The sequence below is a fragment of the Abramis brama genome (assembly GCF_963993115.1).
Source record: "Abramis brama genome assembly, chromosome: 18".
Lineage (NCBI taxonomy): Eukaryota > Metazoa > Chordata > Actinopteri > Cypriniformes > Leuciscidae > Abramis > Abramis brama.
In genome coordinates this window covers 24219340-24363518 of record NC_139980.1, presented here as the reverse complement: position 1 = coordinate 24363518, position 144179 = coordinate 24219340, and the positions used below count along the sequence as shown (strand labels likewise).

At 37.8% G+C, this 144179-nt stretch overlaps 8 protein-coding genes across 13 annotated transcripts in view; 2 read left to right on the top strand and 6 right to left on the bottom strand.

Moving 5' to 3' along the window:
• Positions 1-7326, bottom strand: part of prrx1b (paired related homeobox 1b) — a 7831-nt gene extending 505 nt beyond the window's left edge. Inside the window, exons 1-5 of one of the 2 annotated variants that reach the window (XM_084091975.1) lie at positions 6638-7326; positions 3856-4031; positions 2607-2788; positions 1798-1859; positions 1-1594 (exon numbers count right to left, since the gene is read on the bottom strand). The exon at positions 1-1594 is cut by the window's left edge and continues 505 nt beyond it. In XM_084091975.1, coding sequence (XP_083948101.1) covers positions 1539-1594; positions 1798-1859; positions 2607-2788; positions 3856-4031; positions 6638-6884 — 723 coding nt within the window. In that variant the 5' untranslated portion in view covers positions 6885-7326 and the 3' untranslated portion in view covers positions 1-1538. The remainder of the gene's footprint in view (positions 1595-1797; positions 1860-2606; positions 2789-3855; positions 4032-6637) is intronic. The other variant, XM_084091974.1, reaches the window with a different exon arrangement.
• Positions 7327-11126: 3800 nt separating this feature from the next.
• gorab (golgin, rab6-interacting) lies at positions 11127-14366 on the bottom strand. Its single transcript, XM_084090621.1, has 5 exons — positions 14166-14366; positions 13673-13988; positions 13130-13231; positions 12889-13029; positions 11127-12539 (listed from the first exon to the last, which is right to left on the bottom strand). Exons 1-5 carry the CDS (start codon positions 14227-14229, stop codon positions 12161-12163), a joined length of 1002 nt encoding a protein of 333 aa, XP_083946747.1. The 5' UTR covers positions 14230-14366; the 3' UTR covers positions 11127-12160.
• A 21925-nt stretch (positions 14367-36291) lies between these two features.
• ntmt2 (N-terminal Xaa-Pro-Lys N-methyltransferase) lies at positions 36292-43699 on the bottom strand. The gene is made up of 4 exons (XM_084090484.1): positions 43212-43699; positions 40483-40655; positions 39346-39598; positions 36292-37174 (listed from the first exon to the last, which is right to left on the bottom strand). The coding sequence occupies exons 1-4, from the start codon at positions 43384-43386 to the stop codon at positions 36918-36920; spliced, it is 858 nt and encodes a 285-aa protein (XP_083946610.1). The 5' UTR covers positions 43387-43699; the 3' UTR covers positions 36292-36917.
• Positions 43700-45410: 1711 nt separating this feature from the next.
• Positions 45411-66511, top strand: kifap3a (kinesin-associated protein 3a). 2 transcript variants are annotated; one of them, XM_084091007.1, is made up of 20 exons: positions 45411-45595; positions 46081-46212; positions 46329-46474; positions 46569-46624; positions 46736-46877; positions 48100-48199; positions 48565-48689; positions 48888-48986; positions 49800-49978; positions 50835-50997; positions 55916-56016; positions 58104-58212; positions 58298-58410; positions 58518-58683; positions 58790-58915; positions 59034-59132; positions 59237-59322; positions 60793-60979; positions 61629-61722; positions 65417-66511. In XM_084091007.1, the coding sequence occupies exons 1-20, from the start codon at positions 45564-45566 to the stop codon at positions 65433-65435; spliced, it is 2274 nt and encodes a 757-aa protein (XP_083947133.1). In that variant the 5' UTR covers positions 45411-45563; the 3' UTR covers positions 65436-66511. The 2 variants fall into 2 exon arrangements, with proteins under 2 accessions (XP_083947133.1, XP_083947132.1); XM_084091006.1 differs by having other exon boundaries at positions 45414-45595; positions 65463-66511.
• A 1077-nt stretch (positions 66512-67588) lies between these two features.
• Positions 67589-80090, bottom strand: niban1a (niban apoptosis regulator 1a; the record flags this gene model as incomplete). Its single annotated transcript, XM_084091287.1, has 14 exons — positions 67589-68550; positions 68946-69057; positions 69178-69285; positions 69363-69473; positions 69573-69716; positions 70493-70680; positions 71944-72106; positions 72410-72514; positions 73569-73684; positions 73785-73949; positions 76072-76186; positions 76270-76398; positions 76488-76618; positions 80039-80090. The coding sequence occupies 14 exons, from the start codon at positions 80088-80090 to the stop codon at positions 67643-67645; spliced, it is 2547 nt and encodes an 848-aa protein (XP_083947413.1). The 3' UTR covers positions 67589-67642.
• Positions 80091-83202: 3112 nt separating this feature from the next.
• trmt1l (tRNA methyltransferase 1-like) lies at positions 83203-89503 on the bottom strand. Its single transcript, XM_084090825.1, has 16 exons — positions 89435-89503; positions 87723-87854; positions 87560-87622; positions 87341-87454; positions 87147-87211; positions 86795-86951; positions 86047-86167; positions 85615-85694; positions 85298-85541; positions 84998-85210; positions 84717-84907; positions 84459-84537; positions 84173-84339; positions 83941-84006; positions 83655-83784; positions 83203-83557 (listed from the first exon to the last, which is right to left on the bottom strand). Exons 1-16 carry the CDS (start codon positions 89493-89495, stop codon positions 83365-83367), a joined length of 2076 nt encoding a protein of 691 aa, XP_083946951.1. The 5' UTR covers positions 89496-89503; the 3' UTR covers positions 83203-83364.
• Positions 89504-89563: 60 nt separating this feature from the next.
• On the top strand, positions 89564-121159 carry swt1 (SWT1 RNA endoribonuclease homolog). Of its 4 annotated transcripts, none has more exons than XM_084090823.1 (18): positions 89564-89718; positions 90639-90732; positions 90940-90995; positions 91726-92797; positions 93880-93924; positions 94007-94136; positions 94288-94383; positions 94470-94658; positions 100896-100989; positions 101262-101419; positions 101549-101694; positions 101879-102017; positions 104031-104173; positions 104248-104399; positions 105525-105668; positions 110808-110874; positions 111517-111584; positions 120102-121159. In XM_084090823.1, exons 2-18 carry the CDS (start codon positions 90649-90651, stop codon positions 120187-120189), a joined length of 2871 nt encoding a protein of 956 aa, XP_083946949.1. In that variant the 5' UTR covers positions 89564-89718; positions 90639-90648; the 3' UTR covers positions 120190-121159. The 4 variants fall into 4 exon arrangements, with proteins under 4 accessions (XP_083946949.1, XP_083946948.1, XP_083946947.1 ...); XM_084090822.1 differs by having other exon boundaries at positions 89592-89718; positions 101546-101694; XM_084090821.1 differs by having other exon boundaries at positions 89592-89718; positions 90940-91004.
• A 1269-nt stretch (positions 121160-122428) lies between these two features.
• On the bottom strand, positions 122429-135474 carry ivns1abpa (influenza virus NS1A binding protein a). Its single transcript, XM_084090824.1, has 15 exons — positions 135252-135474; positions 130201-130465; positions 129844-129969; positions 128894-129063; positions 128717-128792; positions 128457-128630; positions 128242-128367; positions 126110-126217; positions 125112-125238; positions 124801-125028; positions 124605-124726; positions 124402-124528; positions 124064-124195; positions 123731-123904; positions 122429-123645 (listed from the first exon to the last, which is right to left on the bottom strand). Exons 3-15 carry the CDS (start codon positions 129952-129954, stop codon positions 123389-123391), a joined length of 1932 nt encoding a protein of 643 aa, XP_083946950.1. The 5' UTR covers positions 129955-129969; positions 130201-130465; positions 135252-135474; the 3' UTR covers positions 122429-123388.
• Positions 135475-144179: the final 8705 nt, after the last annotated feature.

The window sequence follows — 144179 nt, the reverse complement described above, 5'->3', positions numbered from 1 at the left end:
TAACTTGAAATTAAATTGAAAATAATCAATTGAAACATTTGGGGGTGTTTATTGTGTCTAATCTTCACATGCTACTGCTGCAAAAAACAAAACAAAAAAACAGTATATAAATTCAATTTGATTTGAAATGCTCTAAAAAGTGGGACATTTTCTTTCTCTGTACATGAGAAATCAGCATTTGCTAAAACAAAAAGTCCTGAGATTTCAGGAGTTCAGGCAGGATTAGCACAAAAAGTAATACATAGCTCCAGCGGCATTGCATAGTATTGCACAATGCTCAAAAATTATATTGAACAGCACAAATTTGTTGCTTAGTGCATTCCACGGAAAGATTTTACCTGCCAAAAGTTCAAACAGGTAAAAATATTGTAGGATAAATCCAAAAACACATTATCCTCTCACATAGTACCAGACCCAATTTTAAAGAACATCGACAACCATCAAACTCTATAATATGAAACAAAATTCATTTCGGATTATTTATTTTGTAGGGTTGGTGTTTTGACTAACATAAAGCAAGAAGTATTACATGCAGATATATTTTTTTAAGGTCATGTAGTTACACTGTTGCCTGCAACAGTTTCTCAAATGTGAGCATTTAGCATAAACAGCAAAAAGGTAATGTCTCTTCAACCGCAGGATTCAACACAATAGTATAAGATTTATTGCTTGAAAATGTTTTATTACTATATGGTTTCCAAATATAAGAAGAAAAAATATGATTGATTCAAAAAAAAAACTGCAACATAATTTTGTTAGTGTACTGTGAGCAGATACATAGGTCACCATGGGGAACAGTATTTACCTTAAACAGTGGTGTAATATTCAAGACATTAAAAGATGTAATCCAGCCCCAGTGCTTCCGTTAGCACTGATGGTTTTAAACATCTCATGTCTACTGATTAAACTCCACAAATGTCTCTTTATTCTACTGGATGTAGACATGGAGACATTTTGGGTCACTATTTTGCCAAATCTCAGCATTAAACTTCTGGTGTAATTTAAACCATTCAGCGGTGAATAGTGAACAACAGTCCTCCATTGTTTGCCATGAAAGTGTCTTTACTTTCCATCCGATCGACCCAAAATACAGCCAAAAACAAACAAGCAAAGAACAGCTTACAGCATCCAGACGTTCCGTCTGCCACTTCTTACTGATTTAGCGGAGCCCTGCTCGTCGACTTGTTCTCCAAAGAGCAGGCCTTGCGTTGTCTTTACAATCTTCGGATCAGTACAAAATGAGATCGAGTTTCTCAGAAACGTACCTTCATCTGTGATGAAGAAAAAAGCCAAATGAGAGGGACTACAATGCAATTCCATTGGTTTAGGAGGGGGTGAAAAGTCATATCCATTCTGCTCTGACACTGCAGGAGGCCAAACTCATCCAGCTCTTCTGAATTCTTCTCTTCTCAACGTCTCTTGCTTCTCTTTGTCCCCCTCATCCCGTCCCTCTTTTCAGGCTTAGTTGACAGTGGGCACTTGGTTGAGGCTGTACTCTTTGGCCTTCAGTCTCAGGTTAGCAATGCTGTTGGCCATGTTCATTCCCTGTGTGGAAGTGGTGTTGGCACAAGTGGGTGGGTAGGTTGCCATGGTGCTGAAAATAAGATATGAGAACGATAGTCAATTTAAATTTTAAATTCACAATTTCAACTAGAAATTGATGAGAAATGTGCCTCAAATTTAAAATAAATAAATAAAAATGGAAAATTTGGACTGTCTTCATGTGAACCCAAAGATAATGCTTAAGATTTCAGTTGAAATGATAAACCATAAATAGAAATTTAAAAAAGTACTTGCATTCTGTGGGCAGCATTTTCTGTGGCACTCGCATTGGCCCTCCCTCCGGCCTTGGGTACCAGCTTAAGAATATATAAATAGTTAACAATTCTTCATAAATACTGTATTAATATGTATGCATTTTATGTGCACAGTAATGCGTCAGGTGTGCGTTGAAATTGTGCAAGCTCGTTTTACTGGCACGGTCGCTGGTCAAATGCGTATCCATGCCAGAAAGGGTTCCCGGTTGAATTGCATATTTCAGCTGCTGGGAAAAAGGTATTTGGCCGGAGTGGCAGGGTTAGTTACTCTATACGGCTTTTAAGAATGAAGATTACTGTAAATCAGAACCATAGTGTAACTAGAGTCACAAAAAATCCTGCCCAATGGACTTTACTTCCTCTGAAAGTCAATTTGTATCCTATGGCCCGAAGGTCATGAGGGTCGCAGGCGGATTTAATATGGTTTGTTTTCAGATTATCACTTCATCTTCAGGGGATCGGCCCACCATCACTTCCAAAAAGAGAGGCGGAAAACGACTCGCTAGCCAATCATTGTGCTACTTTGGACTATTTTACCTACGCACTACTGCTGGGAAAAGCAAGGAATTGCCATTTTTTCCTTGTTTGCCGACACGGCCCACCGATTCCGCCAAAATTTTGACGAGCTTAAGAATGACATTGTGCAAAAAAATCGAATTTAAACCGTTTGGATGAAGAAAACATGGGCAACTGGAGAAGATGAAGTCACGGCAGGAGAGCAGAAGACACATACAGAGAGGAAATGAAATGAAACCAAAGCGCTCAGATGAGAAGGATTCAGAGGGTTACCTGTACGGGGCTGCGCTCCCCCAGGACAGGTAGTCATTTGGACGGGGTGCGGGACGGGGGACGATAGGCTGCTCCACTGCCGTTACGTCTCCCGAGTAGGATTTAAGAAGTGAAGCGTTCTTACTGGCCAGCATCGCCCGCTCATTACGCCGAAACTTTGCCCGTCTGTTTTGGAACCACACCTATGAGAACACAAGCCGAAATGACACAGTACAGTGGTTACTCCGGATATTTAGCGCACGGTGATGAAAGGCAAATTGCAGAGCAAAGCAGATTCTTAGACTCGAGACATAACTGGTATAATATTTCCCACATCGAAAAAAAAAAAAGGTTAGAACAAAGCTATAAAGTTTCCGATTTTTTTCTATGTTCTCTGACATTAGATGATTCACTGTTCTGCTTGAGATTGTTACTGACATACAAATATGATTGGCTTAGCTATGATGGGATTCAGAAAATGGAGCGTGAAAATTTATATCAATTCAATCAAAAAGCTTTTGAAGTCGTTTTTTCTCAGTCTCAGCCTTGGCGTAACTAGCCTATATTTTGCCTTTGTAGGACTGGGCTTTTTAAAATTCAGCCTGATCTGCTGGTGCACACATGTACACCTTTTTTGCAGAGGACACATCAGAAGCTTGAAGAATGAGCAAACGCGCTTGCGAAACATGGTTGAAGGCAGAGCGGGGAGCCCAGATCTCGAAGCCTTGGCTGCAGCACCAGGCCTGGTGGAGGCACAGTGTCCGGTTACGCAGCGCCTGAGGAATGAGCTCAAAGTCTCTTTTATCAAAGCATTTCTGTATTGCTCCCTTTCTGGGACACATTAATTGCAGATGTGTTTGTTCTATTTCTTTCCTTTCGTTCTCTTGATCTATAAACGGGAATAATCCCCATCTTTCTACAAAAACAGTCTCATTACAGGAGAATGTGGAGACTGGCTGCGGCCTACAGCATGTGTGCTGAGAGGCAGAGTGATCGGCTGGGGCTTTTTAAATGCCGAACTCTGGCGATGGGGTCGATGACAGTGGAGAAACAACACAACGCTTCAGTGTTGCCATCACGTTTATCTGTAACTGCATCCTTGCTGTAACCTTGAATTAGCAACTGGTTAAGGCTTCATTTTTAAACATTTGTTACTTTTGAAGTAGCTTTATTTGCATAAAGCTTCAGTAGTTTTTTTTTATAAATTCATGTATTTTCTAATCAACCAGTTAATGGACTGCAGTCGATGATTGTGAGGTGTGAAGTTTACCTGAACTCTAGCTTCGGTGAGATTGACCCTGCGCGCCAGGTCCTCTCTAACAAAGGCATCTGGGTAGTGTGTCCGCTCAAACACTCGCTCCAGCGCCTGCAGCTGGCTGCTGTTGAACGTGGTTCTATTCCTCCTTTGTTTCCGCTTCTTCTTTTCTTCTGAGTTTAGCTGCTCATCTGGTAAAACATACACATATGATATAGTTATCGCAGGTGCTGCAGCTTTTAAACAAATGTCCCATCAGCAGGCGTTTAGTTCTCACTATGTAATATTTTATTATTGACATTTTTATGTTATCTCGTATGCTGTTGATTTCGATAACAGATGATAGCAAGATTATTATAAAATTAAAAACAAAATTTGATTTTTTCTGGGATTATTATTAAAGGGATATGAAAGAAAAAGTCAAAACTCTTTGATATTTTTGTGTGCAAACCAATTAAAAAAATTATATTTACTTTTATTTTTATTTACACGACTTTTATAGTGTTTTACAGTGGCTTGAAAAATAACATTTAATACTATAAAATGAATTACACTGCAACCAGTGAAGTCATCCGAGTTAATAAACCGATGGAAATCACTGTACAAAATACCCAATGAAAAATATTTTGCAATGAGCCTAGACATTTCTAATGAGACCATAAACCAGAGGCTAATTTAAATATAACTTTTTTTTTTTTTTTTGGACAAGTTTGAGTTTTTGTCCTTGCTCATGCTTTATCTTCAGTGTGCAGTTAAGGAGAGATTTAGAAAATGACAAATGCCCTTGCTTGCCGTACTTTTACAATTGAATTAAATAATAAAAGATGTAAAAAAAAAAAAAGAGCATGTTCAAATAGGCATATTTAGAAACAAGTTTTAAGAGTCTATTCCCATCCGTGTCCCCACTTTATAGCCAAAAGCACAGAAGTAACTTAGACTCTCATGAGACTTGATAATCATTCAGCTGACAGCACAGACAAACTGCAGTGTTTTGTTTTTTTTTGCACTTCATGACAACAGTAGTTCCCAGATCATAATTTTCCAAAAGGATCACAAGATGAAATTTGACATTTGACCTAGGCATAGCAGGGGGTATAGTCCCTTTAGGCCTGTTGGAAAGATTGTCAAATGCCAGCATTTTATTGGTTAGAATTTCAGATTCACTAGATTGTAAAGGTCAGTTTAATTACTATTTAAACTTCCTGTTTGTTACATTTAAATGAAAACTCAAGTTGTTGGCATGGGCTTGTTATGGGGATTCTAAAAAATGAATCCAAGGGTTTTAGGAAAAACACTAACAAATAATGAATGAGTGAATTAATTATAACAAAACATACTATACATTGTGTTCAAATACCTCGTGCATTTTATTCTGATTTCCCTGTCGCTATTTGTAATTTCTCAGTATCTTGGAACAGTGCTCATAAGATGACAACAATATGGCCATTTGTTTTAATATACATTTCAATAGGAGTTTGATCATATGGGAGCTGATTTCAGTAAAATGTTGTTTATAAAAACATAAATGTATGTGCTAACCTGTAAATGATAATAAACGTATATTCTCAGAGGTTGAAATTCTAGTTGTGTGAATGATGTGTGTGTAATGTTGATTTGTTAAAGAGAACTAACGGATTTATGCTTTTACAAGAGCCGGGTAATAAACGAAAAACTGATGTGTCGAACAATGCAATAATGACGACATTTCATTTTCACTAATTACATTTTTAATTTCGTGATAGAGAGATAAATACAACAGAAACAGTTGTGAAAAAAGTGTTAAGATTGTGCATTTTAAGAACGGCAATTTACAAGCCAACGCGATTATCTTATATTGTTGCAATAAAAATAAATAAAAAATGTAGGCTAATGTAAAAAAACAAGAAATAGGGCCTATCCGTAATAGCATATAGCCTACTAAATTTTTACATAAGTTTATATAATAATCCCCTTGTAACCTTATTAGCCTAAGTTTGAAAGATAGCAACAGGCCAAAATAAAAATATTTCCATTTCGGCCATGCAGCAAAACACTGAAAACACGATTTATATTAATAGACAGCCTAAGTAATGGAAGTTTGCTATTTGATACTATAATCGCATATGTATGTTCTCCGGATGCAGGATAATGATGACAAATTATAGTGTTTAAATGAACTGAAAAGGTCCAGAAAGTAGATTTAGGATTTTGTCTGGGTTTTTTCCAACGCCCTTTTTATCGTTCCTTGGACCAAGCAAACTAAATAATAACCGCGATCTACCAGTTATTCAGTTCCACTATTTTTTTTTAAAAAAACTGAAATTTGTTGCAGATATTCTAATTATTATATAAAGCAAATTATCTTATAAAAGTCAATGTCAATGTTTACTGGGCCATATTTTCATTAATGCATTACGGGCTGGAATGTCAACAATCATAAATTATGTACAAAATGCGTTTACGACCCATAAACTTTTCTCATGCGGAATCCTTTTTTTCTGCTAGTATTATTTCTGGACAGAAAATTCGCCTTACCTACACATTTGCTAATGAAAAACTGTGTAGTATAATAGAATTAAAAGTCAACATAAATTCAATTTAGTGATTAAAATAAGGAATCGTCTGACAAGGGCTGTGTGCGGGTCCTACTCCATATTTACAGAATCAAATAGTCAATAAATCTGACAGTATCTTTTACGCTATATGCAAGTATCCTGTAGTTTATTGTATATTGTGCTGTCTCTGTTCAGTGGTATTGATATAGGCCTATCTACAACAAAACTTGATTTTCTTATGGAACATGAGCAGACACACTTACTCTCCTGCTGTGTTGTATCACTGCCGCTGGTTAAACCCGGAGATTCCAGCATAGTTCTGCCCGTTTCTCCGACACTTTCATCTGCCTGAGAACCGACCATTTCTCTAGCCTCCTCTAGATCCAACAGGTGGCTCACCGAGAAGTTCTTTTTGGCTTGCAGGTTTTCCAGGTTGGCTGTAATGGGACTCTCCAGTCTGCTGGATATGGTTGCTTGTCTGTCCATTACATGTGCATAGCTAGAAGTCATGACGCAAATGCGATACAAGAGAGAAAAAAACTGGGCAAGTGTATTAGGTTAAGCAAGCAGGTCCTCCTCGCATATATTTGAAGACAAACTCATAAGTAACAGCGCCTCCAAACCGCCTTTGCTTACTATGATAGCTAGCTACCTATAGGAAAGTTGTTCCCACAGATCCAGGTAGAGCAAAATTACAACCTGGTCTAAAACTTTTTGGAACTTAATTGTAAAGATCACGATGTCATTTGAATCCGTTCACCCATGTAATCTCTTTCTGCAAAGTAGCCTACTGTTGGTTCAATAAGAAGAAGAAAAAAAAACTCCCCGAGCTCCACGGAGTTGTTGACTGAGCGCCGATCCAGAAATGCTGATGCCTTTCAGATGCATGTGCGTAAAGCGTCGAGAGGAGGCAGGACACTCCGGAGCTGTTGGCTCTCTCCTCTACTCCTCTAATCACTCACACCCACACGCTCTGGCACTTCAAACGCGCGCTCACTGGCATGCAGTGGACTGGATTGTAAATGAAAAATTGAGACCCCTGGGAGAGAAGATGGAGCTGAAAGGCTCTCGTAATTACGTGGCAAAAGACTTTGTGCTGTCTTTGACGTTTAGCAGTAGGCTACCCACCCCTCCCTCCTCCATCACAGCTTCCTTCTTCGAAGGTTAACCCTCCCCAATCTTTGAATTCCTGATATCTGTCACTTATTATCATTTTGCACAACAAAACTGACATAAACAATGTTTAAAGTGAAAGGTAAATCAATCGTCCAAATAATGGGATGGTTTAGTTGAATAGCCTATAGCCTTCTACACCTTTAGTCAGGGCAGGGGTGACACCATTTTTAATTTTGCAAACGAAAACTAGGTTGTCAGGTAAGCTTTTGTACATGGACCATTCACACAGGACGCTTTGAAAACGCAAGACACAGGGCAAAGGAATGGGGTAAAAAAACAATGCAGAGATGGGGTTATAAAAGTTAACTTCTTTTAACTTGAGCGCTGTGTTTTTAGAACGCAATGCAATGGCCAAAGACATCTGTCTAGCGCACATTTACATAAAAAACAACATCGACAAAAAGCGTTGGAACTTGGAATAAAAAAAATAAAAAACGCGTTCTGCTTTCTTTGTCAATAGTATTTTCCCCCTGGAAAGACATGTTTTAAAATTGCGCTTAGCGTTTTCGCTTCCATGCACAGCCTCTTTTTCATTTGCTAGAAATAGCCTAATGATGATGTTGATAACTTTCATTTATTATTTTTTTCAGTGTCCTCAAATAGGCTAAAGAATTGGTAATGGTAGTCGACATTTATAGGCTACTTTATTCAGCAGAAATAAAGTATTTAATTTCTCAGAAAACTTTTTTCAACGTTTTGTACAGTAGTCCCACTATAAGAATATGCACATTCATTTAAGGCTTTGGCTGCAGTGGCCTACACATGTCCAGCTGGGACGGGAGTCGTGTCAGGCCATTTGGTGCCTTTCACAAGGTAGATGTCCATGTGTTACAATGGCAAGATTCTATAGGCTCCTCACTGCCACAGACATCCCGTAGCTTCCAGCCCCAGATCTGGGAAAAGAACACTTGATGCCATCAAAGGAAAACGGATTGAAACCAGATGTGCTGCTTTCGTTCTTTCCATGTATTTAATTAAGCCGCTGTTGGGATGGAGTAGACCTTTTTCATCATTAGTTTTCCCTCTACATTCCCTCAGCTGCCAGCTCCTCTACAAGCGACTTCTCTCAAAAAAATCTTGCTATCGGGGTGATCGTGCAATATAGAAGACAGTTTGTAAAACCGGTCCTTTCAACCACAACCAAAACGTTTTTTTATTCAAATGTCAAATCCTTGTGCCACATGTCCATCGTCGTTTAAGCACAGACGTCTCAGATTAAAGGCATTGGGCTTCATTTGTTAAGGGCCTGTCAAAAGCCAAACTTTAAAAGTTTTTTTTTTTTTCTGTTTCGTGATGGTTTCGAAAAACAAAAAAGATAATTTGGACACCTTTGCGCTTGGATCAGATTTATTGCATCATTTCCTTTTTAATCAAATTCCATTGATTTAAAATATATTTTGACTAATCAAGTTCCATGATTTATCCGCTCATTTGAGATTGAAATAAAACAAACTAGAAAAAAGTGTATTCTCTATTTTCACCATTTACGTTTTAAGATTTTATTCATCTCCATGAGCTTTCCAGGCCTGTAAATCACAATCTCGCCGATATTCCTCTAGGTTTTCCATGACCGTGGGAACCCTGTAAATAGATGGACAGAATATGAAATGAAAGGCTATTATATTTCGCTCTGAGTGAACCTAAAACACACACACACCAACGGACAAATCATCACTAAAATGTATTTTGTTGGCTAAATGTAGGCCTATTTCTTTGCCTGTTAAGATATAAAAGATTTTATAATGTACATGTGTGTAATTGAAAACATAACTCATGACTCATAGCCTATACTGTGGATTGACATAATGGCATTCTGATAAACACAGACTCAACTATCCAGCTTAACGCATGAATTACAAAAGGAGTTAATTGTTTATCGAAATAAAACCCTGAACAAGAACAATGCACACAGTTCACGTCTCAGAAAATATAGGCTATATGTATCCACAGAATCGAAAACCCTTGAAAACTGTTCCGTTTGTTTAAAAGTGGCTAATTTACAACAATTAAAACAGACACAAGATCTTGTTGGACGAAAATAATAATAAAAAGGCAATTTGTTATGTTCATTGTAACCACACTAATTAAAGTAAGAAGTAATTTAAACACAGGGGATCCAGGGCAAATGTGGCTTTGTTTGGTTTATAGGCCTAAAATGCAGCACCATCGCATCAATATTGATAAATTATTATTCACACGCATGTTTTGATTTGGCCTGGTTTACGTCTGACCATATCATTACACCAGCACGGAGTAATTCTAATATATTTAAGTAAAATATGGTCTTAAAATGTGCTTTATCAATGAACCCACAACATAAGTCGGCCTGTTTGGATGGCAAGTTGAGCGACAGGCACTTTTGAATTCCCCTGGCACTATCAGAGCGCGCGCGTGTATGTCTGCGTGTGTTTCCCGCGCAGGATATGAAGCGCGAGCACAGAAGGAAGCACTTAAATTGTAATTAGCGAAATAAAAGCGGACTGAGCTCGCGGTCGTCTAATCAGCACCAGGGGTCAATGGACAGCACTACCGCGCGTGATCGGGTTTAACACGTCAGAATGCTCTCCTAACACGAGGAATTTAGTCGACTAGTTAAAGCACAGTTTTAGAAAGACTTGAAAGAGACCGTTTTGTAATAAATCAACCATTTACAAATACAGGCTGGCAAAAATATTTAGGCCTAAATAAACCATGTTCGGTGTTAAAATGTTCTGTTAAATATTTTTTTTCACGAAATTAACGTAGTAAGCACTTTAGTTTTGTTTTACGATTTCTGTTATGATTCTAACTAGCGTTCGTGCCTTATTTTAATCGTTGCTTACAATAATTTTTAAAAAACATTTTACACTTAATTTCCTTAACGATTTTCGGTCGGTTTTGTATGTTAAGGTTTTTATGATTACAATATAAGATGATTTTAATTAACATTAAAAAACGAAGATAACATTTAGGTAGCCTTTTGATTTTCATTATTCATTATGTTGCGCGAGGCTAATCGTCATTATCAAAACTGGATAACATTGACTTTCCAGTTTCAGTAAAAGTTGATCTTGTGTGCTTTTTTTTCTTTTTTCCCTCGAGTTTCTCGAGTTACTTAGTCTTTTCAACCTGTCCCGGCGGACAGAGGGCACATAAATCAGAAATGCGCTCACAAATGGGCTTCACGAAAATCTCTTTTCCTGTATTTACTTCCAGGATTTGTCAGTCCTTGTTTTATACAGTTAAACCAGAATAAAAAAACAACATAATATTATATTTCGTATTGTGGTGAATTGATCGAATGACCATATTTCATAAATTACTGTTAGACATATTAACAACAGTATTATTACTATTTTTAAGACCTTGGCGTAAAAGTGACAATGTTTTATCAAGATTTTAAATGTGTGGCGGAAGAAAAACAAATAAACGACATAAATTCGTTTATAAAATTCGCAAATAAATCAACAGTTTCAACGTTCTTTACAAATAACAAATGCATTACCACTAAACAATGTTCAAAAGACAAGCAAAAATGTAAACTGATTGCCAGTGGTTTATTTCAAATATGCAGCGATGTGAAATAAGACAAACAGGTTACCATTATTAAAATATTTTATTCACCAACGGATAATTAAAATATTGAATACATAGCATACTTCATACCTATTATAATGCACACAAATAGTTAAATGATTGACAAAAATATATTAAAAACATACATTTAAAATAAGTAAAAGCTATAGTCAAGATAAGTCAAAAGAATAGTTTTTTTTTTTTTTAAATAATAACAACATAGCCTGTTAAGGTCTTTAGAGTTGGTGAATAGGTCTGCATGGAGTATCTGAGGTTTATTAGAAAGAGAATAAAAATATACATACAACATATAAATTTAGAAAAACAGCTATGGTATTCCACTTCCCACTTCAATCGTTTTTTCCCCCCACTACAGTACAAAATTGTTCTCATCTCTGCCATAAAAAAAACTGCTGTTATTGATTTGTTAACATTCACATAAAGTAATTTTTACGAGACAACTGCCTTATACAGATAAAAGATCTTACCATTCACTTGTGCAACATCATGTGAAATAAATCACAACTAGAAACTACCACCAGACCATCTGCCATTATTCCATTTTGAATAATGTCAGTTATGGAACAATCAGTGAAGTTTTCAGTATTTAGTATTTTATATGGTTATAAATATGCACAATGTTTTCAAGAGATCAGTCTGTTTTCTTAATGTAAGAAAGATTAAAATGCACAATGACTGACTTTCAGACGAACCACAATAAAACCATTGAATGATGCAGCATTAAGATCAAGTAGCACCTTCAATGAAAACCAAAAACCACTCTCATTTCTTCTCCTATTATTGCATCTGAGCTTAATGGATCATAATCAATATCTGAGCGCCATTATAAAAAGGCATTTTAGTGTTAGTAGTGATGGAATGAGGTTGTCTTGGCATCTTAAAAAAAAAAAAAAAAAAAAATCAACATTTCACTAACAAATGCATGGTTAGTGGTTTGTTCAACAATCTCACAATGAAAAAAAAATGTATAAACCTGGTAGCAAATGTAATGTAAACTGTCATACAGTCACTATTAAATTGATGATGCTTGGAAGCTAGCTTAGACCATCTGCAGAAACATCTGTTGATTTGCTCTCCTGATTGTCTTGGCTGATCTTTGGTTCTGTAATGGAACAGTCTTTGCTCAGACTTGAGTCATTCACATCTATGTCTGCTGCGGGACTGTTTTCAGTAACATGTTGGGAGTTGCCCTCCCTCTCTTTGTCCTTTAGATTGGTTTCCTCTGGGCTGGGGACTTCATCGGCATTAAGCTCTAACTGAAGCATCAACTCCTCCAGTTTGCGGGCCTTGCGTAGCTCATTCTGTTGGATGATTGCACACAGGTGCTCCGTCAGCTGCTCTTTCACCTCAGTCTTCCTGTGCAAGTCCATCTTAGCGGAAACATACTCAGCCTCTGCTTTCTCAAAGCGCTTCCTGTCAATGATAGGAGATTGGCAATGACAAGATAGTTCATTTTAAATACGATAGTTGAAAACGTGTCCAGAAATAAACTGAATCACGAGGTTAAAAAAGGCATGCGAATGTTCTGCTTAATTTGGCTGAATTAATAAAGTAAGGCTACAGAGGGCAGTATTTTCAATCCTGAGCTAACAGACTTTTTTTAATCACTCTTATCATTGAAGTAGTTACTAGAGATTTCTTTTCTGTAATGTGGCAGATTTTGAGGAAGTGGCACACAAACAAACTGATGCTGCTTCAAACAAGAAGCTACTGTGAACTTGGTTTGAAGTACACTTGGAATGGACCAGAAATGAATAATTACCATGCCAGAGAATAATCCATGCTGGACTGCTCTATCAGTTTTCTGAGAACCCCAATGTCATTGGACACAGAATCGTCCAGTGCTTGAAGTTCTCTCTGGATCTTCTTCAATTTCACAGCTTCAGCCTGTGTCTGTTTGGACCTGGGAATTTTTTTTAAATATATATCATCTTTGAATTTTCATGTAAGGTTATCCAGACAGATTGATTTTGATAATGGTTTTAAACAAGATTTCCTCTTACTTTTCAGCAATGGTCTTTGTAAGAAGAGCTTTTCTTTGCTTATTCTTCTCTTCCATTATCCGTTGTTCCCACTGCAACTGCTGGAGACGGTTCTTCTCTCGGCTGTTATAAGAAAAGTTTGATGGAGTCTTACAATTGAAGTCATTACAACATAAAATAACACACATATGATCATCCACAATGATTCATACAGATTCAGTCTATGTTATATTAATATAACCAGTAAAAGATTTTTAAGTTATAAACGCATTGAAATATATATACAATATTAGGACAGGCTATTTTTATATTGGTTAATATAAAAGTTGACCAGTTCCACATATAAAATAAAAAAACATGGCAACGTAAATGCAAACATACATAAATACATATTATTGTTATACAGAATACATTTTTCTTCTAATTTTGGTGTGAAATAGGATCCAAACATGTTCTTGTATAGTAATAAAACAATATGTAATATTCCATATGAAATATAGTACAAAATATCTTTACATATTCATATCTGAGCTAGTGTTTTGCAAAGGAACTAGACTTACTAACAATTCCACTTCCTGTCTGTCCAGCTCCTTGAAGACTGCTGGTGGTACAGACTCCACAGGTGATTCTCGCTCAACAGGTTCTGCCTCATTCTGCGACTCCGGTTTGGACTCGTCCTGTGATTTTACAGGAGCAGGATGACTGGCGACAGGTGGGTCTGGGGGCTTGGTCAGCTGTTGGTCAGGTGGAAGAGAGTGGCTGCCCTCCTTCTGCTTGGCTGTCAGCTCCAGAGCCCTCTCCCGCTGAAGCTGCTGTCTGCTCCGGTTAGTCGGAGCGGGTCTCCGGCCACGACCCAATGTGACCGGCACAGCCTGTTTTGCTGGGTAAAGAAGATTAGAGCAGATTTATCAGGATTCACCAAACAATTAAAGTTAGGTACTAAGTTTCAAAAACTAGTGGACTGCCGATTGACATATATGTTTTGATACACAGCACATTTTGTATTTAATAAAATAAGTGAAGTGAATCGAGTGAAGTTTTCAACATTTTTACTCACTGAGATCGCCGCTGTGCTGCAATCTTTGTAGTTCTTCCTCTGAAAATCCAGCCCACGCAGCCATTTTTTAGTACCCTATAAATTTACTTGCTAACCGGTTTTATCAAAGACAAATATACGTGGGTTAAAATGTTATTTTTCAACATACACATGCAGAAGTTAACATTACGCTCTCATTTGGCCGCCATGTTTGTGTATACTGACTGACTGCCACGTTCAAGACCCTAGAAAGGCCCCCTTTGCGTGTGCCCTCTGAATTTGCCTGTTTGTTTTTGGAAACATATTTATTTTAGTATAATGTTGCGAATAAAAAAAAAACTTTTCATTTTATATTTGTAACTTTTGTATTATGTATTATTTTATAATTACAGGAAATAGTTTAAGGTGGCTTACATTCACAATTTCTTCAGGCACATATCAAAATAAACCTGTTCCTTCCGTGTGCTTAATTGTAATGTAAATAAGTCCTGCATTCGATTGTATTTAATTATTTAAAGAAAAAAGAAAAAAATGCGTAGGATGTATGCAGTATTCAGTATAAGCAAACAAAAAGAGTGTGGAGTGTGGAGCTAATGAATGCTTTTCTATTCCATGAGTTGGTGGAGAACTGTAAGCTAAGTGGCTCTACTGATTTCAAGAAAACTGTTACAAAAAGTTTACAGCAATTGAAAAAATAATTAGTCTTAACAAGTCAATGTCAGCACTGTAAAATATCAAGACCGCATAAAAGGTAATATAAAAGATAACATGGATAACATAAAAAGGGGCCAGTATTAATAATTATGACATTTACTTGACTACTTTAAATAGTTTGCCTGACTAGTAAAATAATGTGAATTAATGCTTGTATATTATTTCATGTTATAAGTTTTAAATAGAATAACAACATTAAAGTCACCATGAAACCAAAATTCTTGTTTTTAATGGAATATTGCAGTATTTAATGATTTATCTGTACACATTTTATTTTAATTCATGTGCCCTCATAATCTTTAATAAAAATAACTTCCCCTCCCTCTTGCAGTGACTTCTCTTCTCTGATGATGTGTTTACTGGCTTGAGGGCGGGGCAACCTGTCACTCACATGACATGACATCACAGCAATAGCAAACTACAACCATCCAATCTATATTCAATGGACAAAATCAAATCCCGCCCTACACTTTTTCTCTGATATACATCACAATAGGGAAGGAAAGACTATCACAATTTCTGTTTTATGACAACTTTAGAGGCTATATGCTTAGGCCAATGGATTAAACAAGTTAAACTGTATTGGTTTGTATAACTGTTTCATAAAAAGTGTTAAAATATTGTACGAAAAGTGTTTGGTTTTTAGTAGTCCTCCAGGAAAGCTATACATCAGACTATTGGAGTCAACGGCTAATTTTGTTTATCCTCCTCTTCTTGCTCCAATTACCCTCTTCACATTCACTGAGCCATCCTGCACTCCTAGTGGTAGAGAGGTCAGAGGTTAATGAAAGAGCATGCTTGGTGATAAAAAGCATGAAATCCACAGAGAAAAGGAAATGTCAAACAGTTGTATTGAGTTTCACTTTTGCTTTATTGCCAGAAGCACCCATGATTGTGGCAGGAGTATGCGCTCTGTGTGGGGCTATGGGAGGCCCTGTAATTTGTTTGGATCAACTGCTTATCTGTATGATCTGGCATGTGCTGCCAAATTAGTATGAGTTAACTCACATCTGATACGTTTGCTGCAACACTGATGTCTGATTTCCCATTATTACCATTAGCTACAGTGAGACATTCTGGGTATGACCTCCATTTGTGGTGGATGGTTTGGTTGCCTATTAGTGTGTGAGCTGCCAGTGTTGGCAAGTAGAAGCACTTGGTGGTCAAACACTATCACGTGTAATTAAAAAATATATATTATAGTCACTGAAAGATATACAGTAATTCATTTAGATTTAGAGGGTTTTCCAATTGGACAGGAAAAACAAGACGACTCTGGCCACAATGCATAAATGAATGAATGAATAAATAATCATTTTCATTATTCAGAAAATATCTCTTTTTTAAAATTATTTAAATATTATCATACACGGCATATGAAGTGTTATAATACAATATATACACATCGCGTTCTCCAGAACGATTTGAGAGCCTGATAAAGTCATATAGAAAATTATTACTTAATGACACGTTATTGCTGCTAAAGGTAGCTCTACAAGCAATTCAGTTATACTTAGTTTGTCACACATTTTTGCTTTATTTTTGTTACATAAATAATGACACAATATGTCACGTGTTGTTGTTCATCTGAAGTTGTATTTACCTAATTTTAAGATCCGCCAAGGACCAGATGATTTTTTGTATTATGTCTTGATGCATAAAACTATAGAATTCAAAAGGGTGTACTTACTTTTGCACTGGCATAATATAGGGAATTGTCTATATTAGTAGTAGGGTAGGATTTTTAGAGGGTTTCCAAACTGCAAAACAAGGCAACTCTGGTCACTGAATGAATTAATGAATATACTGTATTTATATTTAAAATAAATTTAAATGTAATCAGTTTTCACAGATGTACATCTGTGTCTGATTTAGTGTGGAACTGCTAAACTTTTGAAAATGCACTCTTTTGAGTCTTTTTTTCAATACAATATGTCAATATGTCAAACATGACACCATCTAAATGCTTCACATATATTTTTAAATGTCTCTTAGAGTGATTCTTCACAAATATCACCCATTAATTCATTTAAATTGGCAGCCATCTTTGACAGATTCAATGCGTTTGGCCCATTGCCATTACATAACACTTCATCCAGACAGAAAACCATAAATAAAGACTTGCAGCTAACGGTCACCTTTATTCTCTCTAGTCTCTCTTTTTCTCTTCTGCTCTCTCTGAGCTTTTTTTAAAATCTGGGTCTGTATGTCAACGCGCAGAGGACAAATATGCTTCTGGCCCCCCCAACCATTCCTCAACTGTATTTAGTTAAAATGTCAAGCACTGTTAATTGCCCTACACAGGGCAACCAAACAATCACTATCACTTTACAGCAGCTTTTTAAAGGCAGACTCACATCTTTGATCCATCTGGAATTATTTGTGCACTTTAAAGGAGAAACACCTCAGGAAAGGATAAATGTAGGCTCCATATGGCAGGGCGAGTGAACGTGAGCTTGTTTTAAATTAAGATGGAAGAGTCTTTAGCACAGACCTGACCATATTCCTAGTTACAAGAAAAGCCTGTGAGGAATGTCCACCGTGACCCAAAAAACAAGGAGCCTGAATTTGTAGTTCATATGTTCAAACTTCAGAGCGAGAATGGCAGTGTTGGATTGTGTGCCATTGGCAGAATAAACTTGCACTTTATTGTTCAGATGTGTTGAGTGAAACTGTAGAGTCAAAACACTCTGAATGAATGAATTCAGAATATGTTTTTATGAGATACAATCTAGTCCTCTCCATTAATAAAAGCACGTTTATTGCAGGATTGAAATAACATAAGAATCTTGGCATGAGTGATAATAACTATGAATGTCCTAAATGGAGTAATTTGTGCAAGTAACATCACCCAACACCTTGGTAACAAGTTCAGCTTGGCTATCTAAAATTAGAGATAAAGTTTCTTTTAGATATAATAGGTACATATGAATCATATGGAATGATTTGAAAGAGAGAGAGAAAAATATTGAAAGATTAATTTTGTGTTATAACATAAAATAGCTTTCTTTTGGCTGAGAAAGATAAAAAAAGGAGGATTTGGGTTTCCATTCTATTAGAAAACCAGATGAATCACATAAAATTTAATGTTTTAAACCCATGTGAATCAAACAAAAAAATTGCAATGAAAATGAATACAGCTTTATCTTATTAGAGTTACTTAAAGTTAATATTTTACAATGATGGTATGACAACATAACATTTTTAATTCAGTAAAGACATTTCCGGAAAATAATAAGTAAATTCGTTCATCTGAACAAAAAGTCATGTGAACAGCTGTCTTCATTTTTTATGCACTTGCAAACCTTTATTTTATTTTTTTTAATCGTAATCTTTTTCACGTTACCTTACATATTTACCCCTACCGGCATGATATATTTAACAAAACTATGGCTGTACAGTCCAATATGAAGATACAGTATATCTATTTTGTGAGCCAGATTAATTCACACATTAGATAAAGTTTGACATTTCAGACCATGTAAGGGAAACAGGAAGTTTTGCTCTATTGCTAGTGTGTCTTGGGAAGATCAGTATATACGTTTATAGGCAATTAAGTAGGAATCAGCGCAGGAGCAGCAAGTGCACACTGTGGCCTCGCTGTGACTTTTAGCCATCAATAAAAATGCACTTCCCTTAATCAGTCAGGGAACGGGTCAAAAAGACAAACAGCCAATTGATGGTTGACCTCAAGGAAGGTTGAGGTCAATATGGGGATGATTAGGGGTCAAAGCTGTCAAAGCAGGCAGATGTAATGGGCTCAAATCCCACGTTTTGACTCTCCCACATTTGTGTCCGTCACAGAGCGGTTCTTTCTGTTTACGCTGCGAGACAGAGATTCAGTTTCCAGTCGTGGCCATCTGTAAAGAGTTTAGGGGACCAGAGGCGGATCTGTGTGATGTCATGCGATGATTTAAAAGGACAGAAATTACCATGTGATCATTCCCTGAATATTTTGGTCCCAATTTATATTAGTTGTCTTTAACTACTATGTACTTGCATTTAAATAAATTATTTGATACAATGCACTTTTTGTATACATGATTTGACATTGAAAATACCTGCATATAATTACATATGTAATTAAAGCTGCAAGCAGCGATGAAAAGGGCCCTCGCACCCGTGCCACCGCCACCCGGTGCCTTTAGGAAAACAGAGCACGGTGGGCAGTAAATATAGGAGGACTATGTTACGGTAATTTGCATTTGCCACACTTCCTGCTACCAGCAGGTGGCGCTATTACTATAACGGAATATGAGCACGGTCATGTGTTCAGGACAGGACTCTTATCAAACAAGTGAAGTTATGGCAAATTGGACATTGTATGCCTGAGTTACTGCAGGCTGTTTGTGGTTGCTTAGCAACATCGGAACTGCAAGCAATATTGACAGAGAACTTATCTGATGATGCATATATCACCAAAAGGCTGAAATTGGGTGTACACATCTACATTTGTCAGGCTGCCGAGGACACGCCATTCGACGAAAACTCAAGATCTTCGCAATTTAACGTCGCAAAGGCATTAAGATTACACTCACCAAAACTGTAGGAGGAGTTTGTTAAAGTACAACGTCTGGAAATGGCAAAAACTGCACAAAATCTGAGAGGAAATTCAAAATAACTGACTTCCTGTTGTGTTTAGGGCTATGCTCCAAGAGACTTTTTTGTAGGTATTGTGTCATTACATGCATGTACCGAATGTCATACCTGTACGTGAAACGTAGAGCCGGGGCAATAATGTAGGGGGCGCTATTGAGCCATTTTGCCCCACACATTTGTCAGGCCGCCGAGAGCACACCCTTTGACGAAAACTCAAGATCTTCGCAATTTAACGTCGCAAAGGCCTTAAGATTACACTCACCAAATTTGAAGAGGATCAGATCAAAACTGTAGGAGGAGTTCGTTAAAGTACAACATCAGGAAATGGCGAAAACTGCCCAAAATCTGAGAGGAAGTTCAAAATAGCTGACTTCCTGTTGTGTAATCTATAATTACACTGTTGACCCGTCCCTTACACCTTAACACACCTTTAAACCTACCCATACCACCAAACCTGTCCCTAACCTTCCCTGTATCCCATCTCAATAGCAGCATAGCAAGAGTTTTGCAAGTATTGATGACACCTAATACAAAGTGTGACCATTTTTTTAGGTCAAGTAAATATTGATTAACTGGTCTTTTTTTCTTTCTTTTTTTTTTTTTGGAAAATGTTGAACCAATGAACAATGTGGGTTGGATTAAAGCTGGGTTTTTTCCCAAATAGTCTTTGAAGTTGTATTTTCATTCTCCTTAGCATGCACTGAATTAACGTGATTGCATTATTTGATTATTATTTTATTTTTTTGTCACGTTGAAGGTACACTATGTAACTTTTTCTTTTGAAACTCTTCTTTTTTCTTTTTCTTTTTTTTCTCCATTTTTTAAACAGTGCTCTCTTTTCACGTTCCCTATATTTAGCCTTACTGGCATGATGTGGCATTGATTGACATATTTAACTTATAACCTGTGAGTTAAGTTACTAGAGGTCACCAGAACAAGAACATTTTGGCACATTTCCTGAATAGTGTCACCTGAAGCTAACTCCACCTATATTTGTGCCAAAACCACTTGAATTAGCAGCTTTGCTCTGACCAGTCCAGGCTCTGATCCAGGACTTCTCTGCAAGTTTCCTGTTTAGCCACCCACAGCACATCTGGCAGAAACCTCAGACATACAGCAAAACAAATTTCAAGACGAAACAAGGGTATGTAAGACAATAAAGACGGTTCCACATAAATGCTCTCTACGCAGAAATCGGTGAATAGTTGAGAAAGGCATGATTTTTTTATTGAGAAAAGTATATATTAGTTTAACATAAACTAGTTCAAATGAAACCAGCCCCTCCATTGTATTTATGTTCAAATCTTTATATAGATTTGTTCACCCTATAATGAAAATTCTGTCATCATTTACTTACCTTCAACCCTGTATAATGTAATTGTATGGAATACAAAAGAGGATATGGATGATAACTGCAAGATGGAGAATTCACACACACACACATTCATTCACACACAAGAGTGACTGAATAACCTGAGAAAATAAACCATTTATGGTACATTATCAGTCTCAAGATTCTACACAACAGATGATTTGAATAGTTAATGAAAGACATTCTAATGTGATCATTTAAGTATTTTAGAGTGAAGTCTGATATTGTTTAACGTTAAACATAATATGCTGTATGACTCACGAGTCATTTACTGTTTGCTGAGATCTTGTTGGTAGGAATGAGAATTGCAAGGAATTTAATGATTCTGGTTCCTTAACTTTGAATGTAAAGATAGTTACTTATAGACAACGTTGTTAACAGTACAAACATAACACAGTATCAATTATTGGTTCATGGAGCCGGGTATGACATTATTGACTTGCAGACAGTTAAGTATGTGAGTTAGATTAACTGAGAAACTGCTTCAACTGATTTTTATTCATTAGTGATTCACAAAAAAAAAACACTTCAACACTTGACCCATTAACACTAACACTTAATATTTTATATATATAAAAAAGAAAAAAAGAAACTTGCTACGTGTACTGTGCTGGACTAACTGGACTAGTCAAAGCACTTGCATATTGTCGCCCTATTGTTGGTTTGAATGCTTCTAATGCTCTCCTCATTTGTAAGTCGCTTTGTATAAAAGCATCTGCTAAATGATTAAATGTAAACATACATGTAAAAAGAACTGGCTCAAAAGAGTCTTTGCTAGGGAATCAGACTTCACTGGTCGCACTGAATAGTTGTGTCCCAAAATGACATACCATGCACTTATACTGTACACTATGTACTCAGCCGACTAGTGTTTTGTCATCCAGCATCGGAGTCTGAAAGCTCTTCCCGCTCCAGTATGTAATTAAAGCTGCAACAGTTGAGTACTGAAATTGGGATGTACCTAAAGTTTTTGATACACTAAAAAGAACCAGTTCAAAAGAGTCATTAGCTCGGGAATCGGACTTCACTGGTCGTGCTGTATGTTTTGCTCTGCAGGAAACTCTTTCAGAGTATTTTGTTATACTGTGTTTCGAAAAATGCATGTGCGGAAACGAACCACATGAATTCGCTTGGTTTCTCACATTTCTCCAAAAAAAAAGAGATTTAGTTTTCAGCACTATTCGCTTTTTGAGAAAAATATTTGAAACACTTAAACAACAACTATTTCTTGCATTTGCTCTCTTTCTCTCCCAGTGCTTTTCTAAAAGCTCATTAATGAACATCTGGTCATAATTGTTTTGAAGTGTACCCATCAGCAAGATGGAATTGGCCCACCCTGAGCCCCCATCAGCAGCCACTCTGTGCCCGCAACCCACTCAGCCCACCTCAAGATGCACTCAACACCAGCCGCAAGGCCTAGAATAGTTTATATGGGATTTGTAATGTATTTACTACAGGAGAAACTGGCACAGTCGCAGCCACCTTCTTCAATACAAGCATGCCACTGTTGTGCGCACCCCACCCAGCAGCCCCCCTAATGTGAAGAACAGTTACTGTAATGCATTTGTTCTGTTGTTATATTAAACACAAATGCACACACACACACATGCGGCTGGGTGATTTACTGCCTCTATCTACTTTATGAATGTAATTAAACGTTTACAGTTATTTTGCGTTGGAGGAAAGTGCTGCCTGTGTGTTTTGTGGAAGGTTTACAGCAGCGTGAGATGTTGTTGAGTTTTAACAAGAGGCCACAGGCTTTCTTTGATGTGTCAGCTTGTCCATCGCAAGACAACAGTGTTGATTATGGGTTTGCTTTTCTTTTTTTCCTTTTTAAAAAAAAAAAATCATCTAAAATCATTTAATTATCCTCAGTCAAGTTGGCTTCATTTGGAAGCAAACAAAACCATAACAGCCGTAATAAAACACTTGTTTGGTTTAACCTTCAGCATGGCAAATGAGCGAAACAACAGCTGTGTATGCAGTTTCAAGGCTTACATGTGTGTACGTCAACAGGTTTTCCTCTGTCGATGATACTTAGATGTAGTTTATGTTAAAGACTAATATGTTTGACTTAGGACAGAACTGAAGACAGTCCAGACTAAATCGAAACAGGTTAGCAAATGTTAGCTGTGCTTTCTGGTTATTTTATTTCTAGTGGCATGGAATGTAATGCTGAATAATATGAGTAATGGCTAATATTTCCCAGAACGCATACAATGCACAACGTTTTTATTGTCAGACAGAGTGGGTTATATGTGGTCATTTTTATATGACATCTGATGTTTTCTTTTTTTTTATTAACTTCCAAAATGAGCATCCAACATAGTGTTATTTTCATATCATTATTACTGATAATATTTAGAATTAGAAATAAGAATTAGATTCCATTTTTATATTTTCAGTTTTTCTTTCATTTTAGTAATTTTAGTAATTTAGTACAGAAACGTTTTTCCTTCGTATTTTTGAAAAGTTTCGCATATACCAACCCGGTCACACTAAATGCGTCTCTATAGCACGCATAGTGTTTATCGTGCAATTTATACGCCAAAATGAGTTTTTACGTGCATATGATACGCATGGGTAGGTTTAGGGTAGGTTTAGTAGTGGTGTAGGGTACGTGTGTATTATACGTTTGGTTAGGATTAGTCGTGTGGTGTGCGTGTGTATTACACGCAATAAAGTGCGTATCAAATGCACGCGAAAAAATAGAGACCCATTTTCATGAGATCAGGCTGCGCATAGACAACAACGTTGTCAAAATTTCACCATTCACATGGATCTGCGAAAACAACTAAAAAACGCTGTATTATATGTGCCAGGCCAGTAGTTGGCAAAATAACTTTGTAAAGAAACACTATGTTTCCATAGACAGAAAATGTAATATGCTTGCGCATGACACCATTTTCACAAATTTGCATTTTTGTAGTTTACACAGAGATGATAACCATAGAAATATATACATAGAAGCCACATTCGACCGCTCCAGACACGCCGGTGCGCCCGCCATCTTGGAATGGTCAGCATGTTGACACTCAAGGTTTTTGCACTCTCATCCGAATTTTTTGCACGTTAAAAAATAAATACGACCTCACATTGTGTCAATCACATTTACACACTGTCTCCGAAACTTTCGTCCATCATAAAAAAATTCGGATCGGATTAAATTTTCTGCGTTTTCCGCATCTGTAGCAAGCATTTTGAGAGATGTTTCGACAATTCAGAGCCACCAAATGACGAAAGCGAAAACACGCATACGAAAATTTCGGACCTCAAGAATGAATGATGCCACAAAATTGCTGCGCAGCTTCTGGTTGTGAAACCGGCGAGATATAGATTTACTTTTACCATGGTAACTTTTTTAATGTCGTGTTAGTTGACGCATTCATCTTGTTGTATTATGTTAGTTTGGGAAATTCTATTGCAGATAGGTATTCATACATACGTCTAACTACGATTGCAGACACAGTCAACTTGCTCTCGAATGTTCACAGACTGGCTTTGACTGTTCCAGTATGGCGGACAGCTGAACAATTACCATATGAATGGTGAATTTAATCCAAACAATTTTGCAAAATTGCGTCCTCCTCAGCAGGACTAATGTTCATTCATACAGCAGTGTCCTTAAGTGGGTGGCAAGTCATCTAATTATCCAGTCCTGGCTGACATGTTTTCATCAGTGCATATACAGTGTGGAGAATACACGTCAATCTGCCTCCAACCTCTGGCACTTCTCATTACGTACAATAGCCTGACACTGTCAAGAGACTTTGTAAAGGTAAACTATTTTTTTTCCCCCACTTCTTATACTGAAGAGCTGAAACGACATGCAGCCAGTGAGGGACCCTGAAAATGTGGTTTTGCTTTAGCTCAGCTGAATTTGAAGAGAAGGGAAACGAAAGGCATCTGTCTTTATTTTAGTGTAAGTTATATGTATACAAAACATGCCTAACTTCACCAATTTTCCTGTGACATCCTTAACTGGTTTAATTTGCTACATATTTATGGTGCTGTGTTGTAGCTGTTTGTTTAGTGTATGATGTCTAGCAGGACTATAAAAGTACCAGAGTCTAGTAAAATCTCTCTGGTGATGACACTATTAATGCTGCTGTGGGAGTTTTATACAGTCTAGATAAAAAAAGGCAAAAAAGAAATATAGAAGAGGGAAGTTAGCTAGAGGAGAGATGTCCTAGACAACGACTAACGTTAAAATCGTATATTCTTGAGAATTTTGATATGGCCGACACACGACCAAAGAGACGGCGTTCCGAACAAATAACAAAGAATAGGGAAAAGGAGAAGGAACGCGGAGTCCTGAATTTACATCAGAAAAGCGTTCAAAAGGTGGCGAGAACTCCGCCGGCAGAAGGGCTTCCAATCCGACATTTAGGTGGTTCTGTTTTTACTGGACAGGTGTGTAAATCCAGTTTGGTTTTCTAAATGGTTCATGACTGTTTCAGGAAGCACGGAAGGGAGGGGGAGGGGACGGGTTGAGGAGGAGGGAGGGTCGAGCTAGCCTCCGTTTTGTTTGACAATACTTCGAACGTCAACAAAAAGTGACTTCACCCAACATCTCTTAGAGCACCTTTAATAAAGATATGATTCATTTAGTCAAATTTCTCACGCTATTTTCTATATAATTAATCACACTATTTTGACGTTTTTAACTGATGTATATAAATTCAAAAATGTATTACATGCTAGCACCATATTTTCAAACTTATGCTTTGAAATTGTGCTATAAGCCTAATATTGCGACATCTAAGCGAATTGCAACAGCACAAATATGTCAACACTGAAAATGGCAAATGAAGCACATTCAGAAACACACACATTCAGTAAACACATTTTGACACTAAATAGGTAAATCATTTCCCAACTGACAGTGTGCCCTGAGGGTCCCATCTTTGACGATTCCCTTGGAAAAACTTCATTTAGGCACTAATGGGAAACAAACCTCTTATGGAGTTAATGAGGTTAAGTCATTATTTTTCCTTGTTCATTCAGTCCAAATGAAAAATAACTGAGAGTGACAGAAACAGATGGAATCAGATCTCAATGGCCTGCAAATGAACTGTCACTCAGGGGGGAAAAACACTAAATTTTCACTTCCCGCACTTCATTTTTCTTCCCTGATGGAGATCTGTCTGTTTGCAGAGCGTGTCATACGTGTGTTTTCAGTTACAAGTCAACCAAAGCATGCATGTCCATGGTGCGATATTCAAGAGGAGAGATTTTCTCATTGTTTGCCATGTGCGATTACATAAACCCAAACTTTTAGAGTCACTCAAGAGCTTTGAGGAGGTTTTTTTTATTATAAATGTCTGTCCCCTGAGATGTCAGATTGAATAAGATGTCTCCCTGTTGCCTCTCACCACAACAGGAAGAATATACTTTTTGCATTTGCTTCATTTGCTTCATGTTCATGGGAAAATACTAAGAGAGCCCTAGAGCTCCAGCAACCCACGGCTTTCACACTGCATCTCTGTTACAGCTGCATTGTATTAACTGATTGACTCATGATGGTAACTGCTGACACAGGTCTCTGGAATACTTGATTCTGATTGGTCAATCATTCAATCCAGTGTTCTGATATTTCTTATTAAATTCACATTCACCCATGGCAACACTGTAATGTTGACTGCAATACATGTATTGTCATATATGTATGTATTGTCAGACCGCTCAACCAAATGAAACCGGCGCTACTTTCATATAGTGATGGGAGAAACAAAGCATTTAAAAACTCTACATCTGAAATTGCATACAGAAATCGCATATTTTTCGAATGAATAAGTATTTACTTCAAATTGTAAATTGTATTATGAATGTCGTCTGGATGTACTACATTGTCATGTTGCCATTGTCATGTGACCTACCAGTGTCAGTTCCGTTGCTTCAAGACATGGTTGCGGCCAGTTTGTAGTGCAAATAGCTTTACAATTTTTTACTGTTAATTAATTATTTACCTAGAGGCTAATGATCCCACACATTCACAGAATTATTATGCATTGCAAAATATGGTGGATAACGATAAGGACACAGAGGAACGATAGCCTATCTTTGGAATCACTTTTAGAAATTTTTGGTAACACTTTATTTTAAGGTTACGTAGTTACACTTTACTACAAAAGCTTACTATAGTAATAACAGTAAATTATGCATAATTACAAGTAACTAACTCCATTATTAAAGCCAACAAAGCCTTAAAATAAGTGTAACCCTATTTTTTATAGCTTATGAACAGTAAACCACTGGACTTTAAGCATTTAAAGCAGCATAGCTATAATAAACAACTTTATCGTCCATCGGTGTGGACACTAATGTAGTTATAGTAATCTACAATTGTTGTTTTTTGTGTGAACGGCCATTTTTACCCTAACAATCTCTTTCCCTCAACATGTACTAGCTCCATTTAACACAGCGTGATACCGTGTAACTCAGATCTGTTCGCTTCTGTCAGCTTTGCTTTGCAGTGATGATGACTCATGAAGGTCTTTGTCACAATTTGTACTCAACAGTCCTAAATGATGAGTAATAAAAATATTTTCTCTTGCCCAGTCGCTGTTTGAAAGGTTTAATATTTTCCAACCCATATGTCCGGCACTTTTTACAGTTGGCGTCAGTGCATGGAGAAGGTCTAAGTGCAGGCACTTTGAAGTGTTTGTGGTGTCGCCACATCTGCCAACAAGATGTGTTTGCGTGGGATATGGAACGGAGTTAAAGCCAGGGGATTCAGGAGTTGTCGGTATTCTTTAACGTCATGTGACAATGAACAACATCTCTTTCCTGGTGAGAAAGACTCATAAAATATTACCATTTATGTTAAGAATCTGCGGGGTGTCAGCATTTTAAATTATGCCTATTAAACTATTGGAGTTAATATGGTCACTGAACAAGGGTTTAAGAATAGATATTAAGGATTACATGGAAGTCATTGATGGGAAGTGACTACATTCATTTTCCTGACATCGTTTGGATTAGCTTAATACATCCCGAGTAATAAAACTAAAATTGTCCCTGTCAAATTGTCCTAAGACGTGGGCATGGAAAATGCGGTGAGCTGTCAGCGCAATTTCTCCAGCCAGTGCATGTCCTAATCCTTTCACACATTCCAAATTTGGTGTAGGAATAGCAAAGAAACTGATTTCCAGGCCGTCTTAAAAACTCCAGGTTCCATTTGGATCTTTAAAAATAGTAACTGCACAAGACCATGTCTGAGGTTCACTAGCGCCAGGCAGAGCCATCTCCATATTTCTGTTAACCTCTGCACCCACAATTATGACTACAGAGCCTGTAACACAGTTAAACGATGGCAAAGCCACAGAAACTGTAGTTTAATCAGGAGTTTATAGAGCCAGTTTCTGCGGTGCCCATATCTGACACACTGCAAAGCATTTTCACAGTTCATTAGAATGACTTTGCCAAAAAGTGGTTGGCCTTGGGGTGTTATTTTCCTATATAGCTTCGGTCTTGCTACCATGTGCCAATCCCGACAGCAGCTCTGCCATTTGTTACCATTATTAAAGTCATATTTCTCAGCTCGGTTCATAAATCGTACTTGAAATTGATGAGCGAGCTGCCTGCTCTCTCATTAGCAAGGGCTTTGCTGTGGCCGAGAGATGGTTGTTTGCTTAGGAAAATTCAGCATTCTTTGGTTGGAGCCAACCAATGTGAAATGAATGAAAATGAATCAACATGTTTAGAGCTGTAAATGTAATTGCATTAGGCCTAAATGTATTCAGTGATGTTGGTGGTTGTTTAACAGTTTTTGTTGTTGTTGTTTTAAGTGACTTACAGTACATTACAAGTGCTGCACTGAAGGGCACAGTGGTGAAGGGGCAAAAAGTGTATCTTATTCAATGTTCCCTTAAGTCAGGTCACTCACTGGCCATCATGTTTATGTTCTTATATATGTATATAATTACATATAAAATATATATATGCCCTATGGTGTCTATGAGAAAATCAATCATGAGCAGGTTTGACTAACATACTGTATGAATCTGATCATTTTGTTCTGTACCGGATGCAATCCATGATATCCATATCGCAGGGATTTCTTAACCAGTAATTTAACCTTGAATTTATCCAATATATATTTCCATGCTAAACATCAAGATGATACACAGATCACCAGACATTTATTTTAAGTCATGTCATTTTTCCCTCCAAACTATTCTGCTCCCAAAGAAAAATTAATAATAGTCTGTTGGCATTATCCCACAAGTTATTATACAAACCAAGCCTGAACCCCCAGTGGGGAAAAATGAGCTCAGCTTCAGAAGATCAAGAAGCAGGAAATACCTGCCGCTTCGTCCACTCTTTTTTTTTTTTTTTGGTCCAGTTAGATTTAATGGCTCTCCTAGGCTCTCTCTATATTTTACCCTCTTATTTATTTTCTTTCGCGGTGATCTGCTCTCACGAGCCAAGCTGCAGTTCACCACAGAACAATCTGAAATGGGAGAGATTGTTCTTAACAACAAAAACATCTTCCCCCTCTTGCTGTGGAAACCAATAGTGAATCATGAACCTGAATGGCTTTGGCGGAAAACGGTTCGGGCAGGCTCAGTGTGCATGTGAGAGTTATTTTGGCTCATTATAATGTGATCTGAAAGGTTAGTGAATTGAAACCAGCATGAGGAAGTATTCTTCCAAAGCCTGAGAGGAAAAGAAAAGAAAATGCCTACAAGGTGATTATACAAGTTTTTCACAAAGAGCAAAACCAACAGATTACAAGAGACAGATTGTGTTATGTCACCCACTCCTTTGAATCAAATTGGGTGGGTTTACAATTAAACTTTGTACAACGACATTAAATTAGGTGCTAGCTGTAGCTAATTAGCTTGAGTTAGTTAATGGGCTTGCACACTTCATTTCCTTCCCTTCTTTGGCATAATTATACTGGAAGACCCCCGCAAAGTAGTGAAATAGCAATGTTTTCCTCTCACTTAAACTGGGATACGGCACACAAAACAAGCTTCTGGCTTAGTTGTGGCAGAACTAACACATGTTACTAGTCAGTCTGATAGCTGAGGCTGCGCTAATTCGGAAAACAGGCATTGAATCTAAAGGCAACTATGTTTACTGTTTATGCCAGTGTGGTCAATTTTAATCCCCCGCACTGTAAAAGCCCAGTCCAGTCACAAGGACAAATGTCTGACCTCAGCAACCAATCAACCACATCAGGCCAGGCCAAGCAAGGTCACATGATTGTTGATGGGGCAGCCGTGGTTTGCGGCTGATATTTTAAGGTGATTGTGGCCATAACTGCATTCTCCTCAATAGTACTAGTCTGACCGCATTAATGAACCAGACAGTTCTGAAGTAGTTGTAGCTGAACATCTGAAAGTCCATTTCAAAACCTGACGATCTAAAACAGGGAGTCCCTAACCTTTTTGTCAGCCGAAACCTCTTTAACCTGAAATATTTACTTAAAATACCCCCTGAAAATAATATTTCAATAATTTAACAACACATGCATGTTCACCGTTCTTGGTAATGGTCACATGGCATGCTGGTAAACATAAAAATATAAAAAAAATTCTCCCACTGACCCTCAAATATGGAAAATATTCACTTTGAACGGCCTCTAATTTCTTCTCACTATTATGGTAAAGTTAGATGTATAAATCTTTACAAAAATATTTACGACTGTTAGTGGAACATAATCACAGTTAGAAAAAGTAATAATATTGAACTCGCTAAACTTGTTAAAAGAAATTACCGTGGCTGGATTGAATACTGTATAATGAAATGGCGCCATCCAGAGTAAGAGTTATGTGTAAAAAAAATTATTGCATCACAAAAAGTGTATTGTGATTGTCAAAACATTTTAGTAACTAAACTGAATTTTATTAGGTTTAGTGACAACATGTTACAATGTTTACATGGTACAATTTCTGGTAAGCTACGCTTTTTTATTATTTCAATTCAATTATTGTGATTTGATTTAATATTGACTCATTTGGATAAATATTAGGTAGGCTACACAAGATAGGCATTCATTTTTCTCAAGAAAAAAACAACTCACCTAATGCTGTAAACATACAGAGAGCCCTATCAGCTGGCAGTATTATTTAAGGTTAAAAATAACACAAATTAAATAAAATGCAATATAGTACACATATTTAGCAAAATATTCTCTATAGCTCCTTTTTTCTAGCCAACTAACGTGCTATAGCCTATATTATGGTCATTAAATGGCTTTCCTGAGGTAGGCTAATGTTATGTGACATAATTGTTCTCCAGCTGTTTTATTGACCCCTTTGTTTGATTGATTGGTCGATATTATGTATGAGGAATATACATTTCGGTAAGTTGTTGTAGGCTACTGTATCTTTCAACAGTGTTCATTCGTGTTTAACGTTATTTAGGCATATATCAGCTAGAGATGATTCAGAGATCGGTTCACGTGCCGCTAGGGATCTGTCGCGTCACATTTACAAGCGCCAAAACGGTATTTATTGTCTGAATTTCGTAATAAAAGTAACCTGCTCTGTCTAGTCTGTCGGTCTCCGTGTCCTCTTTGCTTCGCGATTTTTCTGTGCGTGAGAAAATGGATGTGTGGCGTGAGAGCGTGGAAAGTGTCAATTGCGTGTGTCTCACGGTGAATGCGTGAGAGTTGGCAGCCATTTTTCCTATTCCAAAAACCATTTCACTCCAATACACTTTTGCGAAAAAACTTTTGCAACTGCCGTTTCATGCAGTCTATATTTTAAACGTTTCCAAAGCATTCACCATTGGTCACCCAACCCGATAGCCCTGTTCCAAGATTTGACAGTGCCACAGTGACAGTGTTTGCAAATTTGTGTGGAATCAACTCATTATAGTTTCTTTTTCATTCATTCAAACCTTTATTTAACCAGGATAAAAAACTCCTTGAGATTAAAAATCTCTTTTACAAGAGTGTCCTGGCAAGTGGCAGCAGCGCGGTTTCAAATAGACATAGACACACTTACAGGTAAATACATAGACACACTTTCACTCATCATATTCTAACAACAATATCATCATAAAAAACCTGAATCGAAAATCAATTTAAAAACAGTGACAGACAGACTGCCTTTCTGCAAGGTCCTTTAAAAAACCTTTAAAAGAATAAAGTGAGACCAACTCCTTCAACTGAAATTCATTTTGAAGCTGATTCCATGCAGATGGTGCAGCAAAATGAAAAGCCTTTTTGCCAAAGTCAGTGCGGGCTTTAGGGACTGTCAATAAGAACAGATCCTGTGAACGCAGGTGATATGTCCCTGCTGACCTCGGAAGGATATAAGTGTTCAGAAAAGGAGGAAGAAGTCCTAATACTGCTTTATAAATAAAAAGATGCCAGTGCATCCAACGCCGAACGGAAAGGGAGAACCACTCAACCCGAGAATACAGCAAACAGTGATGAGTGAGAGATTTTAAGTTTGTGATGAATCTTAAGGCTCCATGAAACACTGTGTCCAAAGCATGAAGACACTGGGAGGTTGAATGCATATATAAAATATCACCATAGTCCAAGACAGACAAAAATGTTGCATTTACGAGTTGCTTTTTTGCTTCAAAAGACAAACAAGACTTGATTCTAAAGAAAAAACCTAACTTCAACTTCAGTTTTTTAACCAAATCTTGGACATGCAATGTAAAAGACAGTGACGGATCAATGGTAATGCCCAAGTACTTGTAATGTAACACTTCTTCAATTTCTGTACCAGAAAGTGTACAAATGGTTGGGACATTATTTTTAGTTGATTTTCCCCGAGTTAAAGTCATGACTTTAGTTTTTTTAGAGTTTAAAACCAATTTTAAAGTAGCCAGATTATGTTGCAAGATGTTAAAAGCAGATTGTAAATTTGTGATTGCTTGATCTAATGTGGACCCAGAACAATAGAGAACAGTATCATCAGCATAATAATGATAGTTTGTATTATCTATATTATTGCAGAGATTGTTTGTATAGATAATAAAAAGAAGAGGCCCAAGGATTGAGCCTTGAGGCACCCCTTTTGAAATATTTAGGGAGGCAGAAGTGAAACCATCTACTTGCACACATTGTGTTCTCCCTAATAGATAACTGTTGAACCATCAGCTTGTTCTGAAAGTCCAATAGAGATAAGTCTTTGAAGGAGTATTTTATGATCCACTGTATCAAAAGCTTTTGACAAATCAATAAACAGTGCTGCACAGTGCTGTTTATTGTCCAAGATTTTAACCAGGTCATTGACAACTTTTGAAACAGCTGTTATTGTACTATGTTGTTTCCTAAAACCAGATTGAAATTCATTCAGAATATTGTTATTAATTAGATAGTCTTTCAATTGCATGCTGATAAGTGATTCCATTAATTTGGCCAATACTGACAATTTAGAAATAGGCCTATAGTTATTTATATTTGCAGGATCACCACCTTTGTGAAGGGGGAGAACATTAGCAGATTTCCAGATGGCTGGTACTTGGTTTGTGGCTAAAGAAAGGTTAATTAAATATGTAACTGGATTTGCTATCAAATCTGCAGCTATTTTTAGAAAATATGGTTCCAATTTGTCTGGACCTGATGATTTTTTTAAATCTAAATCCTTCAAGGCCTTCCTTACTTCTGGTACAGTTACTGTCTTAAAATGAAATGGATGAGATGATAGTAACTGATCAACAGGACATGCAGTGGAAGAACTGGAAATTGGATAAAGTAATGTTTCAGAAAGGGAACTAGCAGCAATGAAATGATTATTAAAACTATTCAAAATTTCGTTTTTGTCAATGATTTTTTTGTCATCAACAACAATACAAGATGGTACTTCTGTATCTGTTTTTGCTTCCGTTAACAATTTGATTGTTTTCCAGAACTTAAGAGGGTTATTTAAGTTTTTCGAAGTTTCAGAAAGGAAATAAGCGGATTTGGCATTACGAATTTTTACAGTACATAAATTACGTAAACGTCTAAATTTCAACCAGTCAGACTCGAGCTTTGACTTTCTGGCTTGAGCTCAGGTCTAGATTCCGCTCTAGAAGAAGGTCAGACAATTCATTACTAAACCAAACATTATTTCGCCCTTTCACTCTATGTCTTTTGAGTGGGGCATGCTTATTCACCAGGCCTGTGAAACCATCATAAAAAAATGTCCAAGCATTTTCAACATCATCAATAAGGCTAATTCTTCCCCAATCAAAATCATACAGATCATGTAAAAAGCCCTGCACTGAGAACTGCTTCATTGCCCTCTTAAAGATTATGCGCGGCCTTGTTTTAGGAATTTTTGTGTTCCTTACAGATGCTATAAGACAATGATCGCTTATATCATTTGCAAAAACAGAGGCACAGGAGTATTTGTGAGGGGCATTTGTAAGAAAAATATAAATTAGTGATGATTTTTCTGGATGTTTTAGGTTTGGTCTGGTTGGGCTATTCACGATCTGAAAGAGATTATAAGAATCACAAAATGATTTAAAATGATCAGACATTGGCAAAAGCCAGTTCCAATTTAGATCTCCTAATAAGACAATTTCATTATAATTTAGACTTGTTAAAAACTCCCTCAAAGAGGAAAGAGTACTACTATCAGCTGAAGGGGGTCTATAACAACCAACCACTGTAATGTGAAGACTCTTAGAAATTTCTAAGTCAAGGGCCAACAATTCAAATTGTTTGCTTATTGATTTTGAGACAATTACATTCACAAGAAATGACTTTTTTACATATATTGCAACACCTCCACCCTTTTTAGGTCGGTCTGTTCTGAATAAGTTGTACCCACCTACAGTAACATCCTTATCAGAAATAGATTTGTTGAGCCAAGTTTCACTTAAAACAAAAACATCGGCATTGGTCGAAAGTGCCCAGATACGAACCATATCTATTTTCTGCATATTAAAACTGTGATACTAGAAGGCATTTGACATTTTAGAAATTATATTCCCTTTAAAACCTTCATGTTGCTGTAATTTGTCAGAGTTTGAACAGTTTGGAGATCAAATTGATGTTATCAGCAGGACATGATAGGGGTAGTGCATAATAAACTATTGAATATCAACATGACCTATAAAAAGGTGTAACTGAGCTCTGGCCTTTGAGCTGACATGTAGAATAAGCTCCAGAGTTCACACCAGAAAACAAGCTGTGAACGTTTATGGTTGTACTGTGTCACTCTATTGGCAGGAACCAGCCCCAAATCATCACAATCCTTCATAAAGATTTAAAGGGAATATTTGAGATTTAAATACTTTTTTAATATTTTCTCTTTCCCTAACGCCAAACCATAATGTCAATTGGTTGTATCAGATTTCACCCTGAGGACCAATTTTCTCAGTATCAAGTCTGTAGTTATTAAACTTTGGGGTTAAAGTCTAGTTATGAAAAGCATAAATTCTTACTAAATCTGATTAAAAGTAGATTTGAAGCAACTTGCATAAACTTCGACACCACAAATAAGCATTCATCTTTTTGAAAAATGAGAAATAATAATTAAATAAACCTGAATTTTGATGTCGCTGTCCACTGCCAGGTCTAGGCACAAGATCATTTGTCTATAATTACCTGTGTCAGTGCAACACTCCCAGTTGTCTGTCAATGTTATGTTTGACTCTCTGTGCCTGGAGCTTGGCCCAATTCAGCTCTAATATGACCAAATTTATTAATGTTATTTCTGTTAATACAGACCATTAGCTGCCAGACTGCCTGTGAGGGAAACGAGAAAGATTAGACTTGATAGCAGAAACTGCCAGGTACGCTAACCATTTCTGAATAGGCGAATAGACATTTGGCTGCTATTTACAGAGATTTATGAAAGAAATACGACTGCAGCCTGAGGGTGTTTGGAACCTTGAAAAATGTATTTGCAAAATCCCGTGAGTGCAAGGAATTTGCTTGGTAAAGAACCAGCGTAGATCACTCAAAAACAGAACAGACTGCCTGCATTGCGTGCTGTGAGTGTTTGCGTTTTTTTCTTGACAAACCGTCTATTCATGGCGAAAAGGACCTGCTTGAATTTTTACACTGCACCGCTCAAGACATCTTTGTGAGGCTTACACGCTGAATATTTGAGGTGACTTGGTGATGCTCTTTATGCAGACACGTTCTGACAGATTTGGACAGAACCCAAGGCAGATACAAAAGAGTAGTCTGTCAAAACCAGGGATAATTCCCTTCCTCTCTACGAAGACACCATCTGAGAACCATTTACCTAAACAGTGTGGTTTTTCATGGTTTGGGGAATACAATGAAGTTTTGAACTTGTTGACATTATTTATCCTTCTTTCTTTAAATATAAGAAGAGAATATTTGCTTTCGGAGACACAGAGAGCATGGAAATATCCAACGAATACTCATTATCTTATTTTCTGCATTGTAAGCAAGACCCTAGTGCTATAAGTTGTTTTATATTTTGCTCATTTCACATGTAAAAATAATGAAGGCTTTGTCGTTTAAAGGAAATAAGTCTCCCATAATATAAGGATTTGGGAGATATCATGACATCTCTGAATGTGGTTCGGTTACTTATATTTTATTGTTATGTGTTTTAATAAAAGAAATGTCATTGTAATATATATATTTTTTATTTATTACTCAGAATGATTAACATTTCTGTACTCTAAATCACAAAAAAATACATAGACAAAAGCATTATTTTTTGTAAAAAATAAATAAATAAAATCATTTTACTTTACTACAGTAAATATATAAAAATGCAAAGACAATTATATACACCTATCTGTTCCATTTCAACAAAAATGGAAATTATATTTTACAAAATCTTCACTAAAGATTTCTGTCAATGCCAAAATAAAATTTTTGCACTTCTACATGATTTTAAATGTGACATTAAAAACATAAACACTATATATGTTATGAGTAAACATATAATATGAGTAGAAACTACACTGTACAATGACAGCAGTCTGAAAACGGCAAAAGCTACTGGAAAAATAAAACTTCGGGGGGAAAAACAGATGTTCATAAACTGAAAGTACTACACTCTGACATGTTAGATGGTAAATGGGATAAAACATACTATGTAGGCTATTTATAATATATAGCTACCACTGTACCTAAGTGCATGTACAACACATCCATCTGAAAACACTCTCTGCTTCTAACCCATGTCTTTCATTTAGTGCATGGCGATCATCCATACAGGTACGATGGCCTCAGGAAAGCCTTCTTGCTTTTCCACGTCCAGTATGGAGAGGCCTGCTTTCTGAATGATGCTCTTCATGATGTCCAGGTGGCGAATGATGCTGCTGTCAATCGGGTCCAGCTTGCATCCCTGCCGTGCCATGTTATCCTTAATGATAATCACACCATTGGGCCTCAAGCTCTCCTTAGCACGCATTAAAAATTCCATCAGGTCCTTATCAGTAAGATGACCTGAGAAATGTAAAATGGCTCATGAATTATGTAATTATTGACAAAAACAGAGTGTGTAAATTTCAAATGTCCACAACAGGCACTGTTCATGCAAAAGCAACAGCAGTAGATTGTCCAGATTATTCCGGCCACTATAGGTACACCTTTTCAACTGCTTGTTATCGCAAATGTTTAGTCAACCAATCACATGGCAACAACTCAATGCATTTAGGTGTGTAGACATGGTCAAGACGATCTGCTAAAGTTCAAACTGAGCATCAGAATGGGGAAGAAATATGATTTAAGTGACTTTGAACGTGGCATTGTTGTTGGTGCCAGACGGGCTGGTCTGAATATTTCAGAAATGGCTGATCTTCTGGGATTTTCACACACAACCATCTCTAGGGTTTACAGAGAATGGTCTGAAAAAGAGAAAATATCGAGTAAGCGGCAGTTCTGTGGGCGAAAATATCTTGTTGATGCCAGAGGTCAGAGGAGAATGGCAAGACTGGTTTGAGCTGATTGGAAAAGCAACATTAATTCAAATAACCACTCGTTACAACCGAGTTAAGCAGATGTACTACAGCAGCAGAAGAACACACCGGTGCCACTACTATCAGAACAGGAAACGGAGGCTACAATTCCCACTGGCTTACCAAAATTGGACAATAGAAGACCGGAATAACATTGCCTGGTCTGATGAGTCTCGATTTCTGCTGTGATATTCAAATCGTAGGGTCAGAATTTGGTGTAAACAACATGAAAGCATGGATCTGTCTTGCATTCTAACAATGGTTCAGGTGGTGTGATAGCCTGGAAATCCAGACCTAAATCTAAAAGATTAATCGTCTGGCGTCGACTAATGAAAATCGCCCAGCTTGAGGGGCGGCACCAAGCGTGCATTTGGAACGAGTCGAGCGGCGTCTTCTGTTCCTGTTTTAGATAAAAAGCCAAGTCTAACTTGTTTATTGTAGCGGCCAAAGCCGTTTCAAACAACTGGTGTTCATCCATAGCCATCTTGCAATATTTACTAATGACTTTGACGTCACAGCGCTGTCGTCATCTGTTTAGCTCGCCTCTGGCCCGCCTATATCAGATAACCCGATGTGATTGGTGCAGCTCAGATCGAGGGGCATATTTAATGAGCATCATTACTCGACACCAGAGTAACTCGCTGAGCAAATTCAACTTGTGCTCTCGTGAGAACTCTGGATTACCAGGGTAGTGGTGTGATGGTGTGATGGATATTTTCTTGGCACAATTTGGGCCCATAAGTGACAACTGAGCAACGTTTAAATGCCACGAGTTAAATGAGTATTGTTGCTGACCATGTCCATCCCTTTATGACCACAGTGTACACATCTTCTGATGGCTACTTCCAGCAGGATAACACGCCATCTCACAAAGCTCAAATCATCTCAAATTGGTTTCTTGAACAATGAGTTCACTAAACTCAAATGGCCTTCACAGTCACAAGATCTCAATCCAATAGAGCACATTTGGGATGTGGTGGAAGGGGAGATTTATATTATGGATGTGCAGCCGACAAATCTGCAGCAACTGCGTGATGCTATCATGTCTATATGGACCAAAATCTCTGAGGAATGATTTCAGCACCTTCTTGAATCTATGCCATGAAGAATTAAGGGAGTTCTGAAGGCAAAAGGGCGCCCAACCTGTTAATTGCAAGGTGTACATAATAAAGTGGCCAGTGAGTGTATATGCCACATCTGTCAATTTATTTATTTTTTAAATCTGGACAATCTACTGCTGTTGCTTATATATAATGAATTGATTTATTACTTTTTCTTCTTGAATGGTCATTTGAGTCATATGCTTAATCACTAGGCTACAGTTCCTGGTATATAATAATACATGTTGATTGTGAGTTGCTTCAGTTAGGTCTTAAAAAAAATCTGTCACCACAAGGAGTTCATGTACTATCTCAAGTCTTTATATGGTTTTAAGCAGTTTCATATTAATATCTCTGTCACCCATGTCAAATATACACATAGGCTGCAGTCAGGGAGATGAAACTGTATACTGCAACAAAAGACCCTGACCAGCATACAGCTGCTCGCATTACAGAAAATGGAAAAGGATAGCCTGCAACTACTAAAATAAGATGTAGGCGGTACTGCACAATATACAGCATGATATAACAAATTAATGGTCACAAGCAACACACTCACAGGCAACCCACTGCATCCAGATGACATCGTATCTCTTTGTAGCTGGGATGAATTCCTGCAGATTGTAAAGGTAGTAGGCCTCCACCCGGTCTGCGTCATCTCCGAGGTAACACTCATGAGCGTGGAGGATGAAATCTTCCATCATGTCAAGCATCTCCATGGATTCAAACACAGGAAATAGAACTCCTTTAGAAACTCTCCCGATTCCACAGCCACAGTCTAGTGCTCGCTTGGTGCCAGCCTTTCCTGGACCCTATAATGGACCATTAAAAAACCCCAAAACATTTTACTTTTTGATGTTCAAAAATAATAATGAGTGCTATAACACAAGAAATTAAAGAAATCTAAAGACTTCCAGTCCAGGTTCATGGTCAAATTTTTAGCACAACAGCTGAACACTATTTATGAAGCTAATGCTATTTGTCAACTTGGATGTGTTAATTAACCACAAGTTCAAAAAGTAAAGTGTGTGCTCTTTTGATCTTTATGTCTTGCTATCTTAAAGAGTATGTGTGAGCACACTACAAAGGCAATATGCAATTGAAAAGAATTGCCTGCTGTCATACAATCTAAAATGTGATCAGTTGAATTAACTTAAAAAAGGAGACCTGTTGCCTTAAAATTAAGTAAATAAACTCCATACGTAATTGAAAAAATTAAGTTATGTGTAATTGTTAAGTTCACATAACTTAAATTTTTTCAGTATGCATGAAATTTATTTACTTAATTTCAAGTTAACTTTTTTTCAAGGCACTTTTTTAAGTTAAGTCAACTGATCAGTTTTTATGGTGTAGGCTGTGTCTGATATTTATAAACTGATGAACTACATTCAACTGATTAACAGATTTTTTTTACTTTTGGACACAACCACAATAGACTTGAACCAGGAATGACTCGTACATTTCACAAGTAACTACAAAGAAATGGCAAGTAACACATTAATTAAATCATGACATTTTGAAGTAGGAAAACGGAAAAGGTTTCTTATAAAATGTACTCCATTTATCCTTGTTTTACTTACACTTACAAAAAATTTTTTTTACAGTGTATTTCAGTATTCTTCTTGTATATACAGCCGCTTTTAAGTACACTGAATAATAAACATTCAGTATCAATGAGAAAGGCAAAATTTCATACCACAAATTTCTTCAGGAACTGTCTTGAGCCTTCAAGGTCAATCTCAGATATCTCCAAAAAATCTCCCATCATGCCCTCTTCTGACGCCGGGACGTCCTTGTAGAAGTTCTGTGCCCTGTAGTAAAACTGCTTCTCCCCTTTAATGTACTCACAAGTCACTGCATAGAGTTTCACTGTAAGGCAACAAACATATAGACAGTCACTTAGTAAAAAATGCACAACTGTTCTCAGTTTATTGTGAAAATTTTTAACATTTACAAGCAAGAGAGAAAAATTGGGCATTAATTTAGTTAGTCGAAATCGAATATAATAATATTAATATTCAATATTATTATAGTGTTGACATTTGAAGGTCATCTGTGCATGGGGTTCAAAGCATCTCAAGGGAAAGTGTACAGTTATAAAAAGAAGTTTCAATGCAGTTGTGTCTTCTCATTCACTTCTCACAACACCATTTAGAAATAATTAGTGCTTTGAAAGGTACCGGTTTTTAATAGCATTAAGAATGTTTTCATTCAGTTTATGGTGTAACATCAGAAATTCCAAGTTGCCTGTATTGATACTGTTGATATTGACAGTGTTGTTCTACATACAAGGAATGCTTTGTCGTTGGCACATTTAGGGGTTTAGATGGTTTGAAGCAATTCAACATGCAAAACTCTGTCAGCATCAGTCTAATGCCACATTATTAAGTTCAGCTGGAACATCTGCTCCCTCAATGGCTGGTCACTTAAAGGACAGAGCAGTCATTAAGTCGATACATGCTTGGAAAGTTCGAGTAAAACATCAGATCACCAGATGATTAGCGGGAAGACCTTGCTGAAGTGTTATAAGTGAGAGAACTGGCAGAGTGAATGGATTGTGATCCTGAATTTGTGAGTTTGTCATGTGAGCCACAAGTTTAGTAGTCCAAAGTCGAAAATAGTAACACTGGGCAATGTTTCCTTGTGGACTATTTTATTTTGCTCCTGTATATTTTTTCTTGGTCCTCTATATATACCTTAATCTGCTTTACATTATTGGTCAAGAGGCAACAAAACAACCCACTAATTTCAGCTATCAAGTCCAAAACAGACATTAATACTCATTTTTCTTTTAAGCTCTCACAAAATACTTCATTTTAACAGGTCTTTCCTTTTGGTCAAAAAGCTGATCTCATATGTACTACATATGTATTAAAAGCTTAATTTAGTTAATCTGTTCGCATTGAGATTTGCATTGATTAATAATTTCCACTTGCATTAATGCAGCTTTGCTGAAAGTTGGCAGGGGATTTATAGTTCCCATCATGCTTTGCATGGGCCAGGGAAAACAAACATTGAATAATTGTTATTTTAAGTTTCTTCCTTATGCTTACTAAAACAATACAAATGGTTTAAAAAAAAAAGTTACTTTTAGCATGATAACAGCAAGCTCTATTGCTAGCTAGTATATTCAGTTGGATTACTGTTTATACCGTTCAAAGTATATAAAGTATATCAGTTTTTAAATAAAATAAAAAACTATTTCAAATATTTTGAACTTGAACCATGTTTATTTTCACCTCAAATATCCTATTGTTCCTTTACATGTAATTTAATATCAACTGTCAAGTATATTTGAGTGTTTATCTGAAGATTACTTTACCTGTGTGGTCATTCATTTATTAACCTGTGCTGTCTCATATATCTGTTTTTCATGACTTAAAAGAAGCTCATCAGTAACAATACAAATAATGGATGTGTCTGTTGAGAGAAATCTGGCCTCTCAATCTAACCAACAACTTACAGTAACACTGACAGACTGGATTACGTGTTTCCACAGTTTACACTACCCACCTGATTAAATAAATATGTGAACCAGTGAAAACACAAGCTCACATTCATCAGACAAAGACTACTGTCAACAACACAACAAAACAAAATTGTTTATGAACTCCAACTCATTGTATAATATTCACGGTTGCTTAAAGGCGAACATTTGTTTTTCTTAATGTTTCACCAACCTTAAAGGGATAGTTCACCCAAAAATAAAAATTCTGTCATCATTTACTCACCCTCAATCCCATACTCTTTAAAATATCTTATTTTGTGTTCAACAGAAGAAAGAAACTCATACAGGTTTGGAACAAATTGAGGGTGAGTAAATGATGACAGATTTTTTTATTTTTGGGTGAACTATCCCTTTAACACTTAACCACCATCTCCAAAGCCTGTAAAGTCAGCTGTCATTGCTGCTAACACAAAAATCAAGTCTATTTTATATTCAGTGGAATGTAAAGAATGCAGCATGCATACACGTTTATGAAATATGCTTAAAATAGTAAAATGGATCTGTGCATTGATTGCATAAATGAACAATATGTAGGCCTATACTGTACAGCGAATATCGGTTGGATATTGAGGTTTAAGCAAAGCTGTTCACCAGTATCTGCTCAAATTATCATCACAAATATGTAAATGTAATTTTGAAAGAGACATACCAGTCACATAAATATTAATAGATGCAGATTGAAAAATCTTAGTACAGTGTGGCTTTGGGCTGACAAACTTCAAAATGTCATAATTCACACAAAAATTTCGGTAGCACTTACTTTTACAGCCCTGTTCTGCATGTAAAAAAGCAATTACAATAACTGGTACTAACCCTGATCCTATCCCTTAAACTAACCCATGATATTACCAGTACTTTCTTGGGTAACTTTACTATAAGTATACGTACTGTAAAATAGTGTAAACAAAATTTCTTACCCAGAGGAATCATCTCCAGGAGGTACAGGTAGCTGGCAAAGAACTCCTTCCTCAGAGTATTGTGCAAGTGGAAAGACATACTGTGTTTGCACATCTCATCATCTGTCTTCGCCCAGCGGTCTCGAAAGGCTTGATGCGTCCCGCTAAACTCCTTGATGGAGGTGGAATCAGACATTCTGAATCTTCTGCAAAGTGACTCAACGTGTATGTGGAAACGTGTGACTCAATTGGTGTCTCTGGAAGAACTGCTGAAGACACCACGGTGCTGCTATATTAGTAGGAAACCTCTGACAGAGGAGCTGTAACTGACCAGTTAAACGTTCTTTTCTCAGCAGAGTGCTTAAAACTACCACATCTTATCAGATCATCTGCTTTAGGCCTGGGGTGGATGAATGAGAAAAGCGACTGGTAAGATTGCCTCAGAATAGGGGTGGTGCCTTCTCCAGTTCTCGAAGAAGCTCCTTCTCCTTAGTTCCACAGACACATCTAGAATGACAAATCAGTGCATACCAACACATGACCCAGAAGGTTGTGCATTCATTCACAGCTAGTGACAAGTGGCTTATGTAGTAGCTATTCTTAGCACTGCCTTCTCATGTTTGTATACACAGTATTGCTGACAAGTTTAAGGTGGTGAGGAAAGATCAAAGACAGATCTAATCTGAACATGCTGTTGCTGCTTACAATCTGTATGCATCGACATTGTAACCATATGTTACAATAGCAACATAAAACTGAGAAAATTCAGTGTTTTTTAGTTTTACATGCAAATCCTATGAGAAAGCAGAGAGAGAGGGGGGAGCGCCAGAGAGAAAAAACATTAATAAGATATCAGGCCTCTCATGTTTAGTCATGTCAGCTCATGAGCCGTGTTATTCATATGATTTCAGTTTGAAATTTGGATAAATTGCCATATCATCATCACCTTAGTGTACGATATTCAGTGAACCAAAACTGAACCAGTGCTTAAATTGGAAATGCTTACTCGATGCAATTAGAGTGTTTATAGATAATGTTGATCCTACAAAGTCAGTCCACAAAACCCGAACCAACATTGTCATATTTAGTTTGACTGCTTTTTAAGATTAGTATTGTAATTAAAATGTACAGATCCAAATATTTAAAGTGTAATGAAATAAACACTTAAATGTAGGGGTGTAACAATATATTGTGTCACAATATATCGCAATACAAAAATGCAACAGTATGTATCGTGAATAGTGACAATATGTATCGTGAATAGTTCACCCAAAATAAAAATTACTATGTGAGAAAAAATTTAAGTTTTCAGAGTTTTAGTGTCAGTACTACATTAAAATATTATATATAATGTTGAATATAATGTAAAATAATGCAATAGGGGAATATCTGTGTAAAAAAGTGGCCTACATTATTTTAAATGTATCTAGTCAGTGACAGAGAAACATATTCGTCTAAAATAACTGTTTTCAGCTTCAGAATCATGAATATTTTTATTCTGGTGTCACTATTGTCCTGTGCTTTGGGTTTCCAGCACCAAGTCCAAGAATATTCATTTATACACACAATGTAATATCAAATTTATCAATTTAATAAACAGTACATTTTTTTGTTAACCTTTTATCATATGTCTTGGAGTATCGCAATAATATCGTATCGTGAGTTCAGTATTGTGATATGTATCGAATCGTGACATGAGGGTATCGTTACACCCCTACTTAAATGTCTATCATAGATGTTTTCTTTCTGGTTAGCTTATGACAAAATAGCCCAACATTTCTAAATGTAAAATATTCTATGATAAAACAATGTGGTGTCCTGCCTTAACTTGCTTTCTAGCAAGATATTTGTTAGTCCAGCAAATTGTAAAAAATTGAGTTTGGTGGTAAAATAGTATTATTTGTTTTATTAGAACTGTTCTGACAGCTATACTTTACTCAAGCTAATCTGGTATAAGGTACATCAGTTACTCACTTCGAATTGTAAATGGTATGATAATTAAAACTGTGAGCTTCGAATTGATACATTCAGCAATATTTCCAAAGTTTTCGCATACACTTATTGCGCCAAGGAAAGTACATCTCCATCGACATAAAAAAATCAAATCCAACAAAAGTCTAGGTAGTAGAAGGTACATGTAGGCTAGCCTATTTCAACTGATCGATACATACCTCCACATATACAGGTGGCGCTAGAGCTTCTTTTGTCTATTTCTACTTCATCGCTCTTTCACGAAGAGTACACACCCATAGCAACACAAACATCAGCATCCTGTCAGAGCTGAAACGATGAAGCAGTCCAGACATTAGACACACCAAAAGATCTGACAGAAATCAACAGAACAGGTCTATTTACTTGAATATACGGGCAGCAATGCAAGCGGACGACGCCAGATATTTAAAACGGTGAGTGTTTGTGTGATGTGCTCGCGAGCTCTATCTGATAACGTTACACTCATTAACGTTAGCTGATACGAGCTTGAGTTTAACACAACATAAAACACCATATATGCGTGTAAATGTTGTTTTCTAAATTGTAACATGGATTTTTGCTGTGTATATACAGCTGTCAGGCTGTTCTTTCACATTATGGTCTGAAACGAATTTTTATGTCCATAATAATAGTGAAAATAATAATCTCTGCCATCATATAATATATATCACTAACGTTAGCTTAGCTTTATTAAATAAAATGTACTGAATTTTGAACATATCTGGAAAAAACATAACAAAAACATGATTGTTTTTACTAGTAGTCTAAATATTGTGGTAATATTGTTAGCATAATAAGCTTTGTGTATAGAGCATCTTTCAGCAGTAACTCAATGTGCTTTACAAACAAGTTGGAAAAAATACATAAGATATAATAATCTGTAATGTTTTGTGTTCAGGAAATATAAGGGCGGCAGTTTAGATGTCCACCCCACAGAAAAAGCCCTCGTTGTCCAGTATGAAGTGGAAGCCACGATCCTGGGCGAGATGGGAGACCCAATGCTAGGAGAACGCAAAGAGTGCCAGAAGATGTAAGATTATTCATGTATATGGAGTGCAGAGCTTGTGATAGTAGGCAAAATCATTGTGTTTATAACAGTTGTAGAATTTCATAATATTTATTTGCAATGTTTTCCTCCGTTTGCAGAATCCGTCTGAAAAGCCTGAATACCAGCACAGACATTGCGTCTTTAGCACGGAAGGTAGTGGAGGAATGTAGACTCATTTCCCCTTCCAGACTTCCGGAGGTGGAACAGTTATTGTTCTACCTGCAGAACCGCAAGAAATCTGCCGGTAAGAGATGAAGAATTGGGTAAAAATATTGTAAATATTGCTTTAGTGCTTTAGATACGGATTCTTTATTATTATTTTTTTTTTGTTTACTCAGAAAAGAAAGAGAAACAGATCAAGCCAAGAGACCTGACTCCTTTTGAAGGCATGGAGGTATAGCTGTGTCACTCCTGTTATCTCGTTTTTCTTTTTCTAATATACATTTTGGTTGAATACTCATTTTTGGCTCAATTAATGCCTTATCTTATATGTTGTGTCTTGTAGCTGGATGAGGAGGCCAACATTAATAGCATAGATGACTATGTTGAGCTCCTGTATGAGGACATCCCTGAGAAGATCAGAGGAGCTACACTCATCCTCCACCTGGCCCGGAATCCTGACAACCTGGAGGAGTTGCTGCAGAATGGTGCGACAGGCACTGGAATTTTATCTTTAAACCTTCCACTAAAGCCATACTTTTAGTGTTCAGATGCATTTATATTACCATATAGTTATACAATTTTCCAGTGCCTTTGAACAAAGGTTTGATTTGATCTAATTTAAGACTGAATCATTAATGGATAGTTCAACCAAAATGAAAATTCTGTCATCATTAACCCAGCCTCATGTTGTTCTTAACCAGTATGATTTTTACCAAATCAGCATATTAGAATGATTCCTGAAGGGGATTACTTGACTCTTAAGTAATGGCTGCTGAAAATTCATCACAGGAATAAATTACATTTTAAAATGTATTAAAATAGAAAACAGTTATTGTAACAATATTTCACAATATTACTGTTTTTACTGCATTTTTGAATAATTAAATGCAGCCTTGGTGAACATTAGAGACTTCTTTCAAAACCATTAAAAAAATCTTACCGACCCAAAATATTTGAACGGTAGTGTAAATTTTATACAATATATTATTTCACACTAAACTTAAAGGGTAGTTCACCCTAAAATGAAAATTCTGTCATCATTTACTCACCCTCATGTTGTTCCAAACCTGTATGAATTTCTTTCATCTGTTGAACACAAAAGAAGATATTTTGAAGAATATGGATAACTAAACAATTTCTGGGCCCTATTGACTTCCATAGTAGGAATAAAAATATTATGGAAGTCAATGGTGCCCCACAACTGTTTGGTTACAGACATTCTTCAAAATATCTTCTTTTGTGTTCAGCAGAGGAACAAAATTCATACAGGTTTGGAAGAACATGAGGGTGAGTAAATGATGACAGAATATTTTTGGAACTATCCCTTTAATAGGGGTAGAAACAGGGTCCATTTGGAAAAAAGTAAGTCTTTGCCATCTCCACTCTCTCTCATGTGTCCAATTTCTTTAACCCTTTTGGTCTCTGTAACTTTATCCATTTTGCAGTACTACAGCCTGTTTTCCGTCACTTCCCTCTAACTATTTGCCCTTTAGCATCTACCATAGTGCCCTTTGAGTTTACCCATAATGCATTTTCTTCCTTCACAAGTGTGGTCTTTCTTTTCCCATCAGTCCTTACGGATCATAACATACTCTCTCCATATTCAAAAGCAGTCACATATTTCAAGCTGTTGTCACTTTGTATTCACAACATGAGTTCTTTTCATGAGCAATGAAAGCATTTAGTGTTTTGTCTGCTCTCCCTCAGAGACAGCTCTGGGCGCACTGGCCCGGGTCCTGAGGGAAGACTGGAAGCAGAGTGTCGATTTGGCAACCACCATCATCTATGTCTTCTTCTGCTTCTCCAGGTACACGAGCTACACTCCAGCCAAGACTCACTATTCAGTTTGATGGGTGTTGTGCACAGAGCTGAGATACATGAGGAGAACATATTTGCTTTCTTGAGAATTATAATACTAAATACTCCTTTCATAATATGACACATCAGCTGCTGTCAGAACTAATTTGAAAAGCGAGGCTGTTGGTAAATGTGAAAGCTGGAATCTTTCTTGAATCTCTGCCCTTCCAATGTTATTCTGCTAAAGTCTGCAACGGTTTGGTTAACATTCATCATACTCTCGGTGAGCGACCGTGTTTGACATGGGTTGATGCTTTATTTTGGCATGGTTGGATACATGTTGAAGGTTAGACAAACAAGCTTTTTTATCTCCAGTTTCTCACAGTTCCACGGCCTGATCACTCACTACAAGATCGGCGCGCTGTGCATGAGCATAATCGAGCACGAGCTGAAGCGCTATGACCTATGGCAGGATGAACTGCAGAAGAAAAAGAAGACTGATATCCTTTCAGTGTGTGTGTGTGTGTGGGTGGGGGGGGGTCATTGGTGAAAGGGCGACTGGATGTCAGAGAAAGGGCAAAGGTAAAGTCAAGCCAAGGGTCAGGGGGCATGGGTGTTATGTTTTAATTAAAATGCTGCCCTTTAATTACTGCTCTGAACACAAGGGTTTAATAGAAAAGGTCCTTGACTTTTTGAACGGGACGATGACCCGGACAATCAGAACCTGAAGAAGGAGTACGAGAAAGCCCTCAAGAAGTACCATGGACTGCTGACCAAACAGGAACAGCTTTTGAGAGGTAGAAGACATTATTACCCACATATCCACAAAATAACAAGGCTCATTTTGCTTCTTAAAGAAGTGTTTTGTCTAGACAGGCTCAGATGGAAATTTTGGCTAAAACTGATAGCTGAAAATGATCGTTATTGATGTTATAAATATGTACTCTTCTATACAATATTAAAAAGACAAAAATGGAAGACAAAGGGAGTGTTGAGGAAATCATTTTGGAAATATTTATTTTACAGTTCTGTCAGTGCAAAAATTTCAAACTACTCTTAAAATTCTACTCTTTTAAATTCTTACTTTAAGTAAAATGAGACCTCATTACTATAAGATAAGATGCAGAAGATTAGAAATAACAGTAATATTGTGAAATATTATTACAATTTAAAATCACTGTTTTATATTGTAATATATTTCGAAATGTAATTTATTCCTGTGATGGCAAAGCAGCCATTCTTCAGTGTCACATGATTCTTCTTTCTTCAGAAATAATTAAATTTTTCTGTGGAATCCATGATGCATTTTTTTGTTTTCAGGATTCTTGATGAATAGAAAGTTCAAAAGAAGTTAGAACCGCAGCATTTATTTGAAGTAGAAAACTTTTGTAAAATTATTTTGTCTTTATTTTTGATCAATTTAATGCATTGTTTCTCAATAAAATAATTTATTTTATTTAAAATATCTTATTTACCCCAAACTTTTGAACGTTTATGTAGAGTTTGAACTGAAAAAAATAAGTATTGTATTTGCTTACAATATTGTCCGCTTGAAATAGAGATTTGAAGATGGTTGATCATGCCAAGCTGTTGTGTTTCTATGTCATCAGTGGCTCTGTACCTGCTGCTAAATCTATCTGAGGACACCCGCACAGAGCTGAAGATGAGGAACAAGAACATTGTCCACCTTCTGGTGAAAACGCTGGACAGAGACAGTGAGGAGCTACTGGTGCTGGTGGTGTCCTTCCTCAAGAAGCTTAGTATCTTCTTAGAGAATAAGAATGACATGGTGAGCAATACTTTCATATGCTCTTATCCAAAGTGACTCACATATTTTTTTAACTTTAGGAGTATGCTTGTGCCCTCAATGCCCTCAAAGAAATCATTGGACTAATAAGCCACAAAACTCCAATTTTGATTTCATGGGGTGTTTAAATGCTGTGCTCAAAGATTGCAACCTGAAAGGTTGCAGGTTCAAACCCCACAAGACTACACCACCCCAAGTTGTTACTTTCTTATTATTACTCTCTCCTTCCTAAATCAGCCACACCTGTTCTCATAACTCGTTGGTTATATAGTGTTCTGTACTACTTCAAGACAGTTTAGCTGCACTGTTTAGTCGACCACTTATCCCACACTTCCTCCACCTGTAACCAATCACACACTTAACCTTAAAGGTTATCTCGCAATAATTTATTTGGATTCATTAATCAGCTAATTTCTGATCTTGTAAATTAAACATTTGTCTAGGCAGCCGAGCAAAGATGGTTCTGATTTTGACAAATGCTATACAATAACACACTCTCGAATGATTAGTTGAACACTTTCGATCCATTGATGACGGTTGCACAATCGTCCCTCACGTTGTTTGACACTGACTGTGAATGTAAGGTTGTGGATGTAGGCAGTTATTAACATTGAAGGCTTGATTTGAAAACTGGTTCCAGGCTGTGAACTGTGCCTTTAATGGGGATCACATTTCTGCTGGGCTGTCTGTCTGTGGCTGTGTTTGACCACAGCTGGAGCTGTGGAGATGTGTTAACAAGCAAAGCCACAGGCACATGACTAAGAGAATTAAATGGCTGACCTTTCAACAGTCTCTGACATCACTCCATCACAACCATCTCTCTCCCTCTCTTTGATAGGCTGAGGTAGATACAGTAGAGAAGCTGGCGAAACTGGTGCCCTGTGAACATGAAGATCTTTTGAATGTTACTCTTCGCCTCCTCCTTAATCTCTCCTTTGACACCGGCCTCCGCAGCAAGATGGTGCAGGTGGACCTTCTGCCCAGACTCACCACATTGCTAGGTAAGATTCCTGCAGGTATTTTAGATGTACTTAATTTAATTTAATTTAATTTTATTTAATTTAATTAAAACATATTATTTTTTTTATTTTTTTTTCTTTATATAGATTGTAAATAGATTGTAATAGAGTTAATAATAGTAATAGAGATAGTAAAGAGACAAAATATTTTTTTTCTGCTGCTTTTTATTTAAAGCTGTGTTAATCTCTATATATAAAATTATCGACAGCTTTATTTTTATCTTATTTAGAGAGAGCACAGGTCATGAAGGGAAGAAATGGGAAATTATACTAGGAAAGTTTGCACACCGAATTCAACCCCACGTTTGGTCCTTGGCCCTATTTTATCACTTGGTTATGATTTCAAATTATTATCCAGACAAATTAATTGCTATTTCTCAGACTTGCAGAAGCCAAATTACAAGCAATGAGACAGCATGGTTAGTCTACCAGTCGTTTATGTTGTGTTTGAGGATGCAAGCCTTTCTCAGCCTCATAAAGCAGTTACACTATGGCTCTCTCCTGTCTTTCAAAGACCACTTCCTGAGATGAAACAAAACACACGATTTGTGCATGGACTACATATACAGGCGTGGTTGGCTTTGGCACCAACAATGTGTTTTTTGCAAGGCCTCAGGGGGGTGTCGTGTGTCCTATGCAATTAAAGTAATATATTTGTTAAAAAAACAGCTTCAGTTCTAAAGTAAATGTTGTTCTTCCAGCACGAGGGAAGTCCACATTTAGCAGCTTATGGAGATTTTTCTCTCTCCGTCAGACACATACAACTACTCATTCTTTATGACCTCTTTGGACTGGCTGCCAACAGCTTATGGTTCTTTGCACTAGTGTGGATGATATAATATTTTTGTAAGTTTTCTTTTTTTTTTTTTTTAGAAGAAGTGTGTGTAACCTCTGCTTTTATCTGGTCTGCTTTGTAAGAATGCAACGTTCAGTCCTGTCAGAATATTGCAGATGCCTCATGAATCCTCAAAATGCACAGAGGAAAGCTCCTATCTGCTCTTCCCAGAAGACCCTTTGAGGGTCATGGCCTTGCTGATAAGATGAAAGTGAAGCTTGGTATCATCTTGAACCTCGTTGATGATTTATTTCAAAACCAGAACCCACTAATCGACAACTCACTCCACACTGCAAAAAAAAAGTGTGTCTTGTCTTTTTCTTGTCTTGTTTTCCAGTACAAATATCTAAATATTCTTAAATCAAGATACATTTACTTGTGAAGCAAAATTACTTAAGATATTAAGTATTGTTTTCTGAAAAAGAATTATTAAAATGAAGTGAAATTATGCTCAAAACAAAACAAAAAATAAGGTAAGAAAATTTTTAATTCACAGTATTTTTTCTAATCCCATTTGTAGATATTTTTCTTGTTTTAAGCAAAAACTCAATATTTCAGATTTTTTTTTCTTCTTTTTTTTCTTTTTCGTGTAGGTATTTAAGTCCAAGAGCAGAGAATAAATCATCATATGGGCTGTCACACAGCACACTGCTGCTGAAACAACTCTTATATTTGTCACTTTGGGTTGAATTTAATAGTAAACACATACAAATGCCTCATACTGCCACATTTATGCTTCGCAAACTTAAAGCTAGGGTGTGCGGTTTCAGATAGGCTAGCAATAGCAAGCTAGCTTTGAAAGCACAAGATCCCACCCTCTTTTCAGAGATCTCTCTTCAAAAAGCCACACCTCCTCCAAAACACATGAAAACGCACAGCAGAGTCTGCAAAGAGAAGGTGTTAAATTTCCTCATGTCTCAAAGCACATGACATTACAATAATAATGAACATAAACAACTTAAAGAGCTCAAGTTGTACCACCTGACTGCTGCAGTGCAGATTCATTTCGCCGTTGATAGTGTTGCCAAAGAAACGCATGAATCTGAGTCTGAGGACATGAACAGCTCTGAGTAGAATGTCACGGGTTGCCATCTCATAATTACAGTAATGATGAGATTACCTCCTAAATACTCAGGAGGAACTGTAAAAGGTTGTTGCTCTTTGTTTGCGGCACTCGGTGATTGTCAACAACTCTGCATAGCCAAAGACTTTCGATATACATAGCCTCATGGAACACACTGATGTCTGCACGAGCAGGGTGTGCAGAGGTATGGAAATATATAGGTAGACAAGCACGTAGAACATCCAGTTAGGATGAACATTTTTGGTCCTGAAATGTATATAAACAATTCAACCTCACTAATCAGTTCTTGGATGACTGCCTGGTCGACCATCTTGACCCAACCCTACTGTTTACCATTAGTGTGTGCTCAATGTCTCGATCAACTATGAAGGACATTGGCGTTTAGGGTTGTCGTGGTCGCCTGAAGGCCTGGCTGCCGTGGCTTTTATGGCAGTTGGGGTGTTTTAAATCTTACTGGGGTGTAATTGAAGTTTAGCTCTCCTGCTCTCCCACTAAACGCACCCTGAACAGGATAATGAATTTTTAATGGGCTTTTTTCTCCCAGGCTCCAGGGCTGTTTTGAACATTTTTACAGGCCCTTCTCCTCCATCCTCATAAAGGATCCCCCGTTTTCCTCTCCCAACATGCAGACCGAGGCGTTAACTCAGGGTGTGCGTGTGTGTGTTTGCGCTTGACCTCTGAGTGTGCGCTAGAGCTCGTTTGTGTGCTCGTGTGTGTCTTTCACTAATGAGAAGCACATGTTGGGCCAATTGTGGTGCTAGCGGTGCAGAGCAGCTTGGCTTGAAGTTATTAATGGCAGTAAAATTTATGCTTCCTCCTTTTTTTCCCCAATTAAATGGAGAAGCCCTTCTCTTTTCAGGGGTCTCTAGGAGCACATCTGGCTCCAATAGGCTGAGATAACCTTGCCTAAAGGGTGCGTGGCCGGCTCCGACCCGTCCCCGCCCTCTCTTCCCTCTCTAGGGGTCTGTGTCTGTCTGTTTGATTAAGTCGGAGACTCAGGTTCTTACCAGGTCCAGGTTTCGGTCTGCTTTGTAAAGGGAAACTGTGCTTTCTCAGGGTCAGAATTACTCAGGTCTGAAATACATCTTGAAAAAAATCCAGAGATTAACAAACAGAGTAATTCTTGCAGATTTACTTTCACTATGTATACACTACCATTCAAAAGTTGAAGGTTGGGTTTTGATGTTTTGAAAGAAGTCTCTTATGCTCATCAAGGCTGCATTTATTTGATAAAAAAACAGTTATATTGTGCAATATACAGTGCTGGTCAGAATTATTTGCCCCCTTGGTAAATATGGTCAAAGACTGCTGTAAAAAATAAATCTGCATTGTTAATCCTTTTGATATTTTATTTTAAAAAAACAGCAAAAATCTAACCTTTCTTAGAATTGAAAGTGGGGGGAAAATCACATTATGAAATAAATGTTTTTCTCCAAAACATGTTGGGAACAGTTATTTTCCCCCTTTATTAAATACTTTTTGCAACCTCCTTTTTCCAAGATAACAGCTCTGAGTTTTCTCCTATAATGCCTGATGAGTGTGGAGAACATCTGACAAGAGATCAGAGACCATTCCTCCATACAGAATCTCTCCAGATCCTTCAGATTCCCAGATCCATGTTGGCGCTTCTTCTCTTCAGTTCAGCACACTCATTTTCTATTGGGTTCAGGTCAGGGACTGGGATGGTCATTACAGATGCTTGGTTTTGTGCTCAGTGACCCATTTTTGTTTAGATTTTGATGTTTGTTTTTGGATCACTGTCCTGTTGGAAGATCCAAACATGGTCCGTTATAAGATTTCTAGCACAGGCTGTCAGGTTTTGATTTTTTATCTGTTGGTATTTGATCGAATCCATGATGTCATGTATCTGAACAAGATGTCCAGGACAGATGAAACAAACAAAAAAAAGCTTTTTGGCAGCAAACACTTAAGATGGGTTTGGTGCACACAAGGATAAAAAAGTACCCCATGTGTAAAATGAAATACTCTGCTGTATCTTTAATGCTGTGGGCCTAATTTTCTGCCAGAGGTCCCGGACATCTTGTTCAGATACATTATAGGAGAAGACTCAGATCTGTTATCTTGGAAAAAGTATTTAATAAAAGGGGGCAAATAATTGTTCCCAACGTGTTTTTGGAGAAAAACATTTATTTCATAATGTGATCCCCCCCCCCCCCCCCACCCCCCCACTTTCAATTATTTTACTTCAATAAAAGGTTAGATTTTTGTTATTTAAAAAAAAAAAAAAAATCAAAAGGATTAACAATGCAGATTTATTTTTTACAGCCATCTTTGAGCCATCATATTCACCAATGGGGCAAATAATTCTGACCAGCACTGTAATTACATTTTAAAATAGTTGTTTTCTATTTTAATTTGTAATTTACTTGTAATATATTTTAAATGTAATTAATTCCTGTGATGGCAAAGTTGAATTTTCAGCATCATTACTCCAGTCTTCAGTTTCATTCTAATATGCTGATTTGGTGCTCAAGAAACATTTCTTATTATTATCAATGTTGAAAACAGTTGTTGCTTAATATTTTTGTAGAAACCGTAATTCGGTTTTTCAGGATTCTTTGAGGAATAGAAAGTTCAAAAGAACTAATACTTTTGAAAGTATTAGTTTCTTTCAAAAATAAAAAAACTGCCCCCAAACATTTGAACGCTTGTGTAGGTCCACAGTAATAGCCAATTAAAAGTCTATAGTTGTGTGTCTTTCCAGTCTTTAGTTCCCTATGACATGAATCAGTGAATCTTGAACACAAATTCTGGCACTAGCAAGGGCCATGATCCACTAAATATTAGAATACTCGTGACTCAAATCAAAAATCAAATACTCCAGAGAGCATGATCAGCATCCTTCTGCTGTCCTGTCTTGCTGTATGTTTCTATTAAAGAAGGAGGTGTAATTCTGGCTACCTTGAATACTCAAGAGTGTGCGTCTGTCCATTCATGGCTTGCGTGTGTTTGTATTTCAGGAGACGAAGCACAGAGACAGATCGCCATGTGCATTCTGTACCACATCAGCATGGACGATCGTTTCAAGTCCATGTTTGCCTACACGGACTGCATTCCACAGGTGAGAGGTCAGCCTGCATTAGCATGAGCTTATAGCAGGGGACAGGAGAGCTCTTTAACCGCTCGATCACACAGTGTCTACACCGTTGTTCCTCTGTGCCACACCATTCCGCAACAGCTTGAGGCAAATCCACTGTTGTCGGAAGAAACGCAAGCTCGCAGAGTACGTCAGAAATAGAACAGGGTGTCAGTTTACTCTCTGTGTCTCATTGTGATGCGTCGCATTCAGTGTAGATAGTATCGCTGCTTATAATTTGATTGTGTCGTAACACGATGCATCGCTCGCATACGGTGTAGACATGGTGTCTCATTTCACCGGTCCTTTCAACATTTCCTGTGTCTCTGATCACAGTAATTAATGTAATGCTTATAGGTGTGAAAAATCAAAATTTCCTGCTACTTTTTGCTGTTAATTTCAATAAATCAGATTATTAATGGTAATGTTTGTTGACAGTTTTTTTCTGATAAGACAAAAATATGCATCATGACAGTAATGAAACGATTTTCATTATAATACTGTTGACGAGAATTTAGATTTTTTTTTAAATATTTTTTTGCCAAATCAAACGTTATCATTTTTGTTATATGCCTAAACTAAAGGTTATAACTAAAGTTATATGCCATGTCAAAAATGTAAAAAGGACTGCAATCAACAATAAAACAAAATTATTAACACTGATTGAAAAGGTTTTTTTTGAATCAAGGATTTGAATCAGGATTTTCTTTTCCAAATGTGAGAAAATTATGGAAATTTCTTTATTAAATTAAGGTTAAGTCTACTTATTTTCACCTCTAAAATGGGTAAGAATTTCCTATTTGTATGTGCAATCTTTTATTTTTTCATCTCTATCCACTGATCACAAATAACTGGGAAAGTCATGAAAAGTCATTTGTCAAAAGGTGTGAGAACCCTGTACAGTAGAGTTTTTCCTTGTCACTTTTAACTTTGACTTTCTAATAGAATTCTCCTTTGTATTGAGTATGTATTGTGAAAAAAACTTTAAACAAATCAATTACTTTACTGAAGCAGGTTAAAGATTAGTTATCATTCATTTATACAGAAAAGGAAGCAATAGACATTAAAGTTTAAGTAAAGATGAAAATAGAAGGGCCCATCATGGACAAATTGGGTGATAGAGAAATGGAAATATGGTAACTGCAGGCTGGGGGTTACCAAGGTTTTGGTGGGGCGACTGGATGTTGCATGTGAAAGCAGGGCAGGTGCCAGTAAGTCTAGCCACAGTGATTTTAGGCTGCAGGGCGGCTGCTATGTGATACTCAGTATGGGACTGTATGCTTTGCATACTCACCGCTGCCTCCTCACGGACCAAGCTTTCTCTCCGGGCCTCCTGCTTATCGTTAACGTCAGGGGGCGATGTTGACAACCCTTGACCACTTTAACCCAGGCCTGGACTTCTGCCCATTCCCTTCCCCCCTACACTCCCTTCCTGGACCCCTACCGTCCCCTCAGGTAGCAGAGTCCGGTCCTCTGTTCCGCCCGGGGTGTGGTGACGTTAGCCGAGCTAATGCAGAGTGACATGTAAGGTTTGTGTCTAAAGTTAGGATCCGCTTGAGAAAATCAGGAACCCCTGGACGTCTGGGAAACTTACAAATTGGGTGCGGGAGTTTGGAAAGAATGTTTCAGGCCTGTCAGCTTTTTTGTGGGACAAAAGCAGGTTTGATTAAAGTTCTAGACGGGTCAGAACTTCTAGCCGTTTGCTGACTTTGTTGAGTCTTGGGATCTTTTAGGAAAGAAGGGCACACTTGGGCTTGAAGCTTTTAAGTGGGTAATGAGGTAACTGGACTGAAACTTGCTAACTGTCTTGGAAGATTGTGATGCCTGCAAACAAAATAAAGTACTTCTCTTTACCATCTGAACACGAGCAAAAGTAATATTAGATTTTAAAATGTAAAAATAAATTAGTTTTTACTGTATTTTTGATCAAATAAATGTTAAGTTTGCATGTTAACAATAGAACAAGTCCTATGAATTATCTTCCATTTAGGTTAGTCTTACTTAGACGGTAGACAAAACTATCTAGGTTATGTCTACTGTCTACTGCTATTTTATTGTATATTGTTTGGCAGGTAATGAAGATGCTGTTTGATTGTGGTGAGGAGAGGATTGACGCTGAGCTCATTTCCTTCTGCATCAACCTGGCTGCCAACAAAAGGAATGCTCAGATTATGTGTGAAGGTAAGAACACATACAAATGCACAACCAAAAAAAAAAAAAAATGTGAAGAGCAGACTTTGTGCTTACGTTAATGCTTCTTTACAAGGCAATGGTCTGAAGATGCTGATGAAGAGAGCATTGAAGCTAAAAGATCCTCTAATGATGAAGATGATCCGGAATATATCTCAGCATGATGGACCATCTAAAAATCTTTTCATTGTGAGTTTCAGAGAAAAAAGAATACACGCCCATACAAATAATGTTTGCTAATTTGTTGTAGATGCATACATTCAATTGAAGACTAATAAGCATGTGATGTGTTTGAGGACTATGTTGGGGACCTGGCAGCTCAGATCGGACTGAAGGAAGAGGAGGAGTTTGTGATTGAGTGCTTGGGCACTCTTTCCAATCTTACCATTCCTGATCTAGACTGGGAACTTGTGCTAAAGGAGTACAACCTGGTGCCTTATCTCAAAGACCACCTCAAACCAGGTCTATTTCACTCCACTTTACTTTTCTACATCACAATGGAAAATACATGATAATTTTAGTTTCAAGATCTTGTGATATGTGATTTCCCCATATTTACTTCCTGTAGGCTCTGCAGAGGATGACCTCATTTTGGAGGTGGTGATTATGATTGGCACTGTCTCCATGGATGACTCCTGTGCCGTAATGTTGGCCAAATCAGGCATCATTCCTGCTCTAATAGAACTACTGAACGGTAGGAAACATTTAGATGCTTGGAATGCTTTTAAAGTGCCTGATTCAAAGTTTTTTTTGTGTGTGACATGTTTGTGGAAGTAGAAAAATGGCAATCTCTTTCTTCTTTCTATCTTCAGCCCAGCAAGAAGATGATGAGTTCGTCTGTCAGATTGTGTACGTCTTTTACCAAATGGTGTTTCACCAGGCCACTCGAGATGTCATTATAAAAGAAACCCGTATCCTTCATCTTGTAAATCCTGCAGTTGCACGATGATGATGGTGTTGTTCAGTCAACAGGTTTCTCTTTCAGAGTTTTTCTCTTTGACTGTTATCTTATCAGAGGCTCCAGCATATCTCATTGACCTTATGCACGACAAAAATGCAGAAATACGTAAAGTGTGTGACAATACATTGGACATCATTGCTGTGAGTATAAATCTGCTGTACCTTAAGCTGTTAATATATATCTGCTGTTTTTTTCACCAATTTCAAGTTACTTGCATAAACTTTCATTTGCATAAACTTTTTACATAACCATGTTTACATCCAATTTATGTTGAAGATCCAGTATAATTTTAAGTATCATTTATTCTATTTAGCTTTATTTAATTTATATTTCAGTTTTAACAATTTTGGCTTAAACTTTCAACTTAAACTTATTTTGTTTCCAAGGCAACATTTCTCTTTTTTGTTCTTTTTTTTTTTTATAAAGTTTTTGACCTAATATTTATATTTTAATTTATTTCAGCCTTATTTCAATTAACAAAAACAATTTTGAATAGTTTTAGGCACATCTTCCTCTTCCTCGTTTCTTTTGTTTTGTTTTGAGCAAGTCAAGACAACCAGCACTTCGTTGTTAATGATGAATGTGGCACATACGGTTTATAGTCAGGGTCAGTTGACATGAAAGCCGATTGGGTGAACATCGTGGCGAGCGGGTTAAATGTATAAGCTGTTCTGAAGCTGCTCTGTCATGTGTGATCTGTCCCAGGCCTCAGATTAATGTAATTAGGGCTGGTCTTGAGGCCAAGGGAAGTGTTCCATACATCTGATCGGAAAGGGCCATTAAAGCATGGAGCCACATCAAAGAGAGAGGAGGAGACGGCTGCTTAGTGTCGCGTGGGGATGGTGGACAGAACACAGATCTGCTGAATACCACAAATTCACAAACACGTTGCTGATCATCTTCCCCTTTTTCTTCTTCTATGTGATACAAATATGAAAATCTGTTTCTGTGATGAATATTGTTAAAAAAAAATTCTGAACAGTTTTTCTTATTTTGTCTTTTCATGCCCAAGCTTTTTGCTTTTGTAGCAGTGGTTTTTAACCCAGACCAGTGAAGTCATTCATAATTCATTTTTACATGCTATTTCTGGATACGCTTAAAGATTTTTGCACCACATTTATTTATAAAACACCCAAACCTGCTCCGGATCCAAATGTTCAGTAACGCCATGAGCTCAGCTACTTGAAGATTGATTAGCCAGGGTATCAGACCACATTCATTGCGCTGATTGGCCATGGGAGTGGAGCATGTGGTGCCTTTAATGCTTAACAATGATGAATTTGTGCCCTGGCAAAAAGTGTCACCGTGCATGCCGGTGGGGCCGGACCAGTGACAACGAGGCCTGTTGATTTCCACCCCGTGTGGGGATGATTAATCAGAGGGCTGGGTTGCTTAGCTTTGCTATTTCCACCAACCTCAAAGAGGTTTTATTACACTCAGTCCCTGTAGAGTTAAAATAAACAGCTACCATGTTATCCGTCTGCCAAGCAACACAGCACACCTGATTCCTCCTACATCGTCGGTATGGCACATGCAGGGAGGCAATACAGGCAGAGCCTTTCTATGTCCTGCTCTGATACTCTGGCTGTTCTCTCTGTCTCCGTCTGCAGGAATATGATGTGGAGTGGGGCAAGAAGATCCAGAGCGAGAAGTTCCGCTGGCATAACTCTCAGTGGCTGGAGATGGTGGAGAACCGGCAAATGGATGAGGCAGAGCCTTTCATGTATGGAGACGATGGAGAACCTTTCCTCCAAAATGGTGACATCCTGGAACGGCCAGACCTCTTCTACAGTGCAGGTTATATTGGGCAGGGGTTTTAAGAAATATTGCTGCATTTAAGTAGTAGTTGTTATGAATAGGGTGTTTTTTTTTTAACCATTCAGAATTTTTACCATTCAAAAGTTCAGGCTCTATTTTTTTTTTTTTTTTTGAAAGAGATCTTATTCAGCAAGGATGCATTAAATTAATCAAAAGTGACAGTAAAGACAAAATATTTTTATTTCAAATAAATGCCATTCTTTCTATGACTTTCTATTCATAAAGAAATACTGAAAAATACGTATCACAGAAATATTAAGCACCACAACTGTTTTCAACATTGATAACAATAAGAAATGTTTCTTGAGCACCACATTAGCATATTAGAATGATTTCTGGAGGAATCATGCTGAAAATTGTTAAATATATTAAAAACATACTTTTATTTACTTTTTATTTTTTTATAATAATGTTAATAATTATAAATTAATTATAATTTATCATAATATAATTAGATATTTAATATAAAATATATATTTTTTTTTATCTTAATTTTATTTTTTATTTTAATAATAACTGCAGATGACTGAGAAATTGAAATAGTAATGATTTATCTTTGTATTTTCCTGGCTCTAATGCATTAGCACAAAAGTGCCAACGATAAGCGGTTTCTTTGTGATTCCTGCAGATGGAATAATCCCAGCAGATGGTGCCATTAGTCCAGAGTTCTTCACAGACTTCCAGAATGGAGACCTGTTAGGACCACAGGGTTTCCTCAGCAGGTACATTTAAATATGATGAATCGGTCAGACTGACTGCAGCGGATCTGTTGGTTTTGTTATTACTGCATCACACACATACACACACACACACACACACACATCCTTGTCTGCCAGTTTTGTTGCTTTTAGCAGGGAATGGCCCAAAGGTACTGCGCCAAAGGGTCCTACGGCATCCCAGCAGGCCGTAGCACTCCTCCAACAGTAATACCCTTAGCTTTGAGAGTAAACACAGCTCCCTCTATTCAGCTTTTTCCAAATCTGGTTCAGTTGCCATATACCTACTGTTTAGGGGTTTCAGAAAAACACTTGTGTGATGACTTGATACAATGATTTATGGTGTAGGCCACTTTGTTTTATGGGACTGTGCAAAATATCTGAGCTCTTTTCCAAATATTAAAATCATCGATAGCAGAGGGGATTATTTTATATGGGGCCATTAATACTATAATTCAGTGACCTCTTTAAATGATTAGACACGCTTTTAGAATGACTTAATTGAAACTTTGTATTTAGGATTGTGTGTCTTTACTCATAGGTTGCCAGTGGTCTAAAAAAAAGTGATGGGTCCAACAACAGAGAGAGCGCTCTATATTATACATCAGTCTGTGGGATAAAGGTGGTTGTCTTGAAGTCAGAGAAGAGGCGCTGAAAAATAAGGAGCAAGTGAATACGAGTGGGAGGGGGGCGGCAGAGGAAGCTATGTTTTTTTTCACAGTTCTTTGTAAGCGATACCTGTAGAATACACTGAGAGTGCACAGGGAATTGGGCGGCCTGAAAGTGTGGTTTTCATTTTGTCCGTGTGGTGTTAGAGATCCAGGTTAACACAATAATGAAATCCAGCCTCAGTTCCCCTGCGCCGAGCCAGGAGCCAGACACACTGGGAACGGCTCTTTTAAAAGCCCTTTAATAGAATCACATTTATTTATAGAATAGCACAGAGCAATCTTTCATTTAGCTCATAAAAATGTTTTATTCCAGATGAAAAACAAATTCTTGGCTGCATTTGCTTGGAAAAAAAGGGAGTTCCTCATTTTGAATGTTCAAAAATCACATTAAGGTAATTAATAAAATATTTGAAAGGAAAATTAAATGATTTCAAAGCAGTTAAGTGCAACAATTTTTATCTGAACACATATAACATTGTCAGGACCAACCTGGAAATGTACAGTGGCCCCAAAAAGTATTTTGACTCTTAAGACACGCAAAATGTTTAAATGTCACTAAGTTAGAAAGTGTTAAACCAAGTGGCATTTATTTATTTGACTTTCTTTGAATACTTTCCGTTGGCAAACTTTATGTAACACGTCCACAGTTAATGTGATGAACTACACCTGTGGTTACTCTGCTGAGACACCTGTGTGAACTTAAGGGGAACTGACTTCATATATTCACTAATAGAGACCAGTTGGTTTAAAGTAATAGAACAAATGGCTACATAATTAAAGTCAGCTCTGAGAAAACGTCTAGCATCATTAGTTTGCAGATAACACTTGGTTTGATAAACTACTGTTCACATTTTGGGGTCAACTTTTTAAATGTATTCAAATATAAAACTGTTATTCTAAATTGAAATAATATTTCAGAATAAAACTGTTTTTACTGTATTTTCTATCAAATAATTGCAGCCTTGGTGAGCATAAGAGATTTTTAAAAATGAAAAATCATACTGATCCCAAACTTTCGAACAGTAAAGTAAGTTGTATCTAATGCAATAAAACTTAATAAATTTTTACATTTTTCAAACCTTTTCAAAAGAGGAAATACTTTCAAAATAACTTATGGGGCTTTACATATTTTTCGTGTGCTCATTCATTCATTCATTGTAATTTCATGGAAAAGAGCATCTTCTTTTATCCCTTTGTGTTTCATGAAAGAAAGTCAGTCAAATTTGGCATGCCATGAGGGTGAGTAAATTTAACAGAATTATTGTTTTTTGGCACCAGAGGAAGGAAAGACGAAATTCTGGTAACATTGACTCTTTCCTGTTTAGAGGTTTCTGGGTGTTTTTTACAGGATCTCACCTCTGTGTTAACTCTCAGGGGCCCCTGAGGCCAGACATTGGGATCTTTTTCCAGCCTCAGATCTCCAGATTATCACCAAGCGCACTGTGTCTGTTGCCCTTGAATGTGTAAAGGGCCAACGGCTGTGTTTCATAAGAAAGTAGAAGAATAAACAGTTTCTCCATCTCAAATTATTCGGTTTAGATTAAATGATTAGACAAATGGAAAAAAAAGGTTGGTTTGAGTCTTTTGTAACATCATTCTTTGCGAAATCTTACAGAAAATGCATCATTTTTACTTTCCTGGAAAGGATGACAGCATTCCTTTGGGATGAATTATTCACTGCAAGAATGATCGTAACACACACAAACACACACTTTTTAGGCCTGTCTCTTACCTGGACACTCTTTGGATTAATCATCTGACCTACAACACACAGCCTTATCCTTCCCATCAACCCTTTCAGTTGAACTTATTCTGATAGTTATAAGCTACGGTTTCACCCAAACTCTTTGACATCCAGTTTTTTTTCTCTTCAAGCCTTTTAACAAAGTCTGAAATGTCCCCAGACAGCAGTGGTGTCCCTAGGAGGATAAAGACAGGCTTAAGGCCCGGAGAGGGAGGGTGTTCTGGGAGTTAAGAGGGTAACGCATGTAACCGATCACTTTTTTAGTCTAAAAACAACTCCGCATTATGGGAGCTGGAAGGGGCAAAGCAAACAACCCATATTTTAAGAGGACAGGCCAGAGACGGGTTGGTGTTGTTAATTAAGAGGCAGATTATACCAGTCCACATAACAAAACATAACATAGCACATAACGCATAACACAACATAATAAATTGAATATAATGTGACATGATCCCATTGGTATGGAAGCCCATTTCTTCCACCTAAAAAATAAATAATAATCATGCTCCGGTAAGTCATAATTATGACAAAAAATTCCAAATTATGATTTAAATTGAAATTGAGATTAAAAAGTAAAAATTATGATTTAAAAAATTGAAATTATGAGATTAAAAAAATCTAAATTGACACTAATTCGAATCATGACATACTTAGTCGAAATTGACAAGTCATAAATGAGAAAGTCAAAATTGACGTATTAATTTTGACTGTCATAATTATGATTTTCTGTCATAATTTTGATTTATGTCATAATATACTTTTTAATCTCATAATTTCAATTTAGAATGTAAAGAATTTAAGTCGTAATTTTGACGACTTAATCTAATCATTTAAATATGTTAGTCATAATATAGATTTCTTACGAGATTATTTTCTTTTTCTCATAATTTAGATTTTGAAATCATAATAAAAAAAAATCATCACATAATGACTTTGTCATAATTTAGAATTTTTTTATGTCATAAATTATGACTTTCCAGAGCATGTTTTATTTTTTTGTTGTTGTTTTTTATGTGGTGGGAATGGGTTTCCATACATTGGCCATTTGCCTTGAAGAATTAATATAATTGTACTGGTTTAAAAATCAAAAGTTTAATTTATGAATACTCCTGGTGTGAATAATTATTAAGCAGTTCTGTTTTAATCTCGGTAGCTCTGTTTTGCAGGATCAGAGCGCCATCTAGTGATACTTATAACCTTTATACAAGTAATTGTCTCATAAAATGCACATTAACATGTTTTATGTAATCTTTTTGTGATTAATCTCAACTCTCATGTATTTCAGCATTTATATGACTGGCTGACAGATGGCTGTGTCTCTTTTCCGCCAGTTCTTTGACAGACGGATACGTACAGACGGGTGTGACTCCAGCACGTCCTGCCACGGCTTACGGCTTTCGGCCTGATGAGCAGTTTTATTACGGTTACACAGCATCACGGTAGGAGAGTATCAGGGAAAACCTTCGGAAACCGATTAAATGGAACTCAAATACTGATAGTTAGGTATGGTCTCTTTATCATTTCAAATGAAAGCAACACTACTGATTTTTTTCATTGTCAGTATTTCTTTCTATATTTATTACATTCCACGTGAATCTCAGTCTGAATGTGTTTTAAACAGAATGTTTTCAATGAAGCTTTGATTTTGGGCTTGATCATGTAGTTTCAGTGTATACTTTAGCCTACTGTGTATTGCTTGTCAACACTGAAGAAACTAATGGCACCACATTGCCTTTTCTGTGCAATATAGCAAAAGTAGGCGTTTAGTTGCATGCTATTTCAGTGGTGTAGGTGAGTTAAGTTTTGAGGGATGAAAACACCAACTCTTTATACATTACAACAATCATGTCAGTTTAACTGCATGATAGTGGTTCAGATTTAGGTTTCTGGAAACAAAATATTGTAAAGCTTCAGCTGCAGCTCATGTCAATTATTGTTGTTCATTACAGGATTTCAATCAATGTTGCATGTTTACATAAAGCAACTGACTGTAAGGGTCATTTTAAAGATTGTGGTGCCCCCCTGTGGACTCACCTATGAAATTATATATTATGTACATGACTGCTGTCTTTACAGCACAGTGCCCATGGTAACAATAATATCATTTTGCAGTCTTAATATCTTCACTACTCACTAATGTTGCCTGTTACTTTGCCTTTGATACTGTAGTAGTACACATATTACAACACACTGTTAACAAATTCTTATGTATTTTGTAATGTAGCCAAACTTAAGTGTTCTTTTAAAATAATACTGGTCTATTGATGTGCGTTTTAGTAACTTCATTGGTGCCTGGGGATTGTCTTAATGACGGTTTAATATAAAATGCCTTTTTATTTAATTGTGGTGCAATATGAAATACAAAAATTGATGTGCAAAAGGTTTCCTTGTGTTTACTTTGATAGAAATATTTCGTGTCTTTTAGAGTTTTAGAACAGCAGAAGCTCAGCAAATGTCTAGTTTACTCTCACTTTAATGTGATGAAATGCCATGCGTGCCATACATATTTAATCATTCAACCTATTATTCCAACATTCCTTTAAAGGGTGGTCATGCTTATTCAAAGATGTATTGATGGACTGTATTCTTGTTTATGTGGATCTTAAATAGATAGTCAAGTGCCCAGAGCAGAATCTGTAGAAATGACTCTCCATGTATATAGACAGATCTCAGTGGTTTTGCAAATCTGCAGTGCATATGTGTCAAATCTTTTTGTGTCAGTCAATACAGATTCATGACATAAAACGGCATGTGCTGTCGGTATGTCACAGAGCCAGATTCCATGGCAAACAAACCCGTCAGGCCTGCATTGTGGGTCCAAAGTAAACAGTCAGCCCTGGTTCATGGCCGGCTCTGTTGTGAATGTGTCGTCTGAAGGTTGGAAACCACCTTGCGGAAAGGCATGTTCCTTACTAAAGGATTCCTCAAAGTTTCACAAAGGATATAATTTCCAAATACAATATTTATGTTACAATTTAGACTTCATATATTATTCAAATGCTAACATAGCAATTCATTTGTACATATTAGCTTAAAACAATATCGAAATATTGTTATCTACATGACATTCTTAAAATAGTCCTTATAAGATAGAAAACACAATATATACACTACCATTCAAAATGGGGGTTGGTAAGATTTTTTTAAATTTACATTTTAAATGTAATGTTAATATTCTGAAATAATACTACAATTTAAAATGTTTTTTCTATTTTAATATTTCAAATGTAATTTTACAGTTTTTAATAACTCCTTATTTAAATGGAAACATGCATTTTCTCAGGATTCTTTGATGAATTGAAAGTACATCCTTGCTGAATAAAGTATTCATTTATTATATATATATATATATATATATATATATATATATATATATATACATACATACAGTAAATTATAATTACCTCCTGCACAATGAAGAAACCAAGTTCAAAATGTACAATTTGTCTCTTCACACAGAAAAATGGAGGTGTGAACAAGTTGAGTAAAGTACTGACACGGTCATTAAATCTTAAACTATAGCTTCTGGTTCCTCGAACATTTGACCTTTTTCTTCAATGTCTTTGCAAATCTGAAGCACCTCCTCGACTTCAATAACCTCCGTTACCAGGTCACGGATCTCCTTCACACAGCCCAGGGGCCTGGTTTCCTCCTCTAGGTGTGGCGAAGACTGGGTTTCTGAGGCTTTTTCTGGAAGATCCATAACTTGTTTGTCTGTGACCTCTTTATAGATATCTCCAGCTTCTGCATCTTCAATAGATAAGCAAACGGCTATTGGATATGTGCTTTCATCACGTATCGGTGCTTTAATCTGGGCTGGATCATCTGACGAAACCGCTGGTTTGCTGTTGTCCTCCGTTTCAACAGGGTCACCACCAGAGCCAGAGGTTTTCATACAGATCGGACTGATGGCTATTGTGGCAAAAGCAAAGTCTGAAAAAGTTGCAGCATCTCCTTTTGGTGAACTAGAAGTACCAGCGCTTTCTGTGCCTTCTGTTACCATAATAACAGGGGTGGGAACGACATCCGTGGCGATTGTGGTGGTTATGAGTTCTGGTTTAGTCTCGGCTGACGTAATCGAGGTTGACGTTTCGGCAGTGGCAAATCCATCATCACTGCTCTCCTCTAAGAGTGTCTTGTTCTCTCCATCACCGATTTTTCCCATGACAGGCAGAGCTTGGCTCAGTGTGCTACTTTCTGACTTTAGCGGGTGAACAGTCACGGATTTGTTTGCTGTCATGCCGTTGCCCAGCAGCGGGGAGGGCGGCAGGGGCATACGCAGGCTCGGGGAGGTATTTAAGTGTCCTGGGCTGCTGGGTGCAGATCCCGGGGGAGAGGAGGACAGGCTGGACACACTGAAGTTGTATCTGCTCTCTGTCAACAGGTTGAATTTCTTCAAGCTGGCTGCCTCCTTGACCACTGCCAATCAAAAGCACAAATCAGATTCGAGAATGTTTTAGGCAATGATAAATTGCCGAAAATGCTAAAATATATGATAAATAGTGAGTTCATTTCAAAGCATTTATTCAAAATAGAAATCTTTTTTTAATAATGTAAAAGTCTTTACCGTCACTTTTGATCAATTTAATGCATTCTTGCTGAATAAAAGGATTAATTTCATTTAAAAAAAATCTTACGGATCCCAATTTTTTTTAAACTCTATTTCTTTTTTCGACTTTTTTTATATAGACATCATCCTCATGCAAAAATGCATGAATTTTATTTTAATACTTTTAAAACTGTGTTTTGTACTAAATAATGCCTGATATTAATAACATCTTTGCGAGAAAACTTGTTGTGATCATGTGACATACCCATGCTGATGTCCTTTTCCAGTATCTGGTGGATAATGTCCTCATACACGTTTTCCACACTGATGAAGTTTGAATAATCGGCGAATATGTATTGCTCAAATTTAGGTAGTTCCTAAAGGTACATTTTAAGAAAAGACATGTCTATTAGTAAATATCAAACATGTATGTTTTGTATATTTAAGCTGTTAGTGCTCGTATTTCTGTGTCATTATGCGACTGATCTCAAATGTACCTCTTTGAAGGATGGGGCCAGATGCTTCTTGATGCTGGGTAGAGTGATGTTGATCAAAGCTTCCTGAAGGATCCTCTTTCTCACTGTGCTGCTGTCGTAGTCAAATTGCTGTAGAACAAAGATAAATGAAGCTAAGCAGTTTGACACAGCCATTTGTGTTTGTAAAAGAAAAGTTAAATGCTTACCTTCAGAACCCTGTTCGAAGCCTTTTGCATAGCCATCGTGAGGTTGATAGATGGGTCCTCCAGAGCCTTTTGCACGAGCAGCTCAAAGGTGTACTCTAGATTCTCCATCAGCTAAAACCATCACACAACAGACACGTCTGAAACCCTAATCGATCACAGAAAGACTATAGAGTGTATGCAAGCAATTCAGAATTGGCTAGTTTTGGGTACCTGTTTTAAGTCGATCTCTATGCTGTTCGCCAAACCTTTGATGCAATAGTTGAAGGTTTGCTGTAGCTCTTGGATGTGATCTGCCAGTCCACTCACTTTGTCATAACAGCTCTGTAAATGAGCCTTACTCATCTTAAACAGAGCCTTAAGAAAGAGAGCAACAGAAGAAGAGTTGTTTTAATATAAAGGCTAGTATTAAAGTTGTTCTAAGCAATGTCACGCGTTTTTTAGGCCAAAACATTTTTTGTCACATACAGCAAACATCTCCTCACTATCCGCTAGCTGCCTGTCCCCTGAACACACTGTAAAAAAACACGGTCTCTGTAGACAGCCCAGGCTCCACAAACGGCAACAAAAACAAACTGGCCCAGCCTGGACCACGAAACATAACAGACAGTGTTCCAGCCAATAAACGACAAGAATGATTTGGGGGTGGGTGTTGAGGGATTAGTGCGTGTGCACATAAGGGGGGTGTGGGGAGTGGAGGAGAGAGAAGCATGAAGAGGGAAGTTAGCTAGAGGAGAGATGTCCTAGACAACGACTAACGTTAGAATTATATTCTCTTGAATTTTGATATAGAGACGACGTTCCAATGAACAAATAGCAAAAAAGAGGGAAAGGGAGAAGGAACGTGCGAAGTCCCGAATTTAAATTGGAAAAGCCTCCGACTCGTTCATGTCTGTTTCAGGAAGCACGGAAGGGAGGGGGAGGGGACGAGATGATGAGGAGGGAGGGTCGAGCTAGCCTCCGTTTTGTTTGACAATACTTCGAACGTCAACAAGAAGTGACGTCACCCAACATTGCTTAGAGCACCTTTAATATAAAAAATAATAATAATTTGGCTTAAGAAATGGAATATAATGCACAAGATGTATGGACTGTTTATGCTGCTTAATCATAAATTCTTTAGCTCCTCTCACCTGACGGAGTTCCTCCCTCTGGTCAGCATCCTCAAAGTCCTGACAAAGCTGTTCCATCATGCCCTCGCTCAAGTCCCGGGCCTCTATGAAGCCCAGGCTGATGGGCCCCATCACTTCCTCCAAGACGGCCGGCAGGTAAGGCTGCACCTGCTCAGTGCAGTATTTTTTTGCTGGCTCATCTACCATAGCTACCCAGATTGAGAGAGTAAAAATATGGTACAGTACATAGACTCAGATATGGTAAACACCCACATATACTAATTTTTACAACAGAGTAACTAAGGCCAAAAGACATCTTGCGGGTAAGACTTTCTTGTTACATATAACATTACTGTTGTAATAACAGTAAATTATGCATAATTACACCCAACTAACCCTTAACCAAACCATATTCCCAACCCTAGTAAGTGCATGCTAATAGAAGTGTTAATTAATTTTACTCCGTACTTAAATGTATAAGTACACTGCAACAAGGACACCTTAAAATAAAGTGTAAACCAACTTGCTTTACTGATGGCCATTCAAATGAAATATACATTTTGTGAGATATTTATATTACACAATATTTTATATATATGACCCTGGACCACAAAACAAGTCACATGGGTCATTTTTTTGAAACTGAGATTTATACATCATCTGGAAGCTGAATAAATAAGCTTTTCATTGGTGTATTGTTTGTTAGGATAGGACAATATTTGGCCGAGATACAGCTATTGAAAAAATCGAAACATTGAGAAAAATCGCCTTTAAAGTTGTCCATTTATGTTCGCGATTGTGCTGCATTCACTCACAAAAATAAATGTTTTATATATTTACGGTAGGAAACTTTACAAAATATCTTCATGGAACATGGATATTTACTTAATATCCTAATGATTTTTGGCATATAAGAAAAATCGATAATTTTAACCCATACAATGTTGGCTATTGCCACAAATATACCCATGCGACTTGTGACTGGTTTTGTGATCCAGGCTCACATATTTTATTCATATATGCATACACTACCGTTCAAAAGTCTGGGGTTGATAAGATCTCGAATGCTCACATTACAATTTTTATTAAACTTACTAATATTTTTTAAAGTTTCTATTTTCTATTTTGATATATTTTGAAATATATAATGTTTGAAATGTATGGTTCCATTACTCCAGTCTTCAGTGTCACATGATCCTTCAGAAATCATTCTAATATGCTGGTTTGGCGCTCAAGAAACATTTCTTATTATTACCGATGCCGAGAACATTTATTCTTCTTTATATTTTTGTGGAATTATCTTTTTTTCAGGATTCATTTATGATTATAAAGTGAATTGCTTCATTAAAGTATCATTTTATTTTATTTTTTAAATGTGAAAGGTAGTGTACATCAATGTTTGGCAAGTGACAGTTTTCAGTTTCAAGGCTCTTAAAGCTTGAAATTGACACATTTTTAGTGTGATCATGTACCTCTGAGTTTGCTCTCCAGGAAAGCTCTTGAGCTGATGATCTGGTCCATGTCAGAGCGCATGCGTGCCTCCTGCTCTTTCGCCATGTCTTTGCACTCCTCCTTCAGTGCGGTCAGCCTTTGCATTAAATGTTCTTGCAGCAGAAAATAAGCAGCTTCAACTGTCTATGAGACAAATGGCAGGGGTCAATTAATTAATAACTGTTACATAAGTTTTTGTAACGTCCATAATCACAGCTATGGAATGTAATGTGTTTCTGGTATGTTTCTGGTTTGTCCCACCCTTAAGGAAACACCAAAGGGACATTTCTGGCCTCCCTGGCCTAAAGCTATTTGGGTGTGCGGCATCCTACATGTACGTCAACATCACACACCCAAAGTTTCAAGTATAAAGGACTGGTTCTGGAGAAACCCAATGCCATAATGGGAAACAATTTGTACAATCACTAGGACAGAAAAGAGACGCACTGCAAACCACACTCTTCTCTTGTCTGCTCTTTTGCTCTTCATACATGGCTGCAGTTCTTTCTCCAGATAGGGCATTAAGTCCTCCATGAACAGATTAGCAAGACCCTAAACACACACACAAACAAACACAGATTCAGAAATATTACACATACATCTGTAGCTAAACAAGACTTAATAAACATTGAGCGCAAACACCGCATTGCTAAACCCCAAAGGTGGCACAATTTATGTAAACTTAAACCACAGACTAGACTGATATGTTTTCCTAAAACCACAAAATCAATCATTGATCTGCCTTCAGTCATTTCTCAAACACGTTTAAATGAACAGACTAATGTGACAACAGTTAACAACATTAATAATGAAATACTAAAGTAATAAGCCAATCAAAGCCAAGTTTTACTATGATTTTACCTCCTTATCCATGATTCAAGCACAGAAAAGTATCAAATAGTTTTAGGAAACTGCAGAAAAAGTATGATAATATATCATAATATAAGATGATAATATATGATATATATATATATATATATATATATATATATATATATATATATATATATATATATATATATATATTTCACAGTGTTCATACTGTGAGTTTCAGGACACTTCATGGCACAGAAAGTTCTTCTAACAGAAAGTTAAAATAATATGTGCTGTGAGATGCACTGACAAATGTGGTGTATCGATAGTTCATTGTCACGTTGGCTTTAACAGGTGAAACTACAGTGAAACTGCCTGTGTGCAGCATTACTCAGATTCCACAGATGCTCTGATTTGAGCATCAGAAACCTGACTTGGGGTTTTGGAGACTGAGTACAGATAATACAATCTTACGACTGTATGAATTACACAACAGGGAAAACATTTCAAATTATATTCAAATCTACCATTTAGTGAGGAAAACTAATTATTTTGGAAAAATGCCTAATTATACCAAATATGGAAATATGTTTTGCAACTTGGTTCCAGCCATTTATAATGATAAAGATTGTCATAACTGTCACAGTAAATTACAAAACATTTCAAAAGCTAGAACATTCCATGCCATTCTAGAAGAACAAAAGCTATCTTGTTTATTTTCCAAAAAATGGTTTAAGTTTCAGACAACATGTGCAGTCAATGTGAACCAGCAGAAATGTTGAAGGACACCTACCCGCACATCACTGCCTATGAGCATATCCCATGATTCATACTGGCCATTCTCCTGCCTATAGAGCTGAACGGCTTTGAGGAAAGCTTTAACCTCACACGTCTTCTTCTTGAGAAAATCTGTTGAATAGACCAAATGTTTTCAGTTTAATATAAGCTGATCTATTTATTTACACCACAACTTCCACTGGCACTGGTTTTATTACAGTGAAAGTGATACCTTTGTTCTGGTGGCGAATGCAGTCAGATAAGACCGAGATGAATTCAGCTTGAGAGTTTTCATCTCGGAAACAGAAATAGGAATCTCGGCGGTACGGAAGTCTAAGATAAACTGGATACTCCCCCGGCATGTCCGCCACAGGGGGCGCGAAATCCTCCTGGACATCTGCATCATAACACACACAATCACATTTTACTCCATTATGTAAGTTAATTCACCATTATGTTTACTGTATGTATAACATTATTGTATATTATATATTATGTTATTCATAAATCTTTTCAGTAAATAAATGATGATGATTTATAGAAAACAAAAACAGAACTCTTAAGTAATGCATGGATGAATCGTTCACAATAATACCATTAAATTGGGTCAATTTTGATTTTATGCCAAATTGAAATGAAGTCATGTTCTATTAAAAACAAAATAACATTTATCATTAGCTCAGTAATGAATGGGTTTTAAAAGACAATATTCAGTAATATTATAGATTCAACTGCACTGAGACTATTGAATGAGAATGAAATTTGATATGAATTGAGCTGAGCTGGATAATAACAGGAACTTTGTAACATTGACACTTATTGAACTATACTGAATCAACACTGATGCTTAATAATAATTCACTGTAAATAGAGCTGCTTTACTGAAACTGAATTTGTTTCATAGTTGATTAATTCTACAACATTAACACTGTTATTTTCCTGTTTATTACTGTGAAGCTGCTTTGACATAATCTGCTATATAAATAAATGTGACTTGACTTACTGTAAAGGGAGAGTTCATCCAAAAATGAAAATTCTGTCAACATTTACTCACCCTCAAGCTGTTCCAAACATGTATACATTTCTTCTGCTGAACACAAAAGAAGATATTTTGAAGAAAATGGTTAACCAAACATTTGATCAGCCCCATTGACTTCCATAGTATGGAGGGGAAAACAATTAAATGGAAGTCATTGGGGCCCATCAACTATTTGGTTACCAACATTCTTCAAAATATCTTCTTTTGTGTGTCAATTTATGCTACATGGCATGTGTTGAACCCAACTAATATGAAACGACTGTCTACCCAGCTAACAGGGAACTTTAGCTAACATAGCTGGAAAGGTTCTCTCAAAGTTATGAACAAATGTTTTTCCAGTAACATTAATAGAATGTTCGTTCAAATTTATCTGGTCTTTAACAATTGCTGAAAAAGTGTAAAATTAGCTCACTTAAAATATATGCCTATATAGCCTACTCTTAAAGGGGTCATATAATGGTACATGCACTTTTACAAGTTGATTGTACTGAAATGTGTGTTGGCAGTGCCTGTACACAACCATCATAAAATTATAAAAATCCATCCAGTGTTTTTTTTTTTTTAATCTTCTTATATGTTTTTCCCCTGTCTCAAATCAAGCCGTTCGATTTTGTGACGTCACAAAATCGACGCCCCTCCCACGATTGTTGATTGACAGCAGTTTCAACACAGACCCGCCCTCACTCTTGAGCGAGCTGTCAATCATAGTCCGTGCGTCATTGTTGATACGCTGGAGCACTGTCTATGAGCAGAATGGCGATTGTGGTGTTCTGTTCTTGGGTGTAATAAGGAACACAGCAGTCATTTTGATGTTCCTAAATCCAAACCGCTGAAGACGCGCAGCTGAGTTTGTTTTCAAAGGGAATATTCCCCACGATCAACGTCAATGCTTTCATGTTTGCGCGAATCATTTCACACACCAGACTGCTTTACAAACGAGGGTCAGTAACGTTATAAAGCTGGTTTTGCTAAGAAGCTGCTCCTGAAAAAAGGATCGGTCCCACTATTCGTGTTCCTGCTGCAGCTCCAGAAGAAGAAGTGAGTGTAACGTTTTATTAACCTTTATATTAATATTTATATTAATCTTTGCAAATTGCTTGCTGCACGCTTCACGATGAATGCGGCTGTTTACACTCGGTACATTACGGCATGTTTTCTATGTACGACATTCTCAATATAATTAATAATCCCACGTTTATAATGAACAACGCGTTATGGTTATTGTGTTGTGTTACAAACGGTGTACGCACAGAACAGAGGGGCGGGGTGAGCAAAGCTCATTATCATTTAAAGACACATGCACTTAAACGGCATGCTGAAAACAGAGCTGTTATTGACCAGGTAAAATGAGTATTTTCTTACAATACTAATGAGAATTTTAAATTAAAGTATATCACAAACTTTTAATTTAGACCCTAAACAATCATATTAGCTTGTACAAAAATGGCATCATATGACCCCTTTAATTAATTTTACTCACTGTTGGTGCAAGGGCAGGCCTGGTCAATCATTTCCATGTATTTTTCTTCTGTAGTCAGAATGGTGCCCCCTGTAGGCATCAGTCTGTGTGTTGGAGGGGCACCTTTCACATACGCCTGCAGGAAAGCAGAGGTAGGAAATGTTATCATTACCTCAGTCAGCAAATGTTCATTCTCAGATGGTGAATAATGGCTAATACCTTGTAGCTCTCGTGGCACTCCAGGATGTGACAGGCACGCATCACAATATATCTCTCTTTCCACTTCCTGCCGTCATCAAAGTACCGGACAAATTCCTCATACATCACCTTTCCAGAGTCTGGAGGGGCCTGGATAATTAAATATAATATGTCGATCTCATAAGAATAAATTAATTCAGATATGTCTGTTAAATCCGTATCTGAGATCTGATTCCTACCCGTTGTTTGAGGAACTGTGTGCGTTCCTCTTTGCGTTGTTCAAGTTCATCTTGGATCTGGGACAGGTAAGCCAGAGAATATTGTTTCCTATAAATCGGTGTGAACTTCTTAAATTTCTCATCCACTTGCCCTGCAATACAAAACAATGCTGAGGTCATTACAATATTTAAAAGACTAGAAGTCAAACAGGTCTTTTTTACTCTCAAATAATTACAAACAACTGCCTACTTGTTCAGCACGATTTCATATGGCGTGCATTGATCAAACATTTACTTAGTCATAGCCTACTTTACTATGTATCATAATAATAATAGCATGTAAGCATGTAACATTAGCTCATGCCCTGAGATTGGGGCCAAGCAAGGGGCTAGGTGATGCTAGTGCTGCAAAAATTACACTTTACCTTTATTTAACGAAACCCAACTTTGTTTCGTACATGTGTTTATATAAATCAGTTAAATTATATGTCATGCTATATTACAGCTAGAAGAATCAAAAGGGCATAAACTACTGAATAGACGATATTTCAGGTACATTCGCTAACCTAACATTTCCTTCCACTTCTCTTTGCTGTTTTTTTCTGTCACACAGAATGTTGTTTTGATTAGTAAAACTTTACAATAAGGTCCCATCATCTAACAATGAGCAATACATTTGATACAGTATGTATTCATCTTTGTTAACTGTTTATTGTTATTCATATTAGATTAGTTCCATTAAATAATTTTAACAGATAGGCCTACTAGTACATCTTTTTTTTAAACAATCTATTAGTAAATGCTGAAATTATCATGAACTAAGATTAAAAGAAAATGCTTTAAAAGTATTTTCATTGTTAGTTCACGTTTACTAATGTAGTTTATAATCTTAACAAATGAAACCTTAAAGGAAAATGTTTCATGAGTTTTTCAAAATCTCTCTTTAATTCCACTTAGCGCTTCACCTGGAGAAGAACGCACCATCAATGTGTCCAACCTGTTTTGGTGGCATGAGAACATATACCACATAAACATGACTTACATGAGGCATGGTATATGAATAATCTCCAGGCTATTTATTACTACAAGTGTTATTATATCATTGGAAATGGAAAGTTCCAATTCTGGGTGCTGATTGGTCAGTACAGTATTCAAGTCGTTCTAAAATAAACAAAAGAATCAGCTATGACTCAAAACACTTAATGGAATAGCTATAACACTGCGCCCTTACCCACAGAATTACGTTCTGTTTTCCTGAAACAGACTGAACTTTAGGATTTAACACCTAAACCAGAATGGTTTCTACTTTTTTAATTTCCTCATTTTTAATTGTTTATACGATTTTAGAGCCTTACATTACGTAACAGATAAATTTAGACGACAGCTGAGAGCTATGGCATTCACTTCCATCATACTTCACAACGTAGTGAAAGTAACGAGCCGCTCTGTCATTATTTTCACTCTCTCGCCAGTGTGCATTTCTTCATGCAGTCTTCTTAAAACTATTGTTTTGTGTAAGAGAGATATTCATTTTGGAAGGAACTGTACAGTAGTTTGAGATGTCTTGAATTCTTGAGCTCTGACATGTAAGATACTTTGCCAACAACAGATGTTTGTGACATGGCATGGCCTGTAAAGCCAGTTCTGTATGAACATACCTCAACACAGACATCATCACACTTCACCAACACTTCAGCAAGAGTACAAGGTTGACAAGGGAATGTTCGTGAACGCCTCTACATATGTGTGTGTGAGAAAGAAAGAAAAAACTCCTTGACAATGAGCAGCTGTTGACAACACACTCTCGTTTAAACCTTAGGTGTGAAATGACAGCACTTGAGTTTACTGTCAGCTCATTCTCAGGAAGTGATCCCATTTGTTTACCATGTGTTTTAATGACATAATTAACATGATACTAAACCTAGAGTCACATCTGACAGATTTAAAGGGATAGTTCACCCAAAAATGAAAATTCTGTCATCATGTCCTCACCCTAAAGTTGTTACAAAACGGTATGAATTTATTTCCTCTGCTAAACACAAAAGAAGTTATTCTGAAGAATGTTGGTAACCAAACATTTCATGGGACCCCATTGACTTCCATAGTATTTGTTTTCCATACTATGGAAGTCAATGGGGCCCATCAACGGTTTTGTTATTCTTCGTTATACTTACATTAACTGCGTCAAGCTCCCAAAAAAGGCATGTTTTCTCTGCGTGTGCAACTAAAAAACATTGACTTGTAAAAAGTGTGGTGTCATGTGACAATATTTTCTAGTTAAAGCCATTGTTGGTTTGTAACAGAAACTATGATACTATCAGAATTGACATAACAATCTGTAAATGTTTGTGTTGCTCAACTGGTAGAGCGTAGCATGTGGAGCAGTTACCTGGGAATGTCAAATAGCTTGAATGCTCTGTAAATTGCTTTGAATAAAAATGTACGTTAAATGCATAGATATGAAAAATACAAATTATAATTCAACTTATTGTGATGGGGCTGAAATAATGTAATGCTTTTACATTAGGTTATGCACATCAAAATACTATTGGTACTTTGCAAGCCTGTAACAACATATTCAGAAGTTATAGAAGGGTTATAGTTTCAAAATATGCCAATGAATAATCCGTATAATATACGGATTATTCATTGGCATATTTTGAAACTATAATTTATTATAGAAACTATTAATTTATTATAGAAACTATTGAAACTAATTTCATTCGAAAAGGTCACTGCTGAAGTCAGCTCCCAAAGATTGTAAACACTATAGGGGGCATGTCTCCCAAATATCATATAAGTATTCAATATATTATATTGAATACTTATATGATATTTGGGAGACATGCCCCCTATAGTGTTTACAATCTTTGGGAGCTGACTTCAGCAGTGACCTTTTCGAATGAAATTATCACCTGTCAATTTTCAGGCTCACATGTTCCCGTTTCCGGACAATGAGCTTTTCATTAAAAATTCAAACTGAGTTCTGTGAATGAAATGGGGCATAAAAAAACACATTCCGAAAATACACTCAATGCTGTAATGCTCTTTCGGCACGTTTTGTCTGCTAACATCACTCTTTCTTTACAAACTACAGATGTGAATTGCAAACACTGGCTGTTTTTCCATTTGAGCAAATAGCAGAGCTGATTGTAATCCTTTAATCTCTGACACACACCAAAAACCTCCACCCATATAGTCTGAAATGGCAAGAAGAAAACAAACAGGTTTCTGCCTCTCACTTTTCAGGTAAGAGGGTAGAGTGACTACAGTGATCTAATGGACACTAATGGTAGTCATTTACAAGTCCAAATTCAAAACAAATTCTAACACTGAATGGTCATGCAATTTAGGACAACAGAAAATATATCATGCATTTCAATCTGCAATTTCAGAAACATCCACCATCTGCCCATATCCCTGCAGTATAGTGAAACGTTTCAGCAACCTATTATTATTATTATTTAAGAGCATCGGAAGACATACTAACATTACTGCTATTTCCACAGTCATAAACTATGCCACACCACTTAGTGACTTAGAATGACCACATAAAGTTCCTAAACACATACCTTTTATGTAGTTGGATTTATTTTCATCCAGTAAGCTGGACGATGTTCCCATACTGCTCTGCTTAGTTCAGGTGAGCTCTTTTCTGCTCTAGTGAAGTTGATTCAATGTCTCTGCATTCACAACTGAAGGAGAATCTGAAAGCAGGTGTTATATTTCAGGACTGTGGGAGTGGCATGAATGAAACTGTTGCATCAGGACAATCAAGGAGCTGTCTACCTAGATGACCTGTGATGCCCAAAATGCTGTCTAGGGAGGCAGCTCACTAAGTTTTGACACAGTCACAGCCTGATTTCATGAAAACAACATGCTATATGATATGTGTTTTATAAATCAGGCTTCTCTGTGAATATGAGTATCTGAGCTGTGATCAAAGTTACCAGAGTAACAGTGGAAGAGACTCCAGGGTGCTTCAAGGAAGAACCATGGTATGTTTTGTTACATCTTGGTTTGTGAAATACTATACATGTGTGACATACTAGACAGACTTGATTCCATTAAGGTTTATTACCACGAACAGTTTCTATTCAAACTGTCATACCAGTAAGATAATTTTAGTGCATTTCAGAGAGTTCTAGATAATGTACTATACAAATAAAGCTGGCGTGGCTCTAATTGATGATACACACGTCATTTTCAAGCTGATGAATCATATAAAATCTGAACACATTTAATAAAGTAAAGTAGTATCAGAGTTGCGAAAGGCCAAGACTAATTATTTTTCTAAACTAATTGAAGAAGCTAGTGGAAATAGTTCTAAATTGTGGCAACATATAAATAGACTATCCAATTCAAGCAGAAAAAAATACTCACAAATAAGTGATCTTAAAGTTTGTCATAACTTGATTCATGGTAAGGCTATTGCAAATGCTTTTAATACTTTTTTTTATCAAATCTGTACAAGATTTAGCTAGTAATTTTAAGTGTATCGAGTCATCTCTTGAAAAGCCTGACAATGTCCACACAGGCTTATTCTGTATTAAAGAGGTATCTTGTGATAAAGTTAAAAAGGTGATTGTAAATATGAGTAACTCCAGGTCTAAAGACATTTACAACATACATGCTGCATTAATCAAGAGATATGAAAGCTGTCTGTTAGAGCCAATTACTTATTTAGTAAATTTATCAATACAAACAAAAGTTTTCCCAGAGAGCTGGAAAACAGCAATAATTGTACCAGTCTATAAATCAGGTGATAAGGAAGTAGCAAGCAATTATAGGCCTATTGCTATCCTTCCGGTAGTTTCTAAAATTCTGGAAAAAATTGTCGCAGAGCAACTATCGGAACATTTAGAGTCTAACCAGCTGCTTTATCCATTGCACTTTGGATTTAGAGACAAACATTCAACAGAAACAGCTAACTGTTATCTGCTTGACAAAATTAAAGAAACACTGGATAAAGGAAATGTTGTCGGGGCAGTGTTTCTGGACCTAAAAAAGGCATTTGACACTGTAAATCATAGTATTTTACTACATAAATTAAATCAATTTAAAATATCCTCTGAAGCTTTACAGTGGTTTAGGTCTTATCTGGGTGGGAGACAGCAATGTGTTAGGGTCAATGGGGTTAAGTCACCTCTACATGCTAACAACATGGGAGTACCGCAAGGGTCTGTACTTGGCCCATTGCTGTTTACAATGTATATAAACGACCTACCAAAATGCTGTCCGGGGGTAAATTGTCAGATGTATGTGGACGACACAGTGGTTCATGTTTCTGCTAAAACACCAAGTCTGGCAGGTGAGCACCTGACAAAGGCATTACAGAATATCTCTAAATGGCTGGCGTTATCTCATTTATCTCTTAATGTTAAAAAAACTGTTTCCATTTGTTTCTCTATACGAAATAGGCCTATAAGTAATATATTTGAGGTACAGATAAAAAATGAGGTAATAGAAGCAGTAAATGAAGTCAAGTATCTTGGAATTATTCTGGACAAAAATTTAAATTTTGATAATCACGTTAAGCACATCTGCAAGAAGGTCAAACCAACTATAAATTGTTTCCGTTTTATCAGAAGGGATTTGTCTTGTCACACTGCTATACTATATATGCATTCAATGATATTTTCACATCTATCATACTGTATTACATCATGGTCACAAGCATCTCCATCTAAATTAAAACCAATTTTCTCAATTTACAAACAGGCAATAAAAATTATGGACAAGAAACCCATGAGATGGCATCATTGTGATGTTTTGAGAAAGCATAAGCTTTTGGGCTTTGAAAGTTTTATTGATTTTAATTATATTACATTGGTTTATAAATGTCTAAATAATCATGTCTCACCATCATTTTCTAAACTAGTAAGTAGGCGTCAAAGCCCTCATCGGGCGAACACACGAGCCACTGTCAGAGGTAACTGTCTAGTCCCGAAGTGTAAGACCTCGTTCGGTCAGTCTGCTTTCTCAGTAAAGGGGCCAAATCTCTGGAATGCTTTACCCACTGATTTAAAACTAGAGACCGATGGAAATGCTTTTAAAAGAGGACTTAAACAATGGCTAAAAACAAAGCGACAGTGCTCACATGAATTGCCTACTATTAATAGTCTTTGATTCTGATGTTTTGTTGTTTATTCTTCTTGATTTTTTTTTTTTTAGCTATATGGTATACTGTAGTTATTTTTTGTTAATATCGTTATTATTATTGTGATATTAGTCTTGATATTGTATTTCTTTGCTAAAAGGCTCCCGTGGACAGGTGTTGAAAATTAGCATGTGTGCTATAACACTCATACTAATACATATGGTTCGTCCTATGTCATTGTATGTCCATGTCAAATAAAATCAATTCAATTCAATTCAAGCACTTTGTCAATGTTTAATAATAATAATTAATAATTATATAATTTTAATATTATATTTAAATATAAATTATAATATACACATATAATGTAAAATGTTTATATATGTATGTTATACAGCACAACTGTTAGCAATCTTAAAAAAAAAGAAAAAAAAGCAAAAGTTAAGTGAAATAAAAAATCAGATCAGGCAAGTTAAATATAAACCTTTGACAGAGTCTTTATAAATATTTTTAGAAATTCAAAAACCAAAGAATAAAAGTCAATAGTGCATCACCGTCAACACAGACTGATTATTCAAACACTATTATGCCCTTTAATGGGTCAAAGCCTCAGTACAATCCACAAAAAACATCAACACAATTGAAACAACCCTTTTAATTCAGATGAAACTGTTGTTTCTTATCCAGAACTTACTCAAGTTGTCATTGAAAATTTCTAAAATAAACAGGAAAAGTCATCAATAAAAATAGCCACAGTTGACCTCTGTGCTGTCTCTCACACGGGCACAGCATCTAAAGTCAGAGAGTTAGACGTCGGTCTGAGCTGACAGCGTTGCTTTGAGGGGCGGATGAGTAGGTAGGCACGCTGTATTTTGTAAGCACTTCCTTAAACTGTGCCAGGGTGGCGTCGGTCCGCACGCCCGTTGGGTCAAAGTGTGTGCGGCTCACTCTAAACCCGGCCTCCGTGAGATACTGCAGGAACTTATTCAGCCTGAGAGAGAGCAACAAACCTCAGTGTCAGATTCTACATGTATTATGAATTGTACATCAATACATGACAGTGTATGGAGAAGTCTGCGCTGACTAACTTAGGCATGTTCATGCCGCGGATGCTGTGCCGATGGATGCTGTAGTAGAACGCTGGATGCTCCAAAGATGTATCTGATTTGACTTTCTTCATCACATTCCCACAGTCCTCCCCTGTGGGCTTTCTTTTCCCTGAACACAAAAAGTCAAAGAAAATACACTATTTTCTATGCAATTAATCTATTTCAGTTTATATTCAACCATAAACCCTACTTAATCTGGGATAACCTAGGAACAGTTAAATCCCTGAGAACAGCAGATAAAAGACATTGATAAAGCAACAAATACCTGACTGGTCAGATGTATCCGCCTCTTCAACCTTCTGTAAAGTTTTTATGACCACACCACACTCCACTAGAAAAAAAAAAAAGTCAAATTAATTGAAAAATACAAGGCAAAAATCAAGTTATGCTGAAAAAACAAGTTCAGATTTATCATCTCCACGTTGTATTTGACGATGAATAACCAGAATATTACTCAAAAAACAGTGATGGGCAAAAACTTGCACACCCAAACACACCTTGGTTGGAGAAGGCAGAGAATCCCGGGACAGGGAAAGGTTTGAGAGTGGTGCAGTCAGCTTCACAAATGAGTGTCTTCACCAGAGGCTGGATGTCTTCCATATTGTGCTGCACTGTTGCCACCAACATCCGCCTCAGAAATCCAGTGTTAAACAGAGGACCGGCCCTGGTGGATGGAAAGGATAAAAAAGAAAAAAAATGATAGTCATTAATGAAAGAATTAAGCATTATCATTATAAGTGTTTTGTAAACAAACAAAAAAAAGCATGAATGACATCATCTCACCAAAGTGGTCCAAGCTCTACTGCGGTTTTTCCTGGCATACTCCCATGGCACTGGCAGGGCAGCTGTCTGTACAGATTTTCTGTATAAGCAAGAACATGTATTTACATTTATGGATTTGGCAGTTATACATTTGATCAGTTCATGCATTCTATGGGAATCAAACCCATGACCTTGCCGTTACTGTTGCCATGCTTGACTATTTTGGCTACAGGGACACTATTAGGATGCAGCTGTTTGTTTGTACAAGTGCTTTCTCACCTTCCACCATGCTTCCTGGCTTGAGGAACACCCTTTCTTCACACCACTGGCAGTGCAACAGCTGCCGCAGTTTCTTAGAGGACTCGTCTGCCTGGGTGGGCCCTCTAAGAACTCGCACCACCACGAGGACAAAGTGCTCAAGAGCTACGGCCAACAGCACTTCAATCCCTTTGTTGCAGCGTGCAGCCGCCCTGAAATGACATGCATTAACAAGACGGTTTGCAAACTGTGTAATAAAATAAATAGGTGCATGCTGATTCATTTCAGAAAGACCTGCCCACCTGGCCACTGATGCCAATACCATACGTGCTGCGAGTTCCCTGTAATACTCGGTTCGGACTATCTGGCAACCGTAATGTCGAAGCGTCACATTCAGGGATTTAGAGTAAAGGGAACCGGTGTCTGTCGACGTCACAGAGACAATGCCCAGGTTCCGAACGTTACGGAAAGCAGCGTCCAGATAGTTTACAGCCGTTCCAAATGGGTCAAGGTGTCTGATTTAAAAACAAGAATGCAATAAATTATTACGGGTACAATGTTTTTAGTCATTATGACCAACAGTTCATCAGTCTCTCACTCACATGTAGTCAAAGGGTCTCAGGTGCATGATGACATTGGCGTCCATCTTCACCACCTCCACGGAGGCAATGGGCGAGTCTGCATCTCCCGCTCCGTCGAGCTGCCGGCCCGTACGAGTGCCCTCTACTCGGATGTGGTTCAGATGACAATTCTCCTTAATCATCTTCACGCAAGCTTCGCTCAAGTCATTTATAGTAACCTTTACAGAGTTGCGCAGATGCTTTGCCCACTGCAAACCCATGATACCTACAAAAAGGATCAATATGTTGCAAATTTTCATCATGAGATGTTAGCTCTTTCTGTACAGTAAATTTCCTACCAGTCGCTCCAAAGGCATCGAGACATTCGAGTGGATTTCTCTCCTCAGCAAGAACAGCAAGAGAGCAGAACACCAGCTGCCTACAACAATCACATTTTAGTGTGATACAATCATCAAATAATCAACACAATAAGAGTATGAAGGATTTTTTGGGGGGCATTTTTTGACTTTATTATAGGGTTTTTCAACAGGGTGTCCATGACCCATAGGTAGGCCTATTTTTGTATTATTTGTCTAAATATTATATATTTATATAAACAGAAATAAAATATTAAGTATATAATTAAGTATAACTTCAGCCAAAGTTACACTTAAGATGCTAAAGTACAAATCATTATTTTATTGTAATGTGGGTTTACACATTAATCTTTTACGAGGTACACATTTAAATCTCATAACGAGTTGATCGTCAAATAAAAAAAATTCTCCAACCTGTTCGTCTTCATCTTGCGGTTGAAGTAGGTGTCTGTCTTCTGGGGTGTGGTGTGGTTGGGCAGGAGCTGGACATTGGTGCCCAGTTCTTTCATAATCTCATAAGCCTGTCCACCTGGGACTGAGAAAGAAAGAGAATCAATGCGGACAAATAATTTGGTAAATATTGACTAAATGCAGAGGAATTGCATCCTTAAAAAACGGTAAAAAGGCTGAGGAGTACAACGCTCTTTAGATGCTGCCTACATAAATACCCTAATGAGTGGATTTAATATGCAGTTGAAAGAATTAATTGCTTAGTGCTGCAACGAATTAAAGCATTTTATTGTTACAACCACCTCCTGTGTCTCACAGGAGTCTCTTACTTTAAAAAGCAAAGGCCAAGGCCTGAACATGAACCACAAGGGGATCTTTCACATCACTCCTGAAGAACTTCATCCTGTGAGCGGCTGAATGCTGTATGGTTTAGGTTAGATTTAGCCTGCCTATTCATTCTTACCCTACCTGAAAATTCAAAAGGTTAAAAGGACATACCACAAAAAAATGGAACTATTATTTTTATGAAAACAATCCCAACATCTACATTATTCCACATCAACAAACTGGCATCCTGTTCATACGGTTCAGAGCGGTTCTCACCCTTTGAGGCGCTGTCAGCACAAATGCACAATTATCAGTCATGTCAGTAAAGCACATCAAACGAGGAAGCATATAAAACATTTTAAACAGCAATAGAGTAAAGGCTCACCAGGTTGCTCAAAGGGTACATCTGAGCTGCCTGAATAGCTGGCCTCTGTCTCACCCTTGTTGAAGTGGCGTTTGAGATGACTGATCATGTCTGTCTTGCGAGCAATAGTGACAGAGCAAACCACACAATGGTAGTGAGCCACAAGTCTGCTTTGAGTCTGGAGATGAGGGGAACAAATACATGAATGTATTAATTCAAGAGGATGCGACTGAATTTTTCCTGATAAACTGGCACAGATAAACAAGGCAAACAGGGCTACGGCTGGATATTTATATTTACGGCTGGGGTCAGCAATATAATTACAGCCATGGGATGTGTATGGGAAGAAACACTTCATAACACGTCATCTTACCTGGTCAGAGCCTAGACTGGACTTGAGTTGTCGGCAAGGCAGATGACAGATGCACATCCTTTGGCCTGCAGGAGAGGAAACAAAGTTCATTTACCCAAGCAAAATTTTCACGCATGAATTAGCTGCTAACCAGAAGCAACTGCTTTCAGATGTGCGTTGGAAAAGAAAATTAGCTGCCAAAGGGAACCATTTACTTTCAAATTCCACGTAAACTTTCCAGTGCAAGTTCTGCAGGTGTCGTCTGAGTTTATGACTGTAACAGGCCTTAAATTTCTCTTCTGGACACAATGGACAAGACTTCCTCCCGGCTGTCAAAATCAATGAACAGAGATATTTATTAGCTTCAGATTCAAGTGGTCTGCTGATGGTTGTAATAAACAGACAGAATAAACAGGTACTTCTGGTTTAAGTACCTCCATTTAAATCCACAAGCATTTCGAGCCCCTCCAGGGTGGTTTGAATAGACACATGTCTCTCTGAAACAGAGACAGATGATTTCAATTCAGTGATTTAACAATGCTGAGAGACATCCTGTGTGAGGAGTGTGATAATCATCATATACTGTTGAATATTTACCTGACACGACAGTGGAGGATGTTTGTCCATTTTTGTCCTCTGTTTTCACTGGAGTAGTAGTTTCTGGGTGAGTTGGCAATTGCTCACGCTCCACAGATTCAGCGAGGATCTTACTGGTATCAGTCCCAGTGTCTGTTAATACAAACAAATTCACACTTCAGCAAAATACTGTATATTGAAGCAAATTTAAAGACGAAAGAGTTTCTTTATGAAAATATCATTAGTTAATTAAATATTTAATAAATTAAAAATATTATATATTTCGCATTGATGAAAATTACAATTGCATTCATACTGTACAACCACAATCAATTGGGGTTTTCTTCGACTAACAGTCATTTGTATGTCCCGGGGTTGATTTTTTTATTATAACAACTTCTTTTTGTTGTTGTCATATGAATACCACATTAAAATTGCCTTGGTACAATGTCTTATTTATTTTTTTAAACCTTTATTTATATATATATATATATATATATATATATATATATATATATATATATATATAGATATATAGATATATAGAGAGAGAGAGAGAGAGAGAGAGAGAGAGAGAGAGAGAGAGAGAGAGAGAGAGAGAGAGAGAGAGAGAGAGAGAGAGAGAGAGAGAGAGAGAGAGAGAGAGAGAGAGAGAGAGAGAGAGAGAGAGAGAGAGAGAGAGAGATTGTATTGTTTCACCCTTGTTCCAGGCCAAGACATTTGACGTTAAAATTGGAAAATACATCTGGAAAATAATACACATTTAAAATTAGGATATTTTAAATGAGGAAAGAATTCATTTCAGGATAATAATAATTTTAGGATTTATTGTGTGAACAATTTGGATTGGTTAGATTTGGTCACATGAGAAAAATAAATCATGCTTTGATAAATCATAATTATAAAGTTAAGTTAAAATGAGATAAAGTTAAAATTATTGCATAAAAAGTATTTTATTTTATAATAATTACGACTCGTTATCATATTTATGTAATAATTTAATTTTTTTAATAAACTTTTTAATCACATAATTATGACAGCCTAGGAAATGGGAGAAATTAACGTTAAACTTTTAAACAACACAATTTATAATAAAAAAATACAATGATAAATTCGTAGAATTTTCAACAAAACGAAGTTTGAATGGATTATGTTTAGCGGCGTAGAGGTTGAGTTTTGCAGAAAAGTCTCAGTCAGGAGGACGTATGATAGATTACAGCGCATCGCTCGCATTGCAGACACTGTAAAGAAGAAAACTTTTTTTTATTTTTTTTAAACCACAACAACAATACTGGAGCGCCCTCATATGTTAACCCATGTACATTTCCATGGAGTAACCAATCCCGCTTTCTGAGGCTGATGTTTCCAAGCAGAACGGCCCTGATGCGGAGCTCCGCGGTAAGACCAGTGCTACATTTATACATTACAGTTATTCACAATTTATTGTTTAACTCAGATAATGCATCGATTGATTAAAAGTTTTTGCAACCAAGTGACATGTCAGTTCTTTGTCGATATGCGCTGAGAATATTTGCGTTTAGAACATTTACATTATTTACACCTAGGTCCTATGGTGGAGCTCCATGAGGAGGCCTATATTTACTTCAGCAGTTTTGAAGGCGCATTAAGGATAAATTGCATAAAATACAAAATTTCTAAATGCTGAGTGTTATTTAAGGAACCTGCAAAACAGGGTTGAATAAATGTATCATTATTAATTCAAATTATTTTGCCTTTTATATTAGCGTCCTCCTGGTGAAGTTGCTCAGCGTCCCCTTCCTTGATCTCCGCCATTTTCCCAAACTAGCTTAAGTAGAATTCGTATCCGTACGTATTGAGCGTTGTGGGGCCGCACCAATCCTGTTCCAGTAAACTACGCAAACTAAAAGGGCGGAAGTGAATTCATCAGCGACAAATGTAAGCAAGTGGTGAAGTGAACAGCTCTTACTGCTTGAAGAATTTTTTACCTTCTGTCATTCGGTGTCGTATTCAACAACATTCCTCCCGCTTGTGATAGGTAAACCTCTTTCTCACTGAAGCTGTAGAAAATAAAACTAAAACGTATAAAGTTAACTTAGACTCTTGTAGACGCTTGAATTCCATGTTTCTCAGTATAAGATTTGAAGTTGTAGACATTTGGTCAGAAAATATGTGCTGCAATGTTAGTATTCCTTTGACATCCCTGTCACAGTTGTATTTGTGTATGACCTAAAGTTGCCACATATTTACAAGTACTTACACACTTACTAACGATATTTCATTGAGTGCTTTACGTTCTCTTGGTTTACATGGGCAGTTATCTGTTTCTCAAGGATGAACAGGATTTTTGTTTGGGATTCGCTGATATGCAGCTCTTGGGAGAAAAACGTTTAGCAGCTAGCACTTTGTACTTCGTTCTGACTAGAAATGCTCTCTAAAGTACTACATTCTTTCTTGTATGAAAAGGACTATATATAAAAAGTTATACTGTTATTATTGTAGCAGAAATCTATATGTAAACAAAATCTAAAGCTAGATGTCCTTACCTTCCCATGTTTTTTTTGATAAATCGTTTTAGTAATTTTGTTATGTGCTTTTATTTATATAACTTTACTATTCATTTTTAATTTATTTTTATTTCAGTCTTTTGAAGGTCAACTTAAACTTACTTCATTTAGTTACATTTAGACATATCTAATTTTGGTTTACACATTTCAAGTGAAAGTGTTTCTTATAATATTTATATTACAATTTATTTAAGCTTTATTTTAATAAAAGAAAAAGATTTTTTTATAACAATTACAACACTGGCGCATTTCAATCCATGCTGTACTGCTGTCCTCTTAACAGTAACAAACAACCAACCTGTGGATTTTTTTTTTTACATTAGACGCTGTATTTTTGATTTAATGTAAGAGACTGAATCATTTTCCCAAAAAAATTTCTGTTCTTTCGCAGGGTTTTGAGGATGTCTAGCAAGAAATCAAAGAAGAAGAAACACAAAAAGGATGAAAGAATGTCATCAAGCTCTTTGCGTGAGGATGAGAAGAAGGTGAGGAATCTGCAACATAATCGTTGTTGGAATGTGCAGTTTCTAATCTAGTTATTCCTAACATCTGAGTTATTCTCTTTTTTTTCTCATTTATTTTTTGACATGTTCATTCAAATTAGCATTCAATTATTAACATTAATTCTTGTTTGTACGTCAGTTATCTTGGATAAAAGCATTTGGTAAAAGAGCGAATGTTTTTGGTCATAGGAGAAAGGCACAAAGAGATTGAGCAGCCCAAAGAGCAAACACAAACATCATCATCGGTATGTAAGGTGGGTCTCGGGGTGTAAAATATTAGTAGAATTTAGAATTAGAATACATTTTTGAGTGTTTGTACATACTTGTTTTATATAGTTGTACATATTGTGTTTACAATATAATATAATGTATACAACTGACAGTGTGTAAGAAAGTCTTTTAATTTATTCAAGGGTCAATGACAGATAAGAATGTGCTAGATCATGAAACCTTTTAAAAATTGATGCAGTTTACGAAATCAGGATACAATAAAAGTTGTTGATAAAATGAGTAATGAGTTTAATCAATGATTATTTGGTTAGAGGATACTACATTTTGCATCTGCATATAGCAAATACGTCATAAGTGATGCCAAATAATTGCATAGCACTTCCAAGTGCACCTGAGAGTAAATAGATGTTCTAACCGCAAGTTCATCATGTACGTGTCTCGCTTACAGGTGTTATACCATCTGCATGCATTACGGAAAGGTCACGACTTAGCGTTATTGTGGTTAGAGCCTTTTACCCTGCTTCAGCTTCCTGAGCTACACATGCGAGCAAACAAACTTTTTGAGAACTAAGAGCAATATATGCATATACAAAATAAAGAAAGAACTTAATCAAGGCACCTAATGTAAAGAAAGTAAATACAGAAAGCATTTTCTTTTCCAATATTTCCTTATTTACCATTTCCTCACCAAATATTTATTGTGAGTTGTTATCTATTCAATAAAGACTTCTCATTGATTTACAGTTCTGACAGAGATGAAGCTAAATGGAGGAGGGCTATTGACTCACCATCAGCAAGAGGATTTGATACAAAATTAAAGAAGACCGATGCTGGAGAAAGCAAGAGGAAGAAAGAAAGATCCAGAGAAAGCAAAGCAACTGTGAATTCCAGGCCAGTTTTCAAGTCACCTGTCACACATTATAAAGAGCAAGTGAATCCCAAAGGGAAGCATGAAATCGCAAGCGCCCATGTCTCAGGGAAAAGCTCCAGCAGGCATGCAGGATCAAACCAGCCTTCTTCAAAGGATTTGGAGAAGAAGAGACAGGAGCTAGTCTCGAGGAGATCTGCAACAGAGGATTGCAGGCGGACGCCTGCAAAGGATGATTCTTCCACTGAGAAACTCCAGGAGAAAAAGAGGAAACCCATGAAGAGGACTTTGTCACCAGAACTTCAGGCTGAACCCAAACGAAGAGATGTCAATAACATGACCAAAGTAGCACAAGCAGACTTTAATTCTGAAGTTCAAAAAGAAATGTTGGTGGGCAGGAGTTCCAAGAAGTTCGACCAAACTGTTGGTGCACAGAGTTCTTGTGGTAAAACTGTGAATGACAACTCCAAAGAAGCTTTGCCAGTAGTGAAACATGTAAATTCTGGATCTAAACTGAAATTACTAAAGGATATTTCACCCAAGAAGCAAGACCATGTACAGTTGGGCAATGTACCTGGTGAAATCTTAAAAGAAAAAAAGCCATCCTTTGGTGGTCCCACAGCAAAAGTCAGTTTCAAGATTCCAAAGAAAGCCAGTGCTGTTAAAGTTTGGACAAACACAAATATGTTTAATGTGCATTCTTCAGATAGCAGTACTCAATGTTCCACTCAGCCTTCTCTTCCTGGTTCTACTACACCCAAACGCAAATATTTTATCAAACAGCAGCAAGTACAGAGGCCTAAAGAGGTTTTGCCTCAAACCTCTCATAAACTCTCTTCTCTTTGCCCATCACCTCCTTCATATGTTTCTCACCAAGTCCAGCAAGTGCACACAGACAAAACAAGAGAGGTCTCGATACAAAACAATACTTTCTGTAATGCACAAAATGTAAGTGTCTTCTCTCTCTTCTCTCTCTCTCTCTCTCTGTATATATATATATATATATATATATATATATATATATATATATATATATATATATATATATATATATATATATATATATATATATATATATATATATATATATATATATATATATATATAGTGAGGAAAATAAGTATTTGAACACACTGCTATTTTGCAAGTTCTCCCACTTAGAATTCATGGAGGGGTCTGAAATTGTCATCGTAGGTGCATGTCCACTTTTCCTCCCGTGTAGTTTTGGGCTGATTTCTCACCTTTCTTAGGATCATTGAGACTCCACGAGGTGAGATCTTGCATGGAGCCCCAGTCCGAGGGAGATTAACAGTCATGTTTAGCTTCTTCCATTTTCTAATGATTGCTCCAACAGTGGACCTTTTTTCACCAAGCTGCTTGGCAATTTCCCCGTAGCCCTTTCCAGCCTTGTGGAGGTGTACAATTTTGTCTCTAGTGTCTTTGGACAGCTCTTTGGTCTTGGCCATGTTAGTAGTTGGATTCTTACTGATTGTATGGGGTGGACAGGTGTCTTTATGCAGCTAACGACCTCAAACAGGTGCATCTAATTTAGGATAATAAATGGAGTGGAGGTGGACATTTTAAAGGCAGACTAACAGGTCTTTGAGGGTCAGAATTCTAGCTGATAGACAGGTGTTCAAATACTTATTTGCAGCTGTATCATACAAATAAATAGTTAAAAAATCATGTATTGTGATTTCTGGATTTTTTTTTTTAGATTATGTCTCTCACAGTGGACATGCACCTACGATGACAGTTTCAGACCCCTCCATTATTTCCAAGTGGGAGAACTTGCAAAATAGCAGGGTGTTCAAATACTTATTTTCCTCACTGTATATATATATATATATATATATATATATAAATTGTCACAAATCTGTTGTTTAACATAAGGCAGCGACATAACAAAATGTGAAAAAAAGACATTTAATTTTTATATATATATATTTAAGAGGAAACAGCGGTGAATTCAAAAATTCCATTAAAAGAATACTAATAATTCCATTGAATTAAACACAACTTTATTTCAGATAACTCCCCAAGAAGCTGAAGAGACCTTTGACTGTGACCATGAGGTAAGTTAACAATCTGCCTCTGTTTTCAGAATAAAATCTTATGTGTTTGTGTGTTTCTCATTCTATTTCATTCATTGTTTAGATGCAGCTGGTGGAGGAACTTCATCTGGCACGTTCTGAGAGGAGACTGGAGGTGAACTTGGTGGAGAACTGTGGAGAGCTCACCTGCATGGACATTGACCCCCCAGAAGAGGCACCCAGCACTATGCCAAGTAAGGTCACCTGTGAAATGTTCAAAATAACTAATTATTACTGGAAAATGACTAAGTAATGTCCTACAGTAGGCACCTTTTGTATTTGAATCATGGTTTGTTTGATGGATAGTTGTGCTTTGTGTCTGTGTGTGTGTGTTTACACATGAAGATCAACATAAACAGGCCCTCCTTATAGTCCTGGATACCAATGTGCTGCTCAGCCACCTGGAGTTTGTGAAGAAGATCAGGTCACATGGTCTCAGTGGTAAGGAAGGCACTGGCTTTCAGTACTTCATACATTTGGAGAATAATGTTGGTACAGCCTTTCACTCTAAGCACCCCTCATCCTAGGACTGGGGTTTCCCACTTTGCTGATCCCATGGGTGGTGCTGCAGGAGTTGGACTATCTGAAGAGTGGTAAACTCTCCAGCAAGGTGGAGGACAAAGCCAGGCCAGCTGTCCACTACATCTACAGCTGCCTGAAAAACCAGGAGCCCAGACTCATGGGCCAGTCAATGCAGCAAGCCTCCCAAGCTGCCTGTGAGTTATTCCTATCCTGAGATGCAAGCGATGTGCCTATACTATACGTTTACTTTTTAAGACATGTAAAAAGAAGCACACTTTGTCAGTTGGCAATAAAATCAATTTGCAGGTGTGGTAGATTTTTATACTACCACACTTTTTATACTACTATAGTAATATTACTATAGATAATATTATATTATCTATAATATTTATACTCTAGCACGTCTACAGTCAACGTTGGCCGAGTCTAACCCTATACCCTAGCGAGTCTACACATCGACGTCGGCTGAGTGTAATCCTATACCCTAGTGCGTTGACGTCGGCTGGGAGATAATACTTGTTCCCCTAACTAGCTTGCTGCGCAGCAATAATCGACATACAGACTTCAGCAAATGTCCTCTAAATGCTTTAATCACAGCCGGAAGAGTTCTCAGAGCAGTTCTCCAGAGAATCTCCCGCAAGAAGAATACATCATGGCCAGAGGATCAAATTTCATTGAGAATCCCACCAGTAAACAAAATAGAACAGTTTTTATAGAATAGGTGTATGGCAAAAATGACATGAAACATTATATAATTTCCCTACAATTTGATTGGTTCTTCATAGACAAGCCCTCTTGTTACTTCATAATCACAAGGTTTCAAACCTAGTCATCTGTCTAGTTTCATTTCCCTTATTTGTTATTTTTACACTCGCACAACCAAAGTCTTTCCACAAGTTGTCAAAGGAGACACATGCATTTAAAATTCAAAAGCATATTGTTATGAAACGGCTCCGAGACTCGAAGGTGAAGATCCAAATGCAGTTTATTTACAGAGTAGTCGTACAGGCAGGGTCATCAACAGCGAACAGATCAAAGGAGGAAACACAGAGAATATCCAAATAACAGGCAGAGGTCAGGGCAGGCAGCAATAATCAGAGTCCAATAAACAATCCGAGTCAGGCCAGGCAGAGAAACGATCAGGAAACGGTGAAACAGTCCAAGGTCAGCAAAACAAGAATCAAACACGGGTAAATAACGCTCAGAAATGTAGTAACAGTAAAACAAGACTTCGCAGTGAGGGTGAGAATGTGTGAGACATAAATAGTCCATAGAATGAGGATCAGGTGTGACTAATCAGGAACAGTGCAGGTGAATAATGCAGTGCAGGTGTATGAAGTAATCAGTCCAGGTAGATGCAGGATGGGAAATGTAGTTCATGAGGAAGTGATCCTAGTCTATTGTGGAGCGCCCTCTGGTGGCTCTCGAGGGCACTCCAGCTGGTTATCGTTACATAGCCCCTCCCCAAAGAGCGGCTTCCAGACGCTCCAAAACTGTCCAGGTGGGAGGTGGCCCGGAGGCGGATCCGGGGGCGGGATGGAGGGCCAGGTCCGTGGAGCGGAAGAGGACCTTGAGACTGCGGTAATACGGGAGGCCAGGACGGAGCAGGCAGTGCAGGCGGCCAGGAAGGAGACGACCCTTCAGGCGGCCAGGGAGGCGACCATGGCACAGGAACAGACACCGGCTCAGGGACAGGGACAGACACCGGCTCAGGGACAGGGACAGACACCGGCTCAGGGACAGGGACAGACACCGGCTCAGGGACAGGGACAGACACCGGCTCAGGGACAGGGACAGACACCGGCTCAGGGACAGGGACAGACACCGGCTCAGGGACAGGGACAGACACCGGCTCAGGGACAGGGACAGACACCGGCTCAGGGACAGGGACAGACACCGGCTCAGGGACAGGGACAGACACCGGCTCAGGGACAGGGACAGACACCGGCTCAGGGACAGGGACAGACACCGGCTCAGGGACAGGGACAGACACCGGCTCAGGGACAGGGACAGACACCGGCTCAGGGACAGGGACAGACACCGGCTCAGGGACAGGGACAGACACCGGCTCAGGGACAGGGACAGACACCGGCTCAGGGACAGGGACAGACACCGGCTCAGGGACAGGGACAGACACCGGCTCAGGGACAGGGACAGACACCGGCTCAGGGACAGGGACAGACACCGGCTCAGGGGCGGCCATCTTGTCCGGAGACACCGGCTCGGCGGAGACCATCTTGTCCGGAGACACCGGCTCGGCGGAGACCATCTTGTCCTGAGACACCGGCTCGGCGGCGACCATATTCTCCTGAGACACCGGCTCGGCGGCGACCATATTCTCCTGAGACACCGGCTCGGCGGTGGCCATCTTGTCCGGAGACACAGGCGTGGTTTCGGCCATCTTGTCCGAAGACACAGGCGTGGAGTCGGCCATCATGTCCGAAGACACAGGCGTGGATTCGGCCATCTTGTCCGAAGACACAGGCGTGGAGTCGGCCATCTTGTCCGAAGACACAGGCGCAGAAAGAGGAAGAGGAACAGATTCAGGCTCAGTATCAGGATCAGATTCAGGCTCAGGAACAGATTCAGTCTCGGCGGGACGAGACTCTTGACGGGCGGACGTGACGTGAAGCTCAGTCTCTGGATCGGCAGAAGTGACGTGAAGCTCAGTCTCTGGGTCGGCAGAAGTGACGTGAAGCTCAGTCTCTGGGTCGGCAGAAGTGACGTGAAGCTCAGTCTCTGGATCAGGATCAGCTCGCTCTGAGCTTGACGGGACCAGCGGCGGCGAGGGCTTTGAGCTGGGTAGGACCAGCGGTGAAGAGGACTCTGAGCTGGACAGGACCAGTGATGAAGAGGGCTCTGAGCTGGACAGGACCAGCGATGAAGAGGGCTCTGAGCTGGACGGAACCAGCGGCGAAGAGGGCTCTGAGCTGGGCAGGACCAGCGGCGAAGAAGGCTCTGAGCTGGACGGAACCAGCGATGAAGAGGGCTCTGTGCTGGACGGGACCAGCGGTGAAGGCTCTGTGCTGGACAGGACCAGCGGTGAAGGCTCTGTGCTGGACGAGACCAGTGGTGAAGAGGGCTCTGTGCTGGACGAGACCAGCGGTGAAGGCTCTAGCTTGGCAGGCATGTCGCTTGCTGTCTCAGGCACGGCAGGCATGACGCTCTCAATCTCAGGGGCGGCAGGCATGACGCATTCTGCCTTGGCTTCGGCAGATTTGGCATGAAGTGCGGGCTCGGCTGGACTGGCGTGAAGTGCGGGCTCGGCTGGACTGGCGTGAAGTGCGGGCTCGGCTGGACTGGCGTGAAGTGCGGGCTCGGCTGGACTGGCGTGAAGTGCGGGCTCGGCTGGACTGGCGTGAAGTGCGGGCTCGGCTGGACTGGCGTGAAGTGCGGGCTCGGCTGGACTGGCGTGAAGTGCGGGCTCGGCTGGACTGGCGTGAAGTGCGGGCTCGGCTGGACTGGCGTGAAGTGCGTGCCACGGAAGACATCTGGAGAGTGCCTCTCCAATCCAGACCGGAGAGATCGGGGAGCTCCCTCGGGTCGACCTCCTTAGCCCCCAGCCGGTAACACAACTTAATTGCCTCGTCCCCCAGAGAGCAAGAGGTAGCGAGAGGAACAAACCCCCAGGTGTACTGGAACAGATCGAGGCTATCCAGGGCCAAGGCCGCGATCTGTCCAGCGAACTCCCGGCTCATGCTGGGAAGATCAGGCGAGATCCGTACTGCTGGATTCCTGGAGGTCATAGCTGCTGGATCTGGGTGTGGCGAAGTCTTCTGTTATGAAACGGCTCCGAGACTCGAAGGTGAAGATCCAAATGCAGTTTATTTACGGAGTAGTCGTACAGGCAGGGTCATCAACAGCGAACAGATCAAAGGAGGAAACACAGAGAATATCCAAATAACAGGCAGAGGTCAGGGCAGGCAGCAATAATCAGAGTCCAATAAACAATCCGAGTCAGGCCAGGCAGAGAAACGGTGAAACAGTCCAAGGTCACCAAAACAAGAATCAAACACGGGTAAATAACGCTCAGAAATGTAGTAACAGTAAAACAAGACTTCGCAGTGAGGGTGAGAATGTGTGAGACATAAATAGTCCATAGAATGAGGATCAGGTGTGACTGTAATCAGGAACAGTGCAGGTGAATAATGCAGTGCAGGTGTATGAAGTAATCAGTCCAGGTAGATGCAGGATGGGAAATGTAGTTCATGAGGAAGTGATCCTAGTCTATTGTGGAGCGCCCTCTGGTGGCTCTCGTGGGCACTCCAGCTGGTGGCTCTCGAGGGCACTCCAGCTGGTTATCGTTACACATATGAATGCTGTTCCTGCAACAAAAACAAATGTTAGTTATGATTAATTAAAAAAATCCATCACACAGGTACATTTAAATTTGAATTATATATATATATATATATATATAGGGCTTGACATTAACTTTTTTGCTCACCAGCCACTGTGGCAATATATAACATTGCAATATATATATATATTTTTTTTCCACCTTAGAAACATTGCTAAGCTACGTAATATGCTATCAGTTTCTGATGCAGAAAAGTTAGTTCATGCATTCATGACCTCGAGACTAGATTACTGTAATGCTTTATTAGCCGGTTGTCCTGCATCCTCAATAAACAAGCTACAGTTAGTCCAAAATGCAGCCGCTAGAGTTCTTACTAGATCAAGAAAATATGATCATATAACACCGATTTTATCATCACTACATTGGCTACCTATAAAGTTCCGTATTAATTACAAGGTATTGCTACTGACTTATAAAACCCTAAACGGCTTAGCTCCAGTCTATTTAGCGGATCTTCTATCGCCCTATAATCCATCGCGCTCTTTAAGATCAATAAATTCAAGGCTTTTGGTCATACCTAGGATATCCAGATCAACCAAAGGAGGGAGAGCATTTTCACATTTGGCTCCAAAACTCTGGAATAGCCTTCCTGATACTGTTCGTTGCTCGGACTCACTCTCCCAGTTTAAAACTAGATTAAAGACGCATCTTTTCAGCCAGGCATTCATATAATATTGTTAATCTCACAGTTTCAAACTACAATCCGGCCTCTAGTTCATAAATGCCAGAGGAGAACTGGCCCCCGACTGAGCCTGGGTTCTCCCAAGGTTTTTTTTTTTTCTCCATTAGGTCACCTGATGGAGTTTTAGGACACCATTAGGCCGCTTGATGGAGTTTTTTCGGTTCCTTGCCACTGTTGCCTTTGGCTTGCTCAGTTGGGGATATTTTGGGGATATTTAATTTTATTCTATCAATCAATAAATTCCACTAGAAACAAACTTTGTTGTATTATTTTATTTTAATACTGTGAAGCTGCTTTGATACAATCTGTATTGTGAAAAGCGCTATACAAATATACTTGATATAGTTTATCTATATCTATATATTAGTGCTTTCAAGTCGATTAATTGCGATTAATCACATCATATATATATATATATATATATATATATATATATATTAAATTGAATAATAGAAAATGTAAATGAATAGAAAAAAAATCATAATTCCTATAATCAACCTACCACACTATATTAATTATTTTCTTTCTAATTTCACGCTGGACATTTAGCAGGTCATGCTAAATAATCTTATAATTACTTTTTTTAGAATAGAAATATTAAAAAAATGATAAAAGCACATGACAATATTATAATAAAAAATGTTTTTGCTACTTTTTTGACCTGGACAAATATACCACTCAGCTGCATTATGGAAGTGTCGTTATTATTGACTAAAACTAAAACTATTTTAAAAATTCTTAATTGAATGAAAGCTGCAATAAAATAAATATTAGATTAAAAACTTTAAAATCTTAATATGAATATTAGAAATGTTGCACTGGCAACAAATTGAAATAAAAAAATAAGTTTGTTGAATTACTAATATTACTAAAATTTTATAAAAATGACCTAAAATTCAAAAAAAAAAAAAAAAAAAAAAGCTAATTTATTCATTAAAATATATTAATTAAAGATTAAGAAATTCTATAATAGTATATAAATAATAAATCATATGTACGATTCCATAGTAGAGATAAAAGGGGTTTAAAACATTGGGGTTTGTACATTGCAACACATCACCAATAAATGAGTAACTCAATACAGCAATAAATGCTGTATTACTGTAAACTGTGGTTGAGTCCCACACTGAAAGTATGTACTGTGCTTGTCATGGTAAACTGCATACTTTGTAGTAAGCTCTTTGAAAACTCAAGCTCTTCTGTAGGACAAAGGGATTATGGGCAGCACTGGCTCTAAAAGCATGTATGGATGCTTACTTCAAAAAGCCAGTGGAAACATTATGCAATACAGACTGCTTTGGCAATGTATTTTCAGGCTGCATCACTCTTAATCTGGCATACTACAGTGTATAACATGGATTATATGACTTTATCTTTTCTCGCTCTTAGGTGGGCCTGGTGTTGTGAACAATGATGACAGAGTGCTGGAGTGCTGTCTGCAGTACCAGGCTCTGTACCCAGAGGGAGCTCTAGTTCTTTGCACGTGAGCACATTCACTCATACTGTTCCACCTCTTGGCATGTCTGCACTACATTAAGGACATTCCCATATGTTTGATGTCTTGTCATTTGACAGCTAGCTAATTAAATGCAAGAAGGCCATGTGTTTGCTTTATGAATGAACATTATGTGATTTAATGATTATATTTCAGCCATTAGTGTCACCCTGGAGAATGTTAATTTTGAAGGTAGAGGACAAAACTTCTTACTGCTTACATTTATATTCTCTCTCTCGCTCTTTGGAATCTTTTTGTAGCAATGATAAGAACTTGTGCAGCAAGGCCCTGCTCAGTGGGGTGAAGGCCCTGAGTAAGGCAGACTTGGTAAAAGAGGTGGAGGGAACAAGATCTACAATCCTAAACTACTTTCATGCTCACTCTGCTGTGCCGCCCACAGCTGGCCTTGTAGATAAAGGTCTGCTACTGACACTTGCTTTATCAATATCACTGTTTTTGCTTCATTAGTTGTGTTTTTCTTAATGCTTTAGTTACAAAGGCCTTAGTAAAGTCATTTTGTTGCCACCTCCCTATGTGAACGAAGCAGAGAAGGAAGGACCGCCGAGCAGCAATGCAGCGGAGGAGCGACAGTTGAGTGAATGTGTGTCGTTGCTGGAGTCTTGCCTACAGGGGGCGCTCTCTGAGGTGCTTGAGGAGGAGATGAAGGCAGCTTATGGAGACCTGTGGACTGAGGTACCTCTGCACTCTGATAGTTCATTCATCTATAAATGTTACATGAAGCTGATATTTAAAGCTGCTTCTCATTCATGTAAATGTATTAGTCTCCTCTAAAGTGTGATTCAGGGCTCAGATTCTTTTTTTGACGTTCATCTGCTGTAGCCCCATTCTCTGTGACCTTATCTGTTTGTGAATGCAGATCGTGTACGTGAAGCCTCCATGGAGTCTGGATGGGCTGCTCAAGTGTTTTAAGAAGCACTGGATCGCTGTCTTCGGAAGCATTATAAAGAGGAGCCTGCTCAGCTCTGTGGAGATGCTGAGTGACTGTCTCTGTTCAGGTATGTACAGTGTGTCTCACTACTTCAGTGTCATACTTTGTAACTTCAGTTTGATTACATTTAAATAAAATAATAATATATAATAAAAATGTCTGCTAAATGAATAAATGTAATATCTGAATGCTGCTCTACTCTACATTAGAATTCTAATGTTTTCCTTTAATTGTATTCTAATTTTAGAATTCTTTTGTGTCTTATAATTGTGTTCTGACACATTTTAGAATTCTATTTATTCTCTATTGGCGCTTTTCCACTACACAGTACCAGCTCGCCTCGGCTCGACTCGGCTCTGTTTGGTTTTCCACTGTGTAAAAGTTGTACCTGTACCTGCTTCCAGGTACTTTTTTTCGTACCACCTCCGGCGAGGTTCTAAGCGGGCTGAGGCGAGCTGAGGCGATACTAAAATGTGACGTGAAAACACGACAGATTGCTGATTGGTCAGAGAGAATCGTCACTATTCACTGCGTCATCATTGCACGCGCCAGACGGAGTATCCTGAATAAAAAAACAGCAAAAACAAAAATAAAAACATCCAAAAACAGCATACACTCGATTTCCTCCATTGTCCTGTGTGTGTGGGTAGCGGGTGTGTCTCGCGCGTCTCGCGTAAAAGATTAAGTCACGGCAGTTTCCTGCGGCGTCGCTATGACGACCAGGTACTATTGTGGAGGTACTATCTGCAATGGAAAACGGAGCGAAAAGCGAGCCGAGTCGAGTTGAGCTGGTACTGGTAATGGAAAAGCGCCATATTATTCTATTCAATTCTATTTCATTCAAAAGTTTGGGTCTGTAATTTGTAAGACTTTTATTCAGCAAGGATGCAAAAAAATGAACCAAACGTGACAGTAAAGACATTTGAAGTGTTACAAAAGATTTTTATTTTCAAATAAATGCTGATCTTTTGAATTTTCTATTCATCAAAGGATCCTGCAGAACAACTGCAGAAATAATATTATTTCAACATTGATAATAATAAGAAATGTTTCTTTAGCACCAAATCAGCATATTAGAAAGGATCATGTGACACTGAAGGCTGGAGTAATGATGCTGAAAATTCAGCTTTGCTTTCACTGGAATAAATTACATTTTAAAATATATTAAATTAGAAAACTAATTTTAAATTGTAATATTTATTTCACAATATTACTGTTTTACAGTATTTTTTATTAAAAAATGCAGCCTTGGTGAGCACAAGAGACTTCTTTCAACTTTTTTTACTCATAATTATGAGTTTAATCATGCATTAATTAATTTATTATTTATCTTTGTCAAACTCATTTTTTAATTTATTTTTTAAATATTGTTGAATCTCAAAATCTCTTGATTTGTCACCTTGTAATTACAGTAATTGTGGATATAGCAGTGGAATTCCATTCTATTCTGTTCTGTCACACTTTGTGTAGTTATTATCTCTTTCACATAAACTAGGCTAATTTCTATGTGACAAAGGACAAAACATATATTTTAGGGCTGCTCTACCTGTTCTTTTCTATGTCCTTCAGTTGCTCATTATGTCAGTAAATGTGTAATTTAAACACCAGTATAATTGGTGTTTGAGTGTATGTATGTGCATCTCTCAGTTTGTGGTTTTGATCCACACTCGTGCACACTCTATTCTCATGCTCTGTGTGTAGTTATGAGTTTGACCTCATTCTGCCAATCACTGCAGCAGGAGTATGACTGTGCCTTTCTTCTCTGCTGTCTTTGGCCATGAGCCCAGCCCGACAGAGGGGAGGAAGGGAGTTTGTTCGGTAGTGGAGGGATGGAAAAGTACCGGGGCCTCCTGTTCTCACCTAAATGTGATTTACTACACTTTATGGAGTTGAGGGAGTGTCTTTCACTCATTTTGTGACTTTTGTGTTAGTGGGTTAGTGATGTGGCCAGAGGCGATGACCTTTTATAATCAGGTCTCCTCCCACTCCCACTGTGGACACATTTGTGAACCTTTGTTTTCTGCCCACTTCTGTCTTTTATAATATGATATATATTTTAATATGTTGTGTCTGTGTGTAGACAGGTCCATAGAGCACAGATCTGTTCACAGTGCTGTGAGATTGGCTGCAGAACTGCTGTCGGCACTGGCTGGCAGATCTGAGTACAACGGTCATGTAGCTCATGCTCTCTCGACCCTTCATATGCTACAGCAAAGACTACAGGTCAGTCTCATTAAGATTTAACAAGGGTTAATTTTTTTCATTCTGATTACTCATAAATTGTGTGTGTGTGACAGTCCCTGAAAGCTCCAGAAGAGGATGATGACTCTAAAAATGAGGACTCTCTAATGACAGAGATAGAGGAGGATGTTGCTCCACCTCCTCTGACATCTCATCAGGAAGTTTGGGCATTGTTTGAGAGCATCTGGAACAACGTGTGTCAGATAAGGTGAGAGAGACCATGACAAAGAGAGACTTGTATTTATTTCTCAACATACACTACCATTCAAAAGTTTGGGTTTTGTTTTTTTTGTTTTTTTTTGAAAGACACGAAAAAGACTACTGTCACGCACATACATACTCCTTTCACATACATACATTTCTATACACACACACACACACACACACACACACACTCTCCTTTCACATACATACATTTCTACTCTCTCACACACACATACATTCTCCTTTCACATATATATATATATATATATATATATATATATATATTTTTTTTTTGGTATCCATTACTTCCTCTTTAAGCAGGAAGTCACATTCAGACCCGGAAATACAAATGCAAGACTTGCTCAGCTCTTCATCACAACTTTACAATGATGCTATTCAATGTAATCCTGTTTTAGGCGCACACCCATTTTTTTGGCGGCTGGCTTGACCGTGTATTTTCAAACAGGGGCTCGCTTGACCCAAGTCCGGTGACCCCGATCGCGCCAGACTTGCCTTCCGTTTCCACTATACGCCTCCGTTTCCACTATGCTCTCTCTCACACATACATACATTATTCTCTTACATACACATATTTTTTTCAGACATATATACATTTATTATTTATAATAATAAATGCATACTTTGAATACATTTGCATAAGAGTAAAATGTATATATGTGAAAGGAGAATGTATGTGTGTGAGAGTAGAAATGTACGTGAAAGGAGAATGTATGGGTGTGTGAGAGTAGAAATGTATGTATGTGAAAGGAGAATGTATAAGTGTGAGAGTAGAAGAATGGATTTTGGCTTGTACGGCCCCTCATAATATATATATAAATGGTTGTTTGTTTTAAATTGTAATAATATTTCAAAACATTATTGTTTTTTTAATCAAAATTTGATCCATCCAATTTGATTTGATCTTTTTTTTTATTTCTTTCAAAACCATTAGAAAACTCTTTCCTGTGTATATGTGTTTTGTATTCAGTATAGGTTTCATAAATATGCTCTGCTAAAATATTAACCTTTTTAAAGAAATGCTGGTCAGGTTTTACACTGTCTACTGAGGCTATACCAACCAAAAAACAAAACAGAAACTTTACTGCATTGTTTGTTTCTCTCTCTTCAGTTCGGCTTTGTTCTCAGCACTCCACTACACTCCGGGAACCACCGAGCCCAGCCTGCGATCTACCTCACCCCTGCCTCAGGATGCCCTCTCCTGCCTGCAAAGGCTCTCTACTGCACTGAAACAGCTACTGGAGGCTCTTCAGAGGTACACACATGCTAGTAAACACACACACACACACACACACACACACACACACACACACACACACACACACACACACACACACACACACACACACACAGAACTGTGCAGTCTTACCAGGGTCTATTACCATTCCAGTCATGTGCCTCCCAAAAGAATTTGCTCAGTGTGTGTCCTTAGTCTCCTGAGCATGTAAAGGACAGAAGTAGGTGTGTGTCACACGTGAAAGGGGGGAGGGGGATAGGGATAGGGATAGGGATAGGGATAGGGAGGGGGGAGGGGAATAATAGTCTTTATTCTCATAATCATCAGTATATACTCTTATCAAACCCTCCCCTGATCCTGTGTGAGTGTGTCTGTGTGACTCACTTCCGTTGCTCACTTCCTTTACAACTCATAGCAGTAGGCAGATGGATTGTACTGTGACATGGCAATTTTTCCTCTAAATTAAGATCTCTGCATCTTGCAAGCAGAGACTGTGGTGCGTGTCATAGCTGTAGTTACACAGAGACTGCTCTTTATGTTGGAGTGTAAATACAGACATGACTTGCCTCGCTGGCATATTAAACTGCCTGCTCGTATCATTCACAGCCTCTTAATGAATATAAATCTCGAATGAATAATAAGGTATCTAATAAATCTAAACTCTGGGAATGTGGCATGTATGGGCTGAAATATGTGCCACCAGAAACTGAATTTGAATCAATTATATTTGAATTTGAATTGCTAAACTTGAATAATTGCATTGGAAAACTGAATTTGAATCACATAATTTGAAATTGTATTGTTTAATTTGAATAATTGCATTGAAAAACTGAATTTGAATTGTATAATTTGAAATTGAATTTATTTGTTTGGAACTGAAGTCCAATACAATTTGATCCTCACTGAAAATTCAACTCTCTATATATCCTCACATTCAGTTCCCACAATTCAGATTCAGATCACCAAATTTAGTTTCAAGTTACTGTGACAGACATCCGGGTAGTTGGAGGATGAAGAAAGAGCAATCGAGCGCAGATCGATAGATAGAGTTGAAGCCTGAAGCCTATAACTATATACTGTGTATATATAGTATGTGTAACTATATACTCTTTAACTATATATAGTTAAAGGCTTCAGGCTGATTCAGGCAGATTTATATATAAGGGATCGGAACGGACTATTTTCTTTAGCGGAAGCAATACAATCTTTTTAAATCAATAAACTCCTTTTAAAATCAATAATTTGTGTCAAATTATTTATTTATTTTGTAGGTAGCCATGTAATAAGCGAGATAATGTATAGTGAGGCGGTTGTTATAGCGAATAACAACCCCGACAGGTCTTGAATCAGCTTGAAGGGGTTGTTATTCGCTATAACAACCGCCTCACTATACATTATCTCGCTTATTACATGGCTACCTACAAAATAAATAAATAATTTGACACAAATTATTGATTTTAAAAGGAGTTTATTGATTTAAAAAGATTGTATTGCTTCCGCTAAAGAAAATAGTCTGTTCCGCGTCCATAGCAACGCTCTGTTTTTCATGGCAACGGTGTGATATACTAATAAGGAGGATTGGAGGATATACTAATAAGTATATCACACCGTTGCCATGAAAAACAGAGCGTTGCTATGGATGCGGAACGGACTATTTTCTTCAGCAAAAGAAAACTCAACTATTTCCTCCAGCAGCGTTGTGTTGGTTTTGGCTCACAGGAAGCGGGCAGTAAGTCTCTAGATCCTGCAGCCGCAGACAAACTCTGCTGCCCCGCTGTAGTTTCTCTCCCTCCGCCGGCCACCGGCAAAGGCAGTGGAACTTCCCGCCGAAATATACGTACTCCCGATCACCACTATGTCTTTGGCCGGTCCCATCTGGATCAGCGGGGACCGGTGCAGCAGCAAGGTGAAGCTGTGTTCCTGCCCGGGAGAAGAGACGCTGCCGCGGGCCACGGAGAGAGAGAGGCCATAGGTTTCATTCTCACCTGTGAAATGTTATCCCTTGCTGTTATTTTTAATTTTAATTTTTTTCCATTTCTTTCGTTCTAACACCCATAAGCAGCACAACAGTCTGGCATATTAGTGCTGAGTGATGATCCTGCGACACTGAAGTCTATCTCATAGATATAACATGAGATATAAACACTCTATCTATCGATATCGATCTGCGCTCGATTGCTCTTCCTTCATCCTCCAACTACCCGGATGTCTGTCACAGTAACTTGAAACTGAATTTGGTGATCTGAATCTAAATTGTGGGAACTGAATGTGAGGATATAAAGAGAGTTGAATTTTCAGTGAGGATCAAATTGTATTGGACTTCAGTTCCAAACAAATAAATTCAATTTCAAATTATACAATTCAGATTCAGTTTTTCAATGCAATTATTCAAATTAAACAGTACAAATTCAAATTCAATTATTCAAATTCAGTTTCTGGTGGCACATATTTCAGCCCATAGGCATGCACGAAGATCTTATTTTTGGGTTGTCAGAAGCTCAGTTCTAGTTGTCAAATGAAGTGAATTATTACTTTTACACTAAAAATGATTTTGTCTCAGTGGCAGTGCAAAAATGCTGTTCTATGAGTTTTTTGTTCAACAGAGAGAGGAGTTGAAGCATACACTTCATTCAGCACTGCAAATGAATGATTTGTCATGTGAAACTTGTGCTGCATTGTCTGTCTAATTGATTATATGCTCCTTTATTCTCACACAAAACACCACGCTTTTGCATCAGTGCATTACAATTGATTTACACTCCAACTTGTTCATTTTATTCAAGACATTGACTATAATTATGACAGAGTATTATTATATAGTTTGCGTTTGGAGGAAGATGCTACTCAACTCCTTGTCCAAGCGCTTGTTTTATCCAGACTTGACTATTGTAACGCTCTCCTGGTCGGTCTTCCAGCTTGCACAGTCAAACCTGTGCAACTGATCCAGAACCCCGCAGCTAGAGTGGTCTTTAACGAGCCGAAAAGGGCACACGTCACTTCTTCTCCTCACTAAATTGCACTGGTTGCCAGTTGCCGCTCGCATCAAATTCAAGTCACTGACGTTTGCCTACAGAACAACCACTGGTTCTGCTCCTTTTTACTTTAACTTACATGCCTTACATCTTACATTTCAGACTTACATGCCATCCAGAAACTTGCGCTCTGCAAGTGAACGACGTCTTGTGGTGCCATCTCAAAGAGGCTTCTGTGTTAGATTAAACTGAGAAGGGTCATAGCACTTGCATTTTGTTGTCCTACTGTTAGTTTAAAGGAGCCGTATGTAAGATTGTGGCCAAAACTGGTACTGCAATCACTTTCAAATTACTGTAGAGCGGTGTATCCCCTCCCCCTCCCCCTGACTCGAGGTTGCCAGATAGGCTGCAGGATCCAGCACGAACGTTTGTAGCTGCAGCTGTGGTAACTAGAGCTGAGCTGGCAACCCGGATGCCGAAACACTACTGACTTCGTGATCGGTAGATAGGTGGAGGGTGGCGCTTCAGGCCAAAACAGAAGATGACAACATCATCAGTTGAGGGCTGCAACTTCACTTTTTAAATGACAATATCCTGGCCGTACTACTGTTGTCAGTGATATAAGTATTTGAAATGAACATGATTTCTTAATGTCTAGTGACATATCAGGGCCATTTTATGATTAATTGAAATACATTTCTTACATACAGCTCCTTTAACTGCTTCTATTGTTCCCATTTGTAAGTCGCTTTGGATAAAAGCGTCTGCTAAATGAATAAATGTAAATGTAAATGCGGAAGAAAAGAAATTCCAAACTTAAGTGTGAGTTATTTAATAATGCCTGGGTCAATGTCCTGCCTAAATGAAGTCAAGCACTGCTATATATCTGATCATTTAACTGGGAAGGAGAACACTTAAAAAAGTGTGCCTGTGCCTTTCCACTATATTAGTCATCTGTCTGACAGTAATGTCACCCTTTACCCATCAACCCTATATACTTATTCACTCAAGCTGATGACCCCACTGACTGACGGTGTGTACTCAATGTCATAGTGTTCATCTGAGATTCAGGTTCCCTTTGGGTTTGTTTTGACAGTTTTTACTGCATTTTATTGCTGTGCATTTGAGTCCACTCTGGTTCTCCATTGATTGTTTCTGAGAAGGCAGTTTCTGAGAAGGCAGGATGACAAAGTTTGAAGGGAGATTAGGTGCTGTCTCCATGGATACAGCTAGACTCATTTTATGTGCAGAAAGCAGACAGATGAGTCATCAAAGCTAACACATGCACACAAATGCGCTGTTCTACTCCTTTCCATCCCCCTGCGCCCCTGAATGAGGAAAAGCATGCATAATTCAGGCTTTCTTGCTGAAATAGCTTTTTCTTTCTGCTCCCTACTTCGTCTTGCCCCTTGAATTACTCTACATTTCTTCTTCTCCTCCTCCTCCCCTCTACCTCCCTTTAGAGGCTATGCTGTTTTATTCTTGCGTTAAAGGGATAGTTCACCCAATAATGAAAATAAGTCATTTTTTTCTCTTTCAACTTTTTAGCACAGCTTTGTTATGTAGCTATATTACGTACCAGAAACGTCTTCTGCCATTGCAGTTATCCTGTGTCCGCAGCACATAAGGGACAAGGACACAGGATAACTGCAATGGCAGAAGACGTTTTTGGTGCATAATATAGCTACATAACAAATAATGTGTGAAACAGGCTTTAATCTTGGACATGTTTCTGCCATGATCAAACATGTCAATGCTATCAGACACTCTGTCTAAATTTAGAATTGTTGTGTCTGTACACATTTCCTTCTTTTCTAACATCACACAGATGTTAATGAGTAAATGTGGTGATTACTAATTTACAATTTTTGTGATCCAAACACAATTACAGGCTCAGTAAACACTAGAAAACACTACCCTGCATATGATTGTCTGATAGATTTAATGATTCATCTGACATTTATTCATTATAATCTTAAGCTGTCTCTTTACTTGTGGTTAATATTACATGTAGAAGCGTGCTCTGGTTGACTGATGCATTTTAAAATCACACACAGGATTCTTAATTGCATATCAGGCAATTCCCACAGATATTATATACAGCTGATGTTCTAGTAATTGCACAGGTGGGATGTCATACCTGTTATAATTGTGATAGAAAAATGAAAGATTTCCCCTCCCACAGGCTGTTATCTGCGGACAGCAGTGTTCAGGATGCACAGTCATTTCTCTCCTTCATTCAGTCCAGTAAGGTAAGAACAAAACGGCCACTATAGGTAATATCCACCTTTTTGACAAGTCATGCCCCATAGTTAAACAATAGATAGTATAAAAATTCTGTCATTATTAAGCTGAATTTTCAGCAGCCATTACACCAGTCTTCAGTGTCACACGATCCTTCAGAAATCATTCTAATTTGCATTAAATGCATTAACTAACAATGAGCAATACTTTAGTTACAGTATTTATACATTTTTGTTAACAATAGTTAATAAAAACAGAACTGTTCATTGTTAGTTTATGTTAGCTCAGGTCAATTAAATAATATTAACAGATATAACTTTTGATTTTAATGTATTACTAACTATGATTAATAAAGTATTTTTCAATGTTAGTTCTTGTTAACTAATGTAGTTATTTAATGTTAACAAATTAAACCTTATTGTAAAGTGATACCAACAGACTCTAAAGTTATTAACTGTAGTGTATATATATATTTTGTTTTAGACATGAAGAATTTCCATTTATCTTGTTTAGATCAATCAAATAACCACCAAGAGGTCTAAGATCAACAATACGTGCAGCAATACATGTCCTACAGTGATTATGCAGGACATGTGCGTTGACCTGTACACTGTGTACTTTACATTAACAGATGTGCTTTCTGCTTTCAGATTGCTGCTATGGAGCCACGTTTCACTGCCAGGGACCTGTTTGATTGCGTGTCTCAACAGGAATACCGGTTAGTTAAGAGTTATGAGAGATATTGAGACTCATTAGCTTATCTTCAAGTCATACTCACAGCTTGTATTGCTTTCATTTACCAAGCTACGTGCATGATGCGGTCTGTTCTGTTGTAATGGTTTTAACACCGCCCACCTTCAGCAGACAGGCATTTCAGCCAGAGCTCAGCATGCTGTTCTCAGGTCAGCGCTCGCTTCGGCAGCCATCAGCAGCTATCTACTGTCTCGTAGGGCCATTGAGTTTCTGCCGTAAGGGTGTTATTGCATCATAAGCCTACCCAAACCTCAGAAGACAGTTCTGTGAATCCTCGACATCATGCCTGCCATGGTTAAATGGCAAAGTAAATCCTCTGTTTATTGTTTATATGCTGCATTAGAATTCTATTTGGTGATCTGTTCAAAAGTTTGGGGCCAGTAAGCTCAATTAATACTTTTATTCTGCAAGGAAGCATTAAATTGATCAAAATAACAGCAATTACTTTTCCATAGTTAGTTCCAAATCATCATATTAGAATGATTTCTGAAGGATCATGTGACACTGAAGACTCGATTAATGATGCTGAAAATTTAAATTTGCCATCACAGGAATAAATTACGTTAAAAATATCTTAAAACAGAAAACAGTTATTCTAAATTGTAATGTTATTTCATAATTTTATTGTTTTACTGTGTTTTTGATCAAATAAATGCAGCCTTGATGAGCATAAGAGACTTTTGAAATGTAGGGTGTTGCTTATGAATAAGCTTTTACATTTTAATCTCACCACCAATGTCACACCTCAAGTGAATTTTAGTCAAGCTTCTGTACTAACTAAACTCACATAATCTCTTTCATTGCATGTTAATGTCAGGCAAACCGGAGAAGTCCTGTGCGATCTTGTGTATGTATGTGTATTGAGTTTAGGTCCTTATGTTGAATAGATTCTAGATCGCTCACGTTGCGTTGCAATCTGTGCAATAACTCTCACTAATGTGGCACCTGTGTAATAGCAGGTTATGCTATCAACTGTCCTCTTGTGCACTCTAAATCACACTTTTGCACTGAGGAAGGCATTAATGATACATAGAATGCATTTAATGATACATCACCGCTTCCCCCTGAGTCGTTTGCCAGAATACACATTCCTGGTAAAGATATTTCGCAATTTATTCCCAGCGGTGTACAAAGGTGTTTGTAGAACTTGTCCTAACTGGAAACTAGAATGTATGCATACTTGATCTTGTCTCAAAGATTTTCACACTGCCGATGTGTTGATTTTGATGATGTTGATGAAGCCCCAGGCTAATGAGGAGTACTGAATATAATACTACAGGAATTATTCAATATATAAAGACTCTGATGTGATTGTCCTTTTAAATATTAAGATTTACAGTAGGATGTGGTTGTGCTTTTAAAAATGTAGATTTACAGTTGGATGTGGTTTTATGTTGTGTTTCTGAGGGAGAGACTCTAAAAGGGGCGGGGCTTAAGACCTCAGGCTATTTGATGATACGGTTTCTTGATAACCACAAAATTCCTATACAGCCAAATTCTTTTGAATGAATTGTTCCCAGGATAGTGTGGGAGAGGGATCAAATAACAGTTGACATTGCAATATAATATAATTTAAAAAAATTATAATTTTATTTTTTATAACATAGTAGGCCTAAATTATTTGCTAGAATCTATTGGGCTGTGTACTAATCAACTCACTAGCTTCTAATCCTACTATGGTGAAAGAACGGCTCCATAGCAAAGTCTTACTTACTTATTATTTTTCACCGTAATTAATTTAATGATTAATATTCGCGTAGTATAACTTTAGCCGTATTTGGGCCGTATTTGCATGTTAAGAAACATGTATGCATGAATTTCATCATGTGTCATGTTCACAGTCATTTCCGGTTTCTTAATGTGTCTCTCATTTGTAATGATTTATTGAGCAGGATTGCCATTTGCAAAGTTTAGTGTGCTTGTCGTCAAGGTTTTGCTAGGATGTGTCTTCAGGGCTGGAGAAAACATTTATTGATTAACCTTATCAGTCAAGTGTAGCTACACGCTCGCACACACATTTGTGGAGCGGTTGACGGCTGATCTTTAGCTCAGTGAGGTTAATGAGCCGTGACACCCAAGACCTCAGTGACCTCATTTCACGCACTTATCCATGTGTGTCAAATGCATGCATTAATCTGTACTGTCAGGTACTGTATGCTAATGCACAGAGACAATAATCTGATCATGTACCCGAACTGAATAACACCCATACATATTATCAGTCATATTACCCATACATATTATCATATATTATCAGTTGCTTCAATGTGACCTGTTACATAACACACTGGTCTCAGTAAGTTGCTGTATCAGGCTTTGCTTCGGCTACCTTGAACATTTTATAACTTTAGAAAGATTTCAGTTGGGCTGTCATTCCATGAGATATTGATTTGTAGGCTAAAGATTCCTTAAAATCATCCCTTAAAGGGATAGTTCACCCAAAAATGAAAATTATTTCATTAATGGTCACACTTTAGATTAGGGTCCAATTCTCACTTTTAACTAACTATTAGATGCCACTTTTGCCTTTATAAACTCCTAATTACTTCTTAAAAATAGTTAGTAAGGTATTGTTAAGTTAAGATAATTTGTAGGATTAATGGATGTAGAATATGGGCATGCAGAATAAGGCATTCATATGTGCTTTTAAGTACTAATAGTAATATGTTAATAAGCAACTAGTTGATAGTCTGAATTGGACCCTAAACTAAAGTGTTACCTCATTAATTACTCACTCTCATGTTGTTCCAAACTTGTAAGACTGTCGTTCATCTTCAGAACACAAATGAAGATCTTTTTGATGAAATCTGAGAGCTTTCTGTCCCTCTATTGGCAGCTATGCAGCTGTCACTTTGACGCTTCAAAAAGTTCATAAAAAGATCATAAAACTTATCCATATGAATTGAAAGGTTTAATCCAATTTTTTTTAAAGTGACACGGTTGAACAGATTCAGTTTAGGTTTTTATTCACATATAAACATTTATCAACTCACACATCATAAACTGAAGCTCATGCATGCTTGAAAGGTAAGAACCAATGAGTTTCATTCTCGTGTGTTATGCAGCACGTTTGAGCTTCCACAATCTGTTCATCATATAAAGTGATCGTGTCCCTTCAGAAAATTTGGACTAAACCGCTCATTTAATATGGATCAGTTTTACAATATCTTTATGAACTTTTTGAAGCGTCAAATAAGTGGTAGTTGCGTAGCTGTCAATGGAGGGACGGAAATTGCTAAAATTTCCTCAAAAAGATCTTCATTTGTGTTTTAAAGATGAACGAAAGTCTTACGGGTTTGGAACGATATGAGGGTGAGTAAATAATGACAGAATTAAAATTGTGAGGTAAACTAACCCTTTAATAATTTGTTCATGAACATCTTGTCTCTAGGTGCTGAATCTCTCAGCAGGGATTGATATCTAAGCAACCAGGCGCTGCACTGACGCTGTCAACTCACAACGGCTGTGATGCTGCTGCAGCTTTTGTCAGATGTTCAGTGTTGCATGCTTGTTTTCGAGCGAGCACCATCTCTGCGGTGTTATGTTCTGTTTTGTTGATTTAAGGATTGGGTTCATAAAGCATTTACTCTGCTGTGTGACGAAGGGGAGCTGCCCAAATGTTGTACGGTTGCCATGGCAGCACTGTTGTGAAGCGTATAATTGCAAGGCTGGAGGAATGGAATCTTTTATGTGTTCACTACAAACGGCAACTGAGCCAACACTTTGTAGTGCATGATATATATTTTTTATAATATTTTTTTGGGGGGAAGATTTATAAAAATCGTTTGAGAAAGCAAGGTTATATCCTAAACGCCATGTTAGGATTGTGTGACACTGAAGACTGGCGTAATGGCTTTGCATCACAGGAATAAATTATATTTTAAAATATATTAAAATAGAAAAAAACATTATAAAATCACAATATATTAATAAGCTTAATATATAAATCTATATTAATTAGGTACACCTTGCTAGTACCAGGTTGGGTGCCCTTTTGCCTTCAGAACCCCCTTAATTCTTCATGGCATAGATTCAAGAAGGTGCTGAAATCATTCCTCAGAGATTTTGGTCCATATTGAAATGATAGCATCACGCGGTTGCTGCAGATTTGTCGGCTGCACATCCATAATCTAAATCTCCCGTTCTACCACATCCCAAAGGTGCTCTATTGGATTGAGATCTTGTGACTGTGAAGGCCATTTGAGTTCAGTGAACTCATTGTCACGTTCAAGAAACCAGTTTGAGATGATTTGAGCTTTGTGACATGGCGTGTTATCCTGCTGGAAGTAGCCATCAGAAGATGTGTACACTGTGGTCATAAAGGGATGGACATGGTCAGCAACAATACTCATTTAACTGATTGCATTTAAACGTTGCTCAATTGTCACTTATGGGCCCAAAGCGTGTTCCGGTCTTCTATTGTCCAATTTTGGTAAGCCAGTGGGAATTGTAGCCTCAGTTTCCTGTTCTGATAGTAGTGGCACTGGTGTGTTCTTCTGTTGCTGTAGTCCATGTGCTTCAAGTTTCAACGTGTTGTGTGTTCATAGATGCTCTTCTGCATAACTCGTAACGAATGGTTATTTGAGTTAATGTTGCCTTTCCAATCAGCTCAAACCAGTCTGGCCATTCTCCTCTGACCTCTGGCATCAAAAAGACATTCTCGCCTAAAGAACTGCCGCTCACTTATATTTCCTCTTTTTCAGACCATTGTCTGTAAACCCTAGAGATGGCTGTGCTTGAAAAGATCAGCAGTTTCTGAAATACTCAGACCAGCCCTTCTGGCACCGACAACAATGCCACGTTCAAAGTCACTTAAATCATCTTTCTTCCCCATTCTGATGCTCAGTTTGAACTTTAGCAGATCGTCTTGACCATGTCTACATGCCATAATGCATTGAGTTGCTGCCATGTGATTGGCCGATAAGATATTTGCATTAACGAGCAGTTGAACAGGTGTACCTAATAAAGTGGCCGGTGAGTGCATCCACCTTTTTCCTACGCCCCATGACGCTTTGCACGAATTATGTGAATTACTTCTGTTAAACTGTAAACAATCAGCGAAAGGCTCAATCTATGAACGCAATAGATAGAACGCTAGATCATCTAGATAACTCAAATTCCTATGTTTGAATACTCTTCATGGATTTCTCATCCGCTTTTAATACTGTCCAACCTCATCTTCTTTTAAAGCGCCTCTATGAGTTAGGTGCTAGTAGTTGGATGATTTCATGGATTAAGGAGTTTTTAAAAGGTTGCCCTCAGTGAGTTTGTGTTAATAATAATGTTATGTCGGATTGCTTGGTTTTAGATACTGGGGTACCGCAGGGATGTGTACTGTCTCCAATACTTTTTTCCGTATACATAAATGAACTGAAGTGTAATGACGATAACCTTACCCTTATAAAATATGCCGATGATATGGCATTGGTCTCATGTCAGAAAGAAATGAACTGCACCTCATATTTTGAGTACATTGACAGTATTATCTGTTGGTTTGAGAGTAGTTTTTTACATCTTAATATTGAAAAGACAAAAGAGCTATGTTTGAAAAATCAATCGAGAAGAGTAGATACCGCATCTGAATATAAACCAGTTGTCATAAAGGAAAAAACTGTAGAGCAGGTCTCGAATTTTAAATACTTGGGTACAATTATAGATGAGAAACTTAATTTTGAAAGTAATGTGGAGTACATTCATAAAAAAGCACGACAACGCCTGGCTCTCCTCAATAGCTTCAATATTAGTCAGCAGACCCTAACTATGTTATATCGATCAATGATTGAGAGTATTCTCACATATAATATTGTTTCATGGTACGGCAATCTAACATTAAAACAAAAGAACAAACTCTCACAAATAATTAATCAAGCAAATAAGATTACTGGACAAAAACAACAGCCACTTCAGAGCTTGTTCGATCATTTTATGGGTAAAATGGCAATTGCGATTTTTAAAGATAACACACACCCTCTTCACTCTGCTTTTGAATTGCTTCCATCTGGACGTAGACTAAAAATTCCCTTGGCTAGAAAAAATGTCTATAAAAGATCTTTTCTTCCAATGGCAGTGATTATCTTAAATCGTACAGTGTTTTAATTGAAACAATAGAACGGCTGTTAATATTTTTAATTTTTCTTTCTTACAGTGTTTAACTATAGAATTTTTTGTATTTGTGCTGTTGATGTGTGATGTGATTTTTAAGCAGTGAATGTATGTTACAGTGTCAAAGAAATTTCCTCTCTGTGAAAACAGACTGGACAATAAAGTTCAATCAATCAATCAATCAATAATAAGCATTTTCAAAAACTCAATGAAGTGACAATGAAGTAACATTATTCTACTCATCCTTTAACCATTGAACATTTAAAAGGCTATTTAAAAGTCTAAAAGCATTAACAAATTACTAACACAGACCATGAATAACCCCCTATTGTTTCTTCAGCAATATTATGGACTTGTTAAATATCACTGTAGTGATGTCTGTATTATGCCTTGCACGTTGCCTTAATCAAAAAAAAAATCATAAACTAGAACATTGAGTGATAATATTTCGAAGTGATTTTCGTCATTTTGACAGACAATAAATATTACATTTACCTGCTTTAGAAACATTCCAGTAAACACTGCTAATAGGGATTAGAAGTGAAAATGGGAGACAATTATTTTAAAGCATATGTGCATCAGCAACAAGCCCGGAAAGAGACGAAAGGATTTGGGGAGAAAAACAAGAGATTCTTTGTGCATTCCAGTAAATTATTAATGGGATATATTGTAAATAAATCAGGAGAGCAGACCACAAATGAGCAGTATATGTTGTCCTTTTAAATACTGTTGCAGCAGAAAAGAAAAAAGAAAATAATCAGGAGGAAAAGAATGCAGCGACTGAAAAGAGCTCATCATAGATATTCTTGTTATGCCACGTTACATTAAAATACCAATCGTTTTGTTGTTCTCTTGAAGTCTGAACATGAAGGAAATTTTACATCTCATTCAGTCAAACTGACGTATAATGATTATTTGTAGCGCAACCTTATGATTTGAAATCTTTTTGAGTGGAGCTTCCCCAAACCGGAAGTGCCTCCCATAATCTAAAATGCTTGTAAGGAAAAAGGTAGATATATAACCTAGTTTTTATATAATATATAACCTTGGCTCTAACTGCATTGTCAGAACTATAATTTCTGAACAAATGAGCAAAGACAACATTCCAAGTCCAGACCAGGAGTTGGTTACATAAAACGCTTAGACTAGTCTTACAAGTTAGTCATCGAAATTTCTTCTATAAGACTGTTCATTTCTTTTTTAAGTCAGTTACATAAAAACGTACATTTACCTAATTTGATGTCGAAAAGTAAGACTAACTATCCCTTGATTAACTGCTAGTGGGTCATACTACTGTAGTTCTTAAGACACTGTCTTAACATAATGGCTATGCAACTTTTATACAACATTTTATGCAACTGGCCCCTGCTCTTCATTTCCACCATACCCTTCATTACCTAAATCAGCTCGGTGAGGGTGTGCTCTGGGAATGAACAAGTGCATGCAATCCTTTGTTTATTTCTTTCTTTCTTTTCCTTTTGGTATTTAGTTATGTAACATCCATTGGGGAACACAAGATGTGAACAAACTAAGGCAACAAGCAGCAACAGGTTGCAAGAAAGAGAGGGATGAGATAGAGAATGAGAGAGATGAGAAGTCAGTCAAGAACCTCAGTACCAGGGAAAGAGAGCGGGCTGGGCGGGTGTGACTGACTCAGAGATCTCTGCAATTGTTTAAATCCTTTTCCTTTCCCATGAACCACGCTAGTATTAAACATTGAGAATAACTTTGTTTTAGTCAGACAAGCATTTCATGTGTATATATATATATATATATATGAAGTTCGTGGCTCACTGAGATTGCCTTGTGTTAAAGAGGTCATGAATTGCTTTATTTATTCTATAATGTTGTTTATTCTGCAAAGTCATTTTTTCAGCCACCTTCTCTTGACCTCTTTCACTTCCTGCATATGAGACATCCACTTCCTGTTTGGAACTTTAGGCAATGTAGTGGAAGTTATCCTGTGTGAAGTGAAACAGCAGGGACGATCAGGGACACTTCACAACTGTTTACGCTGATCAAATCTTTATCGCTTGCTCTGCTTACCATTCTATCAAAAAGAGATCCTTAAAGGAATAGTAAACTGTCATCACTTACTCACCTTCATGTCATTCCAAATGCTATTATTTAAGTGGAACACACAAAAGTTATAAGTGTGTGTATATATATATATATATATATATATATATATATATATATATATATATATATATATATATATATATATGTATATATATATATATATATATATATATATGTATATATATATATACAAAAATGTTCATTAAATACTCCCAGTCATGTTGTTCCAAACAAAATGTATCATAGAAAATTTTCTAAACAAGATAGAGAAGACTTATGTGTGTCTGTTTGTCCTCAGGGAGAAGCTGTGTGTGGGTGGTGCGCAGCTGTCTGAGCTATATGCAAATCTAGATCACTGTGCTGCTGCTCTGAGCTCTTGGCCCTGATTTAACACCCCACTTTCCGTGTTTGGACCCAGCCAACTGTCTACTTGCTATTGGTCCGGATTCCTTTGGACCGACCTGGTTTTTGGTAGCTGAGTCATAATCTGCAGGAACCAAAGCTGTACCAACCCACTGATTATCTGTCCTTGTAACATCCTGTAGCAGAGTCAGTGCATCAGTCACGTGACCCTGACATGTTATGCAAAAGTAACTTGCCATCAAGGGCTAACAGTCTATATAGACAAGAATTCATCTGTGTTCTAGTTCATGCTTTCAATAATTGTATTAAACTATTTGGATTATTTATTGATTATTTTACCTTACTTTATAAGTAATGTGTTCCCTTCTGGGAAAAATAAACTCTTTTATTGATGATTAAATTTTTTTTATAGGTCTGTTGGTGGTTTTGGTGTTTTATTCAGGTAGAATTGCCATATGTTCAAATTCTGATGCGAGTCTTTCTAACGCCCACACTGTTGTGGTAACAGGTTATGTGTTCAGAGAGAACGGAGGTATTACTTCATAACACTGTCTGACACCACATTCATTGCTCCGAGGCTCTCAGTAATTAGTGAGTGCAACATCGAGCCATGTCATGATAAGCCAATTTTCTTGGGCATCAGTCTAGGCACCCTTCTGGAAACTATTCTGAAATCCACTCATTTGTTCCATGATTCTAAGAAGGTACATTTTGTTACAAAGTCAGTGAATTGCGATGCTTAGACTGTTTAGGTCTGATAAGCTGCTATATTTTTTTATTCTCATTATAAATCTTTAGTCCTGCACATGCAATACCAGCACCAACATGAACCTCAGTAGTATAATTTACAACCGATTTTTTATTATTAATATACTCTGGTTTTATTTGGTGTAAGTTTTGATATTGTAATATTTGTATTATATTGTGAATAGTTCAAAAAGAATATTTTCCTTTACATATATTTGCATTTTGATTAAAGAATTTGATCATCAATGATGTGTCATCCTTTTTTGTCACATATAAATCTGGGTTTCTGGTTTGTGAGGCAGAACGGTGACATCACAGCTTGAGAGGCCTTACAGGATTATGGGAACAGTGATAATAATATCCGTCTTGAGATTACACCTACGTTCAATGACGTAAGCAAGATAATGGCTGTGTGTTCATAGGTAACTGAGTTCAAAAGACAATTACAATATGGGCAAGAAACAAGATTGGTAAAACTTTACTTAAAGCTTTTAGGCATAATGTACGTTATAATCTTTGCAGATACATCTGAAATTGCTTGTTTGTCATGTGTTTTAATGCATTATACATTCTAAAGGAGTAACATAATTATTAGAATTTATTATAACTGTGGTTAGTTATTCATGAGACCATATACAATGCATTATAAGGTGCATTACAAGGCATAATTAATGCATTGAAAAAAAACTTTTATAAGGCATATATAAAGGCGTTAAGCAGTAAAGTGTTACCAAAAGATTATAGTCCTAATCCTACTGAAAATGCTTGCAGACTACCAAATTGTCCTGTACAGTTCCATTCACACAAAAGCCAAAATTACAGTTGTGCTTCCTAAAAATCTACGAGTGTGGTTATAGAATGCGTGTGTCACTCCAGTATACAACCGAACGGTGTGTGAACGTAATTGTACCTAGGACTCAAATACAGGGATGACAACCCTATTATGCTGCTGCTTGAACACCAAATTAGGGGGCTTACATAGGAAAATAAGGGAAAATGCAGTGCAGTGTAATGCAAAAAAACTCATAAAGTGTTTGGTTCTTTTGGTAAATATTTAAATATATCAATTATTGAGACACTCCGGAGTTCCTAGTTTTTTCAATCCTCCTCATCTCAGTAGAAACCACAAGCAAGTACCAAAGGGTTACTGCAGTGACTTCATGACTGACCTGAGTATAAAGTGCCAGAAAAGACCTATAATCCCTCCTGTAGACCTGCCAGCACGACTAATGTGATTTGTCTAGGATTAAAACAGGTTAGTATTTGTGAATGGAGTGTGGGAGTTGGATTGTTGGATAAGAAGAGAAATAAATGGACTGATAATAAATTATCCAGTTTTCTTTTGCCTTGTTTCCCTTCATCTGATCCTAAACCCACTTATAAACTAAACACTTGTGTAATCCTACCAGAATCATGTTACACAAAGTCAGATAAAATGTGCAAAACATCCTCAATGCACAATCCAAGTTAAAGAGACCTTTTCAATACTGTTTCTAGAGACACCAACCAAAATAATTTCACAGGCTGAAATGGTTTTATTAGTAAGGAAATATCAGCTCATAACAAATGTAGTACAGAATTTTATCCGCCAAATAATTGAGGAAAAAAACAAAACCGTAGAACCAAAAAACTCTTTTGTTGCTTCCAATTGCTAAACACAGAGAATATATCAAGAAAGACATGAGCATCGTCTCACTTGTTTGAATCAGTCAAACAAAAGAAATAGTAACAAAAGATCTAATGAGCAAGAGCACTGAAGCGTGGTTGACTATACACATGTGAGTGTAACTAAACTGGCACTGGTTAGAGTTCATTACCTCATGGGTGTTTTGTGCCTGCTAGCTCATCCATCTATCTATTGGTTACGTTGCAGTGTATCAAAAATATAAAAAAGGCAATCTTTAAAGATTGGTACAGTAATCCTACGTCATGGCTAATGATACAAAAAGGAAAGCCATGTGTTTGAATGTTTTGTAAAATAAGGCTTTGTATAAGCATGGAGCTTCAAATGAGGTGAGCAAAAAAAGAAAAGAAAAAAAATCACTTCCTTAATGGGTTCAACCAATCAATCCTGTCTTCAACTCGCTAAAAATTATTGAGAAATTCAAAACTACTCAACTCAAAAAGGTACACTCAGTGTTCAATAAATGTTGGCATTCTTCTTAAAATGAAAAAAAAAGAGAGAAACAACAATATTTACAACAACAAAAAATAAAGTATGCAATATGCAAAGGCTTAATGTTGCTTTAAGCAACCCCCAACGGACCTCCCCCACCCGAACACTGTAAGAAAAATCTGCCTCATGGGTGACTCCTGTGAAGAAGAACCCAACGAGACCACCCTCACGCCTCAAAAACCCACCCGCCCACCCTCCCGCATACATACAGGACATCACAAAGCACGATTACGTCACTAAGCCTGTTAGTTTGAGTGAGATAACCCCCCGTCCCCATTTGGTTCCCCGGCCCCTGACTCTTAGGAATTGGTGAAGGCATCGGCACAGGGGCTCCACTCGTCTGTTTTAGGGTTGTAGGCCTCAACTGAGTTAAGGAAGTCGTTTCCATCGAAGCCGCCAACGGCGTAGATGACATCATTGAGCACGGCCGCACCAGAATTGCTGCGTGGCGAGTTCATGCTCCCCAGCATCCTCCATTCGTTGCGGGCGGGGTCATACATTTCAACACAACGCAGGGCGTGAGAGCCATCGAAGCCGCCCACCACGAAGAGTTTACCTGAGAGAGACAACAACAAAAAATAAAAATCAGTCACCATATGCAAGCTTAATGGTCATATACTGGCAATTTGTCCTTTGCTTACCTTCATAGACAGCCACTCCAGCTCCTCTGCGGGCTATGTTCATTGGGGCAATAAGGGTCCAAGTGTTGTTTTCTGGGTTGTAGCGTTCCACACTGTTCAGACAGTTCCATGATTCTGCTCCTCCGATCACGTACATGAAGTCATCCAACTCGCACACGGCAGCCTGATGCCTCCCTGTAGATGCACGAAAATAACATTGAGAACCATTTCTGCAGATCCATCTGGCTTTTTATCAGTGTAATCCCTGCTGTATGCTTAAGCTGTGATCTCTTAAGTGCCAGAAACCCCTGTGGAAGCAATTATAGGGATATTTTTGACGTCAACATGACTTACTGATGTTTAAAGGGGCACAGCTGGTCCAGGCCTTGCTCACGGGGTCAAAAACGTCACAGTTCTTCAGACCTTTCTGTCCGCAAGGATCTGATCCCCCAACAACGTACAGCTTGTTGTTCAGAGAGCAGACACCTGAAGAAAGAAAACAATAATTGATGAATCTAAACGTACTGTATTCTCTGTGTTGAATGGACAAATTCAAAATCTCTTGAAGGGATGCACAGATTCTGGCTAAAACCAATAGATCATTTTTTTTGTTTTATGTTATGGCCAATAAGCTATAGTATTTTATCTAAATAAATGAAAAACATTTTAAATGCTACAAGTGAAGTTTTTACCTGCATTGCAGCGATTGGTCCTGAGCTCTGGCACTTGAGTCCACTCATCGGCACTGGGGTTGTACGTCTCTCCACAACTCAGTTCATCAGAATGGCCGTTGGACCCACCCATCACGTAAAGCTGACCCTGATTGGATAAAAACAAGTTATTTCACAGCACTTTCAAATACTACTACTTAATACACATTTGACCATGTACACACCATGAGCACGGCCATCTGAAACCGAGCACGTGGAGTCCTCATTGGAGCAATGAAAGTCCAGCTGTCAGTCTTCATGTCGTAACATTCCACAGTCCTCAAGCACTCCTCCCGATTGTAGCCTCCTGAATAACAGATCAGAGTTGCTTAACGAAGGCAAGAGAGACATTCAGAAGTTTCTTTTGTGCTGTCCACTAACCTGCAGCGATGAGTCGGTCGCTCAAAGCAGCGATGCCCAGGCCGGAGCGAGCATATCGCATGGGTGCCATCAGCTTCTCAGGTTCCTCTTCCAGCGGCTGGCCCTCGAAACTCAGACTCTTGGTTAGGCAAGGTGTGGACGAGGGCGAGGCCTGGGGACTGCTGCGCCCATGCAGAAATATCACGCACAGCATGCCGTTCAACACAGCCAGACACAGGTATGTATTGTCTGTGGGGAGAGGAAAAAATAACTTGAAGGGACCGCAGAGAAGTCTCAACGATCTGATGAACACATCAAAGGTGCAAACTTACTGGTTGTCTTCTCAGAAGCTATGTATTTCCACTCTTGCTTGCAGGAATGTTTGGCAGATCCGGGGGAGAGGCTGCCAGAGGAGCTGGTGCTCAGCTGTCGGTGTACGTTCTCACGTAGGGGCTTCTTCTGCAAAGGCACAGTGCAGCTACAGACTCCGAGCCCATGGTCCACAAACATACAACCTCACACAGTCCCAGACCCGTCTAGGCGTAAACCCGACTCAACTTATCAGATGCAGGCTACATCAGGTTAAAGGAATATTCCCGGTTCTATGAAAGTTAAGCGGAGTCGACAGCATTTGCGGCATAATGTTGATTACCACAAAAATCATTTTGACTCAAACCATTAGGTTTTGGTAAGGTACTAACAATTGTAATAAATGGGGCCCATTTTTAAAGGATTTAAAACAAATATGAAGCTTATCACTTTTAGACATGCATTGATTCTTCGAGCTGTAAGGGTTTAAATCTTCATTTTTACAGGCATTTTAGCCATTACTTTGTCATGGCAACAGAGTTGGATATAACTCGAAGAAGATTAGTATTTAGAATAAAACGTTTAAAGATTAGTCATTTTCTTGTCACATTAAAATCATGTTAACATGCATATTGTTTACATTTTTTCTATACTATTGGAAGTGAGTATTCACCTCCATTTTTGCTTCTCTTTTTGGGGAAATTAGTGGAAATTAGTTTTTGTGATAATCAACATCATGCCACAAATGCTTTTGACTGAGCTTGTACTGAACCTTGGAATATTCCTTTGACCATTTATCTACTTTAATCTCATCCCAATGTAAAGCCACACTATAAGCAGTACTAAAACCCAATCCACACACTCATCACGGACACACCGTGATCTCTTCAGCCTTAAAACGCTCAGACTCAACAGCCCAGCACAACAAAGCAGCTGCTCTGCTAGCATTACACTTAAATCCTGCATTCGCTACGGGTCTGCTGCGGTCCAGCCTGAGAAGAGCTCGGCGCTGGTTGTGTACCTGCACAAACTGGATGTGGTCATCCTCAGTGCCGAACACCTCAGCCTGCCCGTCAAGCAGGCTCCCATCGAGCAGCTTGTGATCGGCCGAATAGTACAGCGTTTGCACCTGCAAAACACACAGCGACAACAAAACCCATGTGGCTGTCTCCATGACAACAGAACACCCAACTACGTGGGTCAGGGAAGGAAGAAAAGTTAAGAAGGGGAGGACCATAGCGCTCGTTCGCTGCAAGATGCTGGTAAAAAAAAAGCTTCTTTAAGAATATGAACACAGTGTTGCTGTGGATCATTTCACAAGATCTTCGGGACTTTTCACTGCACTGAAAACAGCAGAATGTGGATCACAATACTTTCGCCACAAAGCATCTTGGGAACCTTCATTTAAGTTTGGAGAAGGAAACAAACAAGCTTCATCAGTGCATGTTCAGGGGGTCATCCTGCAGCCATCTTCTCAGCTGAGGGGGTTAGTCAAATCAGACGTCATCACATAAACTCCAGGTCAACACTGGTTAGCTGTTTTCAACTTTAACAGCTCAAAAAATGAGTCCCTCATTTAAAAAAAAAAATCTTGGATCGTCTTCAAGTTTAAAGAAAAGTGAATTCAAAACCAAATTAAATACAAAATTCTGTTCAAATAACTGAAAAAATCCACTGAAATTAAATAAAGTAGTATAATAAATTGAAATAAGTAAAAAAACCAAAACAAAAAAAAACTGCATCAGTGTTGATTAGGGATGGGCATTTCGGTATTTTTGTCTATGGGTACTCGACAGATATATTAAGTGAGTACAGCACAGTTGCAGTTTTTAAGTGTCTTGCACCATGAGTATTACATTTTTAAGGAGCTGCCCTTGAACGACTGCCTACAGTGCTGATACCAACTGATTAGGACCAGTATGTAACGCTGAAAATCAAAAAAATTACAAATGAGGCCATCTGTGTATAGCTATAGTAGCTTCTTGTAGTTTACTTAATACCGATTGCTGTAAAATGTTCTGAAATTAGAAAAAAAGTCATGTAATGCAATTATTGCAGCTGTCACTTTTGAGTACTTGTGCCCATCCCTACTGGGAATGTGTCCAAAAGCAGATTAAAAGGAACTAGGAACTGAGAGCGACTTGAGAACATCCCTCTAAGCTGCACTCAGTTTCCACTTCCTTTATTTTAGAAGAAAAGGCATTGTAGGTGCCATTATGAAGCCGATGGCTCTCTTCCTTTATTTTCATCGGTACGTAATCAGTATTCAAATGTATACTGTGTAAATGTAAAATGCCCTAGTGGCATAAACCATTCATTTTAGTCAGTTATCATGAACAACTGTGTAACATGCTTTGATTTACTTTGCAATGCATGCATATGCACTTACATATGACTTGTGTTGTGTGAGGTGTCGTATGTGAGGTGGACTTAATATGTGAATGTCTTGAAGTGTTCAACGCATTGATACTTAGAGATCTGAAGTGTCATTTTAAATGAACTGTGTACTGTTGGTGAGTGCATTTGATTAACAGACAGGAGCCTAGCACTTGTTTCACCATGGCTCCCTCTTGTTCTTTTGTTATTTTCTTTCATTCACTGACTCATTACCCTGGAGGCCCCCAGTCTTGGTTTCTTCAGTCTTGTGAGAATCCTGCTGATGTTTGCTCTAATAAACCTAAGGAGAGATAAATCAGTGGGGAGGAAGAATTGTTAGTGCTGGTTCCCAAAGAACGCACACTCACTCACACACTCACACACCTGCTTAGAGAAGAGAGAGATGTCATTGGACGGCAACATGCCATGTCACTCTCTGCGAGCAGACAAGAGTAGCTGCAGTTACTGCACAGCACTGAACATTCAGGAGGCTTTTAGATTGGCTCACCTGGACTACCCACTCCCCTTTGCGGAGGGTGTAACAGCCCCGTTCTGTACCTAAATGTATATTCTTAAAGGCGCGGGGTGACTTGTGGGTAAAGGGGGAGAGCAAACAAAAAAAAAATATATGGAAGCCAAAGAGAACAAACCCAACCGACCTCTACCGTTAAGATGGCTGGTGTGAACGGACCTGTTAAATCTGTGAATGGGATGAATTACGAGGGGGAAGAAGTGAGGGAGGAGAGAGAGGAGCTCACAGTGGAGCGCAGTACTGACCTCCTCCATCAGTCGCTCCAGGGGTTCGCCATTTTCCCACAGGCTGCGTTGCACCCAGCCGATGACCTTGGAGTACAGCTTGCCGTTGCTAGGCAAGGTCAAGTTATCCTCCAGAATCACCTCCAACTATAAAGCGGACCAAAAGAAAGCATGTGGTTAGCATAAGCGCGCAATCAAGAATAGTACATGACCCGAAAGGTTAAAGGCCAGCTCACTTTAAGGCGTGGAAGCTTGAGGAAATCCTCTTGCTCAGACACGTCTAGAAGGTGCTCCTGGATATAGCTGTCGATCTTGCCCAGCAGACGCCCGTCTCCCATACAGCTGGCAAAATTGCGATAGGAGATGGCACTCTGGGAATCCATCTTGGAGAGAAGGTAGTCGCCACAGATCTGGGAGCAGGTACAAAAGAGTAGGTTAGGGCTTCATCTAAAGTAAACCTGTCACAAATACACAAAAACATGCTTAATATGCCTACCTGCTTCACTCTGTCCATTTTGAGCCGTTTGGCTGCAGAGTAAACCTCCTTAACCAGCTCTTTATCTGCCTTCAACCTGCAGAAAGCAAAATTAAATATCAGAAATCATTGATCGCCACAAATGGGAAGCCATTCATTTGGTAGAATCTGGTTGATTGCATATTGTGTGTCTCTTACTGGGCAGTGTAAGCGTAGTTGAGAAGGATCTCCACAGCCTCAGGGTCCAGATCCTCAAACTTTACATGGGAGATTCCGTGAGGTTCCAGGTCGCTGTTAAAGATCTCAAACAGGTACGGACTGCAACAAGCCAGCACTGCCCGGTGAGCCATCAATTCATGGCCGCACACCTGCAGAGATAAAAAGGGCACCATTTGTTTTAATTTACAAACAGAAAGTAAATTAAAAGAAGTAAATCTGGATTTTCAGATATGATGTTTGGCCATTCAAATGTTGCTAAGGTGTTCTGAGTAGGTTTTAGTATGTTGCTATACAAATTTGAACAAATCCAAAATATTAAGTATTAGCAATAGTAATAGCTTGGCAGCATCATTAAAGGGATATTTCACCAAAAATTTAAATTCTTTCAACATTTACAAAAGAAGATATTTTAAAGAATGTTGGTAGCCAGACAGTTGAGGTAACCATTGACTTCCATAGTAGGAAAAATAAAAATACTTTGGAAGTCAATGGCTACCGACACCTGTCTGGTTACCAAAATATCTTCTTTTGTGTCCAGCAGAAGAAAGAAACTCATACATGTTTGGAACAACTTGAGGGTGAGTAAATGATGACAGAATTTAAATTTTTGGGTGAAATATCCCTTTAACTAGGCCTACCAAAACAAATATCTAGATACAACTTACAATATTTCTATTTGGAACAAGAGAGTCTTTTAGGAAATTAATCTTGATAATTAACTATTAAATCTATTGTTAAAGCTTCCAAGCATTCTTTGAAATATTCTGAACACAGGGTTTGGCTTTGTCTGTTAATGAACGTCACACAGCTAAAGGCCATTCAAAGATCCAGGACCTGCGTCTAATGAAACACACTCTTCTTCCCTGAATCATGTTTCAGCCTTCTCGTAATGACACCGAGAATAATAAGGTTAAAAAAGGGTGTGTTACCTGAAGTCTCACATCACAGAACTGTCCGTTCTTTCTAAGGGCGTTCATTTTGGCCACGGTGGAATCCAGGAAACTTTCGTCCTCAAAGATCAAATATCCGTTGGGAATCATTTTTGGAAATTAAGCCTTTGCAAAAGCACAAAAAAAAAAAATTAAAAACAATCTTGAGTCAATTTTATGATTTTACCTCAAAATATCTTTCCCACACAGTGCATCTTACATAAACATCACCCACGCACATAACAAAAATACAATGTATCACTCATTTTTGCTGCAGGCTAAAAAGCTGCCACAGTCTATAATCACTATAAAACCATCTACATAACACTAAGTCTCATGTATAAGTCATGCGCTTACCTAATACCGAATGACGTTGGTCTGGGAGAGATAGATTACTTGGGAAAGCCGTAAAAAGGCACGAGTGAAGAAGAACCAGGAATGGGAGTGCCTAAGTCTTCCTTCACTGGAAGTGGATGGAAAAGGCAATGCCAGGCAACCAGAGGGCACAGCAGGGGGTCAGAGGTGACTCAAACTCTCAGGCTTAGAGTGACTGCAATCAAGTCCTCGGGTGTCCCGTTGGCTATAGACTCAAACCTTTTCTGTGTTGATCGTGCATTATAACCTGCAGGACAAATAACAAACAAGAGGATGTAATGACGCCACATAGCAGGATTTTATCAGGAACACTGATCACATCAATAGCAATTTTTAAGAACATCAATGGCCACAACATCCATTACTGATGTGAAAAGAACCAATGGAATTGAAAGGTTCATGTGTCGCTCAAGGGCAGAAACGCTGCAGATCATAGACTGACCCAGCTTTACACCACTGATTGCTTTCATGGTGTTAAACACATGCCTTATTCAGGATCAGCCTTCACTTCTGCTGCAAAGACAGTTCAAATTAATCCGGACAGAATCTGTCTCATACAGACTTAATTCAAGAAGCTGCCTAAATCTCAGCACATGCTTTTCTAAACTTCCCATCAAGCCTCCCTTGGTCAGACCGTTTCTACAACACCCAAACACAAATTCTCTCCATGTCCTTCCCCCGTTAACCACATGGCTCTACCACACCCGCAATTCCGGAAATTTCCATAGGTCTTTCAATGCTTTTTCAGCCAGCAGATGGCCCAATTCTAGGGGCGGAGGATGGTCACAAAACCAAGAACTCACTCGGTCTGGAATTTTGATGGATTTATCACATTCCCACAATGATGTGGCTTCAGCTGTGTGGGGATGGAAAAATGTTAAGCGAAAAACAAATGAGCTCCAGTGTGTGGAATCCTTGTGTTTTGCATGAAAACCTGCTGGTATTTTTCCACTCACATCCTTTTATTCACTTCAGCCTCAGTCGGCGTAAATGCAGGCAGTGGAGGTCTTTGGATAATCTGCTCATCCTCTCTTGCTCTTTCCTACGCAGGGGCTGATTATTGAAAACAGTAATCGGAAAACTCTAGGCCTTAATTTACCTCCATAGAGATGCTTCCTCTTGAAGATAATTGGCATTGGAGAAACACTTTTAAGCACAAGGATGAGTAAAAAGATGGAAGCATTAAATTATGATTCATTATAAGTTCTCGCCAAAATCTTTCTTGTTTCAACTGTCTGATCTTCAACACTGAAGTTTATTCCACTTAATCTCAGATCTAAAGTTAATCCAAACTTGTTCCTACTTAAAAAATAAAAAAATAAAATAAAAAAAAAGGTCAAGAGATCTTAATAAAATCCATGAGGGTCATAAGATTATCCGAAAGGAAAGCTCCACTTTAAATAAATAAATAAAATTAAAATACAACCCGTTAAGTGAATGTGTTCAAACAAATAAAAGTTAAAATTTTAATAAAATTACCCATTGAACATATTCCAGTATTTTAAAAATGTTTTAATATATTTATATATACACTTAATTTAATTTTCATTATTTATTTTTTCTTAGTTTTGGGGGAGTACGCCACATTTTACAACCTGAATTAACCATGTCCTGTCAGTAAACAGTCAAATTATCTGATATTTTAATATATGTATTGATCTTGACAATACAAAAAAATTTTTAGGTAAAAAACAACAAAATGTCATTGACCCTTAAAACGTGAAACTTTCCACTCATTGATAAGTCTGAACTGTTCAGTGTCAAGCTAGTGACCTTAATCTGAGAGCTTTTGGTCCACTTGGAGTGGATTCAGGAACTGACGCTTTAAACCAGGGCACTTACGGGTTAGACAACAGATAAAGCCTACGGTGACTTCGCAGCTTCAGATGGACTCACAAATCTGTTCATTGTGTGCTGACAACCACAGCATCCTCATACAATTACTGACAAAGCAGAGGGTGAAAAGACAAAAAGACGGACAGATTTTGAAATGCATGATGGCAGAAAAACACTTTGAAAGACCGTTTTGTGCATATAATCTTTTTTGTCCCCTCTGGCATGCAGAGAACAGCCCCCTCAGTCAGTAAGCGTGGGACAGACAGCGAGGCGAGAGAGAAAGAGGAGAATGGGTTTAAACACACAGCAACAGTTGTTCTATTGACTCTGCAGCAGTACTCAACAGATAACCCAGATTGAGCAACAACTTAATGCATTGCTTATGGCCATGCTAAGAAATAAAACTGAGGCTAAAGAGGACATTGTGTTCCTTGCATGCAATTTTAGATAGTTCAACCCGCTTATAGTGTGCCCATGACCACAAGCGACATATACAATTATATTGGTCTTCGTCATGAGACCCCTTTTTGCAAGTCACGCTTTCTCTCTGGGAACTCCGCCAGCTCTGAGAAAAAGAGTGAACTACATTACTCAGTGTCCGAAACACACAGGCTTGCTAACATTTAGATTTAATCATTGGCCAGATTTTTCTATGCAAATTGATTCACAGCAAATTTTACCAGGAATCAAGACCATGAGTCATGACCTTGGCATTGTTAATGCTATACAAATAATAATGATTTTAATGAATGGCCCTGGACGTCTATAGTAACTAATAAGCTCCAACATAGGCTACTTTTTGTAGCCAAATCCCCCGATGTACCTTTAAGCTCATGAATGGCTTGCACAGCAGTGATAAACTTATGTAGAGTCTGCAAAATGTGTAGGAAGGGCATTGGGTGTGCAACAAAAAATAACATTCTGTTCAAATGGTTGTGCAAGATCATGAGAGGCTATGGAAGAAGCATGGTGAAAAATTTATCATAAAATCATATTCAGATGTGAACTAAATTCTGAGCTGCATTTTCATGGGTTAGATAACACCTGCCAAAATCCGTGATTTACTCTCTCTCAGCCTAAACTAAAACACACTCTTTCCATAAACCCACAGACAGCAGAAGAGCTTATGAAATTTAAACTCGTAATTATAAAGATGGAAAGGAAACACATTATGACTGCTCCATCATAATAATTACAATAATTACTTTTGTAGAATTTTATTTATTTAGATTTTATTTATTTAATTACTTTGTGAATGAACAGATTACATTCTGAAGGCAAAGGACAGCAAAGCTGCTGATATCTTTGCTTCTTTATTTATATCTGCCCCTCTCTAATGAAACGCTAACCTTTATGGAAAAAGGTTAATGGGAGAACACAATTTAAGGAGTGAGCTAACAGAGCCACCGGGTGATCTCACACATGAGAACAGGCTGGAAAATTGCATAATCCTTCACCACGTATGGAAAGAATGTTTGAAAATTGAGAGACAGAACACTGATTTTATTCACAGTGGCCATAATAGAAAATGTCCCTGTGTGATTCACATTAACCACAACATGCAATGGAGTAAAGGCAGTTAAACAGCCAAGTAATTCTCTGAAAATCAATACAAAAAAACAGCCTTTTATTTCTACTCTCTAAAAATCTATGCATCAAAATGCACAAGGAAAGGTTGTAGTTTAGGAAGCACAGCATTTGCTGAATATATTTCCCTCACAAATTAAGCACTGCAGTGACAATTAGGTCATCCATAGGCAGATGTGGAGAACGGAAACAGCATTATGAGAAGTGAAACTGCTGATTCCTGTGACTTGTAAATGGGATTGTTAAATATGACTTGAGATTTGATGTGTACAACACGGTAAATGGGATGTAGGCTACTGTTGGAGTGGGAACATAGGTTGTGAAAATTATTACAGGTACGATTTTAGAGAAATACAGCTTAATAAAACAGTGCGCAGAATAGTGTGTAAATAATTTAAACTACAAGTATATATAGTTTATATATATTACAAAATATCTTCTAAATGTATGAGACCATATGTAAATTCCAATCAAATATCATCGATGCTAAATGCAAACGATAAAACATAAAGGGACAAATCTCTGTGGTTACGCCCCATTACATCCACGAATCCTGATAGGCCAGAACGTATGATTCCGAGCGATACGATTGGCCACATGACGTGTCCATTAACACGCCTCGTATCCACGTTCCCCGCACGTTCCCCGCACAATGAAGCTTGCATCATACGGAACCTAGAACGTTTCTGAACCCCTCGCCTCGACCAAGCCTACAGTAAAATCCAAAACTAGGTCAGTAGGACCTGGTCGTAATTTTAACATATTCCTGACTAAAGATCAACGATGAGGTAAAATGGATGTTCTGCGTCAAAATACACGAGTTAACGTTACTGCTTTCAACGAACCACACCGGTCACTCTTTTTTTCACCTTGACAAATCGTCCCGTTCCTATTTTTCATTAATTTCATTCGCGTGTTCGTCGGCAGTTACTATTCTTTTTAATGATGATAAAGGATAAATAATTATTTCATTTTAAGAATGGAAAAATGTTACAATTGTGAGCAGACAACGACAGTAAATCATGGTTAGCACAATCCAATTTTACAAGGCAAGCAGCTAAATGTGAGTTTATGAAGCCTCTTTTATAATGAAACGAAAATGATTGTAGTGGGTGTAGAGCTGGTTGCTCAATATATAATGAATTGAATGTGCAATATTGCAGCACCCGCAATACCATGCCAGTTGGTGACGTTACACTAGCTGTAACTGTAAAACCGCCCGTTTATTTTGTAGTAAAATATTACTTACTTTATTTCGTTCATTTAAAATAAATTACAATTAATAAATAAAAAACTCAACGTTTAAATTTAAAAAAAAAAAAAAAATCACGGTTTGCTGCACACTGCAAACGTTGATCTCACGCGAGCGATTCTATCTCTTGATGGGAGCAACGCATGCAGTTGCCGATTGCACAGTAGATTACAACGCACCATATGGCAATCGCGTGAGTACATACAAGTGTCTGTATGTGTAACACAACATAACAACGTAGAAGCAAAAAAAATAATCAGTTGTAGATCTTTAGAAATAAACACGGTAATATGAAAGAATCCTGGGAGGACAGAAGACATGAAGCTTCAGTCATATTACTGATAAGATTGATTCTTACCTGATCTGGTTGACGGTTGACGATGGTAGACATATTTAAGGTCAATTAAAAGCTGTTGGTTGGGGATATTGCAAAAGCAATAGATATGGCACGTTTCTGCGTCCGTACAACCCTGTCGTTCCGGGTATCGAGATTGTTAGATCGGTGAGCGAGCGAGCTTTGACAGCGACTCTGGAGCACGCGCTTAACAAAAGCCACGGAGCTGTATCCCGCGTGACGTCACGGTAGAGCTCCGCCTGCGGAAAAGTACCGACGGACAGAGAGGTGAGGTCAGGCCCTGGAGTCGGGGGAAAACGGCTAGTAAAACTAGTCTGGGTTTATACAACTGGGTTATTTTTTAACCTTTGGCATAAATTACCTGCTTTCTCTGCATATATCTCATTTACTTTATGCATTTCATGCTCAGTCAGTCTTCTTAGTTCTCAAACGGAGGCGTGGTCCACCAGGCGGCCTCAGTAAACTTCTTAAAATTATTTAAAATAGGTGGTCTCAGTAAACGACTTAAACTTAGTTAAAATTGTTTATATTAAAGTAGTTAAAATACTTAAAATCAACATGAGGTTCTAAAACACCTAAATTGACAATTCAATCTTATGTGAAAAAACAGATACAAGAATTTCTAATATTTTTTTCTTCTCGGACATTGTTGTTTTTAATGAAGAACATACCATTTTAACTTATGAAATTAATTATTATTATTTATTTTCATTTATTGACACTACTAATTTCAGAGGACAATGCCTTTACAATTTTTTTAGAGGGCCTTAAAGGCAAAAAGTTTGAGAACCACATGCTTTTTCACTGGCATTTTTATCAGGTGATTTTAATCTTTGCATGTGGTGACTGGTCAGTGCATATTGTCACAAATGAGAGAATGATGAGTGTCCTGATTATGGCTTTTAGATGTCGAGACCTCCAATAACCATATCCGATAATGCATTCCTTCACTTCCCCACGTGTAAAGAAGCTTAGCTTCTTCTGTGATGCAGGAGTGCATGATGTCAGAGCCACATTTTTACAACTGATCCTCTCTCTCCTGCACAGGTAAGACTCTGCCTTAGCCAGCATTGTAAATCATAATTGGATAAATGGATCAGCGGCACGACTATAGACACATGAGCCCAAGGCAGTGCTAAGCTGCCCATTAACTGCCAGCCAGTGTAATGCACTGACCGCACAATGCCAGTAACAGAAGCTCGAGAAACATCCTGGCCTTTGTTAGCAAATCCACGCCTACAACTGAACTGACAAGCGATCGTCGACATGCGGATCAGGTTTTTTTAAAACAAAGTTGTAGGCATAACTGTAGGACAGGATTTAACTGGAGATCCCGTTTACACACGAAGCCAATGTGGCCCTTTCAGGTGGCCAGATCAGTGTCCATCCAGGGGGCCAGAGATTAGGCTTGTTCTCTTTGTTGAGATGTAATTATTGTAATTTGTGGCTATTTAAAGTGTTGACCAATGATCAGACCATTCCTAAGCAACATGACTGCTCATTAGTCCAGAATAATAATAGTAATGCTGTTTTACATCACATAATGCAGGATCTTAAAATATATTGTTTATATTTATTATATTATTTCAGATGCACACTGTATCAAAAGTAACTGAATAGTTTTATATTGTTATATATTTTATATTTGCAATATATCAAAAGGTTCAGATCAGATACCTAAATGTTATATGTGAATTTGGAATAATAAATCTAATCACAAATATAGCATTACATAACATAACTCTTTTGTATATATAGTTTAAGAGAGCAGATATGAAGCATATGTAGTGCCCTCCAGAACTTTATGAGACTGATGAGATTTGTAGTGTCAGTTTTGACCCAGCGACATGTTCCTGTCCCCTCGAGCTAAAAACGGCCAATCTGAATCCTCATGCATAATTAGATCTTTAATCACATTTTGTGTGTGTGTGTGTGTTGTGCGTGCACGTGGTAGTTGTGTGGTTAGCTCGTCTGAAATCCTCAGGCTCAGTCTAATGGCACAGATATGTTCTGACAGCAGCTGTATTAATATTTCAGGTGAGAGGCAATTTCTCACAACTGCAACTAACACGTGAGGAGTCTGGGGAATGTTTTCAGCAGGACATTTGAATTAGCTCAGCAAAGCAAAACAAACAAAAAACTGTTTAGCTGAAGGAATGCTCTAAAAGGGAATATGACTAGAATAGAAAACCAATGCAGCTCATTGTCACTATAGCATGTTAGATGTTTGAATGTGATTTTTTTTTTTTTTTTTCATTTATAAAACAATTAATTTTGGTTTTATGAACCATTACTTGTTTTTTGTGAATGAAACCCGTGTAATTTCAGTGCCACTAGCGCCACCATTTGGATTTGCCATAAGGATGACTGTTTTCAAACACTTTTACCGAACTCTGTCTTCCTTTTATTCGGAAAAACATGGATTTGGCATGTTGGGCTTGTTGTGATGATCAAACAAATAGCAGTGTTTGATAGCGCCACAAAGCCAGTGTTTATACTTTTTGGGGAAATCAACCTACGTGTCAATTAGTTTTTGTTGTCTCTGCATATTAATGGGAGAAAATGTTAAAATAATTATTATATTTAATAATTGTTATAATTAATAATTTTCTAGATTTTATTTTCAAAAAAGAATGATTAGATGTTGAGTGAGTGCAGATACAAAAATGGATATGCTCATATATATTTTAACTAGAAAACTAGGTCACAGGGTGTACAGTATGAAGATGTATACTATTAATGCATGCTTACATAGTACTCAGTGTATACTGCACTGTACTTAAAGAAACTGGCTTGTCTGTTTTTCTTTGGTGAAAGGTAGTGATATCAGAAACTTTTAAATCACTATCAGGTTGACTTAAAGAGCATCCTGGTGAATTAAATTATGTCTTTATCATAAAGAGTCACCTCAATGTTTTTCTCACAGGCTCATGGTTTACATTATTGTAATTTTGTCTCCATTAAAGTTTTTATTTTATTTTATTTTTTATTACCCCTGAAGATAAAAACACTATGGGTGGTGTCCTAAATGGCATCATCATCCATGTCTATAATGTCCCTATGGATATAAAAGCAGTACACAACATGTTTTAACTATTTACCTTAAAGGGGTCATGAACTGCATTGTTTTATTGTTTTGTAATGTTTCCTGTGGTGCATTTATAATGTTAGTATGATTTTTACATAAAAAATTGTCATAATTTAGAAATTAAAGGCATTATTCCTACCCTGATTTTAGGGGCGTGTCTGCTGTGAGACTTCAGTGTAAACGCCCACTGCTGTGATTGGCTGACATCTTTGCATATAAAATAGTATTACATGTGGAACTCTCTCAAACTTTTAGCACACTTTTACTATTACAGCTCTCAAGGTTTACTAATCGTGTAAAGTATTGATTATATAGTATTATATTTAGATCTATGGCATTATATTTAGATCGGTATATTTAGAAAGGTTGCAGTGATGAGCATTGGAGCCGATCACAGACATGTTCAGCGCATGAATGTGATCTCGTCATTGCAACTCGATTTCTGCACAATGACGGATGCTTTCGTTTAAATAACAGATTATTTTCATCCTACTAAGAGTAACAATGTGAAGTAGACTGTTAAGTCACTCACTGGTTTGATTTACTGGCACATAGACAAAGATCATCTGACTGAACATGTAGGCTATTGTTACATATCACTATCAGAAATCACTGGTCACAGACCAGGCATTAGAATTACTTGCATGTTGTGGCATTGTCGAGTCCATATAAAGTCTGTTTGCAAAGCCTGTGACAAAATTGCGACTGTTTTACCAAAGAAACCACAGTGAAATGAACCGAATACAAATAAATAATGCTCAACTGAGACATTAACTTTGTTGAAAATAAATAAAATAACCACTTTCCTAGTATTAGGATTTTTTGGAAGTTATTTGTGGTCCATCCTGTGTCTCCTCTCGTCATCTCAGTCTCAACAAGCCAGTGGGCGGGGCCAAACTTGCGACGATGAGGTAGGCGTTGATTTTCTTCTGCAGAGGCGGTCTTTCACTACCTTATTGCGTCATAAAGAGGCACGTTCATGAACGAGTCGTTCGCTGGGCTTGGTAACAATAAAAGTTGTTTTTGGAATAACAAGGAAGTTTTAAATTTTTTAAACTTACAGGATATTCTTATTGTATGATGACCTGTTATATGTAAAAAGCTCAAGGAAAATTTTATTTCTCAGTTCATGACCCCTTTAAGTATCATCATAATACACATATAAACTGAATGAGCTATGTGTTCATTTAAAACACCACCAATTGACACTAGAACCACAAATAAATCAGCGATGAATTAAGAACTATCCCTATTGTTTTACACCTTAAAATGGCTCATAAGACTAATGAGTTGCAGGCGTCCTGCCTGCTTGCATTTAAGACTGCAGCCTGCGCGTTAATTCGGCAGCGATCGTAATCTGACACATATATTGTTTATATTGAGCAGTTGAATGTAGCGTAGGCTATCTTATTTTATTATTACATATCATTTTTACTATGCCCCTTCTTCCGAAAAGTTCAGAGAACTCTGATAGACCCTTTTCACATTTCTGGGTTTCTCAGAACTTACAACTGCTATGCAAAAAGAGCTCGGAAACCTTGGCATGATTCTTCTAGCTGTTATGGAAATTAAACAGCTGTTGTCCTGTGTGCCTGAGAATCGCTCCCTCCCCATTCGTGGATTTGCGGAGACACTGTCGGATTATGTCCCTACTCGTATTAACATATTCTATTCTGACAAGCACCTCGTGTTGGCGGCTGTATTGGATCCACGTTTAAACTGATGGGATCATTAGGGATAGTATATAGTGAGCAATCAACTCGCAGTGATTCGTGAATTGTTGGTGAAGGAGGCAGAATGCAGTGGTGTGGATACTATGGACACAGTGATTGAGGCTAGAAGTGCTTCCAAATAGGCCCGCATTTTCGGCTCATATGAGAGCAACTTGAGTGTACTGTAGCTGACAGTGCTAGAGGTGAGATGGAGGAGTACCTGGGCTCAATGAGAAAAGGTCCACAGGAAGACGTCCTTTAGGCTTTTGGAAAACCCATGCTGGATCCCTCCCTCAAGTACCCAGGGTCGTCCACAAAGTCTTTCATCATCCCCTTTGGTTCTTCCAGTGCTGAGCGGGTCTTTTCCGCCGCTGGATTACTGTCCCGGGCACACCGCATGAGCCTGAAGCCTGATACTTTGTCCAAGCTAATGTTTCTAAAAGTAAATTCTAAAGTGATGTAAAGATTGAGACATTTTTAATAGGCTCGAGGTGGAGTCTAAGAAGTCCTGTGTGTGATCCTAGAGGGACAAATCCTTCTGTGAGATGATGAGACTTTGTACTGCTGCTAGATCCATTTTCTCCAGTTCCATCTTTCTGTCACGGTCGGCTGACACAGTTGATAAAATCAGCACCTCTATGCTTTAATGGTATATTTGCTGTGTTTGCTGAATGCAGATATTTCTAAAGCCTTTGTGTATTTCCACTCGACAAAAAGAAAGGGACCTTTACACAGGTAACATTAAATCATATGAGTAACCTGCAGTAGTACTGAAAACATGCTATTTTAGATTTGTTTGCACTATGGAGGATTCAGTCTGCAGCTTCTGCTGCTCTCTCTCAAGACAACACTTTCCCCTTCAGGAATACTGCAGTGAAACATACTGTGAGTGTTTGTGTGTCTGTGCTGAATTTAGTCTCTCCGCTCTCTCCTTTTCTGTCTCACTATTGCAGGAAATGATTGTGCCATATTACATTTGTGCGCTCACTTGAGGCTATTCTGCATTGCTGAAATTGTAGAATCTTGTTATGTGTAGAAATTGCTGGCTTCACAGGCAGTATAGAGTTAGGAAGATATATACTGTTTTAATAAATTACTTTGATCTGGTTGGAATTTGTAGGCAGCATAGTAGATGTTATTGTTTTTTTTTTTTTAAGTGTCTTTTGCAAGATGAGCATTGTAATCTCTAAAATTTAGTTTTTTTCTTAAGCTGTAATTTGTTTAGGGTTATTAGAAATTAAGTTTTGGTGCCTTGTTAAGTCTATTTGCAATGTCTTTTTAAATATAGTCTAAAACAATCCAGTAATATAATTTATAATTAAAGTGACGTTAAAACAGTTATATATATACGTTTGGTCACTACTTTGCCAATCTTTAGGGAAAATGTAGCTTGTTATATGATACTGTAGAGGTGCTGAAAATGTAAGTTTTACTTAATATTCCTCAACCTTTTTGGCCATAGGCCAAACATTTGCCCACATTTTCCCATGGTCATTAAGCCGCGACCCACTTTTTTAGGAATTACCTAAAGTACCGTCCCACTTTACTTAACATACACATAAATTGTAACACTATGACTAATACCGATAATACCATACTAATACCGTAGGCCTAAGGTAAGGCTATTAAATAGCAGTCCCAAACTAGTTTATAAAATAAAGTTGAGCACATCAGCACAGTAGCTATGAGCACAGTATAACATCTGATAGGACAGGAACATTTTTCTGAAGTGAGAGACTTTTTATTTCGTGACAACAAGCTACGAATATAACGTTAGAAGAGTGACACTGACATATAGCCACAACATTTCATCTGACCGCAAATACTGAATCAGGACAACACGTTTTTACTTAAACTGCATCTAACTTTCATGCATGTCTTTCAAAATAGAAGTTTTGCATCAGTTGTTGATGTTTCTTTGACGGTCACTAAGAACAGTCTTGTGACCCACTTTTGGGTTGCGACCTGAACACTGAACACTGAGGGTTGAACACTGTCTGTTGAGTCATTCACTGACTGGGAAGCAGTTCAGCTTCCTTAGGGTTCAGACAGAGACCTGTGTCTGTGTTTCTCCATCTACTGTGGTTATTTGTGGTTATTGTGTCCACTTTCCCTCAGATGCCCTTAGTCCAGCCACCATCCTTATTCTACTCAACCCCTCCCTTTTCCATTGACCGTGGTAAGTAGGTCAGAAATTTGCTCACACACTTTAGAATTGTGCTGCTCGTTGTTGGCCTTAAGCCAGTAGACGTGTTTACTTTACCAGACCACTATAGTAGTAGTAGAGAATCTTCACTCACAGAAAAACATTGAAGCAATTAATGTCTGATTCCTAACAAGAGCTCCATATCTTCATGACGATAGAACTTTCTTTTTTGCTATTTAGATTTAATTCTGGTCATTAAATCAGAGAACGCACACAGTCACCCAGCTTTTAATTCAATTACAAACTCTCTCGCCTGCCTTCTTTATTCTTTGCTTACTTTCTCCCTCTCTTTCTTCCCACATTCACTCACTCACCCCTTTTGTTGATGTTCCCTGTTGTTTTTGAACTACTTGAACTTGAAATTCATTAACGTTATGACAGTATCATTAAATGCACATCATGGGATTTTTAAAAGGATTTGTTATTCATTTAACTCGTATTACATTTCTCCATTCACATGTCTCAACATGACAGGATTTTGGATAGGAATAGATTTTGTTTACAATTATGTATTTTCATATTTATGACAGACACAGCAATGAAATTATTTAACATTTTACATTATTAATTAACTAAAATTAAACCAAATATGCAAATCATCCTTTGATAATTAACATTTTGATAAATAATTTAAGTTTAACACCAGTCTCAGAAACTGTGATTGTGAAAACAATAAGTGACATTTGGCTATAGTGACATGCTTTATCCTTAAAGAACAAATCCAACATTACACAATCTTTACACAAGCTTTATTGTCCCTTTTCTAAATTCTAAAAAGACTGACAAAGCCTTTGATTATTGTTGATACATTTCTTTGTCCAAATCTTACTAGTGTGTTCAGATTTCACGTCCAATTGAACAGTGTCTAAATCAGTGTTCAAAGCAATTCTTAAGACCAAATTGACTATCCTGTGTTTTAACTGTGACAAGTCAATCAAACCAAGGCTGATTGTAGAAATTGCACACTCAGGGAAATTAGGAATCAACAGCCCATCCATTGGACCCGCTTGCCCTTGTGATCAGGCATTTACGCAATATGTTACAGCATTGGCCTCGTCCTATTCAACCAAATAAATCAATTTTCAATAGGAGGAACAGCCATTTCTATGGTTACCCAATATAGATGTAATTCCCTGAGAGGGTCATCTCTGAGAGGGTGAGGTTAGATCATGTGGTGAGTGGTTATGTAATTCAGGATGCCATGTGCACAAACACAGGAAATGTTTTATCAAATGTGGATTTGCATTCCATTGCCTGGAGTACATTCATTTAGCACATTGATTCAAAGATGCTGTATATTTCATAAGCGCATGTTTTATTAAGCTAAATCCACCACATTGCATTCATTTTTAAACATTGAGAGAGCAATAACACCATTAATGCAATCATAATTCTAGCGAAATATAAAATAGCAAATGGAGATGGGCTATATTCAACATGGACAGACACCCATAGAAAAACGCTAATGTAAATAAATGAAAATACTGTATAATCATTTTCTGCTTTCCCATCATGTGGCAGTTAGCAGGCACTTCTCTCAAAGCACTTTCACCAGCTCTTCGTCCTTCTCTCCTTTAATGAATCCTATTCCTGAACATTCACTTGATATGAGAGCCTCTAAATTAGCTTGTGTCTGTGAATAAGTCTAGTTTAGTGAGTCGAAAATGGAGAAGGGAGTAATAGCTGTACTCTTCAATAGCACTGAATTTTGATGAAGAGCGAAGCTACACTCAAATGCCTTCTGCTCTTTACTGTTATTATTCAGGACCTGTTCAATTGCAGACCCTTGCAGAACAAGTTGGTAGTTGAAACCAACTAAGTAGTTGCTTGCTGGTGTCACATTTCAGCCTTATCACCATCCTCTGCACTTCATCTCCCATCACTCTCCTCTGTTCCCACCTGCACGTCATCATCACCCTCATCAC

Excerpts from the sequence above, each read along its gene's own strand:
- gorab (XM_084090621.1), bottom strand. The coding sequence starts at position 14,229 with ATGGCTGCGTGGGCTGGATTTTCAGAGGAAGAACTACAAAGATTGCAG. Across the intron at positions 13,232-13,672 it reads GACAGACAGGAAGTGGAATT|CCGAGAGAAGAACCGTCTCC; the intron begins GTTAGTAAGTCT and ends TTCTTATAACAG. Across the intron at positions 13,030-13,129 it reads ACAAAGACCATTGCTGAAAA|GTCCAAACAGACACAGGCTG; the intron begins GTAAGAGGAAAT and ends AAAAATTCCCAG.
- ntmt2 (XM_084090484.1), bottom strand. The coding sequence starts at position 43,386 with ATGTCTGATTCCACCTCCATCAAGGAGTTTAGCGGGACGCATCAAGCC. Across the intron at positions 40,656-43,211 it reads CCTGGAGATGATTCCTCTGG|TGAAACTCTATGCAGTGACT; the intron begins GTAAGAAATTTT and ends GTTGCCTTACAG. Across the intron at positions 39,599-40,482 it reads AGTTCCTGAAGAAATTTGTG|GGTCCAGGAAAGGCTGGCAC; the intron begins GTATGAAATTTT and ends GGTCCATTATAG.
- kifap3a (XM_084091006.1), top strand. The coding sequence starts at position 45,564 with ATGCAAGCGGACGACGCCAGATATTTAAAACG. Across the intron at positions 48,987-49,799 it reads ACAGGAACAGCTTTTGAGAG|TGGCTCTGTACCTGCTGCTA; the intron begins GTAGAAGACATT and ends CTATGTCATCAG. Across the intron at positions 56,017-58,103 it reads ACACGGACTGCATTCCACAG|GTAATGAAGATGCTGTTTGA; the intron begins GTGAGAGGTCAG and ends ATTGTTTGGCAG.
- trmt1l (XM_084090825.1), bottom strand. The coding sequence starts at position 89,495 with ATGGCGGAGATCAAGGAAGGGGACGCTGAGCAACTTCACCAGGAGGAC. Across the intron at positions 87,212-87,340 it reads AGTTTACGTGGAATTTGAAA|GCCAAAGGATGTGCATCTGT; the intron begins GTAAATGGTTCC and ends CCTCTCCTGCAG. Across the intron at positions 84,007-84,172 it reads CTCTGCCTTCTCCAACCAAG|TGGAGTGTGGTGTGGTCATA; the intron begins GTGTGTTTGGGT and ends TTTTTTTTCTAG.
- swt1 (XM_084090820.1), top strand. The coding sequence starts at position 90,649 with ATGTCTAGCAAGAAATCAAAGAAGAAGAAACACAAAAAGGATGAAAGA. Across the intron at positions 104,400-105,524 it reads AACAACGTGTGTCAGATAAG|TTCGGCTTTGTTCTCAGCAC; the intron begins GTGAGAGAGACC and ends CTCTCTCTTCAG. Across the intron at positions 105,669-110,807 it reads CTACTGGAGGCTCTTCAGAG|GCTGTTATCTGCGGACAGCA; the intron begins GTACACACATGC and ends CCCCTCCCACAG.
- ivns1abpa (XM_084090824.1), bottom strand. The coding sequence starts at position 129,954 with ATGATTCCCAACGGATATTTGATCTTTGAGGACGAAAGTTTCCTGGAT. Across the intron at positions 128,368-128,456 it reads TCAAGCTTCCACGCCTTAAA|TTGGAGGTGATTCTGGAGGA; the intron begins GTGAGCTGGCCT and ends TCCGCTTTATAG. Across the intron at positions 124,727-124,800 it reads CGACCGACTCATCGCTGCAG|GAGGCTACAATCGGGAGGAG; the intron begins GTTAGTGGACAG and ends TCTGTTATTCAG.